Raw genomic sequence first — 144,179 nt, 5'->3', positions numbered from 1 at the left:
AAAATGCCAACGAACTTTATTCAGGAAAATCTGGCTTTTGAAATTTTTGAGAGTGGTGCCTCTTCAATCTCTGAACAAGTGGCTATGTTGCCTTTTCTTTTATAGAGACATCAATTGTGTTCAAGAGTACGCTAAAAAAGTTGCTGCCTGTAGAAATTTTCCCCTTCTTACACTTCTGATATTTTATTTGACCTCATTTTTTTTTCATCATTTCTGAAAATGGCTTGCCCATCTAACATTTTCTTAGATTTGAGTCTTATGAGTGATACAGATGAGCAGCGTCAGGATAACATATGGCGTCCGTCCTTCTTATCTTCTAATAGTCCTCTTATAGTTGGGAACTCTGTGATGAAGAATAACATAACCGCTACTGTGGTAGCTAGGAACCTTCTCACTACAAAGGATAACATAATCCTTTCAAAACGGTCTGATGAGTCGGCCGTTCAAGACTCCTTGGCTCTCAGTGTTCAATGTGTGGGCTCTGTATCCAATATGGGCCAATGCCTACTTACTCAAACTCGCCAAGTTGAATCATTGATGGCTGAGGTGGCAAGTCTTAAACAAGAGATCAGAAGGCCCAAGCACGAGAATAGAGTGTTACACGTGCTTGCAAATAATTACTCGACAAGTATGAAAAGAAAGCTCGACCAACTGCAAGAATCCGAAAGTCGGATTCAAAGTGATCACCGGAGGTTCGTTGCTAGATTCCGAAAGCAACTGATGCCTTCCCCTTCTGGTGTTTTGCCAAGTACTGGGGTGCCACATGATCAATCTCCAATGTCTTCCCCTCTGGGGTACTTCCGAGTACTGAGGCTTCACATGAGCAACCTTTGTGAAGGCTCCATCCTATTTGTTTGTTTTAACTCATGTGTATGTACATATCTGTAATTTCTCGAAGATATTAATAGATAAGCTTTATTTCATTCAGTGTATTGTGCTAAATACAATAAAGCATATACTTCACTAAGATGTGGTACTTCTGGAACAAATATCAATTTATCTTTACCCTCACAAAGATAAATGATCATTCTTAGTGTCGACATTATTTGAGTATTTAACTCATAATCTTCAATCCATATGATTCTTTAATATCATAAACATCATGGATAAGATTCGTGTTAGTAGATTGTTCGATCTGCAGTTCGAGACAATATTTCTTTCAACACTTTATAATTTTTCTAGACTCATCAGGAGTCCTAATTTAATATCATCAACTCTTCAAGAGTTCTAATTTAATATCATCAACCTTTTGCAAGAGATTTTAGTATGTTGCAACAATATCATAATGATAGTACTCACTAAGGCAATTTATACCATTCATTGGTATTCAGAACATATTTTATGCTTTACCTTTCGGGGGCTTACTTCAAGTAATTTGAATCCTTCAGGGATTTTCTATCCTTTGGAATTTATACAGAGCAATTTGCTCCAATGTATACTTAAGGGATTTACTTATAGATATATGATGTGGGCCACTCACAACCCTTCGTATATAATTCTCCATTCATATGAACTCGTTTACAAGAGTATAATTTCAGGTTTCAATTAGTAACCTTGTGTCATATCATGTGAGTGTATTACACTGTATTACAAATGCCTATATGTAACCTCCTTGGTTCAACATCTTTTGGCTATTTGTATTGTACTCAAGTATATAGGTTCATTTTTCCATGTTCTTACAAAATTGTAATGGAATTGTCTTTCTCCATTTTTGGCCAATAATTTTGTTGATGGAAAAAGAATGGGACTCAATATCAACACAACTCATTGATGATTTTGTAGCTACTTATAAAAATCAAAATTACCATTGGTTATCATCAATCCGTGATCCCATATTCTCATGTGCATGCACATGCATAAAAACTTTTCATTTCTTTTGGATATCCATTGCCTCTTTAAGGGCATTACACTATCTCTTCCAGGATAGTCATAATATAGAGAATGCAGATCATAACCTCCTCTTGAGCGTTATAGAGCTTCCATTTTCAGGGGAGTTGAGTTATTGGAACCTATGCGTCTATCATGCTACATGCATGAGACATCAATATTCTCATGTCCGTGGATTGTCCTTTTTGAGACGTGTATCCATACGGCGACTGTCATGCTTCTGGCATGCAACAGTTATGCTTCGGGAATGCAATAGTTCAGTAGTGCCATATGCTTCTTCTTTCAAATGACTAAACCTTTTGAGTCTAAAAGTTTGCCACGCTTCAGGCATGCAACAGAGAAATCATTTACTGCCTCATTATATTGTCCAACAAGGACATCAATTCTTGTAGGCACATTTGCAGCAAATGTATGTGATTTCATCACTTTCGTTGCATCATTAAATGCATCTAACATTTGATTGATATATCATTGCATCATTCAATTATTCTTACTTCATTTTCATGTTGATTTTTTCGTGAATCAAAATAAGACAAATTCTCTTCTTTCTTCTGGAACGGTCTTTTCTTATCATTCTTCTGGAACAGTATTTTCTTATCATTCTTTTGGAATGATATTTTCTCATCATTCTTCTGGAACGATGTTATTTTCTCCCCCTAATAGCGGGAAAATTGTCTTATCAAAATGACAGTCCGCAAACCACGCGGTAAACATATCCCTAGTCAAGGGTTCCAAATATTGAATGATAGATGGTGAATCAAATCCAACATAAATTCTAAGTTTGTATCGATGTCTTATTTTAGTACGTTATGACAGTGCAATAGGCCATAGATAATATAACCAAAAACTCATAAATGTGTAATGTTTGGCTGGTGCCTAAACACGAGTTGTACTGAGAAATATCGATGGTTGGTAACCGGTCTCAACCAAACTTAATAGTGAATTATGTAAAATGGCATGTCCCCATGTAGAAAACTTGCAATTTCATTTTCATGAGTAGAGCGCGGGTAATCAATTTCATCAGCTTAATAAATGCTTCTGCTAAACCATTTTGAATATGGACATAAGGAACTTCTGGTCCTTATTAAATAGTTTGTGGACTGAGACTCTTATGACTTTTATTACAATTAAGTTGACGCATTGTGGCACTTCAAACTTACAGTACTCATCAAGGAACTTCATGTCCTGATCTTGAGGATCAAGGGACTTCATGCCCGATCTTTTTGCATGATGGAACTTCAGGTCCAATCATTTTTATATGATGAGGATTAAGAAACTGCAGGTTCTAATCTGATCAAGGAACTTTGGGCCCTATATATACTTATCGTAACAAAAGGTAAGTACAATAAATAAATTAAAACAATAGGTGGTAATTCCAGCCATAATGAATAAATTGCATTTAAGTAAATAAAGCTTATGACAAGGGCTTTAATTCAGCACTATTCACATAAATCAAAACTTAAAGCAGTAGGCGGTAAAACCGTCCATGATAAATAAATTGCTTTAAAGTAAATAGAACTTGTGACATGGGCTCTAAACCAACAACATGCACATAAATATGCCGAAACAGAAAATGCAATGATTAAGTCCTCATCTTTTGCTTTTTCTTTTTCTTGGTCTGCCACTTCTTTTGTTTGATTCCTTTTATTTTTATTTTTATTTCACAGTTCTGAAATCATTTTGGTTACTCAGTAAATAATAGTAATAATAAGTTCCAATTGGTGTTCCTCCTCCGGTGAGTTTCGAAAAAGTCGAAATGATTCCCATAAGTTTTGGAGTCAAGAGTATCTGCAACTTATGAGAAGATCAAACCGTTAGATTTAGTTCAAATTTTAGTATGATATGGATAAGAGGATACCAAACAACTTTTGTGAAGAAACGATTTTCATTTGAGCTACAGAAATGGAGTTGTGGTACTTACAAGGTGGCTGTCCAGTTTTCTGCAGAAAGTGGAAATTGGTTTGGTATTTCAGACATCTGCGACGATCACACCGTTAAAGTATTCTGAAATTTTGTTATGTTGTAGATACTGAGCGGATGAACAACTTTCAAGAAGAAAGTATTTCAATCTGAGGTCCAGAAGTTGGAGTTTTGAGGCTGTTTACATGGCTGTCAGATTCTCTATGAATTTTGAGTCTGTACTCTTTTGCTTCTGCAAAAGATGATATACAGTCATACAACAACATATATATATTTGCTTTATGAAAATCAGTAGTACAAAGATTTTAAGATGAAATGAAAAGATTTTCTTATCTATGAGATTCTAGCTGAATGAGGTGAACAAGATTTGTGGTGTTGTGCTTTCCACTGGCACTTGAGCTTCTTGTGCTGATAACGTGTTGTAAAATCGAGGGTGGGTGCAGTGGAATAAATGAAACAAAACACAAAATTTACGAGGTTCCTCTACAGTCAATGTGACTGGAGTACGTCCTCGGGGCAGCAGTGATGCTTTCATTATAATTTGGAATAATAGGAGTACAAAGATAACTCTCTATATTATCTCCTCTCCTCTTCCTCTCTTTTCTCTCTTCCTCTCTTTTTCTCTCGTCCTTTATTCCTTCCTATCTCTCCCGTGAGTCTCCTAACCTTTTTCACCTCTCATTCATTTTATAAACAAAAGAGAACACTATTCACTTTACAAATTTTCCACAAATGAATAGTGAAAATACTGTGCATAAATAGTAACAAACTATTCATGTGGGCTATCCACATATTATTCACAACAAATAAAACTTTCCTAACCTTTATTGGATTACCCACTGTCTCACTGTCGGTTTGGGAAAACCCACTAAGGGGATAATCCATGGCAGCCGCGCCACATGCATTCTATGTTACATTGTTATATTTCATTGAATTATATTGTCATATAACATTTCACTAGGCATGCTATATTATTATATGTTTATATGATCTATGTATGAGAGTGTCCGCAATATGCACACTTTGATGATTGATTGCTTGTATACGATGCTCATACATATTATTGATTAACTAGGGACCAAAATTATGGCAGTCGACACTATTGATCAGCCTATGGATCACTGAGCCACATGCTTATGGTGACAAAGATTTAGTCTGAATGGTAATCTCTTGTCTAACCGGACACCCACTTGCTCGGACACTCGCTCATTTGGACACATATGTGCTTGGACACCCGCGAGCTTCGACACCCATACGTTCGGGCACTTACGAGATTGAACACCCTTGAGCTTGAACCCCGACTCACAGACCCAATTTGTGGACCCAACTCACGGACCCTACGGATGGCCCCGACTCAAAGACTCGACTTGTGACCCAACTCATGGACCTTACGTATGGCCCCAACTCAAAGACTCAACTTGTGGACCCAATCCGCGGACCTGCCACATAGATCCAATATGCGAACCCGACAAGCAGACTCGAGTCAAGTCGAGAGTTAACTCATACTGAGTGCACACTGACGTTGAGTGCATACTCGCAACGAGGGACACCACGAGCCGAGCCGCCTTGCAACGAGCACCGCTTCCAGCCGAGCAACTACCTCGCCGCGAGCACTGCCTCCAACCAAGCAGCCTCGCAACGTGTGATACCTCTAGCTGAGTATTACTTTACGTTGAGCATTGCCTCATGTTGAGTACTAGTTCAGGACAACATCTAGTCACTTTGGCCCGCACATGGATTGGGTTTGAAGTCTCCAGCCAAAAGATTCACCCAACACATAGACCCATATACAAACCCAACAAGCAGATCCGAGTCATGTCGAGAATTAACTCATAATGAGCTCACGCTGGCGTCGAGTGCATACTCGCAATGAAGAATGTCACAAGCCGAGCCGCCTCTCAACTAGCACCGCCTTCAGCTGATCAACTGCCTCGTCGCGAACATTGCCTCTAGCCGAGCAGCCTCGCAACATGTGCTACCTTTAGCTGAGTATTGCTTCACGTTAAGCACCGTCTCATGTCGAGTACTAGTTCTGGACGACATCTAGTCACTTCGGCCCGCACATGGATTGGATTTGAAGTCTCCAGCCAAAAGACTCTCTTGACTGAAGACTTGGGGGACTCCTGTTATACCATATATTGGGCCTCAGTATTTGGGCTTCATTACTTAGCCCATGATTCATGTAAGAAGGGAGGAAACCCTTATTATATAAAAGGGCTCCCTCACACTCACTAAAGGGGGCATGAGACTCCATGAGACTCTGAGAGAAAAAGGGAAACAGACAGAGGGGAAACGGGATAGCAAACATAATAGCAAAGAGAGCAAACACTGCCTCTATAGCCTCCATGTATATTCAACATTCATTTACATAGTGAAACATAATCAACACCAGTGCGGACATAGCCTCAACTCGAGGTGAACCATGATATATCTTTGTGTTTTTGTGCGTTTGTGTGATTCACGGTCAGATTTACGTTGGTCCAAGTTTGACCCGATTTTGTGCATCAACACTACGTATACCTACCTCAACAAGATTGTCTTGTTCCCGATCTCCTTCATAAGCTTGCTCTAAAAATCCCTTAAATATGACAAAAGGATCAGACATGTAAGGAATGTCAAAAGAGTTTGTTGAAGCTTGAATTTCAATGTTTGGGGCAGACATGTGAGGAATGTCAAAAGAGTTTGTTGAAGCTTGAATTTCATTGTTTGGGGCTGAATTGATCAGTTGGTCATCATTAACAATGTACACAAGTACCACTCTATTTAGGGGTAATATAGTAGCTAGAATCCAAAAATCACTATCAGCAACCATAGGCTTGTAAGTTCTGTCATTTGGCAATGTGTAATAGTACATAGCAGTCTTAGTATACCCTAACTTCTTGGCACAATCCTTAATATCCCACCTGGACATTAGATCATAGTTCATATTGTCAAACCAAGCAACATGACCACCAACATAAGTCCTTGTCCCATTACAGGCTTCCATTAAGTGACCTCCATGGTGCAATTGTAAATAACTCATATATCTGTACAAAATAAGTGATCAAAGTTTAAGCAATCGGTAAAATGACAAATCAAATAAACATTCCCTACTTAGATACAAAGTAACCATCAACATAAAAGTGCATGGACATGAAAATAGGTTTCAGTACTTTAAATTTTGAGATTTAGAGTGCTCAAGTCACACTTAAAGTCTGACTTGCCCTTCAATCACCAACTTTCAATGGACGCTATTTATATGTCTGGAAAAAAAAAAAAAAAAAGATAAAAACTCTCCAATTCTTGACTCGATACATAAAATGTTAAACAAGAGACCTTGTCCCAATCCAATCCGCCCTCTGTAAACAAACCAAATCATGTTGATTTGTTAGCTTTTATTTGAGATATAGATGGGAATATTTTGTATCCCAATAGGACTCTTTGTAATCCAATATATTTATACGCTATCAATGAATGAATATGAGCTACGGCTTTTATAATTCAATTTCCCTGTTACAGGTTTTCTACATAAAAGCATTAAACAAAACACATGAAGACATTAATATAAAACAAGTAATCGACATTCTACACATAGACATTGTCACGCGCCGATCCCAACATACGTCCAGAATCGATACGTGACAAGGAAAATAACGTTCGTTGAATACGGTATAAGTTACATAATGAAATACTTTAACTGATAAACCAAAATAATATGAAGGTGGCTAAGTTCTCCACAAAATATTTACAAATATGTACAACCCAAAAAGAAACATAATCTTTGCTTTACTAAGAACAAGTTTGAGGTGCTCAAAAGAAAGTCCCAAAGATAAAGTACAAGATAGGATATAGGGGTAACCTAGCACTCCAAATCTTTGATAACTGTATCGCTACCCCACCTACGAACATCTTGAAGCTACTTAGACTTGTTACTTGTAAGATCAGTGCCTACACCATCGAAATGGTGCACTGGGCAAACAACAACCCGGATAAGCTACGAAGCTTTTGTGAGTGACAAATAATACAAAGTATACGATGTTAATAATAAAACCAGTCATCCTTCACAATTTATAAACCTTGAATATAAATCATTCATAAGAAATCGCAACCAAACCTTGCAAACTCCGAAGGAGTCACGCATACATCCAACGAGTTTTCTAAATCAAAACTCAGAGTTCTCCAAGCCACATTCACAGATACATTCATAACTAGAGTTAGAGAGACATCATTCAGCCGAAGCCTACGCAAGTAACCAAATAGGAAGTGGCCCCCCAAAGCAAATCAACCAAGCAGAGCCACCCCTGAGAAAGTAACCAAGTAGGTAGTGACCCCCTAATGCAGATTAACCAAGCAGAGTCACCCCTGAGAAAATAACCAAATAGGTAGTGACCCCCCAATGCGGATTAACCAAGCAGAGTCACTCCTACAACTATTGGAAAGTGATCACCCAATGCGGATTAACCAAGCATGATCACCTTTAAATGTGTATGGCCATACCTATGATATAAGGATCACCTAACGCGGATTAACCAAGCGCGGTCCACAAATAGTATGGTCCCCTGATTAACCAAGCAGGACCATCCAGTACCATTGCTATGTGGTGCAGACTTAGTGTCACCTAACCCCATGACACTAGGGTAATGGTCCTTTACAATCCATCATTTTTATCAAACCATCAAATATATATTCCAAAACACAATCCATCATTTTTATCATTCATCAAATATATATTCCAAAACACAAACCATCATTTTTATCAAACCATCAAATATATATTCCAAAACACAATCCATGAACCGTTCAATTATCCAAGTCACCTAACGTTTCATGAGTAGATCGACGACAACTTAATAGCAACAATTATTTAGCATCAGAACTATTTTAAGAATCCATGGTGTAACCACAAAGTTTATTAGCACAAAAGATTTCAAATTAATAACCATATCACATAAATTAGAATCACTCACCTGAGATCCACACTAACGCACTCAAACATCGAATTCAAGGCATCAAGCTCTATCACTACCTAAAACAAAGCAGAAATCCACATTTAGGTTTCTCTCGATAAATTCATATACCCAAAACTCTCATAAGTCTCCCACAATGACATTTAATGAGGAATCGAACCGTCGTTCTAAGGTAGGGTCCATGATCTTACGTCACTAGCTCCGTAAGATCCAATCACTAGATTTTCACTAGTAAATCCCTAAGGTCCTTAAACAATATCTACCATAGCATACTAAAATATTGTGTCAATTCAATGGTAAGATCGTCAATCGTTAGAATAATCAAGTGGCGGACCTTATCGATAAAATACTCAACGAACAACATTTTCATAAATTGAATGTCACACACCGGAAAATTTGACTTTCTCCAAAAATTCTCAAATTTTACAGGAATGAAGATTTCAACAAGTAGAGTAAACTTTATACCTGTGGCCGAGTCCAATTTGGCCGGGAAGGCCCTCAAATTAGCTCGCACCCAACGAACCCTAAGGTGGGTGTTCTTCAATTCGGCTTCCTTGGTATTCTAACGCCCCAACCACCAATTGGGTCTTGTCCCTAGGTCCAAGGGAAGTTGATTAAGGGTGATAGTTAATGGTGATACTCTCTGGAACGATAATTCATCGTCGAGAACCCCTCGGGTTCTGCTATGGAGTTCTACCTGAATTTGGCCTTAAAACCCTTGATTTTTGGTGGAGATGGAAGATGGAAGGTGGTGGAAGATGTGGTAGATGTGGGATGGTTGAAGATTACCTGAAAATATGGTGGAAGATGGCTGAGTTTAGACCGGCTGAAGATATGGTGTTGTGGTGCACAGTAGTTGAATGGAAGAAAAGAAAATCCCCCTTCTTCTTTTCTTTTTTCTTCTCTTCCTTTTCCTTTCTAATTTTTTTTGCTCAATTCCCTTATAATTGATGTGAATTATATAAGCATACAAATTAAACCCTCTTTTTATCAATTGTAGTAAAGAATGTAAGTAGGGATCGTTCTAGACCGGAGATTAGGAGGGATTGCTAAAACACTTAAAACTGACTCAAAAACGTAAAACAAAGTTTAAAACAGTAAACTAGACTCAAAGAATGCAAAACTAAACTATAAAACACCAAAAGACTCAAAACAACACAAAACAAGCTAAAAGACTCAAATCTACCACTTAGAGTGAATTTGGACGAATTTGGGTTTTGACTTGGTTCAAAACACCTAAAAACACAAACTAAACAAGTTTCTAACTAATATGACTCAACAAATTAAAGGGGAATTGGTTTTTGACGAATTTGAAAACAAAACAAACAAAATAAAGAACTAATGGAATCTGGACGAATTTAAGTAAAGTGAATGGATAAAAGGCTAGCTAGGAGGTTCTTCTCCACACATGTCACACTTGCATACAAAACGATTTCCAATTGCTTTTCAATAAACCATGAATTCCCAACACCCCAAGTTAATTAGGTACGCTTAAATTAACTTTCAAATTTCCCTTTAGTCATTGAATTGAATGGAAATAGCACATTGCAACCAAATTACTCCTTAAAGGTTACCTACATGAAAGCGCATAATAGATAAACAATCAAAGATCATTAAGTTCTATGGAAATCATAAGTGTTGACAAGGCATTCGTAACTATGAAAGCGCATGATACTTATGCCAGGAATTTACTTAACGTGATTGTGCTAACAACCTTTACTACTTATGAATATAAGTTCATAACGATTAGGTGAAACTCCCTTATATCCTAGCATCAAACTTATGCATGAAAATTAAGCGTGCACTCTCAACCAACACACACAAATCAGTTTTAATTCATATAGATAAGTAAATTGAATTCACAACTTATGAAACGCAATCAGAAGTAATCAAATCATATAGCAAGCATGAACATGGTTTCGAATTCCCCCTAGCCAAGGGGGGTTTAGTTCCTCATACTCACAAAGCACAGATAAATAAATTTAGACATTGAAAACAAAAGAAAGAAAACACCTAGACGCTCCACGATCTATTCTTGAACAGCAAGCACGTCTATGGAATTTCCTCCTCCCTCCTTGCTACGGCACAAAGCTTGGGGATAGGTTTTGGGGGTTATGTGTATGGAAAGATGGAAGGGAGATGGTGTGGTAGGGTTTAGGATGTATGGAAGGTGCGGCATTAGGTGAAAGATGGCAGGAATTATGGAAGAATAGGTGTGATGGCTACGGCAAAAGGTGAAGAATGTATTTCTAGCGTGTGTGATGGTTATGGAGGGTGGTGTGTGCGGTAAAGGCTTAACATGAGTATATATAGGCACCTAAATCGTAGGGCAATCAGATATGGACTTGTAGAATTCAAATCCACAAGGAAAATGGTCTAAACAATCAGAATTCAAAGGGGAGAGGTCCAATAGGTGCGGCATGAATGGATAGGGAAGATAAGGCTTCTAGAATGCCTTGCAAGGCAAGGAAAACAGGTCCCCTTGCTGAAATAGGTGCGGCATGAATGGGGGGAAAAAGATAGGACTTCTTGAAGCCCAAACCCAAGGGGAAATAGGACATAACCCACGGTAAGGATATGGAAGTGTTCTAGAACCTTTCTTTGTGTCCAAAAACACTTGGGAAACCACCAATGTTTCTGAAACTTAAGGCCATCTAGGTTTAGGAAAAATCAACCCAAAATAAGAAACTTTTAGGCTTAACTTTCCTACTTCAAGTAGGAAACCTTGTTTGAGTAGGAATCTTCATTCTTCTAGGAATCCATGTTCAACTAGGAATCCTTCGTTGATTAGGAATCCTTCTTCAATTAGGACTCCTTCTTGGACTAGGAATCCTTCTTCAACTAGGACTCCTCAAATCTTCAAATCTTCAATTTCGTCCAAACCTTTTGTTCCAAGCATGTGCTATTCAATCCAAGCTCACTTTTGCTCCAAAAAGCTCCAAATTGCATTTTTTGGTATAATATGCCCTTAAAACCTGAAAACACACAAAAATGGCTTAAAAGACTACTTTAACTAAGAAAACACCACGGAAATGCATAAGAACTAGCTAACTAAGATACATAAATATGCTCCTATCAAATTCTCCCACACTTAGCTTTTGCTAGTCCTCGAGCAAAACAAAACAATAAAAGAACACAAAGTAAACAAAACACACTCTAATGCTTCCAACAATTTCCTCAGGGATTTCCAATGCACATGACATGTTAAAAATCATCATTCCCACAGATTTTAGCCATCTTCACACTTGAGCACATACTTAATCATAGTCACCACTTACTAGTTCACATCTAATCAATTAAAACGATGTTTTAAATGTAGTAACATGCCTTAGAGAATTTCCTCAATTACTTACTAGATATGCACTCAATTTTCACACAGATTTTCTGACTACACACCCTAGACTAGTTATATGTGAGAGGATTGATGTAAACATGAAAACTAGTACTCACATATGTTATAACAAAGAAAGCAATTTCTGGAATAAGTAATGCATGTATATGATCTCATGAACGGAATGTCACTACTTAGACGCGAGAACCAGGGATACCATATGCTCATACCAATTCCAAACTCCACAAATTGAAACACACAACACTTAAGATTGAAGTCAAGGGTTGTAACGGGGCTAAAGGTAATGGCTAACAAAGAAAGGTTAAGGATAAACAAAGGTTCTTAAAGCAATAGCAAGCAAAGCAATGAAATCGAAACTTAGAATTCACTTTAGAGTGCAGAAATCAACTTTTAAACACAAAGGGAAGATTCATGCAACACTTAGGGTCAAATACAATGTTTTGGACCCATCCTTCAACAACCAACACTTTAGAGCTTTTTTCACATCTTTCTCAACTCTTTTTCATACTTTTCACAACTTTTTTTTTCTTCTTTTTTTGTACGAATTTTTTCTTTTTTTTTCTTTTCTTTTCTAACCCGTGCCTCATTAAAGACTTTGGCGCGCACACACACACAAGGGCCACTTCCCCCACACTTGTTTTCTGTAATACATTGATCACAAGGAATTCATTTTGAGTCATGCTTACTATGCTTCAGGAACAAGGGTATGGATGGTCCTAATCTAGGCTAGGTAAGGATGATGTGGGTTAACAAAGAATATAGGCTAAACAAGGCTCAACGGGGTTAAAACCTACACATAATGAAATAAGGTTCACGGCAATTTGGCTTTGGTGGTTACTACACAACTTCATCTTGAATATGTGTTCTGCAAATCAATGACATGTTTTGAATGAAATAAGCATGAGTTCTAGCATTTGGAACTAAATGATGAAACGCCTTCTAAGTAGCAACCAAGCAAGGAATAATGAGATCATGCAACGACTTTAGAAAACAACAATGCACAGATTATTAACTCTCCAAATAAACGTTTAGGCTCAAGTCTCACAAGGTTGTAGCGTTAATTCGAGTTCCTTCCTTCAAGCATGTTACAAAAACTGATTTTTTTTCTTTATGATTACATGTGAATTCATAAGTTATAACCACAACCAAGCATAAACCAAAAAGTAAATCAAACTTTCATCCATGTTTATAACTCTCTTTAACAGTCATGTAATTAAAAACCGAATCCTCATCATTGTGTTGGAAGGTACCCTAAGACACAAACAAATAACACAAAAACAACTTTAAAACGACTTTTTTTTTTTTTTGGGTTTTTCAAAACAATTTTCAAATTTTTATGGGATTTTCGGATTTTTATGTCAAAACACACTAAAACACTATAAAACAGCTTAAAACCACTTAAAAACAGCAAGGAACAACATTGGAAGTTATAGGTGATAAAACCCAACGAATTTGCATCAAAAGCACTTATTTACCCCCCACACTTAAATCAAACATTGTCCTCAATGTTTCAAGCATAAACTCACATAAAAACAAAGAAACAAACAACACAACTAACTAAGCAAGCAAACATGGAAGAATATAAGCAACAAAGAGAAGGGTTTAGGAACGCAAATCTGGAAGCGGAGTAATTCATAGGTCTTCCTCTGTTGAACGCATGGGTTGCCTCCCAAGAAGCGCTTGTTTTAACGTCTTCCAGCCAGACGAATGCGTCATGTTAAGTTTCACTAGTACCCACGAAATGGAGGGGTACATCATCCACAACATGCTCCTCGAAATTCTCATAGTAGGGCTTTAACCGATGTCCATTCACTTTGAATTCTTGTCCTGTTTTCAAGCTTTGAACTTGAACTACACTATAAGGAAAGACATCAGTAATAACAAACGGACCAACCCACTTAGAACGCAACTTACCAGGGAACAAGCGAATGCGGGAATTAAAGAGTAACACTTTCTGCCCAATGGAGAATGATTTGCCTCGAATCATCTTGTCATGGAAAGCCTTCTTCTTCTCCTTGTAAATTCTAGTGTTCTCATAAGCCTCATGCCTAATTTCGTCAAGTTCATTCAATTGGAGCTTCCTATGAACTCCAGCGGCATCAAGGTCCATGTTGAATGTTTTGACAGCCCAATGTGCCTTATGCTCTAATTCTATGGGAAGATGGCACGATTTGCCATATATGAGCCGAAATGGGGACATGCCAATGGGTGTTTTATATGCAGTACGATATGCCCATAATGCATCATCCAAACGCAAGCTCCAATCCTTCCTTGTTGGCCCAACGGTCTTCTCTAAAATCTGCTTGATCTCCCTATTAGACACCTCGGCTTGCCCATTTGTTTGAGGATGATAAGGTGTTGAAACCTTATGTGTGATATTATACTTCCTCAACAGCGCCTCAATGGTTCGATTGCAAAAGTGAGAACCGCCATCACTTATGATTACTCTTGGCATGCCAAACCTTGCAAATAGGTTAGTTCTAATGAAATCTGCAACCACTCGAGAATCATTAGTTCGGGTGGCTTTTGCTTCCACCCATTTCGACACATAATCCATAGCGAGTAAGATATAAAGGAAACCATGTGAGGAAGGAAAGGGACCCATAAAATAAATGCCCTAAACATAAAAAATTTCAACAGGAAGTATGACATTTTGCGGCATTTGATCATTTGCACTTATATTACCCATTTTTTGACAACAATCACAAGACATACAAAAGGTTCTAGCATCCTTAAATAGAGTTGGCCAATAAAATCCACATTCTAGAACCTTATGGGCTGTGCGTTGTGTCCCAAAGTGTCCCCCACATGCATAAGTATGACAGAATGTTAAAATAGAATTAAACTCCATATCATGCACACACTTACGTATAATCTGATCTGAGCAATATTTCCATAAATATGGGTCATCCCATACATAAAACCATGCATTATGTCTTAACCTATCACGTTGGTGCCTAGTGAAAGTGCTTGGAATTCGTTTTGAAACCAAAAAGTTTACCAAATCGGCATACCAAGGCTCACTTACCTTTATGGACAACAATTGTTCATCGGGGAATGTTTCAGCAATGGGTAGGGACTCCTCATTATGCACCATTTGGCTTAGGTGGTCAGCCACCATGTTTTCACTTCCCTTCTTGTCTCGAATCTCTATGTCGAACTCTTGAAGTAGCAACATCCAACGAATTAGCCGTGGCTTGGCTTTCTTTTTGGTGAGCAAGTACTTCAAAGCTGCATGATCAGTGAAAACAATTACTTTAGTACCAATAAGATATGATCTAAATTTATCTAAAGCAAAAACAACAGCAAGAAGTTCTTTTTCCGTAGTGGAATAGTTCAATTGAGCATCATTCAACGTCCGTGAGGCATAGTAGATGACATGCGGCCTCTTCTCTTTCCTTTGTCCTAAAATAGCCCCTAAAGCATAATCGGACGCATCACACATAAGCTCGAAAGGTAGGCTCCAATTAGGTGGGACAATGATTGGTGCCGTGGTCAACAACTCCTTGAGCTGGTTAAATGATGTCGTGCATTCCTCATTGAACTCAAACGTCACATCTTTTTGTAGTAGGCGGCAAAGAGGTTGGGCAACCTTTGAGAAGTCCTTGATGAACCTACGATAGAAACCTGCATAGCCAAGAAAAGAACGAACCTCTCTAATCGAAGTAGGAGAGGGTAAGTGACGTACAAGATCTATCTTTGACTTATCAACATCAATACCGTTTTCAGAGATGATATGACCTAAAACTATGCCTTGTTTAACCATGAAATGACATTTTTCCCAATTAAGAACAAGGTTAGTTTCAACGCATCTTTTTAAGATCAAACTGAGATTATGCAAGCAACCATCAAAAGAATCACCAAAAACGCTGAAATCATCCATAAAAACTTAAATTATTTTCTCAACATAATCAGAAAATATGCTGATCATGCATCTTTGAAATGTGGTAGGTGTATTACATAAACCAAAAGGCATGCGACGATAAGCAAGTGTACCAAAGGGGCATGTGAAAGTGTTTTTTTCTTGGTCCTCAGGTGCTATGACAATTTGATTATAACCAGAATAACCATCAAGAAAAAAATAGAAAGCATAACCCGCTAACCTCTCAAGCATTTGATCAATGAATGGCAAAGGGAAATGATCCTTCCTTGTGGTGGCGTTGAGCTTTCTATAGTCGATACACACCCTCCAACCAGTTTGAATGCGAGTAGGCACAAGCTCATTTTCGGCATTTGCTACCACTGTCACTCCAGATTTCTTTGGAACGCATTGAACAGGTGAAACCCATCTACTATCCGAGATTGGATAGATTACTCCACAATCTAAAAGCTTGATGATTTCCTTCTTCACAACTTCCATCATAGGAGGGTTGAGTCGGCGTTGAGCCTCTCTAGATGTTTTAGACCCCTCCTCCAAAAGTATGCGATGCATGCATGTGGTAGGGCTAATTCATTTGATGTCGGCCAACGTCCACTCAATTGCTATTTTGTACTCCTTTAACACCCTCACTAACTTACTTTCTTCTTGTGCCGTGAGTGAGGTTGAGATGATGACGGGCAACGTCTCATCATCTCCCAAGAAAACGTACTTCAAATGACAAGGGCTTAAGTTCAAGTGTAGGTGGCTGCACAACTGAGGGAAGCATCTTATTAGCCGAAACTGAACTTAAAATTGGGTCTAACAACTTACCAATTTGTGGTGGCAATGATTCAAGGGCAGCCACCATCTCAACGACATCATCACTAGTGGGTACGGCAATGGGAAATTCATGCATGCCGTGGGTGTGCATGGTTGCTGCTTCAATGTTTTGCTTGTCCATTCCTCGTGTAATGACTAATTCAAGTGCATCATCATTCAATTTGTCAAAATGGTCATGCGCCAAAGAGTCAATTACATCAATAGCAAAACATGAATGATTCTCACTAGGATACTTTATAGAATCAGAAAGATTGAAATTAATAACTTCCCCATCAAATTCCATCGTCAAAGTTCCATTAAACACATCAATCTTTGTCTGGGCCGTTTTCATGAATGGCCTTCCAAGGAGGATGGGCAATGAAGGGGCATGATCCGACTCGTCCATCTCAAGCACGTAGAAATCCGCCGAAAAGATCAAGTGATTAACCTGCACTAAAACATCTTCCAAAACTCCCTTTGGATAGGCATTAGATCTATCAGCCAATTGTATAATCACACCATCAACTCTCCTAAGTTCATAGATGCATAAATTGAATATGGCATGACATTTATAGATGCACCTAAATCTAACATGGCAGATTCAAAGCGAGTATTACCAATGACACAAGGAATTGTAAAACTACCCAGATATTTGCATTTAGGGAGCAGTTTGCGTTGCAAGATGGCTGAGACATTTTCATCTACTTTTACAACCTCCTTGGTCGAAATCCTCTTCTTAGTGGTGCAAAGTTCTTTAAAAAATTTGGCATACCTTGGAACTTGCTTAATTGCATCCAAAAGGGGGATATTGAGTTGAACTTTTCTAAATGTTTCCAAAATGTCCTATTCAGCCTCCTCCTTCTTTGATTGCATAAACCTACGAGGAAAAGGTATATTTGGAGGAACAACGTTAGAATTAATCACAATTGGAACTTCCTTACCTTTGTTGGCCGAATTGGATGGCTTAGGAGCACTTGGGGCTTGCGGCATTGGTGGTTCCACCCTTGCCGTAGGGGTGTTTTCCTCCTCCTCTTCAATTATCAACTTTTCCACCTCGTTTGGGGCTGATTTAGATGGTTGGGGGGCTGCTCCCACTTGTTTTCCACTTCGCAACATGATTGCCTTGGCAGATTCGAATCCTCCTTTCGGGTTGACAACGGTTGAACTAGGCAACTTGGCTTGATATCGGAATTGGCCCATGAACTCCGCAATCTGCCCTACTTGCTTCTCCAACTCGTCCACCTTTTTGTCCCTAGTTTGCATACCCTGCGCCATAGAAGTTAGTAATTGAAAAATCTGATCATTATCAATGGACGAACCTGATTTGTTTTGGGCAGGTTGTGCTTGAGGTTGTGTGGGTGCCAACGGTTTTTGATAGAAACCTGGGGCTTGTTGCCTAAATGCACTTTGTTGTTGGCCTTGTTGGGGTTCTCTCCATTTGAAATTTGGATGATCTCTCCATCCCGGATTGTATGTATTAGAAAATGGATCACTTCTTTGTTGGTATGGCTGCCCAAAACCCACGGCATTAAGGGTCTCCCACCCTCCGTTCGCAATCAATTGTGGGCACTTATCCGTAGGGTGTCCTTGCATGGAGCATACGCCACAAGCAGCCACATTTTGTACTTTTGGTCCTTCCACAACCTGAGAAAGAAGAGTAGTAAGATTAGCCATTTGATTTTGAAGTTCGGAAATGGCATTTACCTCATTCACTTGGTGTTGTCGTGGGTTGCTCATTTGTCCAACACCTTCGTATTGTTGAGCATTCAACGCTCGATTAGCAATCAAAGTCTTTGCAGCCGTGGGGGCCTTGTCCACCAAGGCTCCTCCCGCTGAGGCATCTAGCATTTGACGTTCAATTGGTAGAAGTCCCTCGTAGAAGTATTGTAGAAGAAGCTCATCCTTCATTTGATGCTGTGGACATGAAGCAACAAGAGATTTAAAACGTTCATAATAAGTAGGAAAAAATTCACCTTCATCTTGCTGAATTCCACTTATCCTTTTTCGTAGAAGAATTACTCAAGAAGTTGGGAAAAACTTCTCCAAGAAAGCCCGTTTCATGCTCTCCCACGATGTGACAGTTCCGGGAGCTAATTCATACAACCAATCTTCCGCCTTTTCCAAGAGAGAAAGGGAAAGGCCTTCATCTTCAATATGCTCCCATTGACGTTGATTGGAGTCACGCTTGAACACACCACCTCGAACTCTTTCAAGTGCTTGTTGGGATCTTCCATGGACAATCCATGGTACTTTGGAATATGGTGCAGCAAGCTTGATTTTAACTCGAACTCCTCGGTCTTGCATTGAGCAGCCGCGGGTATTGGATGCATAGGGGTGCGGCATTGTCCAATCTCGAAGCCGAAAGCTCCTTGATTGTACGATTGTCTTGTGCCATAGCTTCCTTTTCTTCACCCACCCTTGTCGTGGGTTCCTCTTCTTCAAACTTAAATTCGGCTTTTGAATTTGAACTTGATTCACTAGGTTCTGGATTCTACCTCTTTCGTCTCAACTCTCGCTCGAAATCGTTGTCAAAGTCCAAGATATGTTCACGAATCGGATGAGAACTCCGAGTCATAAACTTGTACCTAAGAACAAGGAAATAAAACAAGGTCAGAATCTGAAATTAATTAAAACAAAATAAAAGATCCAAAATGTTGCTAATCCTCGGCAACGGCGCCAAAAATTTGATGTGAATTATATAAGCACACAAATTAAACCCTCTTTTTATTAATTATAGTAAACAATGTAAGTAGGGATTGTTCTAGGCCAGGGATTAGGAGGGATTGCTAAAACACTTAAAATTGACTCAAAAGCGTAAAACAAAGTTTAAAACAGTAAACTAGACTCAAAGAATGCAAAACTAAACTATAAAACACAAAAAGACTCAAAAGACTCAAAAACAGCACAAAACAAGCTAAAAGATTCAAATATGCCACTTAGAGTGAATTTGGACGAATTTGGGTTTTGACTTGGTTCAAAACACCTAAAAACACAAACTAAACAAGTTTCTAACTAATATGACTCAACAAAATAAAGGGGAATTGGTTTTTGACGAATTTCAAAACAAAACAAACAAAATAAAGAACTAATGGAATCTGGACGAATTTGAGTAAAGTGAATGGATAACTAGCTAGGAGGTTCTTCTCCACACATGTCACACTTGCATATAAAACGATTTCCAATTACTTTTCAATAAACCATGAATTCCCAACACCCCAAGTTAATTAGGTACGCTTAAATTAACTTTCAAATTTCCCTTTAGTCATTGAATTGAATGGAAATAGCGCACTGCAACCAAATTACTCCTTAAAGGTTACCTACATGAAAGCACATAATAGATAAACAATCAAAGATCATTAAGTTCTATGGAAATCATAAATGTTGACAAGACATTCGTAACTATGAAAGCGCATGATACTTATGCCAGGAATTTACTTAACATGATTGTGCTAACAACCTTTACTACTTATGAATATAAGTTCATAACGATTAGGTGAAACTCCCTTATATCCTAGCATCAAACTTATGCATGAAAATTAAGCGTGCACTCTCAACCAACACACACAAATCAGTTTTAATTCATATAGATAAGTAAATTGAATTCACAACTTATGAAACGCAATCAGAAGTAATCAAATCATATAGCTAGCATGAACATGGTTTCGAATTCCCCCTAGCCAAGGGGGGTTTAGTTCCTCATACTCACAAAGCAAAGATAAATAAATTTAGACATTGAAAACAAAAGAAAGAAAACACCTAGACGCTCCACGATCCAATCTTGAATAGCAAGCACGTCTACGAAATTTCCTCATCCCTCCTTGCTGCGGCACAAAGCTTGGGGACAGGTTTTGGGGGTTATGTGTATGGAAAGATGGAAGGGAGATGGTGTGGTAGGGTTTAGGATGTATGGAAGGTGCGGCAATGGGTGAAAGATGGCAGGAATTATGGAAGAATAGGTGTGATGGCTGCGGCAAAAGGTGAAGAATGTATTTCTGGCGTGTGTGACGGTTATGGAGGGTGGTGTGTGCGTCAAAGGCTTAACATGAGTATATATAGGCACCTAAACCCTAGGGCAATCAGATATGGACTTTTAGAATCCAAATCCACAAGGAAAATGGTCTAAACAATCAGAATTCAAAGGGGAGAGGTCCAATAGGTGCGGCATGAATGGATAGGGAAGATAAGGCTTCTAGAATGCCTTGCAAGGCAAGGAAAACAGGTCCCCTTGCTGAAATAGGTGTGGCATGAATGGGGGGAAAAAGATAGGACTTCTTGAAGCCCAAACCCAAGGGGAAATAGGACATAACCCACGACAAGGATAGGGAAGTGTTCTAGAACCTTTCTTTGTGTCCAAAAACACTTAGGAAACCACCAATGTTGCTGAAACTTAAGGCCATCTAGGTTTAGGAAAGATCAGCCCAAAATAGGAAACTTTTAGGCTTAACTTTCCTACTTCAAGTAGGAAACCTTGTTTGAGTAGGAATCTTCATTCTTCTAGGAATCCATGTTCAACTAGGAATCCTTCGTTGATTAGGAATCCTTCTTCAATTAGGACTCCTTCTTGGACTAGGAATCCTTCTTCAACTAGGACTCCTCAAATCTTCAAATCTTCAATTTCGTCCAAACCTTTTGTTCCAAGCATGTGCTATTCAATCCAAGCTCACTTTTGCTCCAAAAAGCTCCAAATTGCATCTTTTTGTATAATATGCCCTTAAAACCTAAAAACACACAAAAATGGCTTAAAAGACTACTTTAACAAAGAAAACACCACGGAAATGCATAAGAACTAGCTAACTAAGGCGCATAAATATGCTCCTATCAATAATAGCCGGCCCTTTAATCCCAAAAGTGTTTGGGCCTTTTACCCCCAAGTAGAATTTAAAATAATTCCCACAATCTATAGTTTCACAACTTCAAACGTCCGTAACTATACCGTTATAATTCGGACTCGCAAACGGCTTTCGCTTATGCGTTCGTGGGTTCAAGATCTATTTAAAAACACTAGTTGTAACTTCGAATTGTCAACGAAAGATAAAGATTGCTTATGAAACTTCCAACTCGATAACTAATCAATTACTAACTTAAAATTAACGGAATTAAAATTAACTAATAAAGATAACGTAAATGCGAAATACGAATTTAAAATACGAGATACATAATAAATGGTGAAATTCCGGGGATGGGATTTCACAGACATTATCTATTCTAAAATTGAGAAGTGAACTGACTATAGCTTAGCTACAGTCAATTATTTGCCACTTGATTTTACTTTATTTACACCATTGCCATCAAATTGGGCCTGGGTGGGTTAGTGTGTGGATGCAAATTTCCGCCTTCTTCTTCTTGGACAAAATTGCACCTACAAATCAATTAACACCTTAGGTCAAGGCCAAGAGCCTCACACGCCCACGATGAATGGGGGGGGCTTTGGCCGAAGAACCTCCGATGCCAAAGTTAGAATTTAGAGAGAAAAGTATTTGGAGAGTTTTTTGGGATTTTTGCCAAAGTGTTGGAATGAATCTTTGGTGAAAATAGGAGCCTATTTATAGTGCTAGGAGTGGCCGGTTTTTCAAGGGATTTTGTGGTTATGGTTTTGGCTTAATTAGCCAATTTATTGGCTAATTAAGTATGAAAGAAGTAAATGGGAGGTTACAAAATTATTTATTTGTATAAATGGGGTAATAAAATGGAGAAAAGTGAGAAAGGTGAGGATGAAAAGGAAGTGGCCGGCCCTTTAACAATTTTTAGGTTAAATTGTATAATTTAATAGGTAATTAATGGATTAATTGGGTAATTAATCTATTAATTTACCAATTAATATTATTTTGGAGGTTACTTTGCAAAAAAGGGAATTTGATGAGATGAATATTAAATTGTTACCTCTTTGGAGCATTTTTGAGCTGCTCGCGTGTAAGAATCCCGGTGTGCCTCAAGGGTAGTTTGGTCCTCTTTTACTAAAAAATCCACGTGTCACCTTGTGATTATTTTTGGCTCTACAAGTGTGTTTTGGGGGTTGGGTTACTTTGTTTTGGGTTGCCCATCATGTGTTTGATGGGCTTTCCTAGATTCTTCCTAAGACCGGCCCTTAGGTTGCTAAAATTAAGGAAATATCTATCTAGGGTTAGGATCACGCGGCTGAGATTGAAGGGATGCAGGGCACTTTTGTCATCTTAATTTCGGGACGGATTTGGATTGATGGGTAGGGGATTCTGGAGCAGACAGAGGGGGACAACCATGTCGCTTGCAGAGAGAGACATTGAGAGTGAGAGAGAGATTTGGTACGGATCTTCAATTCTTGAGTCGGAGTGGGAGTGGGGTAATGAAATTTCCTTTTTCCCCGCTTGATTCCACATCCAACGGCCACAAGTTGTGGGCATTTCTGTAATTCGAGCTTAGGAGGGTTGTTCTGTCGGTCTCAATCAGAGTAGGTTGAGGGTAGTTGGCAAAGTAACAGAGGGTAAGGGAGAGGATTTTTGGCGATTTCTTTCCGGTATGGGTTTAAGGAGAAAGATTAAGGGAGAAGTACCGCTAAACCGCTATGGATGCTTGACTGACAGAGTTGGAAGCATCTATGGCTGCCATTCCTTCTTTGATTAACGATTCAGTTTCTGACATCCTGGATATCAAACTCCAGGTGTACTTTGAGCAATTCCGTCGCGAACTCCAGTATCGCGGTCCTGACGTTGGCCATTCCCACACAGTGGTCCTTACTTCCCCAGATCCACCCGTGTTTGGTCCAATTCCACGCCCGCCAAGTCTGATTCACGACGGCGTTGATCCTCCTCCCCGTCATCCGTGGCCTCATTGAATTGATTTTCCCCGATTCAATGAGGGAGATGATCTTTTTACTTGGATTTTCAAAGCTGAAAAATATTTCTCCTTCTATAACACTTCGTCCGATCATTGTGTTTTCACTGCTTCTTTTCATTTGGAGGGCGAGGTTTTACAGTGGTTTCGTTGGCTGGATTGTGTTCAGACTACTCCGAGTTGGGAGGAATTCACTCGCTCATTTTGTCAAGAGTTTGGGCCTTCCAAATTCGAGGATAGTGCTGAGTCCTTATTCAAACTCTGCCAAACAGGTACTCTCCGTGAATACATTATGAATTTCATCGTTTGGCTACTAGAACGACTGCTATTGGTCTGATTCTGCTTAGGAGTTGTTTTTTGGTGGCCTTAAACGTGAACTCATATTTGATGTCATTGTTGAAACCTACAAATGTTCATGAAGCAATTGCTCTTGCAATCCAATTAGATACCAAACACTTTGAGTTGAAAGTTTTCCCTCATAAATCCACACCACCAGTTAAGTCCCCAGCTGTCATTCCCACATATCCTACATACCAAGTGCCTAGAGTTGGAAATTTAGCCATTATAAAACTCATCCCTGTTGAGATTCACAAGAAGAGAGAAAATGGGGAGTGTTGGTTTTGTACTGATAAGTGGACTCCGGGACATAAATGTGGTCTAAAACAATTGTTGATGCTTGATGTGGTCAATGATGAATTATCTGGTGATGAATCTGTGGGGATACAACCTGAGCTTCTTCATGTGGAGCTTAGTGAATGTGCATTTTATGGGACTAAGGCTAGGCAAACTATTTAAACAATGAAAGTGGATGGTGTTATTAATGGTCAACCTGTGAAAATCCTTTTGGATTCCGGTAGCACGCATAATTTTATTGATGCTCGACTATTGAAGCAGTGGGGGCAGCAAGTTCATCCCACCAAGCAATTTGGGTGATGATAGCTGATGGAGGGAAGGTGAGGAGTTCAGGGTGTTGTAAGTCAACCTCTCTCACTATAGGAGGGTATAAATGTGCAGTGGAACTCTACTACCTTTAGGGGGTTATGACATTGTGCTTGGGGTTCAATGGCTTTCTTCCATTAGTCCTATGCTCTGGGATTTCCAGTTGCTGACTATAGAGTTTGTTAAAAATAATCAGCAATACAAGTTGCATCATAGCCCTATGACATTGCCAGTTATTCAGGAAGTCTTTTTGCAGCACCTTGACAAGGACATTTATAATTCCAACTTGGGGTTGTTCTTATACTCTATGGAAGGGGAAAAACTTGAAGCTAGTGATCTCACTCAGTCACAACTACAGGAATTACAGACTCTGTTGGGACAGTTTGAGTCTATTTTTGTTCTACCATCTAAACCCCCACCCTCCATAGTCCATGATCATCATATACCATTGGTTCTAAGGGCAAAACCATAAAATATCAGACCCTATCACTATGGTCCCTTGTAGAAAACAGAAATTGAGAAAGCAGTTCAAGAACTTTTGGAAGCTGGGTTTATAAGACCAAGTCATAGTCCTTTCTCATTTCCAGTGTTACTAGTGAAGAAGAAAGAGGGTACATGGAAGATGTGTGTCGATTATAAGGAGCTTAATGCTTTGACCATCAAGGATAAGTATCCAACCCCTCTAATTGATGACTTGCTGGATGAACTACATGGTGTTGTTTTCTTCTCAAAATTTGACTTAAGGTCAGGTTATCACCAGATATTGATGCACAAAGAAGACATTGCTAAGACTGCATTTAGGACCCATAGAGGACATTATGAGTTTTTAGTGATGCCCTTTGGGCTTATTAATGCACCTGCAACTTTTCAGAACTTGATGAATGATTTTTTCAAACCACTTCTCAGGAAGTTTGTACTGGTATTCTTTGATGACATTTTAATATATAGCAAGTCTTGGGAAGATCATTTGACACATCTACAACAGGTTTTTCAGATATTGCAAGACAATCGGTTGTTTTTTAAGAAATCTAAATGTTCCTTTCGTCAAAGTAAAGTAGAGTACCTTGGCCATATTGTGTCAAAGGATGGTGTTATGGCAGATCCTAGCAAACTCCAAGCAATCACTGACTGGCTTGTACCAAGGAATGTGAAGGAATTGAGAGGATTTCTAAGCCTCACTGGGTACTACAGAAAATTTGTGCCTGGATATGGGAAAATATGCCAACCTTTGTATAATCTCACTAAGAAGGATGGATTCTATTGAGGAGTGGAAGCTTTGGAAGCATTTGAAAAACTCAAAAAGATTATGTCCTCACCACAAGTATTGGCATTGCCAAATTTCAATCAACCCTTTGTCTTGGAATGTGATGCTTCAGACAATGGAATTGGAGCAGTTCTGCAGCAAAACCTTAGACTAATTGCATTCACCAGTCAGGCATTAGGACCTAAGAATCAAGCTCTTTCTACTTATGAAAGAGAACTGATTGCAATAGTTCATGCTGTAAAAAAATGGCAGAACTATTTGCAAGGTAAACACTTCATAATTAAGACTGATCACAATAGTCTCAAGTACTTCCTAAGTCAGAGAGCTAATACTCATTTTCAACAGAAATGGGTTTCAAAACTCTTGGGTTTTGATTATGAGATCCAGTATAGGAGTGGAGTTGAAAACACAGTGGCTGATGCACTCTCTAAGGTACCAAGTGTCAATTCTGAGTTGGTAGAGAAACCTGTTCACCTTGACATGGAACTCACTGCCATCCCCTACCCTTATTTTGGCTGGATGGATGATTTAAGGAGGAGTTCTGAAAGTGATGAGTGGGTTTTGGAAAGGGTTAAATCTGTGCTTGATAGTTATAAGACAGTTAATGATAAAGCTGCAGTTTCCAAGTATACTGTTGATAATGGGTTTTTATGCTATAAAAAGAGGGTAGTTTTGAGTCCCACATCACCTTGGAGACACAAAATCATTGAAGAGTATCACTATACTCCTGGAGGAGGTCACCAAGGGGTGGTTAAAACATATCACAGGATCAAAAAAAGGTTATATTGGCAGGGAATGAAGAAGGATATTCGAAATTTTGTGGTTGAATGTAGCATTTGTCAACAAAACAAAATGGAAACAATAGCTCCACCTGGATTGTTACAAGCACTACCAATTCCACAGAAGAATTGGTCGGACATTAGCATGGATTTCATAGTTGGTTTGCCAAATTGTAGGGGCAAAATTGTGATCATGGTGATGGTGGACAGACTTTCTAAGTATGCACATTTCATTGCTCTTTCCCATCCATATATTGCAGTGAGTGTGGCTCAAATATTCATTGAGTTTGTCTTCAAATTGCATGGTATGCCAAGTTCCATTGTGAGTGATAGAGATCCTATGTTTATCAGTGCATTTTGGAGGGAGTTTTTTAAGTTGCAAGGCTCAAAACTGTGCATGAGTTCAGGTTATCACCCCTAGAGTGATGGACAAACTGAGGTTACGAATAGGTGTTTGGAGACCTACTTAAGATGTTTTATTGGAGGGCAGCCTAAAAAATGGGTGAATTGGTTGCCATGGGTTAAGTGGTGCTTCAATATATCACATCACACCTCTGCAGGTTTTACACCTTTTGAATTGGTGTATGATCATGCTCCACCTCATATAGCTTCATATGAAGTGGGAACTGCAAAAATGGACTATGTGGCACAAAGTCTTCTCGAAAGGGATAGCATGCTTACTGTTCTCAAACACAATTTGGAATTAGCACAAAACAAGATGAAAGTTCAAGTTGATAAAAGAAGAACTGAAAGGCATTTCAATGTGGGGGATAAGGTATACTTGAAGCTAGTTCCTTATCAGTTGCAAGCATTGGCAGCACACAGTTACCATAAACTGCATCCTAGGTTCTATGGTCCTTATGAAGTGTTGGAAAATATTGGTATGGTGGCTTATAAACTAAAATTACCTGAAGGATCAAAGATACATCCTGTGTTCCATGTAAGCTGCCTAAAAAAGCAATTGGGGGAAAGAGTAGTTTCACATGTGAATCTGCCCATTGCTGCAGATGATGGGTTGATGCAGAACTTACCACAGGCAATCTTGGCTAGGAGGATGTATAAGAAGGGAAATGCAACTGGGGTGCAGCTATTAGTGCAATGGAATAGACAGGAAGCAGCTAAAGCTTCATGGGAAGATTTCGATGCATTTAAGACCCGACACCCCGATTTTCCAGTGTAAACCTTGTGGACAAGGTTATTTTTCAAGGAGGAAGCATTGTTATGTACTGTGATTGCCTTGATCACAAGCAACAAAGTTTTGGGTCGAAATGTAATGTTTTAGGGTCGTTGTGTAATTTGCCTTTCTTTTGTGTTGTTGTTTAAGAGTTTAGGCTATGTATGCCATGTCACAGTCTTTCATTGGGGAGGTTGCTAGTGCTATTAAAGCTCTCCCTTTCTTGTTGAACGGGGATAGATGAAATCAAATATAAAAAATCATTTTACAAAAAATACTCCATCTTTTCCCTCTCGCCATTTCCTACAATTCTTGCTTCTAGTTAAGGATGAACTAGTGGCTGGAATTGGTATCTAACACGGACCTGCCAAACCCTCCATCAAAGCCCTGGCCGTTCGATTCAGCGTAGATCGACGGAGGAGAGAAGGCCTCCGACGCCGGCTGAGTGGCGAAAGCGTCATCTACGACGGAGCCGTGGAAGATTGGGGAATCCATGGCGAGGTCCTTGAGGGACTCGGAGTCAAATCGCTGGGAGGAAAGCCAGGGGTCGTAGCCTAGGTAACCGTCGTGCAGGTGTGTTGAGGGTTCTTGAGTTAATTGAAACATTAAACGTGCAACTGCTTTACAAACCTGTACAATTTGGGAAATACAAAAGATCAAAAATTTAAAATAACAGTAATAAGTGGCTTTAGTCTATCAAACAAATCCATGTAATTCGCTCAATTCAAAAAAGATGCTCAAATCTCCAATGAACATTTTACAAAGTGATACAGAGATAGACTGAGAGACTACCAATTAAAAAACAAAGCATATATTAGAATTATGGGAATTTTAACGAAAAGTCTGCGGTACTATTCATTTTAATGAAAAACCACATTTTTATACTAAAAAGTCAAACTTGGTACTATTTACTTTACCCTTTATTTTGTCTTTATTGTTAAAACTCAAAGTTTTCAAACCCTTTTCATTAGTTTTCCTTAGAATTATCCCGTCATGAGTTCAGGATTAACCTGCATAGTTGAGCACTGGATTAACCTACATAGTTGAGCACTGCCACTTCCTTCCAAGGGCATCCTCAATCTTAGGATCAATTTTTGGACCATAAAAGGCACCATCGCCTTCATCAATTTGATAGCTCCAGCCTTTATCATCCAAAGCATCTTTAAGGGCATATGTTGCTTTCACCCATATATCATCTCCAACAGCTTTCTCTAGCCTTGTAGAGAGATTGACCTCATATTTGCTGAAGCCGAATTGCAACAAAAGTTCTTCGGTAAGATCTAGGACACCCTTAATTTCATCTTTGATTTGACTTGACCAAGGCGCCTGTGATCTCTACGTTTAGCTTCCTCTTTCAATTGAAGTTATGCCTTCAATTGATCTTCACTCTCTCATGCAGTGTCATAGATCCACTGCAGCATTGGTTTCATTTCATGTCCTCTCCAGTAGGCACCAACATAGACTCAAGTTCGACAACTTTTCTATTAATATTTCCAATTTTTTCAACATAGGGCCCCGCACATAGGTTCCACCATTCATCACCTATGAAGAATTCGGCATACTATGAGGAATTACGACATCAAGACAGTCTAATATGACAGGATGCTACTTCAAAACACAATCAAATCCTAGTACAAGCATGCATATGTATAAACATAAGTATAATTTGGTTAGGTTGACCAAAAGGTTCCTCCCACCTCTAAATTAGTCTTTTTTTCAATCTGCATATCAATAACTCATTTTTAAAGAGCACCAACAACATTGTTTTCCCTGAGCACATCCTCGCCCTCTCTTTTTTATTCCTTTAAATTTCCATCTTAAGACTCAACACAAACATTGTACATTTCACTTGTGTAGCTAATAAAAATATCATTTACGCACAGTTCCTACACATTAAATCATCACCTTCCATACACTATATTGAGCTTGAAAATAGTGAAACCCTTACCAATATGATATATGGTAATGGGATCTTCTTTAATACTATACAAAATTTCCAATTTGTATGGTTCACTGAGAGCGGTTATTCTTTTGGGAGCTTCATCTCTTGACGACTGAGCTAAAGCGGTGAAACTAGGCCCGAGGAGCCTGCTTAAGACCATAAAGTGCCTTGGTGAGACAACAAACATGATTGGGATGTTGGGGATCAACAAAACCAGGGGGTTGTGACATGTAGACCTCCTCCTTCAAATGACCATGTAGAAAAGCATTTTTCACGTCGAGCTGACGAACAGACCAATGATTTGAAATAGCAAGGCTGAGAACTATACGTATAGTTGCAGGTTTGACCACAGGGCTGAAAGTTTCATCGTAGTCAATTCCTGGTTGTTGGTGAAAGCTCTTTGCCACCAGACGTGCTTTGTATCTATCGATGCTTCCATCAGTTTTCCGTTTTATGCAATAAACCCACTTGCAGCCGACTTTGTTTTGGGTGGGTGATGGCGGAACAAGAACCCAAGTATTATTTTTAAGAAGGGCATTAATTTCCTCGGTCATGGCAGCCCACCATTCGGGTTTGCGAGTAGCCTGTGTAAAGCATGTGGGTTCGTCAGTGGTAAGCAAAATTGAAAGAGCATGAGGGAGAGGATACCGGATAGAGCCATCAGTCCAGGACTTGGGTTTACGTGTGCCGTCTTTAGTTCGGGTGACCATGGGATGGGATGGAAGCATAAGTGGTGGTGACTGTGACTGGGTAGCGGCAGGCTGTGGTGGAGAAGCAGCAGAAGTAGGTAGGTCATTGTCATGTGGCATTGACTGGCCATCATTAGAGGAGGAGCCCACGGGACCAAGAGAGGTAGGGATGGGCAATGAGCAAGCAGATTGTGGGATGGCAGTAAGATGAATTTCCAGCTCCACATATGTGGTTGGTGGTTGGCCGAGAGAGGTTGCAAAAGGAAAAGTAGCCTCATTGAACACCACATGGCGAGAGATATAAATACGTCCAGTGGTCTGATCAACGCACCTGTAACCTTTATGAGAGGCACTGTAACCCAAAAAAACACACTCAATAGAACGTGGCATTAGTTTATCGTGAACATAATCCCAAAGGTATGGAAAGCACATACATCCAAAGGTATGTAGGTGAGAGTAAGTGGGTGTCTGACCAAATAGAAGTGTATAGGGAGTGGACCAATTGAGGGTAGAGGTGGGGAGAAGATTGATGAGGTGGACAGAAGTGAGCGCTGATAGGAGCATATTTATGCGACTTAGTTAGCTTGTTCTTGTGCATTTGTGTTGTTATTTCTTAGTTAATTATGAATTTTAAGCTATTTTCATGTGTTTGTAGGTCATAATAACAAAGTTGGCAAGAAAGTGCATTTTGGAGCATTTTAGAGCATTTTTGAGCCAAGATTGGATAGTGCAAGCATGAGGACATGAGGATTGACGTTTTTGAAGTTTTGAAGGCTAGAAATCAGCATGTGTGTGTGCAAGTGTGTTGACCTACAACTCCAAACATCCATCCACTACACCCATTACATCCACTCATTACCAAACACTCATCCACTACACCCATTACATCCACTCATTACCAAACATCCACCCACTACACTCATTACATCCACTCATTACCAAACACTCATCCACTACACCCATTACATCCACTCATTACCAAACATCTACCCACTACACCCATTACATCCATTCATTACCACAACACTCACCCACTACACCCATTACATCCACTCATTACCAAACACTCATCCACTACACCCATTACATTCACTCATTACCAAACACTACTCATTACTAAAAACTCATCCACTACACCCATTACATCTACTCATTACCAAACATCCACCCACTACACCCATTACATCGACTCATTACCACAACACTCACCCACTACACCCATTACATCCACTCATTACAACTCCATACACTCCTCTCCCTAGCCTATAAATACATCCACCCTTCACCATAATTTGGGGGCCATCATCCAAAGACACTACATTTCACATTTCACAACTTCATTCACAAACACAATTTCCTTGCCGTGACCTCCATCCATTCATCTAGCCATACTACATCTCACCAATCCATACACTTTCATCTCTCAGCCGTGCATATCCATCCACTACCATAATTTACCACTCATCCATCAAACCACACCTTGTGCTGCAACAAAGAGAAGAAGGAGGACCCTTCGACGTGCTTGCCATTCAAGTTGGATTGTTGGAGCATTTTTAGGTGTTTTCTTTCTTTTGTTCTCAATGTCTAAATTTGTTTATCTTTGCTTTGTAAGTATGAGAAACTAAACCTCCTTAGCTAGGGGGGAATTCGAAACCATGTTCATGCTTGCAATATGATTTGATTACTTTAAGTTGTGATTCATAAGTTGTGAATTCAATTTACTTATCCATTTGAATTAAAACTGATTTGTGTATGTTGGTTGAGAGTGCACGCTTAATTTCCATGCATAAATATGATGCTAGGATATAAGGGAGTTTCACCTAATCGTTATGAACTTATATTCACAAGTACTAAAGGTTGTTCGTCACAACCGTGTTAAGTAAATTCTTGGCATAAGTTTCATGCAATTCATAGTTACAAGTGTTTCGTCAATGCTTATGATTTTCCTAGAACTTAATGATTCTTGCTTGTATCTCTATTATGCAATTCATGTAGGGAACTTGTGGGGAATGCTTTGGGTTGTTGTATGCAATCATCCAATTCAATGAAATTAGGAAAATCTGAGGATTAATTTAAGCGTACCTAATTAATCTGGGGTGTTGAGGTTCATGGTTTATTGAAAAGCAACTGGAAATCGTTTTATATGCACGTGTGTCATATGTGGAGAAAGACCTTCTAGCTAGCCCATCATCCATTCAAATCACCAAATTCGTCCAAAATCTGTTTTAAGTCTTTAATTACTTGTTTTTACTTAAATTCATCCAAAACCAAATCCCCCTTTACTTTTAGAGTGTCTATTACTCAGTACTTGTTTTAGATTGTGTTTTTAAGTGTTTTAAGTCAAAATAAAATCAATTTTCGTCCAAACTTTGTGTTAGTGGCAGAAACTGCCTTAGAGTTGTTTTTAGGCAGTTTTGAGTCTCTATAATCTGTTTTGAGTCTTGTGGCTTTGTTTTGAGTTTTGTAAGTTTAATTTCATGCTTTTAAGTTTGTTTTCACATATTTAAGTCAGTTTCAAGTGTTTTAGCAATCCCTCATAATCCCCGGCCTAGAACGATCCCTACTTACATTCTTTACTACAATTGACAACAAGAGGGTTTAATTTGTGTGTTAAGTTAATTTTCGCATCAAGTGTAGCTTCCACCCACAAGGTGAGTGGGGTATGAGCTGTAGTAAGCAATGTGCGAGTCATATCAGCAATATGACGGTGCTTACGCTCAGCAAGTCCATTTTGTTGGGGTGTGTGTGGATACGAAAGACGGTGTTGGATACCTAATTGACGACAAAATGCAGAAAATGAGTGATTGACATATTCGGTGCCGCCATCACTTTGAAAATATTAAATAGATGCGTTAAATAGGTCATGAGTCATTGCAACAAAGGTTTGAAAATGTGTAAAGGCCTCAGACTTCTTTTTCATGGGGTAAATCCAAGAATAACGAGAATAATCGTCAGTGAATAATACGTAATAACGAAAGCCAGAAACAGAGGTAGAAGTGGACATCCAAACATCAGAATGTATAATATAAAATGGAGTAGTAGCCCTTGCATTATTTAATTGAAAAAGGAAGTTGTGTGGACTTGCCTAAAGCACAACTTTTACAAAAATGCTTTGAAGAAAATGACTTAGAACCGAAACTAGAGCTAAGATGGGACAAAACCGAAGATGAAGGGTGACCGAGACGTTGATGCCAAAGGGTAGAGGATGAAGCGGCAAAGGCCTGTGGTGAGGAGAAGGATAATGGATAAAGGCCATCTCTACATGGGACCTGAAACAATAAAACACCAAAGTGTAAATCATAGATACGATAAAAGGATGGAAAGAAACAAATAACGACATTGTTATCATGTGTAAAGTATGTAACAGACAAGAGGTTTTTACGTAAGGCCAGAACAAGAAAGACATTACAAAGACTAAACGAAATAGAGTTAAGAGAGATAGGAATTGTACCAGTGGATGTAATGTTTAGAGAATCACCATTACCCAATTGAACGGAATTAAGACCACGATAAGGTTGTGGGTGAGGGAGGGCATTGGGATCGCCCGTCATGTGGTAGGTAGCGCCAGTATCGGGAAACCAAATGTTGGGATCCTAATAAGAAATCACCTGAGAGCCCGCAAAGGGGGGGAAAAGGTTCGGGGCAGTCATAGCGGTGTGGACAGTGTGCAGCACTATGTTGCGAGGTGGAACAAGTGGGCCTGGCCCAGAAAAACCACGTGGGCCTGGCCAATAAGGGGGAGCAGAGGGTCCATGCCAAGGTTGCTGATAATTGAATGGAGGAGGCCCATTCCATTGTTGTTGTTGGTTGCGAGAATTGGTATTCTTGCTAGGATGCCAGCCGGAGGTATTACGCTGCGGACCATTGTTCCGTTGGAAACGACCGTTCTAATTTCCATCGTGACTGCCTAAGGACTGAGAAGAAGCACGGGGTTGGTGGGTAGTGATGAGGGCAGTTTACAAAGCGGCAGAAGTGGTGGAGGTGCGAAGGTTCTGGAGATCAAAAGCTTCAATCTTGGAGGTCAACTCTTCAAAGGTTAGAAGAATGGTGACGTTGATGATAGCAGTGGTAAGGGTAAGGTAGTCAGATCCAAGACCACGGAGAACAACGGTGATGAAGTCTTCAAGATCAACGGGGACGGCCGATAGCAGCGAGTTTATCAGCAAGAGATTTAACATGCTGAAGATAGTCAGCAATAGAGCAATATCCGTTGGAAAGATCAAGCAGTTGGTAACGCAAGGCGACGGAGTTGAGGACAGGGTCGTAGGCGAAGCGCCGTTGAAGACATGCCCAGACGGCTTGGGCGGAGTCATGGCCCACAGTGAGAGCAAGGACAGGTTCTGTTAAGGTGGCGGCTATGTAGCTTACGACCAACTGATCGTGTTGGTACAAATGAGCGAAAGCGGGGTTGGGAAGAGTAGAGGTAGTAGTCACGAAAGAACTGTCGGAGTTAGTAGAGGCAGAGGAAGGGGTGGCAGTGACGGTGAAGGTGGCCGGAGGGGATGGGTAGAAGCCATTAACGACCTTCCACAGATCATGACCAACAAGAAAGGGCTTGATCTGACGAAGCCATGTGAGGTAATTGGAGGCATTGAGTTTGAGAAACTGGGCAATAGCAAGGCCAGGAAGTGGGGAGGTAGAGGACATGATGGGAAGCGGATCGAGAAGGGTGGTTAAGCCGGAGAAAGGGATGATACCATGTAGAAATATATATATTCAGAGAAAGAGCACAGTAAACACGAAACAGTAATATTGGTGGAAGACTTAACTTTCCATTGCTCATAATCAGGTATAAATATACCAGTTTACAAAGAGTCCTAAAGGGATTGTGCAGCTCCCAATACAAATCCTAACGGGATTACAAATCTCTAAGATAATGTGATAATATACAGAAGATAATTATGGAGATTATGACAAGGGTATAGACGTGGAGGACTCTTTACTAATAGTAAGTTTCTACCAATGATGCTATCCCACAAATCACAAAAGAAATGTTCATGAATAGTTTTCAATAGTTTCATGGTTCCAAAACTTTGATACAAACATGATAACTTATACAGAAATTCCACTTACCATCTCCTTCTTGATTCTCTTCAACTCTTTGTCCGTCAAAGGCTCCATATCAAAATCATAATAGAACCCATTTTCTATCCATGGACCAATTGTCACTTTTGCATCCGGGAAGAGCTTTTGAACAGCCATGGCCATCACGTGTGCACACAGCAGTCAAACACATATAAATGGTTCATCACCATAACAGCGGAAAAGGCGCCATTAATACCAAACTACAAGAAAATTCTGAAAAAAATGAACATAGCTCGACCTCAACACTTTATCAAAATACAGAAACCCATGTATCTTCTCACATTCCCAAAAACAGGATGAAATTTTTCCCAACTTATCTACCGCTGTACACCCATTTTTCCATGTCCTATTCGATCAAATTTCAAATTACCGAAAAGTTAGGTTCTTATTTTCTTCATCCTCACTTCCTCATTCTTCACAATAGAATCAGGTGACAATTAGTAACGCAGAATTGAAAATAGTTAATTAAAAGCATCAAACTTTCAAAAAGGGGAAGCTCCTAAGAATCTAAAAATTCAAAAAATTCAACAGGAAAGCACCCTACTTCAATTTAACATAAAACAATCATAAATCCAATCCAAAGCAATGAAATTTCAATAAATACCGTGTGTCGAATTATGATGAGGCTTTCGGAGGACTCGTTGGTTGGAAGCACGACTGTCTCAGGCTTATCAGCTACCTCCATCTGGGCATCCTTCAATTTGTCGTCTTGGGTCGAGACCTGAGCCTCCGTGGCCATCGCCGAGGAGGTGGAGACTCCAGTTCTACCGCCGTAGAAGGACAGAGACCTGAACTCGGAGCTTGGTGTTTAACTGGGGAAAGCAAAGAAGAGTATTGAGGAGAGGGATTAAGAGGAAGGAAGAAGAAGTGGCCATTGCCATTCTCTGAAGGATTAACATCTGGGTTGTGTTTGGATTTCAGAATTATGATTGGGTTCGTGTGTAACGGTGGAGGGTGAGTGAGAGTGGCGTTCGTGACTAGGGATGGCCCGCGGTTACACGCTCATTTGGGTAACCGTTTAAATAAATAAATGGTTATAGGTATAATCGTTCATCTATAAAATTTAAATAGTTGGTTATGGATATTAATCACGATTATAAACGAATAACCGTTTACCTATTTATTTTATATATGTAAAATTAATACAAATCATGTTCTCTATGAGACAAAACTTAGATCAATACTATTGACTATAATGTGGTTTATATAGCAGTGTTTTAATTAATTAAAAAGTAATAAACAATGATCCATGGAGTATTTCTATTCTTAAATTGAATAAATCAAAAGAAATTTAAGTGAGAAAAATAAACGGGAGCGCACTGAAATCATTTCCCTTGCAGTATGCATGCATTAGATTTAGTTAAGATGTTAGTCAAATTTCCAGTGGAATTACAGGGTAGAGCCTCTGTGTCTCAGTCAAAGCTACTAAGACATACTGCATTTTATTAAGGGCATCTTCATTAAGATTGTCTGCAAGTTCAACAATGCTTGAGTCATCTTTCAGATTTGCTGCTTCTCAAACTTCCGTTACAACCTTTTCTTGCATATAAGGGTGCTTGCTGAGCATATAAATAACCCACGTACGAGTGCATGCCGTTGTGTCTTTGCCGGAAATTATTTCAATTATTGGAATGAGATAAGGATTTAAAAAATTAAAATACGGAAATGTATGGTGAATGTGCTTATAACGGTGTTTAATTGCCAAAAAAAATTATGACATTTTTTTTTAATTTTCAAGTTGTTAAAAAACATGTAGAAGGGTGAAAAAAGAGGTAATGGTAAAAAATAAACGGGTTAAAAAGAGTAAATGAGTAAACTGGTATTAAACGGTTATGGTTAAATGGGTATGCTGTTATGGGTATGGTTAATCGTTTATAAATGGTTATGAGTATGAGTATAACTGTTTGGGCAATTACCCAACGGGTAAACAATTATGCGGGTATAAGTATAAATGGTTATGGGTAAATAACCGCGGTTTCCCGTCCGCCATAACCGTTGCCCATCCCTATTTGTGACTTCGTTTGTGGTGGAGGTTTGGCTTTCAGTTTTTGTCCCTCGAACGCCTTAGAAAAGGCGAAGATCAAGAGCGACTGAAGCAGAGGCTTCTGAGAGAGAAGTTGAAATGGAACGAAAAGTCGAGAGGTTGCAGTCGAAGCAAACCTTTCGACAATGATGGACACGTAACCCATCCCCTCACCAAATCCCACACAGTCGGCGATCCAGCGATGATCAACGCGTGGATCGAATAATCGAAAATTCCAATCTGAACAGAAATTCCAGCCCAAAGACCCAAAACCCTTTCTGAAGCCCAATGGCAATTTTGCAAATAACGTTAAATGAGGGAACAGAGAGACTCAATGGCAATTTCGTAAGTAAACTGAAATGTACCCCAAAATTGCACAATGCCACCTCCCCCTAGTTTTGACTAAAGTAATAGGTAACTCTTAAAAATCAAAGGGGATTGGAATGAAACAAACTTATCCCTCACGATCCTATCATTTGGAGAAGGACTAGAATGGATAATCCCTCATTGTAGCTTTCATTGTTTTAACATCCATTTTAGGATTGATTTTCATATATAGAATGGATAATCCCTCATTGTAGCTTTCATTGTCTTACATCTTTCTTGTTGATACAATCAATGTTAAAATTGCATACGGGCATATGAAGCTCAACCAGATTTTCCAGAGTAAAATTTGACGGTAAAGATTCCAGTGGATATCATGCCAGTAAAGATAACGAAGAGAATCAGAAAGGTCTAAAGAACTGGTGAATTTGCAGTCAAATATTTCAGATTCAACCACAATTACCATTATTATTAGGTTAGACATCCTTTTGAAGTCTACACGTTTCAACGGTCACTCCTCAATCATAGACCAATTAAAGAATATGGCTTCAACATTTGGAGTTTCCTCACAATAAGAACAAAGTTTATATGTGAATATATATGTTTCAGGATAATGGTAGGAATACCAAATTTTTTATATCAAATGTAATGCACATTTGGAAAATGAGTACTTGCGATGCTAATGATGTACAAGTGTCGTAGTCTAGAAAGATAATTGTATCCTCCTCCTAACACTTCCTAACACAATAAAAATTCAATCAAATTCATCTATTAACAACCTGACTTCTTTATTATAAATTAGTATTACTTTGTTCTATTATCATTTAAAGTTTGTAATTTTTTTTTTTGGCTAAATAGCCAAAATGGTCCTTAAGAATTGCATAACTCATCACTTTGGTCCCTAACATTTCAAATCGATAAAAGTAGTCCCTGAGATTGTCCACCATCCATCATTTTGGTCCTTTAGTTAAAAACTCCGTTAAGTGTCCCGGAGTTCTTGGCTGGAAGTTTGGACAATGTTTAAAGCTTCATAACTCAAACGTTTCTTAACCAAATTCGACCCATAATATATCAAAATGAAGATAGGAAAGTATAGAATAAGATTATACCTATTTGGAAGCCCAATGGCTGCCGGAGATAGCCGGAAAATAGGCTCAAAGTTGACTGGTCCGAAGGAAAACTGGAAAACTCGCCAGAAACTGAGTAAACTTTAAATGTTCATAACTTCTTCAATACTCAACGAAATCAAGTTATTCAAAACTAAAATCATACTTCTCGACGATAATAAGAGAATGGTACCTATTTTGACGGCTAAATCACCGTGGTTTGGCCGGAAAATGGTTCCAAAGTGGCTGTCTTGGTCTCGAGTTAGACACTTATGAGCCTTTTTATGGCCAAACCACCACAATTTAACTGTCTAAAAAGGTACCATTCTCTTCGTCTCATCGAGAAGTATGATTTTTGTTTTTGAATCACTTGATTTAGTTGAGTATTGAAGAAGTTATAAACGTTTAAAGTTTACCCAGTTTCCGACGAGTTTTCCAATTTTCCCTCAGACCAGTCAACTTTGAGGCTATTTTACGGCTATCTCCGGCAGCCATTGGGCTTCCAAATAGGTATAATCTTATTCTACACTCTTCTATCTTCATTAAAAAAAATTATTTTCGTTTAGGAAAAAAAAAGGCTAAATAGTCAAAATAGTCCCTGAGATTTGCATAACTCATCACTTTGGTCCCTAACATTTCAAATCGATAAAAGTGGTCCTTGAGATTGTCCACCATCCATCATTTTGGTCATTCCGTTAAAAACTCCGTTAAGTGTCCCGGAGTTCTTGGGCAATTTTCAAAGCTTTGTAACTCAATCGTTTCTTAACCAAATTTGACCCATAAAATATCAAAATGAAGATAGGAAAGTTATAATAAGATTAGACCTATTTGGAAGCCCAATGGTTGCTGGAGATGGCTGGAAAATAGCCTCAAAGTTGACTGGTACAAGGGAAAACTTGAAAACTCGCCAGAAACTGGGTAAACTTTAAACGTTCATAACTTCTTGAATACTCAACAAAATCAAGTGATTCAAAAACGAAAATCATACTTCTAGATGAGACGAAGAGAATGGTACCTTTTTTTATGGCTAAATCGCCTTGGTTTGGCCGGAAAACGGAGGCAGCGACATGGCGCCATGAAGGGAGTTTGGTTTGTATTGCAGATTTGTTCGATTTTTGTGTTGTGGGTTTGTTTGTTACTTGTGGGTTTGTATTGCAGATTTAGGGTTTTCAAGTCTTGGTTCTTAAAGGATTCAGCATTAAGGACTTTATGATTTACAAAGGTTTATGTTCATATTGTAGATATGGATGATTTGTTTGATGCAGCCATCATTGCGAGCTGCCCTAGTTTTAATTCAAGTTCCTTCTTTAATTTCTTAGTTCATCGGAAAAAAAAAAGTAAAATTACTCTTCTTTATATTTTTGACAAAAAAAAAAAGATTAAAAAAAAATCACGGAAAAAACCAAACCGGAACCAAAAAAAACCAAAACCGAAAAAAAAAAATTGAACCGATTTGAACCGAACCTAGCCCTAATTCGAGCCTTTTATTTTTAGACTATTTAATTTGTCATAAATTTATTGATCAAGTAAGGTCTTCATTTTAAAGATTTGTGAGGACCAAATGTATATTAGCCACAAGATTATATTAGTTTGTATTCAAAAGCTTAAATATTTGACAACTTAATAAAACCAAAAAAGAAAATGAGTTTTCTAATGGTTCATGGATTTTAAGTTGGTTTTTCTTTATTAAGTTATCAAATATTTCAAGTGATCTAAACAAACATAATTTTGTAACTAACATGCATTTAGTCTCACATATCCTCAAAATTCTAACCTTAGGCCATCTTCAACCGAAATAACTGAACAATATCGCATCATACTTATATACCGTCACTGTAGTGGCTAAACATAACCCTCTCAATAATTACTTAGTTTTAAGTTTATATATTAAATTTATTGATTAATTTAATTAAACTTCCATTAAATGTTTTCAAACATAGTTGTTGAATTTGACTCAAATAGTGCACTAGAGGAGCTGGGCTCCAAAAAGGGCTAAGAAGGGGGGCTACATTTGGCCAGCCCAATGCCCCTTTAGCCAAATGATGGCTTGATGAGCTCCATAGAATTTTAGTCTAGCTATCCATCGGAAATTGATAAGGCTATGTTTAGCTCATTTGGTTAGAGATAGTATATGAATATGATATGACACTATTAATTTAAAATTAATTTTTTTACAAAATTATAATTCTATATGGGATTATGTTTTAACCCTTGTGGTTGGAGGTGGCCTTAAGGACCTAAATAATATATTTTTATAACCATGGCCTAATAATGCAGGATGAAAAAGCAAAATCGAAATGAACGTGCGTAGACGTCCTTTTTCATGGGGAAAACTGGTGAACTTTCAACCCACGCAAACGTAATTACAGACCTCATAAAACTGGTGAATTTTCAACCCACGTAAACGTAATTACAGACCTCATCAAACCTTCCTACCTCTCTTCACCTAATAGGTTTAATTAATGCTTTGGAGAGATCCATCATCCACCCACCGACGTCCGCCGCCGCCACCACGACACAAGGGAGGGGAGATGTGGGACCCGGCCTTCTCTGACTTTTGTGGAGGAAAGCTGCAGGGCGGACTTTTAAGCTCCTACCGAACGTATAAAGACCCAATTGGGTCCTGTTTTCATTCATTCCTTCCTTCCTTCCTTCATCCCAGAATCCAGTATAAAAGGCCAAGTGCAAGATCAGGTGGTAGACGACCGACTCGAATTCTGAGATGTCTGCTGCTGCTCAACCTCCCACAATTCCTCTCCTCACTCCCTACAAATTGGGAAACTTCAATCTTTCTCATAGGTACTTAAAACTTTCATACATTGTTCCTATTTGTTTACTTCTTAAATTTCTCTGTCGTGTAATTGTTTAATTTATTTTATTCGGGCGTTATTTTAATATAATGTTGTAAAAACTATGAGAGGAGATCCGAACTTGGATTCAGAGAGTAGCTAGGTCTGCAGATGGCTATTGGCTAACAAGAAAAATAGAAGATGAAATTACTGCTTGTCTATATTCAAGTTTAGCGTACTGTGTAGTTTATTATGTGTGTGTGTCAAATATAGCTATACAAAAACGAAGAATGATTTGGGGAAGGAGACAAGGAGTGTTTGTAACTGTATCTTTGTCTATAAAATAGAATCCGGATACTCATCGAATTCTCTTTGTGAGAATCCTGGAAATCCGTTATCCTGTCCGTTCATCGTACATCGTGCGGTCAAAAATTATTTTAAATATTTTTATTTAAAATTAAACACGAACAGTAGTTGACAAAAACTGATCGCACGATGTATGATGAACAGACAAGATTCTCACCAAAAGAATCTGGAGAGAATCATGTTGGTATAAAATAGTACAGATGTTGGGAAGGAGACAAGAAGTTGAACAAGGATGGTCTACCTTGCCCACACTAAGTTGAGTCTATGTTGGAATGACTAAGGGTGACATAATGTCGGAACTAGTGTTGGTCCTTGGCCCTGGATCATTCTGTTGTTTGTCGTCTCAATGGTTTTAGCTATGTTAGTCCTCTGTGTGGGCTTTCCTGTTGTACTCTGGCTTTGCCCTGGTGTAATTCCAGTTTACCTAAAAAACAAAAAAAGAGTAACTGTATCTTTGTCTATAAAATAGTACAGATGTTACAAATTAAATCAAAACAACAGTACACTTGAGTTATTTCATTGATTAATTGTTGAAAATAGATGCAACAGATTGTTAAAAGTATGTGTCCTTTCGGCCATGGTCACTTCGTAAGACATTGCTTTGTTTAGGTTGTGTTTGGTAACGATTTCGTATTTGATTTTTAGTTTTTAATTTTAAGTGAAAGATAGAGAAAATGCATGATAGAAGAGGAGGAGGAGGAGGAGGAAGAAGAAGGGGAAGGGATGGATGAGGGACCAAATGTGCATGGAATGATACCGAAAATGAAGAACATAAAGCAAATTCAGATAGTCTACAATTAGAGTTTTTATTTCACACATTTTCGTCCCAAATTCCTTATTCCTCCCTCGTTTCTCCTTTTTAAGTAAAACAAGAAAACTAAAAGCGAATTTGTTATGAAGGAGCCTTAGCAAATTCAGATAATCTACAATTCGACTTTTTATTTCATACATTTTCGTCCCAAATTCCTTCTTCCTCCCTCGTTTCTCCTTTTTAACTAAAACAAGAAAAACTAAAAACGAATATGTTATGAAGGAGCCTTAGCAAACTAATGCTTCCTACAAAGTCTGAAAGTTGTATTTATGGTTTATTATATGTTTTTCCTCTTTAGAATTGTATTTTCACCGTTGATGACTAGATACAGATCATTCGATAATGTTCCTCAGCCACATTCCATCTTGATCACTCTGTATTTATAATTTACAATTGCTTTTTCCTTTCCAGAATTGTTTTAGCACCATTGACCAGACAGAGATCATACAACAATGTTCCTCAACCACATGCTATCTTATATTACTCTCAGAGAACTTCGAACGGGGGTCTTCTCATAGCTGAAGCCACTGGAGTTTCCAACACAGCTCAAGGGTAATTTCAACAACAGTAGATTCATTGACTAACAAGCATTTGAGGGTGCTTCTTTCGTTTCAAAGTTTGATGAAATTTTTGGTTCTTTAATATACGAAGGTACCCGAACACACCTGGTATATGGACAAAGGAGCAAGTTGAAGCCTGGAAACCCATTGTTGATGCTGTTCATGCTAAAGGTGGCCTCTTCTTCTGTCAGATTTGGCATGTTGGAAGGGTTTCTAATAGCGGTGCGTTTCTGACTTACACCTTTATGACCTCACTTTTACCATAGAATGCTTTGTTAACATGAGTGAATAATTAGACCGATTAAGAAGTTTGATGTATAACATAATGGTATATGCATCAGAACGAGCGAGTGATTATAAATGACAACATTGTTGCTCAAAATGACGATAAAACTTGGACTTGTTATGTTCCGAGTTGGACTTGTTATGACTTTGCTGTTTCGGAAGCATTGTTATTATTATTATTGGATGGGAAGAAGTTTGATGTTAACATAACTCAGAATTCAGAACTAGTATATAGCACGTGTGGTTATAGTAATTTGTAACAAAGGATTCCCACTTAAAAGAGTGCTGCTGTGGATGTTAGTTACTGTCGTTAGACTTCAGGTTGTAATTCTTTCTCTCCTTGCTTACAGGTTATCAACCAAATGGGCAAGCTCCAATATCTTCTACTGACAAGCCGATACGATTAAATGGCATCGATGCTTCTGAATTCACGCCTCCAAGACGATTAAGGACAGATGAAATTCCACAAATTGTCAATGATTTTAGACTTGCTGCAAGGAATTCTATTGAAGCTGGTAATTTGTCTTTACGTTAAAATGAAAGAAAATTTACAACAACTCAATTTGCTTCAAAGCTTATGCAAGGAATTCTATTGAAGCCGGTAGTTTGTCTTTATATTATTTGTTTGGTAATTCAGCTACAATGCTTAAGGTTCTAATACCGTCAGTATGTTGAAATTGTTAATCTGCTATATAGGCTTCGATGGAGTTGAAATTCATGGGGCGCATGGCTACCTTCTTGATCAGTTTCTGAAAGATCATGTGAATGATCGAACAGACCAATATGGTGGATCTCTAGAGAATCGTTGCCGCCTTCCTCTGGAAGTTGTTGAAGCTGTCGCTAACGAAATAGGAGCAGATAAAGTTGGAATTAGATTATCTCCATTTGCTGACTATATGGACTCAGGGGATTCAAATCCAAAAGAATTAGGCCTCTATATGGCCAATGCCTTGAACAAATATGGAATCGTGTACTGCCACATGGTTGAGCCGAGGATGAAGACAATGGGGGAAAAAGATGAAACCCACCAGAGTCTTCTTCCCATGAGAAAGTCTTTCCATGGTACCTTCATTGCTGCTGGTGGTTATGATAGGGAAGATGGAAACAGTGCTGTGGCCGAGGGCCGTGCAGATCTTATTGCTTATGGCCGTATTTTCTTGGCAAATCCAGATTTGCCAAAGAGATTTGAACATAATGCTCCTCTAAACAAGTACAACAGAGAGACATTCTACATACCTGATCCCGTCATTGGTTACACTGATTATCCATTTCTTGAAGCCACCAGTTAAGTTTACCGCAAAGATGGAAGCTTGAACACTAGGGCTCCTGATTCATCCGATTGAGTCTGTACTATCTTAGATGGATTGTTTTCAACTATATTGTATTGTACTGTTGTATCTTATTGCATTATCTAGTATTGTAGTGTCCAATGTTTGGGAGGGTTCCAAACTTAGAAGCCGGAAAAGTTATACTGACAGTATAATGGCCGTAATGAATAAGTAACATTTGTGAAAGAGGAAACTCAATTCTTATCCCTATATAAAGTACAACCAATTGATCCTAGTTGTGCCTTTTATTCTCAAGATGTTGAAGCCATTAACCACATTTTGTCAGCTGACAGTTTGCCTGAGATATTTGGAGCAGATGCGGCTCAAATCAGTCTCTTTGGCAACTCCCACCTTCCTAAACTTGGAAAGATCCTTCTTTTATGTTTGCAAACATGGGATGCTTGATCATCAGCTTCTATCATGTTTTAGATTAAGCTAATTTTGTGGCAGATGCTTTAACAAAGATACGTCATTCTATTGAGGCGTTTATTGAGGATCAACTCGTTTCCCTTAGATGTTCTCACTGCATGGCTTTTTTTTCTTCTCTGAGCCAAGGCCGTTTTAGAATCTTTGTCTTTGTAATATATGGCCGCGTTTCGTCTCTAGGTTTAGATTGGAATAGGTAACTCTTAAAATTCAAAGGGGATTGGAATGAAATAAACTTATCCCTCACAATCCTATCATTTGGAGAGGGATTAGAATGGATAATCCCTCATTGTAGCTTTCATTGTCTTAACATCCATTTTAGGATTGATCTTCATATCATCAGCATATCTCTCAGCCAACCAAGTACTGGTCACACTTGTATTGTTTTCATCTTTTCCACAAGTGTGATTTGGAACAAATGTTTTACATATAAAGGAGAATGTCTATCAGATTGGTCATTAGAAGCATCACTTGCCAAGGGCATGAATTTGAGCCTTAACCTTGTACCAACCATTTGTGGTTAACTTGTAAGACCTGCATATTATAAAAGTGTCTATTCACAGCTTCTTTGAATTCCTTGGAACTTGGGAATGTAAGAATATGAGCATCAGTCTAGAGAATTGGTGATTCGTCTCAAGTTTGATAGAAAGTCTTAATGAGTATGGATTATTAATCCATGTTGTTCTAGGATTCAAATAGAACGGGGAACTGATTCACCTATTGTAAACAATTTCAGTTTTCTGTATGGATTTTAATAGGAAAATCCTTATTGGTTTTGGCTAGGATTATGTTCCATATATATAGTGAACTATACTCTCACAGATATTACGCTGTGTCTCAGACTAAAACCTATTATTAGTTTGAGCATTTTGAATCTGGAAAGAGGAGAAGGTTTACTAGTTTTGCTGTCGAGATTGACTATGGCTTCTTCTTCTGGTGCATCTGCAGGTAGGATTTCTACTCTATACAATAGTTATGAACTACAGTTCGTGTTTGGATGGCTGTGATTCATGTTACATGATCTTGGTTTATATCTTTAGTCTAACAAGAAAAGACATCCCCAAATCAAACTCTATGGTACTGACATCAGTTTCTTTTCTATGATGTTTAAACTTGGGTCGTTTCTTCATCCTCCTATTCCTTCTCATTGAATCCGGTTCTTCATCACTAGATGAGTTCCCATATAGGCTTCTAAGTTCTTCCAAGTTCTACCCATCCGGCTCTCTGGTTCTTCTACTCCAATTTCATTCTGTACATCTTTCTTGTTGACAACTTCTACATTCTGCGCGTAATCTACGTACATCATCAGCTTCGCCAGGCTTTTCTATGCTTCATGTTCTGGCATATCCACATCCACCAAATTACTTTGTAAGATATTTGGTTGAGCTTTGTCTGTTACAAGTCTCTCTACTCCAATATTAGTATGATGCTAACTGCTCCTCTATTACAATCAATGTTGAAATTGCATTAATCTCTTTTTGGTTATTTAAGGCATGCTTTCACTTTAACCTCCCAGAGTGGAGAGATTTTTCAGTGTGACTAGTATAGGGGATGGGACACTACGTGTCATTATACAAATGGTAGGATATGTGTGCTGATCGGATCATATTTATATATATTTTTACTTTGAATTCACTCGTCTTTTCTTAGTTAGTTCCTTATATTTTTGAGCTATTTACGTTATTTTTGTGTTTATAGGATCTGTTATGCAAATTTACCTTTTATTGTCACATGATAATACTAATTTACATTTTATAAACAATGTTTGTCCCTCTCATTATTATGATGTTTGCAAAGCATGAAACCAGCAAGGAAAAGAAAATATAAAATAAGAAGAAAGGCAGGAGGACAGCAGAAAAGAAAGAATAAAAGAATAGAAAAGGCGGAAAGGAAATTGAAGGCAGGTGGGGACTAGCGTGGAAAGCAGAAGGGGTGAGACGGGAGCAGCGTGAAGCTGCGGGAAAGAAGAAGTCAGGCCAGCGCAGCAGCTAGTGGAGGAAAAGCAGCATTTGGCTGCCTGGCGTAGAAAAAAGAATAAAAGCAGAAGGAAAGACAGGCAGCTTAGGGGGGGGAGCTGCCCTTTGGGCAGCTCGCAGAGACGCAGGTCTTGGAGCGGAAACAAGGCAGCGCAAATAGAGCAGGAGGCAGAGAGCTGCCTTTGGGCAGCGTGAAGGAAGGACGGTCAGAAGAGTGAAGCGGGGAGAGTCCAAAGGAGAGCACGGCATGGTGAGTATGGAGAGAGGTGAGCACGGGGGAAGCTGCCCTTGCAGCTGAGACTGACGCAAGGAAGTCTGACGCGAGCAGGGGGAGAGAGAAGTGGGCACGAACGCAGCAGATCCTCTTTCGGTTTAATCTTTCCGAACTCATATTTTATTTGTGTTTTAATAATGTGTAATTAATTTTATTTTGGCTAGAGGTTAATTCGAAACCATGAATATATTTGTAATATGAATTGATTACCTTCAGTTGTGATTTAATAAGTTGTGAATGCAATTCAATTAACTACTTTCTTCAAAACTAATTCTTGTATGTTGATTAAGGATGCATACTTAATTTTCATGCATGAATTTGATGCTAGGATATAAATGAGTTTCACCTAATCGTTACAAGTTTATATTCATTGGTAGTGAAGGTTGCTAGTCACAATCGCGTTAATTGAATTCTTGGCAAACGTATCATGCATTCATAGTTACGAATGCCTCGTTAACACTTATGATTTTCATAGAACGTAATGATCTTTGATTGTATCTCTATTATGCATTCATGTAGAGGACTTTTGGAGAATAATTTGAATTGTCGTATGCATTCATCCAATTCAATAAATCAAGGAAAATCTGAGGATTAATTAGTGCATCACGGTTAATCTGGGGTGTTGAGTTTCATAATCTATTGAAAAGCAATTGGAAATCAATTCATGTACAAGTGTGTCATGTGTGGAGAAGAACCCCCTAGCTAGTCCGTCATTTATCATTTTACCTTAATTTTATGTTTTTATCAATTCTGTACTTTTCATCAAAACCAAACACCCATCTATTATTAAATTATATTATTTAGTTAGTTTTCTTTATTGTTAGTCTTTTAATTTAATTTCCGTCCATTTCAGTTCCTAGTGTTTAATTTGATTGTTTTCATTATTTTGAGTCATTCTAAGTGTGTTTCGAGTTATTAGAGTTTTTAGCCTAGTTTTGTGTCCTTGAGTCTTGTTTAATATTTTTAAATTAATTTAGAATAGATTAGCAATCCCTCCTAATCCCCGGCCTAGAACGATACCCTACTTACATCTATACTACAATTGTCAAAAAGAGGGTTTAATTTGTGTGTTAACTTATTTTTCACATCATGTGCTAAAAAGTTAATAACTTAAAAAATAAAATTTCCTACCACTTCTATTAAAACACGTGGTGTACCACTTGTGTTCTCGTCACAATGAAAAATTTCTTTCCAAAGTGAAGCTACGATACTAAAAAATGGGGGTCATGAAATTTTTTGCACAAGGTTCTAAAAGATGTTAGGCACTAGTCGGATGACGGGTTGGGGTTTAGCGCTAGTCAGGCAGCAGTTGTGGTCTAACGCCTAGGTGAATATGACTAAAATTTATTATACATCGTATAAATAGGTGTCTATTTATACTTAAAAAATAGATAATTTCACTAATATACATAAATTGTAAAATAGAATGACATAGATTATAAAGTATTAGAATATAATGAAAACATGAGGAACACGCATATAATGTATATCCATCTAATTATCTAACAAGTCTCTTATAATATATTGAAACAAATAAAATGCAAAATGAATTCTATCCATTTTTGTCTAAATGAGAGTTGCGACCTAGGTAGGTGCCTAGATGGGTCTGGGCGGGCGCCTAAGCAGGTGTAGGAGCCATATTTTAATTAATCGGGATAGTGGTCAGTTGCCTAGCGTCTAGACTGCGCTATGCTAGACGTGAATTTTTAGAACAGTGTCTATGCATAAGGACCTAATAGACTAAGATTTGTCTTTAGTAATTGTCATATACAGTCATCACAACAAACTCGACACAAAACACATACTACGATGTTAAACAATAAATAATTTGAATTTTTAGTAAGTCTATGTAATAAAGAACCAAAAACCCAAAAAAAACATGCAGCCACCATCCACCAAACTACAAATGTAGATGCCAGCAATCATTTTTTACTTCAATTCTTCAACAACCCTTGTCAAAATCAAACTCGTCTCTTCATGACTTGACTCCAACACTGCTGAAAAATGCAAATTGACTTTGTGCAAATTAATTGCAGTGAGCTCTAGGAAGTGGATTGACGAAAAATATCCCTCCACGTGAGTGGCAACATGTTTGTACGGCAAAAAGATGGAAGGTAACATATGTAGTAGATTCCAAAAGTTAAGAAAGTCTAAGTGGTTTTGGGTTTAGGAGGAAGCGAATCTGCAGGGATCGAAACTGAACAAAGGTACATAAGCATAATTGTTTTCCGTCACTGCAATAAAGCATCATATATCTCACTTCACTATGCCACACGTAAGACATGGTTAGGAGTTGTTGTTGAGCATATTCAAAGTACTTGCTGTTATCATCCATCGTTTAGTCTCGATGATGATCTATGAAGACTATGCCGCATGTATCAACCCGACCAAGACATGATACATCAACAAAGTCAACGCCAAGACATATTGCATATACATCTACATCAGCAAAGCATCAGGTGATTGAAGTCATGCAAGCCAATCCTAGATAACCTTGCCGACCTCTACATGACATCACTACCAAAGTCAACCTTCCATAAGCTTGTCTGAGGAATTAGTCTGCCTAACTATTCATATTCAATGCTTGTAGTTCTCATTTGGAAGTTATGTTAAACTCTGGGGGAGTATCCAGAAGTATACTCACTTGATCTTAATGTTGTCATGCCCCGATCCCGAAATACATCCAGGATCGACACGTGACGTTACCAAATACTTGTATCACTCACATACCCCGCCTCTGGGATATGGACAATGCACAAGTCAAGATTCGAATTTCAAGATAATTTTTCCTTATACTTTATGGCTGCATCTAACCTTCTCGTTAGACTGCCTACATACCCTCAAAATGGATCAAGCCATTCGTAGTTCACTTTCGCTATAACTCGACATATAACACAATTTGTTCAAGCCAAAATGCATAACAGTCCTCAATCAAACATTTGGACTTGAAGAGCATGAATTATTCGATTCAAACTACATAACAACCCGCATGACAATCAAGGTTTCTATTTCATCCATCATATAAATCATTATGTTTCACATAATACCGTAATTCATAGTATTTAACATATCAAAGAACCAATGAAGCACAATATTATTCTCAATTCACAATGATCACTAATCTAATCGTATTAATAACAATCATATTCAACATCTTTCCACAATCATCTCAAGTAACCCATTCCATGATATCAAGGAGGCACGATATTAACATTTAATTATGTTAATATCAATCAGATCGCACCTCAATGCACAAAATTAATAAAGGACTTCTATATAATTCCCCGCCTGGATTTCAAGTAATAACTTGATAATTCTAATTTATATTCACAAGATCTATTGTGGTTAATTCCCATTCATTCGAATCCAGGGTACAAGTCTAACTTATGGAAATGAGCAAGAGTAGGAAGTTCGGACCACTCAACGGAATCCAAATCACATCGGGTTTCAGATCACTTAACGGAACCAAAATTATCAATCAGTTTCTCGCATGTAAAATTAGTGTCATTGATCACAATCCATAAACATCAAGTATAGAATCATGCTTTATGAAATTATAATCAAGTCATTGACAACTTTGAAGGAGTCACCCAGACATCCAACTACTTTTCTAATTCAAAGCACAAGATTCTCAAAATCTATCGTTCACATGTACATTAAAAACTAGAGCTAGAAGGACGCAGTTCAGCCGAAGCCTACATCTTTGAAGCTATCTCAATCCAACTCAATGAAACCCGAGGTGGATACGATCCCAGACCATCACTCAACTGAATCGCGAAGTAAGAAGGAATCCGGACCATCTCTCAACGGAATCCGAGTGGATACGATTCCGGACCATCACTCAACGGAATCGCGAAGTAGGAAGGATTCCGGACCATCTCTCAACGGAATCCGAGTGGATATGATTCCAGACCATCACTCAATGAAATCGTGGAAGGCCAACAACCATATATACAACGGCTCAAAAAAATGAGACAAGCACAAGTTAATTTACAAAAGCTCAACCAAGGGAAATAAGGCACAAATACTAAATTTAGAACGAATCAATGAAGCGGGAGATGAAACCATATCAAAGCAACAAATCTCCATCACCACGGGTTAACGGTCTACCACTAGTCCTCACATTTCATCACAACATGTCAATCAAACCATATTTCAATTTATACATGTCAAATCTCATTTCATAAACTTAAATCAATGGCTAAACATTAAAAATAACAATTCAATAGAAAACATATTTATAAAACCAAGTCATATCCACATAGGATAACAATTACGAAAACAGGGTAATCACCAATATCACATATATTAAAGTCACTCACCTGAGGTCCACACTAACGCACTCTAGCATGGAATTCAAGGCATCAAGCTCTATCACCACCAAAAACAAAGCACAAGTCCACATTTACATTTCTCTCAATAAATTCACATACCCAAAACTCTCATAAGTCTCCCACAACAACATTTAATGAGAATCAAACCGTTGATCAAATGTATGGTCCACGATCTTACATCACTTGCTCCGTAAGATCCAACCACTAGATTTTCACTAGTAAGTTCCTAAGGTCCAACAACTGATAAGTAGGGTGCTCACAAAATTGTACGACGATTCAACGATTGGATTGTCATCAATCATGTAAACAAATGGTGGTCCAATTTGATCACCACACCAAACAATTGAATTTCGGGAAACTGAGCTAGAAATAGGTTCATAGGGTCACTAGAAGGTATTTGGTACTTAGACAACACTCATAGATGATCCCACGCACTGCCACACACGATGCTAGCCATGGTGAAGGGTTTGAAAACCCAAATTTTCAACATTAACTAGATGAGCTCATATTTACGTGGTAGCTAGAGCTCAACAAGGAAAACACTTTTCACAAATAAGCCGACGACCAATTATAACCGGAAGCCGTCCAAATTCACCGGAGAAAACCGGGTTTTTAGGGTTCTAAACACCCAACTCTAAAACGAATACGAAAGTACAAACCAAGCATACCAACTTGAAGATTATGCAGAGTAGATGAAGTTTCATACCTCACTCGAAGGAAATGATTGCCGGATTCACCGGAAAAAACGATAAAACCGCCGGAAACCCACAGAACTTTGCTACCTCGAACTGGAAAAATGGATAAGAAAATGGGAAATCTAAAAATACAGAGATGTAGGGCTCACCAAGAGCTTTCCATGAACACCAAGATCATCCAAAATGAAGCTCGGATGAAGGAGATATGAGTGGGTCAAGATGGCAGGTTAATGGGTCGAAATCGCCCAAAAAGGGGCTGAAATCAATCATTCCGTTTTTTTATTTTTTTTATTTTTTTTATTTTAAGAAACCTCCCCCCTCTCTAATTGGTATCTCCCTCTTTTATTGAACTCACTTAACATTTAACCCACATGTGGGAATTAAATAATTCCCACAATCTATTGCTCACAACTTCAAACGTCTGTAACTATACTGTTGTAACTCGGACTCGCAAACGGCCTATGCGCTCGTGGCTTCGAGACCTATTCGAAAACGTTACTTGTGACCTCAAAAGGTCAACGAATTTTAAATAATTATTTTCCAAACTTCACTCTTCGTAACTAGTTTAATTAAAATTTAAATCTAAACAATTTAAAATAAATTCTCGAGAAATAATATAAAATCTCAATAGTACAAATACGTAGATTATGACAGTGAAATTCGAGAACGGGATTTCACAAATGTACCTTTTTCCCCTACAATTAGGAGCATTTTTCCTATTGGGTTTTTGCTACCGAACTAGGTTTTGACGAGGCACCCATCTTGGGTTGATCATACCCTTGTGAGCTCTTCTACTTGCGTCCAGAAGACGTATAGTTTTGACTTAATGCAACTTTTCACTTTTCTCCTTAGTCTATGGGTTTTTCTCCCACCTTAGGTTTTACCATAGCGAGGTTTTGTGAGTTTTACTTTTTATGCATTCTTTCATTGATATGAGATTCGCATTCGCTTATTGTGCTGACGACTTCATCAACTGTACTTACTTCATCGTTGAAGACCTGATGCGCTATTTAGTTGAATATTTACACACTCAAGAGGGAGTGTTGCAGTCCTATTAGATTAGGAATGTAATTGTATAAATCATAGTGTATCTAGGGATGTCTTTGAATATTCCCTTTTGTAATTAATATCCTATTAGAGTTGTAATCCTAAAATGGTAAGGAATTAACCTTCCCTATTACTATAAATAAATGCACAATGGGGTGGAATAGAACATTCTCTCCATCTCACAATTACACATCTCTCTCTTCTCTCTCTATGCCTCACATTCTCTCTCTTTCTAGCCTCCATAATTGTTCAGTAAATTATGCCTACAACAAAACAATAAATAATTTGAATTTTTAGTAAGTCTAAGTAATAAAGAACCAAAAACCCAGAAAAAACACATGCAGCCACCATCTACCAAACAATAAATGTAGATGCCAGCAATCATTTTTCATCTCAATTCTTCAACAACCCTTGTCAAAATCAAACCCGTCTCTTCATGACCTAATTCCAACGCTGCTAAAAAAAATGCATTTTGAATTTGTGCAAATTGATTGCAGTGAGCTTTAGGAAGTGGATTGACGAAAAATATCCCTCCACGTGAGTGGCAACATGTTTTTATGGCAAAAAAATGAAAGGTAACATATGTAGTAGATTCCAAAAGTTAAGAAAGTCTAAGTGGTTTTGGGTTTAGGAGGAAGCGAATCTGTGAGGATCGAAACTGCACAAAAGTACATAAGCATAATTATTTTCCGTCACTGCAATAAAGTATCATCTACCTCGTTAATTGGAATAATTGATAAAGAGTAACAAGGTGAAGCGAGTTACAAATGAAAATCCTACCAAAAGTGATGCTGGCCCTTGGTAATAAACGACGATCCCGTTGAGCATGATGAATCAAATGAAAGGAAGAAACGGAAAAAGAATGTAATTGAACCAAAAAGCATGGATGCAATTATTTGGATAAAAGTAATGCATCCAAATTATTGTCAAATGGTCGTTCGTCGTTGGTGCCGACCACATTGGCAGCCATCTATTCTCTACTAGCGCACTGTATGATGATTTGATAACAGCATCTTCAATGAACGTGTAATATAATTATTGTCAAAATTAAATTTACTGGTTGACGTGGCTAACAAATAGAGATGTTAAATTTTTTTTCTTTACAATGAATATGTTAAATATTTACTTTATTAATATAGAGTGTTGCGAGACCCACCCTAAGTCTTATTTTTCTACCCACATTATAATTTCATCCACTAATATTCTTAAAATAACCTCTAGTGTATATATCTTAATTATTTTTTATTTTTTCAGAAAAATAAATATTAGAGTGTTGATAAGTCCAGGCGAGACTCCACCCACCGTGAATTTCAAAGCCTCCCCTTCCAGATTTTAATTCTGGTAAAAATTTTATTTTTCAAAATTTTAAATAATTATTATATTATTAAAGTGTTTTGAACAACTATTATACATAATTAAGCTAGGGGAACAAAAAAAGATTTTTTTTTTTTTGTGGAACACAAAAAAATAATTTATTTGAAGGGATTTAGGTAGTTGCAGAAAGATGGTGAACAAAGAAGAGAGTCCTATTTTCTTTTTTTAATTTTTGCTTGGTCCTTAGATGTATTTACAAGAGATTAGATTATTAAAAAATGATTAAGAGATAAGACAATGAAGTAAGTTTATCAGCACTCTTAATACACTGGACTGGTTGTGTTTTTCTTTTTTTTTTTAATAAACGATATTATCTACACTACGGAGGTGGGGAAGTGGGCTTAAGCCTTATAATGGGCTAGCAATAATATGGTTCAACTTCGCCTTTGGTAAGAATCAAACTTAAGACTTCTCACTTACAAATGAAGAGAAATACCACTAGATCCTTGTATTAAGTGGCACTGCATTAACTATTAAAAATGATTTTTTTTTCTTTTCCATCTTATTGGTTGGCAATGGTATTCATGCATTAAAAAAAATAAAATTAAAAGCGACACTTAGTACTACGGTCTAGTAGTATTCTTCTTTACTTGTAAGTGAGAGATCTTAGGTTCGATTCTTGCTAAAGACGAATTTGAACCATATTAATGCTACCCCATTATAAGGATAAGCTTACCATCTCCCCTTTAGTGTAGATAATATCGTTTGTTAAAAAAAAATAAAAATAAAAGCATTTGACACTCAAGCCTTATGCTACCAAAAAAGACAGTCAAAGGCAATGCAGTCAATCCATGTCAACTAATAACATTTCGGTTGGAAGAAATTGTGTTGTTTTTCTATCCCACATGGCATTCCACATCACATTTGACATCTCCTTTCAGTTGGAAGAAATTTTCTATTTTGGGATTTGTCAAGTGCAAAGTGAGCACAAATTTTAACCCTCTTAATTTGAGGATATATTTTTGGGCCATCGGCTCTGCTTTGATAGATTATTTGATCAGAATGCTAAAAATGTGCTACCCTTTCATGTGATATCAGAGATATGAAAATGTCCATATTAGCAATAACAGTCAATTCCTATATGACATGATATGGATTGACAACAAAGGTGGTAGCTATCAAATCTAACAACAACTTCAAATCTATTTTAAATGATTACTAAATTCTTTTTCTCATTTTTATTATTATTTTCTGTTTTAAAAAACTTACTACAATTATTAGAAGTAAATTAATGTGATAAATAATAGTTTAAATTTGACACATCGGTGAATAACAAAATTTCAAAAAAGATTAAAGTGCCACATAAACTTTTAAATTGAAATTTTATGCCTAAAATTTAATATTTTCTTTGGAGATAGTCCAATCAGATACCAATACCATACTTCCTATGCTAGAAAAGAAAAAGAAAAAAAACACGATTACGTAATTACAAACGTCATCAAACATTTCAAAAGGAGCCGCCGGGCCTACCACTGCCTCTGCCTCCCCAGCTAGTGCTAGTGTTGTTTTATAGTCCTCTTCCTCCTCTCCCCGAACGGTATAAATACCCCAATATGAGAGCATATCAAACCAAATCAAGTGAAAAATAAGGATCGAGCTCTGAAACCAGTTGAATTGAAATGGCTACCACTAATCAAGCTCAAGTAGATGGTCCCACAAGCCCTCTCCTTGCTCCTTACAAACTTGGAAACTTCAATCTTTCTCATAGGTAACTTAACTCACGGGCTCAACCTTTTCTACAGTTTATATTCTTCTACATTCTGCATTGATTTTGTTGACTTATTCTGCTGGAGTAGTTGAGATTTGGGCTGTTGGGTTTTGTTCATTTGGAAACAGGGTTGCAGAAAATCCCGGTTTTCTTACAAGAAAAATGAAATTACTGCTTATTTTTTGGGCAACTTGCAGGTTACTGGGCAGTTTTTGTGATTGACAAATGTTTTTTTGCCTATGCAAGAATCCTGAATTTTCAGAAATAAAAGCAGCAACTTTCATTGGATGGTTTATTATGTAACATTTGCTTGTTCACGTTACTTGTAAAGCAAGGAATTGGTTTAGTTGATTGGTTGGATAACCAGGGTTTCGTTTGCGAGTTTCTGCTGCAACTTTTGTGTTGGTTTGTATTGATGTCGACCGCTATGAATTACTTGCTTTGTGTTCAAGATTGTTTGAATGTCGAATTCCTAGGAGCTCGTGCAGAATACGCTCATTGTATATTTACGTTGTAACTAGGACAGGTGTTACTGAAATCCGCTGTAAGCCCGAGATGTTGAAACCAAATAAACTAGGAAAAGTATGTCTCCTTTCTGGATATTTCGTCGTATTACTTAAATCTTGTTGTTTAGCAAGATCTGATAATACAGTTGAATATCAGAGTGCGCAATGAACAAGACTAACAAAATAATAGAAATATTATTAAACAACCGAGAATGCCTAAACGGCTACAAAACCCTAAGAGACTACATTATGAATAATTTTAATTTTCAAACTAAATTACAAGCTCTATTTATAGAGCAATAAACCTAAGAAACCCTAATGCGTTAATGCCAAAAATACCCTACTACAAAATCAAACCAAATCTCTAATTAACATCCTAAATAAACTTAATAAATTCCAACACCACCCGTCAAACTCATGGCGGTACACGTCATGAGGTTGCCAACAAGCAGATGTGGATAGGCTCCGTTAGGCGGATAGACAAACAGACAGGCTCCGCAACGCGGACAGACAGACAGACAGGCAGGTATGCAAACTTGACTTGACTTGATTCTTGATTCTTGATGGCAAACTGACAAACTGGTTCTTGATTCTTGACTATCTAGTGTTGAGAGTATGGAAAGAACCCATCACTAAACGGACGAGATTTCCATATCTCAATTGTAGTAACGAACGAACAAACACAACTATCACTCGAGTGGTCACAATTCCAAGTACTCGAATGACGGTCACAAAACAATCCCGTATAGGCCAACAACTCGTGTGAACCTAAAAACAAACTTAACCATTTTTTTCTTGTTGCCCGTGTGGACCTTAAACTAACAGCAAACAATTGTTTTTCTTTTTCCTTCTCTATTTGCTTTTTTTTTTCTACCTTCCTTCCCATTATTCTTTCCTTCTTCTTTCATGCAAACAAACAGAATCTTTCTGTTTTCTTTTTTTTTTCTTCTGTGCAAACAATCAATACCAAATAACAAATCTAAAACGAAAACACAAACAGCGGAAGATGACGGAAACAAAACTGATACAAACAAATTGATACCAACGAGAACGGATTGAACCCTAAGGATCGAACTCGTTCTGATACCAAGTTGAATATCAGAGTGCGCAATGAACGAGACTAACAAAATAATAGAAATATTATTAAACAACCGAGAATGCCTAAACGGCTACAAAACCCTAAGAGACTACATTGTGAATAATTTTAATTTTCAAACTAAATTACAAGCTCTATTTATAGAGCAATAAACCTAAGAAACCCTAATGCGTAAATGCCAAAAATACCCTACTACAAAATCAAACCAAATCTCTAATTAACATCCTAAATAAACTTAATAAATTCCAACAAATACTTCCTGTCAAACTTGTCATAGGCTATGCAGTATAGGTGCATTCTGATAATATACTTCTTCCTTGCCTTCTGCAGAGTTGTCTTAGCACCATTGACTAGACAAAGATCCTACAGAAATGTTCCTCAGCCGCATGCCATCTTATATTACTCTCAGAGAACATCTAACGGGGGTCTTCTCATATCTGAAGCCACTGGAATTTCTGACACCGCTCAAGGGTAACTTCACAAACATTAGCATTTTTCAAGTTTCTTTTATGTTAAATTTTAAATGGAAAACATACATTTAATTGTATACTTCCTTCATTTCAAAGTTTGATAACATTTTGTTTCTTTAATACAAGAAGGTACCCAGACACTCCCGGTATATGGACAAAGGAGCAAGTTGAAGCATGGAAACTCATTGTTGATGCTGTTCATGCTAAAGGAGGCATCTTCTTCTGTCAGATTTGGCATGTTGGAAGGGTTTCAAATACCAGTGCGTTTCTAACATACACTTATATGACTTCACTTTGTCGTTGAAAGCGTTCAGATCATAAGTGAAAAGTTAACCCATTGAAGCATTAGAACGCTGCCTTAATATTCCTGTAATAGAAATCTTTCACATTGTGATTCTATCTATATTTTCTTACATGATCTCAGCCGAATGGGCAAGCTCCAATCTCTTCTACTGACAAGCCACTAAGCCCCCAACTACCATCTAGTGGCATTGATATTATTGAATATACTCCTCCAAGGCGATTAAGGACAGATGAAATCCCACAAATAGTCAATGATTTCAGACTTGCATCAAGAAATGCTATGGAAGCGGGTAATTTGTCTTTGCTTAAGTGCGAAATAAAATTTGCGAGAACTCAAAATTGCTTTCAACATATGCAAACGAACCATCTCTTCCAGAATCCGAATGTAATTAAAGGCATAATTTAATTTCCAGTTTGACTAGATCTAGATGTGTGACAATAGTTCATGCTAGATTTCAAATAATATTTGGTGCACTGAAATTGTTTGTCTGATATACAGGCTTTGATGGAGTGGAAATTCATGGGGCCCATGGATACCTTATTGATCAGTTTCTGAAAGATGAAGTGAATGACCGAACAGACCAATATGGCGGATCTATGGAGAATCGTTGTCGATTTGCTCTGGAAGTCGTTGAAGCTGTTGTTAACGAGATAGGAGGGGATAAAGTTGGAATTAGATTATCTCCATTTGCCAACTATTCGGAATCAGGGGATTCAGGTCCGGAAGCATTGGGCCTTTATCTGGCCAATTCATTGAACAAATATGGGATCCTGTATTGCCATATGGTTGAGCCGAGGATGCAGACAGCTGCAGAAAAGAGTGACTTCCCCCAGAGTCTTGTACCCATGAGAAAGGCTTTTAATGGTACCTTCATTGCTGCTGGTGGTTATGAGAAGGAAGATGGGAACGATGCTGTGGCTGAGGGCCGTGCAGATCTTATTGCGTATGGCCGTATTTTCTTGGCGAATCCGGATTTGCCAAAGAGATTTGAGCTTAATGCTCCTCTAAATAAGTACAACAGAGAGACATTCTACATATCTGATCCCGTCGTTGGTTACATTGATTATCCATTTCTTGAAGCCACTACTTTAGTTTACCGCAACACATGGAAGCTTGAACACGGGCTCCTCTGATTCATCCGATTGAGTCTACTATTTTAGATAGATTGTTTTTCAACTATATTGTATTGCACGGCGTTGTATTTTATTGCATTATATAGTATTATAGCGATGTAGAACAGATGATCGAGTGGATTGAAGATGAAATGGACTGAAGGATAAAAAAGTATGCAGCAGGAATTTATAAATTTGGCGTCCGAGCTCCATTTTGGGCTCATGATATTTTTCAGAAAGAGCGTGATATCCCGGTTGAAACACGCTATTTTGCCGTGACGTATGATTTATTTTTGCCATTTCGAGGTCGTTTAGACTTCCAAAACCGCATTTTAAAGTTTGTAATAAAAAATCGAACCTTTCGTTTATCGCCCGATCTTCTTTTACTTTCCCTAAGAAACCCTTGAGCTTCCCAAGGGTCGAGTTATGTCTATTTAAGCCTTACGGACTTACAATTGCTATGTAATCATCATTCAATTATTATAAAATAAACCTTTCGGTTTTCTCAGAACTCCAGTAGATTCCGGAAAATTTTGTCCTTTGAGGGTTTACGTTTGTATTCCTTGGTAGCTCGTGCTGCATCATGTAGTGTCCAATGTTTGGGAGGGTTCCGGACTAGGAGGCCGGAAAAGTTGTACTCTCGGTTCAGTGTTGTACCGTATAACAGCGGGAATGAACTGTTGTCAAAAGGTAAATAAGTAACATTTGCGAAAGAAGAAACTCAATTCTTATCCCTATCTAAAGTACAACCAATTGATCCTATTTGTGCCTTTTAATCTCAAGTTGTTGCAGCTATTGATCCAAGCTTGCCCGTCTTAGAGGTCAATGATTTTTCATCTTCAAAGGATTAGAATGGGTGATGCACTTTTTCAGACATAAAACATCTATTAGACCAGTGATGACACTAGGACTATGTCTTTGTTGTGAGAGAGAATGCCTTGATTAGAAGGGCATTGGAACGAAACGAACTTATCCCTCACAATCCTCTCATTTGGAAAGGGATTATAACGGATTATCCCTCACTGTAACTTTCATTGTCTTAACATCCATTTTAGGATTAATCTCCAATCATAAGCTCATCTCTCAGCCAACTAACTACTGGTCACACTACTTGTATTGTTTTCATCTTTTCTACTAGTATGATTTGGAACAAATGTTTTAACATATAAAGAAGATTCCCTATCAGATCGGTCATTAGAAGTGTTTGTCATTAGAAGCATACACTTGCCAAGGGCATGAATATGAGCCTTAACCTTGTACCAATCATTTGTGGTTAACTTGTAAGACCTGCAATTGTTATAAAAGTGTCATTTCATAACTTCCTTGAATTCCTTGGAACTTGGAAAAATAAGAATATGAGCATGAGTATGAGTCTGGAGAATCGATTATTCGTCTCAAGTTTGATAGAAAGTCTTAATGAGTACGGATTATCAATCCATGTTGTTCTAGGATTCAAATAGAATGAGGAGCTGATTCCCTATTATATGAGGAAACTGTTTGCACCTAAAATGTACCCATTTTTACTCATTTGGGCCATTTGGTCTAAATATGGTATTTGGAGGATTGTTGTGCAAGAAGACTAACTTGGAAGGATATTTGGTTGCAAGTGAGGTAGTTTGACATTATAATATTGTTTTTCCCTTTTGTTTGAGTGGTGGAGGTTTGCCAAGAGCTTTGTTTAATCAAAACAAATGCTTGCTTTTGGATTGGAAGATAATATGCATACATGAAAGTGGACATATGGAGGAAACAAGCCACCTTGCTTCTTTTAATTATTAGTTTATTGCAAGTGGTGGAGACATGTGCTAGAAACATGTGTTGGGAATAGGCCTGCGCACAGGCCGGGCCGAGCCCATTTTTGAAGGGACCAGACCGGACCCTAAATTAAAGGAGACGGGCCGGGCCGGGCCGGGCATTACAATTCTGAAAATAGGAACCGGACCTTACCCGGCCCGCTTGAAACGGGCCGGTTCGGTCCGGGTACACGAGTCCTTTTTTTTTTTTTTGCTGTTTAAAAATGTTTGCTGCACAGAATCTGTGCAAAAAAAAAAAAAAACTGCAGTAGCACATATTGCAGTTTGAAAAGCACAATGAAGATGAAAAAACTGCATATGGTCAAACAAGCAATGGGAAAACGTACACTATGAATGGTATAACAGAGTTTACAGTAGCAGAAATATTTGATTATGTACATGCTGTAAGAATGATTACTAATAAGTTTGATGCTTTGCTTCTTTTCAATTTTATTACTTGACTACTATTATTTTCTTGAGATAGTTATTTTCATGTTTGCTGCACATAATCTGTGCAAAAAAAAAACTGCAGTAGCACAGATTGCAGTTTGAAAAGCGGAATGAAGATGAAAAACTGCACATTCCAGTTTATAGACTTTACACAGATTCCAGTATGGAAAAAATCACAGATATGATATCTTTATGACGAATCACCAGCGGATATGTGACGAATCACCAGCGGATATGTGTCCAGCACTTGAGATATGATATCTTTGTACCGAGCTGTTAAGGAGCACTCGTGCCTTGAAAAAAAAAAGTGATACAATTGAGGCAAGCTTAAATACAGTTAAGGAGCAAGTATACAACAGACTGCAACCTCTTAAACACATGTACATAAAATATCAAAAAAGCCCTAACGTAAAAACAAACCAACTTCCTAACTTAGGGAAAAAAAACAGTGTCCTAATTTAATTATTTTCCAACACTCTCTTCAAAAACTTATTTTCCAACAATCGTACCCAAAATTCAATGAAACAAATAAAAAATAAACTCATAAACATCTGGAATTATTCGATAATGGTATTGAAGTAGGCAGGTAATCGTGAGCTACTTGTTTGCAGACAAGGAAAGCAACTTGCTTTCTATTTCCACAAAACAAAAAAGGAAATGGAGCAAGTTGAAAAGTTACTGCATGATTAAGTAATACACCTGTTCAATTCCAACCACATCAGGACCTCTATATAAACCGACCATGGCATACCAAACCCACAACTTATCCTTCCTTTTCCCTCTGCAATATTCATATACAAATTAAGCTTACCCTATTGAGGTTCTAAAATCTGGTCCAACCTACTTATTATATTTATAACAGAATGGCCGACACTACTGAAACTTCCTCATTGACTGAAAAGTGAAAAGCACAACCTCATTTAAGGACCACAAAACAGAATTTGCATATGTAATACACAAAAGCGATCCTGATATAAGTGTTGTGCACAGGAAAACAGCAAGCGTCATACACACGCATAGTCAAATCTGAAAACTAGAATAAGCATAATTTACATATATACAACCATCACAAAGAAGCCTTCTCTTGCGAAGAGTGATCAGAGCGCAGGGAGGGACAATCTATTACGTTTTCAAATATCATATTACTGACATTGAAGATAATCTAATGACCTCCAGTCTTACGAAACACAGAAATGGTACTCAGCGCTAAAACACATTGATTATTTGAAGCTTCTCAAGTCTTTCACCTAAATGTTCTAAGGACGACAAATAAAACCGAAAACAGAGAGAACGAGAAACAACAAGAGTTTCATCGGACTTGAGAAATCATCATAGATCTTGCCTTAATTCCAGGGAAAAGCCATACATAAAAATTATCCAAACAGATCCATAACTCCTTCACTCAAATGTTCATGCATTCATCAAATTACTCCCACGTAAAGATTTAGGCTCTAATCAAATCCCATTATTCATGCATTCATCAAATCCTCCACATCAACAAAAATAAAAATCGGAGAAGTAGACTTACGGTAGCCGGCGAAGTAACGGATGTCGTCGAGGTCGGAGGATGGCTGGATGGGTGGTGGTGGTGCCGTTGTGTTGGTCGCGGCGGCGGTGATGGGAGTTCTCTGGAATGTCGTCAGAGTAGGGGTTCGAGGGATGGTAGAGAGGTGGGATTTTGAGACTGTGAGAAATGGACTGAAAATCTGAAACTGATTCTGGAGCCCCAGTTAGAAATTATCGGTTCAGATTGCATGATAGGTTATCATTCAATCTCGACCGTTGATTATAATTAGAAACGGGTCGGTCCGGGGCCCCATTTTTCTAAGGTTTAAGAACCGGCCCGCCCCGTAAAAAACAAAGGCCCGACCTGGCCCGCCCCGTTTGTTCCTAAAAAAAATAGGACCCGGCCCGTACCCGCCCCGACCTGCAGTTCCTCTACCCGTTTGCCCACCCCTAGTTGGGAATGCAAGTTGGCCTTTATAATATTATTCCACATGCAAGCTGGCAAACTGAATGCATTTGGGCAAGTTCAAGGTTCTTAGCAAAAGGGTTCTTTCAGATTGCTATATAAAGGAGTAGAGGCACCAGAATTGTGGACACTCAAACAACCAATCAATCAATTCTACTCAAATCAGCTCATCAGCTTCCTTTTAGACATTTAGCTTAAGCCAAGCATCCATTGTTTTCCTTGTTTATTAGCTCTGCTGCTCACTAGTAGTATCGATCTCATTTGTAGTTTATGTACAACTCCTTTTTAGTCATTTAAATTACAAGCAATCTACAATACTAGTCATTTATTTTCCTTTGTCATTCACACTTTTACCAATCTTGTGATTTAATTGTTGTTACATTTCTCCATATAAGTAAAGTCCTTATCTTTAAGGCAAAGAAAGAACCTTGATTTGAGCCACTCCCACTTAATGGCACGATCTCTTAGTTTGAAGTCGAATTCAGACGCAACCTCAATCATTCAGATCCCGTCTACTAGCGGCATCTAGTAGTGGCACGCTCACACCCACCAATTTCATGTTTGAGTAAATTCTCGACATGCCCGAAAGGCCCATGGCGAATTTAGGGAGCAGACATTTTGGCATGCCCAGTGAGACCCTTATATGGAGTTAGATCATGAACAATCCATATGTTCATGATTTTTCTCAACATGTTTTCGACCACTACTCTCCGGAGTAGGAAACGATGTCGGTGTTGTGGTCAACAATGATCTTGATGTCAATAGTTAATCGAAGGTTGTGTTTGTTCCAAATAACAATGTATCTATGGCCGAGATACTTGTCCCAAAAAGAGAGCTGTCACAACATATCAACTCATCCAAGCACTTGGTAGCGAGGTTACAAAATCAAAAGATACAGAAAACGACCTGGGAGGCATTGAGGAGGTGGTGGGCACGTCGATAATGGTAGCCGTGAAAGAGAGCTTAAGCTTGCACGTAGATATCGGCAAGGTCATTGGTAAAGACAGCGACTTTGTCAGCGATGAAAATGACTGAGGAGTTGAGGTGCTTCGTCCCACAGCCCCGAACCACCCCACGATCTCCACTGCGTTCTGCCTCTGTTATCCCATTAGCTCCATTGGCTATAACTTGTAGCATTCAACCAACAACATAGCAGATGCCCGTCGTTACCTCTCAACAGACAGCCAACATAGCAGCTGCAGATTCGGAGCCAGCCGTTTCCCTTTAACCATCATCCTCAACCACTTTGAGCATTCGCCACTGGCTAAAGAAAGTGTGCAGTTCGCTCGAATGGCCAACGGGGCTTTGTTTGCATTTGCTTAGTGGAAGCCAAAATTACAACCACAAAGGAATGGACGAAAACATCTAAGAGAGTGACTGAAAAAGATACTGAGAAGGGCATGATACATCCAGAATAATTTCTGACACGTCCCAACCCTAGTATTCCCTGAATACCAGGATAGACATGTGCTGGCTGACACCCGAGGGTGACGAAAGCCATTAATTGATATAAAAGCTAAGAATACGAAGTAAATAAGAGTTATGAATTTAAAAATACAATGAATTAATAATTTTAGGAACGTGCTCAGAGTATAAACTAAACCTAATCACTAAAAAGAATTAAAATTAAATTAAATGAATAAGGAAGTGGGTCATACATCGAGAGGATCCGAAAATGCTGTTGCGGAAGTGCCTTGACGCCGGGATTAAGTGCCTTGATTCTAAGTCCTGAATGGGGGCGCAAAACAAGGGTGAGTGGACCAAATTCATATATATAATAATAATAAAACAGTTATCTACATACTAACCCCCACAGTTTATATATATAAAGAAACTACTAACATAATAAGTGATGGATTTAATAAAAATCCTAGCATGCCAAAAATATCTCAAAAGTCATATCGTGGAAAAACATCATATAATTCATCGCGTGCATCGTCTCGTAAGCGCGGTGTGCTGCTAGAAAGATCACCGAATAAATATAACTTCCGGCCCAATGCCTACACCTAAGTCTCTGTACCCGTAGCCAGAGATAACTCCCTTCCGGCCCAATGCTTGTCACCGTGTCCCTCAGCCTTTCGCTAGGGATTATTTCTCCCGGCCTAAATGCCAACACTAGATCCTCGCCCCAGGCGGCATGGTGTCCACTAGGTACACACAAATAGTTACACCTCTCATAAATAACCACTTCATAGTATAAATACTGATAATCGTTTATACTATAAAGAGGGGTTTCAAAAACATGTTCTAGCATCCTATCGTCATCCATCAGATAGTCTACTAGTTCATGATTTTTATAGAAAATACCATATATCAAAATATAGCTCAAAATAGGCTAACAATTAATTCCTCACCAAAACACGAGACGATAATCAACATATTAAATCAACAGGCTTCACATAACTCAAATCATAAACTCGTAGGCATGCTAATCATTTATGCAATTAAAGTATAAAATCATGTAATTTTAGAAGGGGTCCACTCACAGTACTTAGTTGCCAAAAGCTGCGCCACTAGCGAAAACGAAAACGTCACGATAATTGCCCCTAAGCACATAAATAGCACATTTAGTCAAACTCTACTTAAACGATTGAATTTGGGAAAACGGACACGGATTCAAAACGTCGAATTACCCTAAGAAGGGTCTTGGACGAAAACCCGTAAAGTCAACCTTAAAGTCAACGTCGACCGGGGGTCAACGGTCAAATTAGGTCTAATGGGTTTAAGGCTTGAAATCCAGATTAAAGTTTAGGTTTAGGTTAAATAGGATTAGGATCTATTGGTTTTTTGGAATTCTAAAGTTTTTAGGTTAAAAGGGTTTAGGGTGAAGAAATGGGGTTTGGGCCTAAGTCTAAACACACACACGCACCACAACTACACACACACACACACGGCATGCATATGCATGCATATACACACACATGCACACACACACACACGGGCTGCACGCCCACATACCCCCACAACACACACTCACACACTAATGGCCCGAAGGCCTTAAGGCCAAAAAGGGCTAGGCTTCAATCCTCAAATAAATAATAAAGGCCCAAGACTATAAAGCCTTTAAAACAATTAAAAGAATGGACTGGGTTTTGATTACGGGCCCAAAGCCCTTCAGTATAAGACCCGTGTTCTTTTGGGTTTTTAAAACCTAAACTAAAAATAAAAATCATGCAGCTAGGGTACTGGGCTGGCCCAAAACGGCTAAGGCCCGAGGCGGTTCTAATGACCTGAAAGGCCTGGTTTTGCCGAAGAAGAAGGCCGAAAATTTGGTTGGAAAATGCACAACCTTTAAACGGCCATAACTTTATCACGACTCAACGAAATCAAATGATTCAAAAATGAAAGTTCTAGCCCTCGAAGAGACGAAGAGAATGGTACCTTGTACAATGTCTAACTCGCCTTGGTTTGGCCGGAAAATGCCTCGAAAGCCTCGGAGGTCGCCGGAAATTGGGTAAGATTCAAATGAGTATAACTTCTTCAATACTCAACGCAATTGAGTGAAACAAAAAGGAAAGTTGTAGTACTCAAAGAGACGAAGAGATTGATACCTTGCACGCCTGCCAATTCGCCGTGGTTTGGTCGGAAATGGCCTCGAAATCCAGGAAGTCTCCCCGACGTGTTTCTTCATGGTTTGACGTCCAAAAACATAACCACGGGGGTCAAAAAAGAACTATAAGGATGAAAAGAGAAGTATTTGGAGTGTTTTTTCAAGACCTACCCCTGTCGAGTGTGACGGAGACTCGCTGGAGCTCTTCCTTAGGTTTATGTCGTGACTTGCAGCAGCGGGAGAGAAAGAGAGGGAAAGCTGGTGGTGTTGATGATGAGGGAGATGAGGGTGTGCAAGGAAGGAGAACACAGGTGAAAGGGAGAGAGTTGCAGAGAAAATGGAGAGAGATACGGGAAAAGAGAGAAGAGAGAGATGGGATGCAGGGGACAGAAATCAGGGTGGGTCCCTGGCTCACCATTTAAGACCCAAAAAAAAATTTTAAGAGGAAAATAAATTCCCAAACTTGGTGAAAATACGAAAATATCTTTTCCGTACAGTAAATCCCGGGACGGGTTGTTACAATTTCACACATCTAGTGCCATCTGCTCTGAGGCTATCGTTTGTTTTTTAGTTTCGTTTGCTACCGGGATTTCCTTTGGCGTTGCTATGCTTGAGAAGGTGCATCTTAATGTAATGGCACGTCCATGATCTAACAGCCATCCTACCTCGTTGTATGTATCACCATCTTTAATTTCCTTCACTGAACACCACAATTGCTTGGGAAACAATACGATACCACTTTCATTTTTTACGGAGCTCTACTCGCTGTTGTCTAAAAAGTTCTTAAAGAACATTAATTTGAGTACCACAGAAACTGGCAACTGCACTGGGACCTCGCCAAGTTCTGAGGACTTCTGAAGCTTCCAATACAGCCGTAGAAGCAAAAGGCAGAATCACGAATAGCACATTCACTTAACTGATCCCCATCTCTGAATGGCCCATACCAATTCTCACAGTAAACTCCCTGAACCTTCTCCAGCCTCCAAGGATACATAAAGGCAGCTTTCTAAAAAGGGGCTTGAAGAACTTGAAGCAGTTCTTGCTGAGCTGGGATACCCTACCAAAACCAAGACTAGTGGCCAAGATGATTCCAGTGGTGTTGCCCAAGAGAAGAAAGTAGATAATCAAAATGGCGATGTAGACAAGAAGAAGGATGCCACTGGAGAGAGTAAAAATTCAAAAAGGAAGAAAAAGAAAGAAAAATCATCGAATGAGCCAACAGAATCCTAAGACTAGCTTGATGGCATAAATGGTGGAAGTATAGCAACAGATGAAAACATTGGGACATATAAGGGAGAAGATGTATCTACTGGTGATGTTAAAGGGCGGCTAAAGGAAGTGGCATCAATAAAAAAGCACAGATGACTAAAGGGTCTCTTCTGTTCCCCTTTTTGCTCGAAAGATGATCTCTCTTTCTTTCTTTTTCTTATTTCTTTCTCTTTCTCTTTGTCTTGTCCTTTTCCCTTTTCTTTTTTTCTTATCCCTTCTGTCCCTTTTTTGGCTGAAAGGTACTTCTCTTTCTTTCTTGTTTTTAGTTTATTATTTCTCTCTGTCTCTCTCTTTTCTTTTTCTCATCTCTTCTGTTTTCTTTTGCCCGAAGGTGGGTCTCTCCCTCCTTCCTTTATTTTTTATTTTTTATTTCTTTTCCTTCCTTTCTCTTTCTCCCTGTCTTGTCTTTCACTTTACCCGAAAAGGGCTATATATATTATTATATTATATTATATGAAAAAAGGCAACAAGAAAAAGACAAAAAAAAAAAAAAAGAATAGTTGTCCAAGTTTGTTTATCTTTTATCCTTCTTTTCCAGTTTGCCCGACTTCGGGTATTTTGCCAGTTTATCATCTCTGCAACTAGCAAGGATGTTTCCATGTTTATCAACAAAAAGGAATACAAGCCAAACAACAACATTCTTTCCAATGCTGGTTGCACTACCAATTGCCTTGCTCCATTTGCCAAGTTTATCAACGACAAAATGACCGAAGAGGTAGACGTGTCTTTTCCTTCAACATCATTCCTAGCAGCACTGGAGCCACCAAGGTTGTTGGAAAGTTATAGCAAACAAAGTTGCCCTTTATGATAGGGCCTTCATTCCTTACTTCTTTGCTCCATGGATTTCTTGGAGGAGGATGGTGAAATGGATTCTACACACCAAGGAAAGCAGTGATGAGGAGATGAGTGACCTAGGAAGATTTAGATGCTAGTAAAACCTTCCTAGGGTGGCCGGGTTCTTAGAGAGAAAAGGGAGCTTGTGTTCTCATCTTTTCTTCAAAAGAAAACCCTAAGGATGAAATGGCTATAAGGTTACCTTTATACCACCTCACAATGGAGTGGCAAACTTGCAATTAAGCCAAGTTCACTACCCCTCTCTATATAGCCGGCCATTAAGGGTTCATTGGGCTTTCAAGCCCTTTGTATTTTCAATTTGTCATACAACTTGAGTTAATGGGCTTGATATTCAAATCCCATTGGGCATTGCGGCCCAAAACTAACCCAAGGTCTATAACGAACATATTCGTTTGATTAATTAACATATTAATTAATCTTAGCCATAAATAATTAAACCATTTAATTATCCTTAATCATCTCCGTTGTTTCTTCAATCTCTACCTTACTCGGTGTACGATCTATTAGGTTCCTTTTAGCGAGGCAGTAGGCGATTAGAACTCTTCAAATTGATTGTGAATTGAAACTTACTTTCAATTCACCCTTTAGTGATACACGTTCAGGGCTTCCACAAATCATGAGTGACACCTAGCAGTATGTCAAGGTTACCCAAGCTAATCAGAAGAGGTGAAGAACCTATTTAGTTTATGATTACAATGCAATATGGTATTTCTCTAATACAATACTCTTAACCACATTGTTTGGTTTGATAGTTTATTCATGTCTACTATCCAATATGATTCTCTTACTTATATGATTACCTTGAATGTGATTTGGAACGACTTCCTAAATCTCATTCATACTCTGGCTAGAGATTCTTAATCATATCATAGAGTATTTTCCCTTAAACGGTTTGAAGGTTAGAGATCCCTTGTTGCGCATTCACTTGCCTCCATGGCTAAATGGCTTAACCCCAACTATGTTGTGGACACCCTCTAATGGAGTGACTTTGACATAGTCAAAGATCAAAGACCTAACCACAAGACAACTATGATGTCTCAGGTGAAATGACTACTTTGCATTGTCCCAACCATGAGTTCTCATGTGACATGAGTATGAGAACTCATTGTTAATCGTGTTCAGTGGACTCATTCTCTATTGAGCACCTACATGCTTGTCTTAGTGTCAGTCACACCAATGACTCAAGACCAGTCACTCTCCCTAAGAGAAGACATAACATGTACTGATCTTAACGGACTGTCAATGCCCAATTGGCAATCCTATGATCAGGAACGTTTAGGATATGTATACGAAAGAGAATGGTCGTATGAATCTAACTTCTTTAAATCACATTCTCCCAATTGCATATTCCTTGGACTTATCGTTTAAGCATATAACATTTATATGAGACGGCTTAAAACAATAATCTTTGCCCTTTATATTAAACTAGATTAGTTTAACATGTTAAATGTCCATAAAGTATCATTATATGATTGGTTTTAGGGCACATTTCTAACAATATATACTACTCCTGCCCCCGCTCCGTCTGCTCGTGTGGATCTGTTGAAGAACATTGTCTATGTCAGGAAGATGTCGATGTAAAACACCTCCTCGCTAGGCAAGTCGTCTGAGATTTTCGAATGATTGGCAAGGAAGTCTACTAGCGCTTGTCCCTTGATGACTTTAGCTGGAACGTAGATGATCTCGTATTGATTGAGAAGCAATGCCCATTTGGATAGTCGCCATGTCAAAATTGGCTTGGACATGATGTATTTGACCAGGTTAGCTTTGGCAACCAAGTGGATGGTGTAAGTATGCATGTAGTGTCTAAGCTTTTGGATGGCAAAGACTAAGGCAATGCATATTTTCTTGATTGGTGTGTAGTTGAGCTTGACATCAGTGATGGTTCTAATTAGGTAGTAGAGTGCTTTTTCCTTTTGGTCATCATTTTCTTGTGCTAAAAATGCTCCAATGGATCCTTATTGTGCAACAATGTATAGGATAAGCGGCTTTCCAAGCATGGGAACTCTTAAGACAAGTGGGCTTGGCATGTACCTTTTTATGCTTTTGAAGGCATTGTAGAAAGCGTCAGCCCATATGAATGGAACATCCTTCTTCAAGAGTCGACTAAAGGGTTGACAGCGTCCAGCGAGGTTGAAGATGAAGCATTTGATGAAGGCAAGCCGTCTTTGTAGAGTTTTCAGCTCATATAGATTCCTTGGCTCGGGCATGCTTTTAATGGCCTTAATCTTTGATTGGTTTACTTCAATGCCATAGTGCTTGACAATGAAGCTGAGGAACTTCCCAGAGGTGACGCTAAATGCACATTTCAATGGGTTCATTTTGAGGTTGTAGTGTCATAGTTTGTCGAACACCATTCGTAAATCCTTCAAGTGATCGGATATTTTCTTAGTCTTGATAACTACGTCATGTACGTAACACTCTACATTTTTATGTAGCATGTCATTGAAGATCTTCTTCATGGCGCGTTGATATGTGGCTTCAGCGTTCTTTAAGCCAAAGGGCATTACCTTGTAGTAGTAAATACCTTTTAGAGTGCGAAAGGCTGTTAGTTCCTCATCTTCAAGAGCCATGTGGATTTTATTGTACCCAAATGAGCCATCCATGAATGATAATGCCTCGTGGCCAATGGTCGCATCCACCATTATTTCGATGATTGGCAAGGGAAAGTCATCATTTGGACAAACATCATTGAAATCTTGGAAGTCTACGCAAACACATATTTGTCTAGATTTCTTAAGGACAATGACGATGTTGGAGATCCACTTAGGGTATTGTACATCTCGAATGAAGCCTGCTTCGATTAGCCTGTCAATCTTGACCTCAATTCGTGGGATGAGTTCAGATTGATATTGTCTTTGAGTTCGCTTTACTGGTCGTGTTCCAGCCTTGACTGGAAGACGATGCACAATGATGGTAGGGTCAAGTTCATGCATTTCTTTGTAGGTCCAAGCAAATACGTCTTTGTACTCCAAGAACAGTTGGTAATACTCATCAATCTCGTCCGTACTTAGTAATGCACTTACAAAGATAGGCTTTGGTTCCTCGCTTATGCCTAAGTTGAGATCCTTGAGATGATCAACCATGGCTTGCCCCTCATCCTCAAGCTCTGGTGGTGCAGCAGTGACGTTTTCCTCGGGGACTTCTTTTTCTTTATCTTCTTGGATTGTGATGTGGAAGACGTCTTGGACTTCCTCTTCGGTGTTGTCCTGTTGGGCTTGTTGGTGTGAAGATTGGCCATTATGGATGATGGTGCGCCTCTTTACCTTCAGTGGTCATTTTGTGTTAACTTCCAAGGTTTCTTGGCATTTCATCCTTGCTAGATTGATGAGTTTTTCCTTCTTTGGCGTTGTCTTCCTCTTTCTAGAAGGCTTCTTGGTTTCTTCAAATCTTTCCAAAACCGATCGTTGCGGAGGAGAGCTAGTTGCATTACTTTGTTTCTTGGGTTTTGACAACCTTTCGAAAACAAAGCTTTGGGGTGTTGGCGTGTTAAGCCTTTTGAAGATGGAGGTTCAGTTATGACCATCAATGCGATCGAGTGCCGAAATTCTGGGTTTTGAACAGTTCAGCCTATCGAAGACTGATGTTCAAGGGGCGGGTTTAGGCTCATCTTGACTTTGTTCAATGCTCACGCTCACGCGTATTTGGTGTGAAGCCAAGTTCGCTCTTTCACTGTTGATGAACAGTGCTCTATCTGACAATATGAACAGTGATAATCTACAGGCTTTTAGTATATATAAATTTCTCCCCATAACCCACCCACACCTAGGGGTGGGTTCAAAAAACCGAAAACCAAACTGAACTGAGGCAGAAAAAAACCAAACCAAAACTGCCATACCGAATAAAACTGAATCTGGTTGGTTCGGTTTCGGTTTTTGAGGTCTAGAAACCAAACCGGATAGAAAAAAAATCATATATAAATACTAAAAAAAAACATGTTGGCGTCGGGGTTTGAACCCTTTCCTTGCATGTTGGGGTTAGTTGCTACAAACCAACTTGACTGTACGCTTTGTGTTCTTATAATTGTACCAGTAATTTATTTATAGGTTTCTTATGCTTAATGCTTTATAAAATTTCTTAACTTTACAAACCCTAGCCGTCTCACTCCCATTTCATTTCAGATCTCAAACACTTCTCTCTATTCCGTCGGCTGCTCTCTGCCTTTGTTTCCTCAGTCTATCTCTCTCTCTCTCTCATTCCTCTCTTCCTCCAAATCACTCTCTCTCCAGTCTTCTCCTGTCCTCCTCGTGGGTTCCTTCTTCCAAACCATGATTTTCCCTCACCCCTTTCGAGACCTGACAAGACCCGACGAAAATAGGAATTGTAAGAGCTTGCGACGATCATGGCAATATCACTGCATCAAAGGTTGTGGGTTTTATTTATTTGTCAGTTCATGGGTTTTTAATTTATGGTTACCCATTTGAAATTTATGTAATTTTAAGTGAAAAAGTTTGTATTTTTCTCTGAATATGTTTTGGAATTTTCTAAATCTATTGTGGACTTGACTATGAATTTGAATGTGGGCACTGGGCATGCAATATTGGAGTCCGACTATGGCATTTAGACGAACCCATTTGCATTTTTTTGTTTTGATCTGCATCGATCAACTAATTTGTTGAATTATTTCATGATTTTGTAAATTTTAAATTTTTAGAATTTTGAATCTTGGCGATGTACATTTCCTTGAAGAATATATGTTTCTGTATTTGCTTAAGTTTTGAAAATTTGAAATCGATTTGCTTGATCATAAGTAGTTGAATTACTTGAATATATTCCAGATTTTAAGGCTCTCAATTCTCTGATATATGAGAACATATGAGAACTGGGAGGTTGATAGGTAGGTTTCTTCCATTTACATCATTAAAAAAAAAAAATAAACCGAACCAAAATTTTGGTTCAATTTCGATTTTGACAAAAAACCGAACCGTTTTGAATCGAAGCCAACCCTACCCACACCCCACTTTCTCTCTCTTTCTCCCCTTAACCGGTTAACCCTCACCGCCTCTCTCTCTCCTCCCCTTAGTCGACCCACACCGCACATTACTCTCTTTCGCACGGAAGCATCGCCTCCTCCAGCTCTCTCTCTTACCGACCCGTATAAATACAAAGTCTACCCCAACCCTAATTGTCAACCAGCCGTTCTCTCTTCTCTCTGTTTCTCTCTGTTTCTCTTTCTCCTCCCCGTGCTCAAATCCTTGCCTCCTTCCTAAATACAGGTAAATTTTTCTACTGAGATGCTTGACATGGTTGTTTTATTTCACTTACATGGGTATCTGCAATTTGGGTACTGGTAGAGTTTTTGGAATTTTGTGATTTGAATTACTTGAGTTTTTGGGTTATATCTTCAAACAGTTTCTTCTATAACTTCAGTTTTAGGGGTGTATTCAATTGAGCATGTGAGAGATTTTAATGGATTTATAAATCCATGAATTTTTATGGAGTTTAATTGATTTGTAGAGATTCCGTATAAAATTTTGATTCAATTCTCTCGAAATTTCATGGGAAGAAGTGAGATTTGTGGATACTTAAAATACACTTATGAAATCTCTCCAATTCCCTCTAATTCCTCAACTTTCTCAAATTCTTTAAAATCAATTTCTAATTGAATACACCTGGAATGTTATAAACTTCTTTAAAATCTTAATTAAATACACCTGGATTTCTAAGGATTTTAATAAACTATTTTAAAATTCTAATTGAATACACCTAGAATTTCAGAGAATCCTTAAAATCCTGATTGAATACCCCTAAATTCATTAAAAGAATTAAAATCCCAACTGAATACACCCCCCCTTAAACCAAATATTATACAACTCTTCACTCAAATATAAATTGATAATTTGGTAGGAACCCAGATCCAAACCCGGACTCCGTTTAAGGGTGGTACTTGGCTTTGAAAATTCGGGATACAAGCGAAGTAGGATTATGTATTAACCTCCATCCTTGCTTTGCTTGTAAAGCAAGATTAAACGCATAAAGGTTCTTGAATCCCAAACCCCCTTCACCTTTCGGCTTCCATCTCCCTTTCCTTATGCAACTGGAATACTTTGATTACTCGGTGCATGTACCTGTCAGTCTAATCAAACTGTCAGTGTCTGATTGATGCCGGTTTTTGTTCAAACAGGCTAAATTATTGAATATGACAATGCCCGAGGATGGGAAGAGTTGGATATTGCATATGCAAATGGGCAGGCAACTATTGGCTTTGGATATTGTCAAATTGATGGAGTGGTCTAAACTGCACAAGTCTCGCAGGCCACCAAAGCCCGAGTTCAAACTGTTGCACAACGGATTTTATCCCGACCATGACAACGACAACGAGGGCAGCCGCACAAGCACAACCCACCCACGCTCTCTTCCATGGGGCATGAGATATGTCATGGTCGACTCCAAGCCTTATATTGTTGGAGGACAATTTAGTCTTCAACCCCCTTCCTTTCCTAAACCCCTGTGGGAATCTCCACATATCTACAATCATCCGGCTTTGGATGATATCCGCCCTCATTTCGAAGCGTCGAAGAAGGCTTATAAAGCTCCACCCGATTGGGCCAACCTCGATGTTGTATCCTATGGTTCTGGAGACTCCATCTGCAAGTCTAACCTTCCCCGCATGTGTGGTCCGAAACTCCAACCCTTCGTGGCCACCATTGACGACAAGATTTATGTCTTGTCTACAGAGTACAGAGGAAAGGACGTCCAAGAAACCTCACCCGCCCTGTTTGAGGTCTTCCATCCTTCCCTTCTTCTTTGGAAAGTTCTACCGAATCCTCCATTCATCGTTGATGTTAAGATTGAGGGTGTATTCATGGATTGCTGCTACACATGGGATAAGAATCTCATTGTTCGAGACCGGATGACTGGCCAAACGCTATCAGTTTGACACTAGTTCAGAAAAATGGCACGAAGATTGTGGCATCATGGGCGGAATGTATGCCCGGGGAGGTTTAGCACAGTATAAGGATTTTCTCCTTTTTCCCCAACTAGGGTGTGTCTGTAGTTATCGATCGGGTTGCGGTGGCCTTTCCTTCGACTCTCAGGAGGTGGATGGGCTCCGGAAGATATTCCGTCCCCATATAAACAACTGCACTTCTTTCATCACCCAGTTTGGCGAGGAAGACCTTATGTGCATCATGTGCTCTGGCTTTGACAAGCTGGGTTTCTGCTGTTGCCGTGTCGCAGTCTTCAAGGTGTCGATCGAGGGCTTTCCTGAGAATCCATCCATTCGTGCTGATGTTGTAGCCGAAGCAACATACTATTTCAGTGATGAAGTCATTCCCGACGAGAAAATCTTCCAAGTGTTTGCCATGTAAGGAATCTTGCAATTATTTATCACGTAGACGTTGTGACACGTAGAGTAATATGGGATGCATTTTGCTGTAGTTTTATGCGAAGGTGAATTTATGGTCGTCTTGTTATTTTGCAGGCGTGATTATGCAAAAAAGCTTGATGACTTGGTCGATGCAAGTTGTTTGAAGGAGGATCTTCCTGGGTTGGATAGGTTTGTTGTCTATTTTTGCAGTTACTATATATGTACTTGTAGACTTGGAAGTCATTATCTAATTGTTCCCATGTTTTTTCTTTTCAAAAAAGGGCGTTGGCTGCTGTGAAGGGGCGGGGAAGAAAGCGCGAGGAGGAGGCGGTGCTGGTGAGTGGAATGAAAGAAATTATTTGGTTTGTTTTTGTTTGCTTTAGGTTTTGTTTGTATGATAACAATGTTTCTTATGATATATAATGATGCAGGAAACTAGGAGCCAAAGGAGGAGAGAGAACTGATCCTGAATGCATGCATGCATATTTGTTTCTAACTTTCTACCGCTTAACATGAAAATAAAGTCTCTTTTACATTAGATAAGTAGACAATGGGAAAACCTATAATTAGAAAAGATGGCATATACTCAGAACTCAATCAAGACGATGCAAATATGATCGAAACAATCCACAAACAGGACTTTCGATTCCATGGGAGGACCAAGATCGACATAAACCACCACTTACAGCTTGGTCGGAAGCACCAATGTATTTATTCACCAAGTCCTTTGATGGATATGGTCTTGATCGTACAGGAACTGACAACTACCATGCAAAGCCTGTAATGGATCTTTATGCTGTATTCAAGTCAAGAACAAAATCATTGGACTGTTGTTATTCTAACAAATTAAAAATTGTCCCAATAAAATTTTATTGGAAACCTGTTCTCACCCACCCTTTACCGCCAATTCTACCCTGGTTGTAAATCGCTACTATATGCATGTTCTCTGGTGTGTGTCGCAAACAAACACCACTTTAGTAAAGGTTATCCGAAGCATCAGTATGGCAAAAACCAATAAACTACGTGAATAAATGCGGCATAGAGGTTACGAGAAATCAACTCAAAGGGGATTTTACTAATGCAAAGGAACAAACCACGGCTTACAGCTCGCTCAGAAGCGCCAATGTATTTATTCAACGGTTCACGTCCTTTGATGCATATAAATCTTAGTTGACTGGCTGCAGCAGCCGAACCAACTATGTGCGTCTTTCCACAACCAGGAGGTCCATACAACAGAATATTCATCAAAAGGTAGATTGTTAAGCTAATCAATATCAAAATTATATCTCTACAATAATTCTAAATGATCAGAATACTGACAAAAACATTTTAAATATGGAAGTCATAAAATAGGCAGAAAATGTCATGCATGAAGCAGTGAAAGGGATTCTAAACCAAGGAATTTACTTCCCTCCTGCATTGGAAGCCATAGCATCCATTTGTGCAAGGATCCATGCTTTAATAAGATTTTCAACTCCCTTAAACTCGTCAGACTGCTAAGCCGCCTCTTCATCCTCTTGTCGAGAATATTTATATGGAAAAGCAGCAACAACTTTCTCATGGGGGTCAATCTGCAACAACTACATAGGTGCTTGCCCCAGTCGTCAGAAATATGTTTTTCTTATCACAAAGTTTGTACCTATTGAAAACATCTAGACCATTTCTTTCAGCAGCTTTGTCTTTCAATATTTTAAAGCAGCAGGGAGAAACTGAAAGCAATGGAATGTCATTCTTCAAAACACCATTGCATCCATTTAAATATACCCCAGCAGGTATGAGAGCAGGCTCATTAAAACAACCAGTTTTGTCAACGAAAGGTTATAAATGATTTTGCTTAACATTTTCTTGTTAAGTGGCAAGCTTAGCATACCCCATTAGCCACTTAATACAGGAAGGGATGGAAAATCCACAGGAAGACACCAACTTTTTTGATTAATTGTGAAAGAAACAGTGTGATAAAAGGCATCATGAATGTATAATTAGAAGATTAAATCCAAATATAGGAACAAGAACCAAAAGCATTTGTCAGTTTATAACATCCAAATGTAAATTCCAACGAATAGCGTTCGAGACTGTAATCCTATATGAATTATAGCTAAACAGTAATCCATTCACATTGGGTAGAATCTACGCATATGAATGCAGACGAGTTCTCAAATAAAGACGAAGTGAATAGCTAGCAACTGAATCAGAAAGATCTTGCCTCCTTGAAATATGATTCCATCCATTTGGAGAGAGAATGGAACGATCTCCATGTGGGCTGACTGTCTTGCCTCTCTATGAAACAACTGCAACTTCAGTCCCTGGCACCAGTTGCACTGGTCATATCCACAAGTAGACCAAGATATCATTATAAAGTACAAGCATACATCATCTTACCCACCGCTTTTTTCGGGAAGGTTGAAGCTGCATGAAATGTAATGGTAGTGCGGCCGTTCAACCACAAGGGAAACTTCATTTCTTCATGAAGAATCCTCACCTGCATTCATCAACCGAACAACACGGTAATACTAATATACAAATGTACAGATTACAAACAACCAAAAAGATCACGAATTGACAACACTCGGAGCACCTGATTCAAAATTGCAGCCCTTGCAAGCTCAGAATTAGCTTCACAACCTCCCAATCATCCTCAGTAGAACGCTCAATTGTGACCAGAGTAGCCTTCGGCACATTCGAAAGAGCACGAACTTGAACCTTAGTGCGATCCAACAACGAAATGCAATCCCCAAATTGGTGAGCAACCTGCACTGCAATGCAATCGAGTAGAGCTCCGTTGCGGGAAGAAGATAAAGAGGACTAGTGCCCCAAAACATCGTCTCCCGCGAGGTCTTCTAGAAACTTTGAAAAAATAATCAAATTTGTACTCTATTATAGCCACCGTTTTAATTTTATAATAATTATTATCAAAATTTGATGTAAAAGTACTAATATATTATTCATGTCATGTTATGTATATATTCAAGACTTCATACCATGTTTGTATTGGCAATAACAATCGGTATTTATCAAATATAGCCAAGTATTAGCTCATAATTTAAAAAATGTTAGTTTTTATAAAAAATTTCAAATAAGTCCAAAATATCACTCAAATAGACACAAGTACTCTTAAACTTTAAACATAATAAATTAAAATACTAAAACCCTATTAGATGAAGAGTTCTCACGATTAAACCTAAAAAATGGTGGATACCTAACAAAAGCATCCACGGTTGGTGGAGACCTAGTAGATGGTTAGTTTTTTCTACATTTTTCCTCCTCTACGTTTTCTTTTTGTTTTTGTAGTTTCATCCTTCAATTGAATATTTATGGAATAATGAAGTGTCAATTTTTTGTAACGTTTTTCCTTTGGAATATACGTGCTTCGTATTTAATTTTCACACCTTTGCATTATTAAGTGTAATACCCTGGGAAAATTTTAAAATATAGTAATTATGTGGAAATTTTTATCGATAAGTGGAAATGATGAAAAATTGCCCTACGTGGCAAAACGTAATTTTATGAGGACGTATTTTATCCTCGTATATTTTATCATGTGTCTTGACATATTTGGACAAAGCTCGATCTCACGAGCGTGTAGGCGAAAATCGTTCATGAAACGGAGTTATAACGAATGAGTCCAATTCCCGACCTTGCTGGATAACGGAGTTATAACGAAAATCATTCATGATGCCTCGATATTCGTGCTAGGGATAGTGTGGACTCTAGGTGAGTGGGTCTTTTGCTTTTTATAGTATATATGAATGAATGACAATTCCCACAAATGCTTTTGAATTGGTTCATGCACTTTATGCCATGTCTAAAATGTGTGAAACTTTAAATGTTGCATTAGTATGAATTATATTTATATTGAATCCTGCACACCGGTGTTAGAGCTCCCGCTCGAGGCCAGGGCACAGCCTTCACATGATCGTTCACCTCCCGCACCGCACACTCATCTTGGATCCAAGTTTGGTGCCAGCCTGTCATACAGGCCACAATAGGTGGTTCCGACTCATAGGTGACCCGCGATTCATCGCACAGCCTTTATGTGATTGTAGCACTTGAGCGTACTTATTTACACCTAGCCTGTCGTACAGACCACAATAGGTGGTTCCGACTCGTGTGCAAGAATTGGTTTATGAGCTATAGGTTCAGTCATACAGGTCACGTTAGGTGACTCCGGTTGACATACTATTTTATATTAATTCACAGCACCTGGCTTACATATTTGTTACTAAGATACTTGACATGGCACATACTTTGGTTTTCATTGCTCTCAAGCCTGATTTCTATATACGTATGTATTTTTATTTTCTGGGAAATTATACAGATTTTACAGTGAGGGGTTATAACATTTTCAAAAGGTTTTTATTAAAACTTTATTTTCAGGCCCATTCACCCTTGTTTTTCACCCCTCAAGGTTTTAGCTGCTGAAAGTTCGTATTGACGAGGATTCTTGACGAATCTTAGTATAGGTGGCTACCTTTGAGGGTATGATCTTTACCCACCCTACTATACTTTACTTATGCTCTGACGTCGCGTGTGAAATGGGTTCATTCTCACTCACAGCGCACTCTTATCTTTAGGCACTTTTAGGTTTAAATTTATTCACATTTTCCACATCACTACACTTTATGACTTTGTCACCTTCCAGATGTCGGCCAGCACAGCTCGGTTCGGAGTCCTAATGGACATTCCGGGTAGGGGCGTGTCACCAAGCCTTGGTTGGGGCGGCAGAACACTGGAAGTGGCGGATCGAGGCCACCCAAATTCTAGGGTTCCGACAGTTCGTGGCCAAATTCAGGTATTTACAGGACAAATTGGACTTCGGCCCAAGTATGAAAAATGTTCCTCTCCTTGAGTTGTACATTCCTAAAAAATTTGGTAATGTTTGGAAATAGTTAAATTTTCCAGCGAGTCGGGGCGGCCGACCGCCACCCACAGCGGCGTGTGGCCAGAGGGTTGTCAATGCTATTTTTAGGCTAAATTAGATGTCCTGAATTCAATTTTGATATTTGTATGATGTAGGTTGATCGTTTGAACCTAAATTCACTACAATATGTGGCTTGGTCCATATACAAATCGATGATCCGGCAGTTGGATCATCACTAAAATTTGATACATTATAATTCGTAAAATAAAACGTCGACCGCCACTTGATTCGTGATTGGCGCAGATCCGACCATTGGATCATAATGAAATTTTAGTATGTTGTTTTAGAAGTGTAATGTGAACTACAAATGGCTTGATCCCTTCGTTTAAGGTACGTAGGCAGTCTAACCGGGATGTTAGATGCAGCCATAAACTAAACAAAATGATTTTTTTTTTTTTGTGGTTAGTTAGAATTATAATTAACCATTATTTTTATTGTGGCCTACCTGTGTGTTTGGCTTCCGAATTAGAAATTTCAGGATGTTACATTAAGGGTGCTGTTCTTGTCCAGATTCTGTTTTGAAAGTTATCATGGACTGTGGTAGTGAATCGAGAGATCTATTGTGTTCTTAGAAAGTGCAAAAACATATTTTTAAGGTTTACATAATAGAAATTCTTTTGGTGCATATTACAAAAATTTTGTTTCTTTTGTCAAGGGAAGATTGACAAACCTAATACCATTTGCCGATCTATTAGAGGAAAGCTATATGAAATTCATTTAGTGCATATTAGAAAAATTAGGGTTTGCGATATAGAAAATTTTCTTTCTTTGTGTTTTTATTCTTCTTATTTTGGTCTACAAATTGTCAATTAATTGTACTAATAAGAAAATGAGAAAAATATTAGGGAAAGCTCAACTTGATTATTGCACAAGAATCTTTTATTCAACAACTAGTTATTTGTATGAATTAAGGGTATTTGTGTCTATTTAAGGGAGATTTTGAATATATTTGAAAGTTTTTATAGAAAACTGACATTTTGAAATTAGGGGCTAATATTAGGCTATATTTGATATAGGGGCTAATATTAGGCTATAATTGATAAACACTCTTGACCATGAATGCTGCATATTTCAATGAAGAATATTAGGTGTTCATTAGGAGGCATCCACCATGATTGTTTAGTTTTACTAACTCCGCTAGTTCTTCATTGGCCTCCCTGGAAACCATACATCCAACTGAAAGTGTTGTGAATTAAAGCAATAGGATATGCACTAGGGGTGGGTTAAAAAAACCGAAAACCGAAAAAAACCGAGCCGAACATCGAACCGAAACCGAAAAAAACCGAACCGAAAAAAAAACCAAACCGAACTAAGTGAACCGAACCGAACCGAAATAGGTTGGTTCGGTTTCGGTTTTGATGGTCCAGAAACTGGACCGGACCGAACCGAACCAATTTATATAATTATTTAATATATATTAATTATATAAATCATATATAAATACTCAAAACCTAGAGCCAAGGTGTTTCGAACTCCTTACCTCTTAGTTAAGAGTGTTTGTTTCAGCCAACTTGACAACAGGCTTTCTGTTGCTACAATCGTACTAGTATAATATTTATACTGATTTTGGATCTTTAATTCATTATAAGATTTCCAAATACAAAACCCTAGCCGCCCCATTTACTCTCCCATTTCATCTACTCCTAGTTCTGTCTTCTCAGTCTCTCTCTCTCTCCCATCGGCGAATTCTCAGCCTTTCTCTCTCCCATCGTCAAATTCTCAACCTTTCTCTCTCCCACAGTGGAGCCATTAACCTTCTCGTGGGTGATTCACTCGATGTGGATGACCCATTTGCGGCAGTGAACCTAGACGACCTTGCCCTCACAGCTCTTGAAGGGCCCGCAAACCACCTGGACCTCGTCTTCCTTATGCACCAGGAACGGATGTCGGAGGAGAGAGGCGTGCTCATCAGCACGCGGCGCACGCTGGATGACACGATGAAGTGAGTCTTGCAGGCAGTGCAGGTTTGGTTCTGTTTTTGCTTTGTTTTTTCTGAAATTTGCTTATGCATTCACTTTTACTTTGCTTGTTCTTATGGAAGATTAGTATTAGTTCATTTCATACTTTTGTATCCGAATAAACCAACGAGTCCCAATTGTTTATTTTCGAGGTTAATTGATGAATTTTTGAACGAAAATTGGCTGATGTTGTTATTGGATTTGTCTATGTGGTAAAGATCTTTGGTTTTTGGGTCTTTACTCTTTATTAAAACCTTTGGTTCTCGTTTGTTTGGCTGTGTTCGAACAGGTGCTCATGGCTGGATGTTGCAATCGACGAGGCGTCGGTTGGTTGGTGGCGAGGGTTTGTGCTAGTAGGGATGCTCGGCGGCGGGTGCTTCAGTGGAAGCCCAGTTTTATTTTTTATTTTCTTATTTGTATTTTATGGCCTGGGCCTTTACTGTTTGTTGGGTCTTTTGGGCTAATTTGGCAGTCCCCTTTTGGGCTAATTTACCAATATCCAGATTTAAAAAAAAATGGAAAAAACCAAACCGAACTGGAAAAAACCGAAACCAAAAAAAACCGAACCGAAAAAAACCGAAGAAAAACCGAACCGAACCGAACCGAACAGTAACTTCGGTTTGGTTTTCGGTTTCGGCCAAAAACCGAACCAAAATGAACCGAACCCACCCCTAATATGCACTAAAACCTTCCCATACCAAGCTATCTCTTGCTTTCCAAATAAGGGCATTTAAGCCTTTGGTTGTTTGAATAGCAAGGGAGGGTATTTAAGTCTATTTAAGTGGGGTTTCTGTTATTTTTTAAAGAAGTTATAAAATGTGATATTTATGAAATTAGGTGTTAAATTTTGGATATTATTGATAAAAACTCAATAACAAGTATGATTGGCCAATGTAGCCATGGAAACCGGAGTGGGTGCCCTACAGTCTTAAGTTCAAGATGCCTGGAAATTCATCTAAACTGACTGGAACAAGTGCCCCAGTTACACAAAATCTTTACCGTCCGTTTGACGTTGAGGCGATAAATGTTGTGTACATTCCAACGGAAGCCAATTTTGTTGAATGAAGCAAGCAATTGGAATTAATAAAGTGGGATTTGGAGGCGGTGGATAGGAGGAAGACGCCATTTGTGGTCGTGCAAAGACATAGGCCGATGTACACAAGAAGAAACAAGAGAGGTGATGCTCCAACGAAGGCGAAAATGCTGGAGCGTTTGGACATTTAGAGCCTCTGTTTGTGAAGAACAATGTAGCCTCTGCTTGTGAAGAACAATGTAACGTACACAAATATGAAAGGTTTTTATAGTTGGAAAACTATACTTGTGGGAGCATGGGACCTATTCATGTTGTGATTGGGATGGCAGGGCAAGACTGGCAATCGATATGGGAGCCTAGACCAGATCATCCTATCAATCAAGTGTGTCATGTGTGTTTTGGTTGTTGTGAAAACCTAATAAAATAAGAGTATATTAATACTTTTACATCAAGTTTTAGTTATAGTTATCATAAAATTAAAATGATGGCTATAATTCTATATGGGGTCTAAAATTCGGTTATTTTTCCAAATTTCCTAGGTCTTCTCAGGTTGAGTAAAATTGCGCCATCCTCCCTCCAAATTATCCCAATTTTCTTTTTGTGCAAATCTTGTCGGAATTTTGTGATTCTTTTTAGGAATAAGCGATATTGGTGAACTTGGAGTGATTTCTTAATGTATTTTTTTAAGGATTGAGAAATTTTGCAATTTGTCTAATAAATTGAAAAAGATTTGGGTGAATTTGAATTGGTTTCATTGGGGATCTTTTGATCGAGTTGGATTTTGCGCCTCAATGAAACTCTTGCTTCTTCTAGTTTGTTCGAACACCATGTCCTAGGATACCTTGAAACAATTAACGTATCTTAGTAAATATCTCAATTAGATCGGTGGCTCAAGGATGCCGTGATTAAGGCAAATTATGGCTTGCTTAAGTAAGGCATGCTGTGAAAGTTAAAAGCTTATCAATTTAGCATGAAAGAGAACTTGTGCATAATTGGATGATTTTGGGGAATCACAAATCTAATAAAACAAAATAAATAAAAAATTACGAAATATAAACTCTACTTTAATTTAGTACAACTAACCACCCCTCTCTTAACATCCATGGAAAAGCTCAAGAATTCCAGAAATAAGAACCACAAAAAAGCTTAAGGAAGAAGAAAACTATTCTCAATTGTATTTCTCTCTCTTGGAAAACAGATATTACAATACCGACTTAGTTTAGAAATAGAGGGAAAATGTTATTTATACAAATGACAGGTCGGGTTTATCGAGTTTGAGTCGGGTTCAATCCGACCCATTAAGCTAACGGGTCATCCGAACCCGAACCTGTTAATCTAATGGGTCACCCGTTAACACTTGTTAACAATGGTGTTTTTTTTTTTGGCATTCCAATACAATTACACATATTAACTGAAAGGATGTATAAAAGGGTGCTGATAGTGAAAAAGGTACTGACTTGGATATATAGTAAACAGACAAAGAGCTGCGACTTAGATTTCTCCTCCGTCTGGTTCTGGAACTCTTCCTGCAGACAAGGAGCTGCAGATGATGCCTTCGAAAAGGATGGAGATAAAGATTAACCTACAGATCACGGAGCGGGAGGTGCGGCGTATGAGGAATTGGAGCGGCTCGAGGGAGGACAATTCTTGGGGAAATGGTGGAGGGAACGGAGGAGGGTCTGGTCGGAGAGCTTAGGCGATATGAAGGCCCCCGTTAAGGGCTGGCGTTTTGGCGGCGGAAATGCTTGCGGTGATATTTTCATGAACTAATCAAATGAATGAATCTATGAAGTAGTAGATTATTTATCGATGAGAAAAAAAAAGATAGGAAAATAGGAAAAAGATAAGGTGTGGTTATAATTTATAATGGGTGCTAACAGGTTGACCCAAAGTGACCTGTTATTTAACGGGTTGTTAATGGGTTCACTCGTTAGCGATCCGACCCATTAAGCATCCACCCAAATACTAATATTAACGGGCCGAATTAGGTCGGGTCCAAAATGTCAGGTCTACTGGACACAACACATTTAGCAATGCTGAAATGGCAATTAATCTACCAATATTACATGCTTATCTAATACCCTCCCCCTTTTAATCTTAGTTAGGGTAACCGAGTCTAAGATTGAAACAATGTTTAAGAAAGTAAGGACCACAAAGTCCTTTGGTAAGAACATCAACCACTTGATTTTAAGTTGGAATGTATTGTACAACCAAATCACCCTTCCGAACTCATTCTCGAATAAAGTGAACATCTGTTTCCAAGTGCTTAATCTGAGAACGTTGAACAGGATTTAAACTCAAGGAAATTGCAAATTGATTATCACAATAGATGGCAGGAGGTATAGATAAGAACTCATGAAGATCTTTAAGTATGAGGCGAATCCATGCAACATCAGCAATTGTATTTGCCAAAGCTCGATATTCAATCTCAGTAGAGCTCCTAGACACCGATGCTTGCTTTCTGGATTGCCAAGAAATAGGATTATCCCCAAAGTACACTACATAGCCAGTGATAGATCGTCGAGTGTTCAAATCTACTGCCCAGTCAGAGTCACTATATGCAGTTAAAGACAAAGGAAAAGCTGTAGTAAAATTCAATCTACACTTGAATTTTCCCTGTAAATATCGCCAGATTCGTTTAACCATTCCAAAATGTATATCTGTTGCACCACTCAACCATTCCAAAATGTATATTTGTTGGACCACTCATATATTGACAAACTGTATTGGTATGTCCCCATGCAGAAACTGGCAACTTTGTTTTCATGAGCAGAATGCGAGCTATTAATTGAAGCCGCTTGATCAATGCTTTTGCTAAACCATTTTGAGCATGGACATGAGGAACAAGGTGTTCAACATCAATGCCCAATGTCATGCAGTAATCATCAAAGGTTTGGGATGTAAATTCACCAATGTTGTCAAGTTGAATTGACTTAATGGGGTAATCTGGGAACTGTGCTCGCAACTTAATTATCTAAGCAAGAACTCTCGCAAAAGCTACATTTTGAGTAGACAAGAGACAAACATGTGACCATCAAGTAGATGCATAAACCAAAACCATAAAATATCAAAATGGTCCACGAGATGGTTGAATAGGCCCACAAATATCCCCTTGAATTCTTTGCAAAAATGATGGGGATTCAACATCAACCTTTAGTTGTGATGGTCTAATTACCAACTTCCCTTGAGAACAAGCTTTGCAAGGGTTATCATTTGAGATAGCAATGTGTCTTCTCAATAATGGATGTCCATTAGAGTTGGTAATGATCCTACACATATAGTGGATTCTGGATGGCCTAAACGGTCTTGCTAAAGCATGTAAACTTTTGAATCAATTAACTTATGGTTCATGACAGTATGTGATTCAATTGTCCTTATGTATGTATAATATAATCTACTCAACAAACCACGCAACTTCTCCAATATACATTTCTGGGTATCATTAAAGGTAATGCATAGATACTCCACATTTTCTGCACTTTTCTTTTCAATGTGGTATCCATTTAATCGTATGCCTTTGAAACTCAACAAATTTCGAGTAGATCGAGTAGCATACAACGCATTTTGTATGGACAATATTGTTCCATTTTGTAACATAATCTGGGCTTTCCCTGAGCCTTCAATTACATCTGATTGGTCTGATATTGTTGTTACCCTTACTTTTGTAAGCATTAAGCTTGAGAAATATTTTCAATCACAAAGTATTGTATGCGTGGTTGCGCTGTCTGCAAGACAAATATCTCCACCATTTCTCATGTTTTGAGAATAACCATAGTTTTTATCCATACTTTCTGAGTAAATGGGATCACAGTAAAACACAATTTATTCATAATAAAAGGAAATTGAAATGCCACTTTTATTGAATTGAAATGCGAGTTTTAAACTACAAGTTCAGAATAAAAATACATTAAACATAAATGATTCAATCGGACCGGTACACTTCATTCCCTCTTTCCACAATGAAGTATAAAGCATCTAGGTGGGTTGTGTTCAACTGCCCTAATAAGTTGAGCACTGGATCAGGTAAATCCATTGGTCTAGCCTGGTCGAGGAAATTGGTCTCGACACCCTTTTCCTTAAATGAGGCTTGATATAGATCCACCAGATATTTTGGGGTACGACATGTACGGGCCCAATGTCCATTGCCACCACACCTATGGCAAGCTCATTCAGAGTTTCTAGAAGCATTGTTCACATGAGCTTTGCCTTAGTGACGATTTACATTTTTAAAGCTTGAGCCTAAATTTTGCCTTTGAATCTGGTTGTGAAACTGGATACCATGATTCTTGCCTTCCCCATTCCACCGGCCTCGCTTGTGGCCATGTCCTCGTTTATGATTATTGCCACTATAAGATGTGGCATTCATTTCGAGGGAAACATCATTCACTTCTAGGAATGGTGCAGATCCAGTAGATCGGGACTGATAATTTTTCATCAGGAGCTCATTATTTTGTTTGACTACCAGGTGCACAGATATCAGCTGGTTGTATTCAGTGAAGCCTCGTTCTCTATACTGCTACTACAGGAGCATGTTGGAGGCATGAAAGGTGTTGAACGTGTTTTCCAGTATATCCTCCTCAGTGATGGTTTCCCCACAGAGCTTCATCTGGGAGCTAATTCTAAACATTGCAGAATTGTACGTAGCCACTGACTTGAAATCCTAGATCCTTAGGTGAGTCCACTCAGAACAAGCTCTTGGAAGAATCACCGTTTTCTAGTGATTGTATCTGTTTCTCAATGCCTTCCATAGAGCTAATGGATATTCAACTGGTAGGTACTCGCTCTTTAGTCCTTCATCAAGGTGGCGACGGATAAAGATCATGGCTTTCACCCGATCTTGAGAGGATGCACTATTTTCCTCTTTTTTTGTTTCTTTTAGATTCTCTGCCTCCAAATGGATCTTGGTATCCACTACCTAGGTAAGGTGGTTCTTCCCAGTAATGTTTAGGGCAAAAAATCAAGTTTTGCCAAGTTCGTCATTTTCTTTTCTGAAAGAAAGATGAGATGTGTAAGAACTTGCAATAATATGTATTCCTGGAGGAATATAGTGTTAGAACTTTTGGTTCTTACAGATTTTTCATTTTTGATCTTCAGGCTAAAATGATAAGCACTCAAAACTTCAGGCTAAAGATTTACATGATTAATGAGAAGGGCAATTGTACCTCGCCATTCTCATTGAAGTAAGCATAAGATGTGCGATTATACCACACCACTTCAACATAAGGAAAATTTTAATATGCAGAGTAGTTTAAATATGCAAGGTAGGGTAGGCGATTATACTACACCACCTAAAATTACGATAAAATTTAAATCTGCAGTTCAAGATGGGCGATTGTATCGCACCATCTTTGATTGCAGTGAAATTGAATTTGCAGTTCAAGATGGGTGATTATACTGCACCATCTTTGATTACAATAAAATTAACATAAATAAATACTGGGTTAGTAATCAGGAACTACACCAAACAAGAAATCAAAGATATAAGTTATTGTTAAATTGAGAACGAGAAGCAGGCATGGTGGTAGCAGTTCTTCGTGAGGGTATATCATGCAGATGAGGTAGAGGAGGAAGAAGAACATGAAAACCCTTGGAGGAAGCTTTCTTTTTTTTTTCGATGAAGGGAGATGGGAACTAGTTAAGATTAGAGAGTCGTGCTGATAATGTGTTATAAATAGGCAAAAGTTAGATAACCTTTGCTAAGGGCAAAAGCAAAGAGGTGCAAAACATCACGCTATAACTATAACACAAAAGTATTCCAGAGGAGGTGGGAGATACTGATATTATTTCTTTTGCTTACTTTCGCAGTGTACATTTAGATAACACACAGAATGCTCTATTTATAGAGCAACTCCCGTAACTACAACCATCCAAATACAATGATGATACTTTTGAAAGTATCAAACACTATTCCTAAGTCTTTATTCTTTTGAGTGGGCATTCACCCACTAATTATACAACACCTTCTGATTTTTCTATGTTTTTTTTTAGAAAACTTCATTTTAATCCTTAAAAAAGATGAGTTTTAGAATATAACCTTGTGTAAGATTAAAATCCAATTTTAATCCCTAGTACATTTAATCATCTCATTTATTAGTTATATTTTGATGTTTTATTTATCTTTTTATTCCTATTTTAATGTATTAATTACATTTAAATTTAATTTTCATTTCATTTATTATAATATATTTTAATGTCTACATTTAGACAACTATTTTTTTTTTAATATATAATCCGATAACAATTTTGTATGTTCTTCATTTAGGTACATTAATACATTTGAATATTTCGGTATATCCATCGATACAAACATATAGGTACATTCACTCATAGATAGAAACATATACATGCATTTTGGTACATACATTTTGGTACACACATATGAGTTTTTTTTTTTTTTTTTTAGTACAACAATATATTTTACACCAAGGCGAGAGGGGTTCGGTTAAGCCACACAATGGACAACTTAATTTGATATCAAATTCGCCATCCACAAGATTCGAACCTAATACCTCTAATTTGAGTATTGACTTTAAGGTACATTAATTCAATATACTATATTTAGGCATATACATTTCGGTACGAACATTTTGGTACATACATTTCGGTATTGACATTTATGTACATTAATTCAATATAATACATTTTAGTACATACATTTAAGTTCATTATAATATATTTCGGTACAATCATGTAGATACAATTATTTCAGTACAAAAAAGTCAATTTTATATATTTCGACACAATCATTTTTGTACACTTATGTATTTATATATTTTTGTATCACAAATTTCCTTTAATATTTTCTCATATATGTTCATTTATAATTAAAGAACTAAATATGTGCATATTAATATAATTAAAATTTAATGTGGAGAGATTAAATAAAAATACACATTAAATAACAAAAATTGAATATAAATTTTAATAAAAGTACACTTCGAAGGATTAAATTGAATATGTAATCTAACACTAGATTTTTTAAAATTTTTTTTAATCTTTTACAAGGATTAATGTTTAAAAACCCTTTTTTTCGAATCTAATTTTTCTATGTCTACTCAGCCCTATTTGCGTCTCACCCCCTCTCACACAACACCCGAACCTACCACCAACAGTGGCCACACTCGAGTCCTTCTCGTGACGGTGAGGGTCGGAGGAAAGGAAACACTACATCTAAGCTAAGCAGTCAATTACGTGCACTGGGCTATCGTATAATTGGATACAGATGTCCGGTTAGGGTGGGGTGGGGGGAAGAAAACAAAACAAATAGCAGGTAGTTTTTGACGCCCACCAGCTAGGACTTTTGGAATTAATTAGTTCATAGTTGAATTTGCCAACGAATAAATATATTTTATACAGTAGGTTGTAAATTTGCTCGAATAAGGGATTAGGTTCCCACTATTTAGTCGCCGATTCAACATGAGTTATTGGCGGCTCATGACCTCAATAGCTTTATAGTCTTAATCTGTATTTGTATATGACTCATACATACATAAACTAAAAGAATGAGTAAAAACACTAAATTACAATGTGCTATTTCTTTCATGCAACTTTATGTGTAGTTATTTGTAAATTTACTTCTTTCTTTCTTTTGTCTTTCATCCCCTATTTCTTGTGTGCGACCCTACGGTTCGCATGTTACGTTTGATAAAATGTCTTACTCGACAAGGCCTTAACAAAAATCGACAGAACGCACCATAATCTGGTAGGTACCAATTAAGAACTCAACAAAATAATCCAATAAAAAAATTTGGCCAAAATTATGATCCCCTCATTATAAAATTCTAGACTCTCTTCTCCCTTTGAAAACACGTGAGCCACAAAATGATAAGGCCTAATCACTTATCATTTAAGATATAATTAGATAACTAAGTGAGGGATAAAGATGAAAATCCACAAGGACATTATCACCATATTGAATTTGTAGAAAACAAAAGCTAGGTAGGTTATGCGGCACCACGAATACGATGCTAGCTAAAATATAAAAGAAAACTAATGAAAATGGCTTGAAAACTTTAAGTTTTAATCAAATGACAAAAATGTGTTGTAAGTAAATAGTACAATGAGTGACTTTTTAGAGTAAAAATATCATTTTCGTTAAAAGTGAATAGTACCGAGAGTGTTTCGTTAAAACTCCCAAAATATAAAGGGTAATGCTAGGGAAACAAATTTTTAAATTAAATTTTGTAAACCAAATGGTGTGGTTGTTGATGATTGAATTATTAATTAAGTGTTGATTAACATACTTTTTTTTATTGATAACACATCATTTGGTTTGCAAATTTTGTTTAAAAATTTAGTATTCCTAACATTAATTATACAAATAAACCCAATAATCTTCTTTTAATGAACAATACAACTCAAAATTTAAGTCAAAATTAAATAGCCCACTGAACACAAACCTAGACTATATGAATTCATATGCATGTGGATGTTCCTGAAATGCTTATTATTTTTGTGATTTAGAGCATAATAAACGAACTTAAACAAAAATAATTACAATTAAAAATGCACTAGTTTAAAATATTACAAACTTAAGTATTTTATTAAAGAACTGCCAATTTTACTTTAGTACTTCTTCCTGGTCAAATGGTCGTTGGTGGTGGAATTGGATCCTCGCCGGATCTAATTCATGGGGATCCTAAGGATCAACTCATATGGGCCGTTGATAAAAAATCATGCGGTCATAATTTTTTTCTTTTTTATATTTTTCAGGTAAAACGAGACTATTTTACTTTTAAAACATTTAATTGTGACCGTAAGATTTTTTATCAACGCCCCACGTGGGTTGATCCCTAAGATCCCCAACAATTAGATCCGGCGAGGATCCAATTCCGTTGGTGGTGTCCAAATTGGCAGACATTATTGGTGGTGTCCCTTGAAAAAGGAGCCCCCGGCCCACCACTGCCTCTGCCTCCCAGGAGGAAGGAGGAGGAGAAGGGGACTGTGCTGGTGCTAGTGTTGCTTTTGAGTTTCTCTTCCTCCTCTCCCCGAACGTATAAATGAATGAGGCTCCGGATACTATTTATGAGGAACCGGATATCTTTTAATCACGTTAGTTCATTGTATATCGTACGATCAGTTTTCTTTCGCTACTATCTATATTTAATTTTAAATAATAAAATTTACAATAATTTCTGACTGCACAATATACGATAAACAGACGTGATTGGAGGATCTCTGAAATCCCATAAAAATAATCCAAAGAGGATCCTCATTCCGTATAAATATCCATGCAGATTAAATCAAATCAAATAAAAAACCAAACACAAAAGTAGCATCTAGCTCTGAACCCAGTTGAATTGAAATGGCTAATCAAACTCAAGTAGGGCGTCCCATAAGCCCTCTCCTTACCCCATACAACCTTGGAAACTTCAATCTTTCTCATAGGTACCTTAAACTCAGTCGCTCAACCATTTCTACAACATATTCTTCAACATTCTGCATTGATTTTTATGTTTTTTTTTTCGTTTTTTAATTTGTATTCTGCTGGAGAAGCTGAGATTTGGGCAGTTGGGTTTTGTTCATTTGGAAACATATTTAGCAACTAAATTAGTCAATTCTTAAAGAAAATAAACTTGGACAGGTGTTACTGAAATTCGTTGTAATCCCCAGATCTTGAAAGCAAATATATGCATAGATGATGCCTAGAACTCTGAAGCACTCATCACACCTGAGTTAGTACTTGATCTTGACCTGAAATTACCTAATTCATCATTAGAGGCACTTGGCTAGGAAAAGTACATCTCCTTTCTGGCGTTTTCGTCGTATTACTTAAATTTTGTTCTGTTCAAGATCTGATAATACTTCAAGGGGCTAGTTATATTAACACCTATCAAACTTGTCATAATACTTCCTTGCCTTCTGCAGAGTTGTCTTAGCACCAATGGGTAGACAAAGATCATACGGACATGTTCCTCGGCCGCATGCGATCTTATATTACTCCCAGAGAACATCTAACGGGGGTCTTCTCATAACTGAAGCCACTGGAGTTTCTGACACAGCTCAAGGGTAACTTCACCAAGATTAGCTTCTTTCAAGTTTCTTTTATGTCAAATTTTAAATGGAAAACATACATTTAAATGTGTACTTTCTTCATTTCAAAGTTTGACAACATTTTTGTTTCTTTAATATGCGAAGGTACACAGATACTCCCGGTATATGGACAATGGAGCAAGTTGAAGCATGGAAACCCATTGTTGATGCTGTTCATGCTAAAGGCGGCATCTTCTTCTGTCAGATTTTGCATGTAGGGAGGGTTTCAAATACCGGTGCGTTTCTAACACACTTTTATGACTTCAGTTTGTGTCATTGAAAGCGTCCGGATCATAAGCGAAAAGTTAGCCCATTGAAGCATCAGAGAGCTGCCTTGATATTCCTGTAATAGAAATCTTTCAGATTGTGATTCTATCTACATTTTCTTATCTTACAGGATTTCAGCCAAATGGGCAAGCTCCAATCTCTTCTACTGAGAAGCAGGTACCATTAAATGGCATTGATGTTTCTGAATACACGCCTCCAAAACGATTAAGGACAGATGAAATTCCACAAATTGTCAATGATTTTAGACTTGCTGCAAGGAATGCTATGGAAGCTGGTAATTTGTCTTTACTTAAGTATGAAATAAAATTTGCGAGAACTCAAAATTGTTTTCAACGGCAAGTGGCCCTCTACCACAATGGTAGAGAAAAGTGTTGCCCTTGCACCACGGCGTGGGTTCGAACCCCATCGTCTCTTTAATCTAACAAATCTATCCATTGACAAAAAAAATTGCTTTCAACATAAGCACCATCTGTAATCTTTCAAATGTAGTTAAAGGCATGAATATAATTTGCAGTTTGATTAAGTGTGTGACAATAGTTCACGTTAGATTACATGTTAACTAACCTTACGTTATAACGGCATGCCTCATTTAAAATGCTAGATTACAAACAATATTTGGTGCACTAAAATTGTTTGTCTGATATACAGGCTTTGATGGAGTGGAAATTCATGGGGCCCATGGATACCTTATTGATCAGTTTACGAAAGATCAAGTGAACGATCGAACAGACCAATATGGCGGATCTATGGAGAATCGTTGTCGATTTGCTCTGGAAGTTGTTGAAGCTGTTGCTAACGAGATAGGAGCGGATAAAGTTGGAATTAGATTATCTCCATTTGCCAACTATATGGGATCAGGGGATTCAGATCCTGAAGCGTTGGGCCTTTATCTGGTCAATTCATTGAACAAGTATGGGATCGTGTACTGCCATATGGTTGAGCCGAGGATGAAGACAATTGGAGAAAAGAGTGATTGCCCCCAGAGTCTTGTACCCATGAGAAAGGCTTTTAATGGTACCTTCATTGCTGCTGGTGGTTATGACAAGGAAGAAGGGAACAATGGTGTGGCCGAGGGCCGTGCAGATCTTATTGCTTATGGCCGTATTTTCTTGGCGAATCCAGATTTGCCAAAGAGATTTGAGCTTAATGCTCGTCTAAACAAGTACAACAGAGAGACATTCTACGCGTCTCAACCGCTTATTGGCTACACTGATTATCCGTTCCTTGAAACCACTCCTTAGGTTATGGAAGCTTGTACGCTTTTATATTTCTGAAATTCCTGCATTAATCTGCGTACATGTTTTCGTGTGGCTTTTCTTACACGGTTTGCGTACATGATTCTGCATTGTTTGATCTGTATCAAGTGTAGTATTGTAGCTTGTGTGGTTATTACCTGAACATGCTAACTGATTGCTTGCCAAGCCAATGAGTTTAATAAAATAAAAGATAGTCTGTGATGATCTTATTATGATTAGTGGAATTTAATGAATTAATCCTTTAGCGTTTTCCTGAAGTACTCGAGAAGTATTTTTGGGTCGCTATTTATATATTTTCATAATGTTTGTAATTATTTTTTTATATTTAGTTATTTGAAAAGAGGAAAAAGAGGGGAAGAAGTGTGGGGAACGGGGGAAGGAAGAAAAGAAAAGGCTACTGCCCAATCAGAAAATGGAGAGAGAGAGGGTAGACGAATGGGGAGAGGAGAGAGGAGGAAGTGACCAACTAGAGAAGGGAGAAAGGAGGGAAAGGAGGAAGAAGAAAATGAAAGGAGAAACCGGGTTCCCCCTTGACTCGCTCGACCCGACAAGCACCCGGCCAAATTTGGCCATTTTTTCGGCGATTCAAACCTTCCCACTGCCTGCAACCTACTCCAAAACCTTCCCTCTTCCATTTCCACCCAAAATTAGAAGGAAATTGGTTGAAGTTTGGTGGAAAAAACCACCATAGGTGCCGCGGGAAAGGTTACTCGAAATCCACCCATTTGTGAAACGTTTTCCTTCAATTACCACTACCAAAACACTCCCCTAGATCCCAAGAGTAAAGCCCAAGCAATGATAAAAGCGTCGAAGCAAGTTTGGAGGTCGAATCGAATCACACCCAATTCTAGGGTTTCGTACGGTTTTAGCAAAATTGGAGCCTTTCTAGGCCAAATGGGACTTGGCCACAGGTATAAAGTTTACTCTACTCTTTGAGATATTCAATTCTGTAATTTTTGAGAATTTAAAAAAATAGTTGAATTTTCCGGCGAGTCAGGTCGGCCGACCACCACCCGCAGTGGCGCATGCGGCAGCACGTGGCCTATGGGCCAATGATGTTTTAATTAAGTGCTATTAGATTCCCTAGGTTCATAATTGATATCCGTATGACGTAATTTCATTATTTGGGCTTAGTTTCATTTCGACACGTGAATAGGTCAAAATATGAATCGACGATCCGACCGTTAGATCGTTACCAAAATTTAATACATTATAGTGCATAATATTTGAAGATCATAGGAACTTACGGATCTGGAATCCGACTTACGGATCTTCCCGAATTGGATTGTAAGTTTATAAAATAAATGTTAACCGTCACTTAGTTTTGGACAATTGACTGAAATCCGACCGTTGGATCGTAATGAAATTTTAGTATGTTATTCTAGAAGCATAATGTGGATCTTTGGAAGCAACAGATCGGAAATCCGTGATGTTGATCTTCCGAATTGAATTGCGTAGGGATGCGTTTTATGTAAATTATGTATTTTATCGATCAGAACTCTGAGATGTGAGTTAATAATTGGTCACAGTCAACGATGGTTCGTGATATCTCGATATGCGTGCTAGGGAGTCGTAGCGCGGACCTCAGGTGAGTGGGTCTTTTCCTTTCTATCGTATATTTTATATATATATATATATGATGGACAATTCCATAAATGTTTATAAATTGATTATTGCTTATGATTATTGTGAATGCTTTGAAACACTGTCGTGAACTACGAATGGATTGATCCCTGTTTAGGGTACGTAGGCAGTCTAACGAGACGTTAGATGCAGCCATATAGGAAATGAGATTAAATAATCGAGACAATAGCCTTGTTTAAGGAATTAAGCAATGTGAGGGATATTGGTGAAAAATGTGTGTTTTAACTTTATGTTTTGGTGATTAATAGTTAGTACTCCGTATTTTATAATTGGAAATATTATGAAATGTTTTAAGTTTAGATTTCATCATGGCATATCCATACGTATATTCTTTGCACATAATTATTGTGAACGCTCTGAAGTGCAAAGGTGAACGCATAACACACATGTAAGTTCAGGTAAGTTTAGGTAAGTCAAGTAAGTATACGGTACTAGTTGAACTGATGGGATTATGGTATGACTACATTTATGTTTTAAGTAACTCCAACACGGTCGTACAGGTTGTAATAGTAGGCAACTTCGTCATTGTCGTACAGGTTGCTTATGAGTCGTACATATGGTATTAAATGCATTTAAAGCTCATAAACCTGCACCCCGATGTTAGTGCTTCCGTTCGTGGCTAGGGCACAGTCCTTCACGTAATGTTCACTTCCCGCACCATACGCTCACCTTGAATTCAAGGTAGGTGCACAGACCTGTTGTACAGACCACTATAGGTGGTTCCGACTAGTAGGTGACTCTTCACGTGATCGTAGCACTTGAGCGTATTCATTTACACACAGTCATGTCGTACAGACCACTACAGTGGTTCCGACTCGTGTGCAGGCGTAGTGCCATATAGGTCACTAGAGGTGACTCCGGCTAGAATGAGCTATGAGCTATAGACTTAGCCGTACAGGCCACAAGAGGTGGATCTGACTGACATATCATTTGCATATGCGATGAGATACGAATATGTCATACAGGTCACTATAGGTGACTCCGACTTATATGCTAACAATGATTAATGAGATATGTGAGGAGATATGGATAAGTCGTATAGGTCACTAAAGGTGATTCCGACTTGTAAGCTAGCATATGTGATGAATATGTGATGAGCTAGCATATGTAATGAATATGTGATGAATATGTGATGAGGTAGCATATGTAATGAATATGTGATGAGCTAGCATACGTGATGAATATGTGATGAATATGTGATGAGCTAGCATATGTGATGAATATGTGATGAGCTAGCATACGTGATGAATATGTGATGAATATGTGATGAGCTAGCATACGTGATGAATATGTGATGAGCTAGCATACGAGCTAGCATACGTGATGAATATGTGATGAACTAGCATACGTGATGAATATGTGATGAGTTAGCATACGTGATGAATATGTGATAGCTAGCATATGTAATGAATATGTGATGAGTTAGCATACGTGATGAATATGTGATGAATATGTGATGAGCTAGCATATGTGATGAATATGAGATTAGCTAGCATATGTGATGAAATATGTGATGAACTAGTATATGTGATAAGATATGGGTAAGTCATACAGGTCAGCATAGGTGACTCCGACTTGCATACTAGTATGAGTTATTAATCACATAATTATTTGATGTTGTTGACGAGATGCTGTGTTGTGATATATTAATGATTTTTCTGGAAATTATACAAGTGTCGTGGCGAGAAGTTAGGATGTTTTATATGGTTTCTATTAAAATTTTATTACAGAGCCACTCACCCTTATATTGTCTTCACCCTCCAGGTTTTATTAGCTGAGCTTTCTTATCGTCGAAGATTCGTGGCAATTCTGAGTATTGGAGATTATTTCGAGGGTACGATTCTTAATTCACTCTTATGTACTTGCTTATGCTCTAACGTCACGTGTGAAGTGGGTTCATACCCGCTCACCAGTGCACTATGGTATTTAGGCACTCTTAGGTTTAAATTTATTCACAATTTTTCCACATAATCACACTTTATGGCTTCGTCACCTTCCAGATGTCGGCCAACACAGCTCAATTCGGAGTCCTAATGGACATTCCGGGTCGGGATGTGTCATTTTGGATGCGATCCCTAACTACCAATATTCCAATATTCTTTGAAATTTTTGTAGTTTTTAGTTTTTAATAGAAGTCATGACATTAATATAATAATGTATTTATATGTAAGTTATTATATTTTTAAATTAAAAATGAAATTTGTAGTTATTTATTTTAATGAGATTTTAAATAAAACCCATAATTTATAGGATTAAAAATATTAAAGATGAATTATACTCTACAATGTAGTGTGGCACGTTCATCAAAACTAACCAAAAAATTATTGTACCAAAACATGAGTACATTTTTCAAAAACACAAAAAATAAAAATTATTAAGCTTAATAACATTATTAAATTTTTTTATTAAACTTGACATGAATAAATTCTCAAATCAACTAAATAGAACGTATCCATATAAGTTTAAAAACTAGATTAGAGAAAAGATTGAATGAATTGTATATAAAACATGGGTGCATTTTATATTAAAAAAAAGTACACTTTTCATATAACAAATTTGTATATTTAAGAATGGGTACATATAAGATAAAAAAATTGAAAAAAAAAATTAATGTGTACAAACTTATTCTAATTTTATTTTTAACATTTTGGAAATGTTTGAATTGAAAATTAATTAGGAGTTTAATAAGGGTGTCAGTATTAAAACTATAAATCAATTACTAATTTTTAGGGTAAATTACACTTTACCACATTAGGTTTGAGATCTATTGCAACCTCATACAACATCTTCAAAAAAGTCTCACTTTCATATCTAACGTACTATTTTATTTCAATATAATACATCTGTTACATTTTCCATCAATTGGTTCGTTAAGAGTTGACGTGACTGATACAATTGTGCCACGTGGCTAAACGCTTAATAAAAATTTAAAATTATTAAAATAATTAATTAAGAAAAGTAAAAAACAAAAAACAAAAATCCCCTTCTTTCCCACCCGAGCCTAACCCCATCCCCCATCACCCACCGGTGACGTGACTGATACATTTATGGCATGTGGCTAAACACTTAATAAAAATTTAAAAATATTAAAATAATTAATTAAAAAAAAAGTAAAAAACAAAAAACAAAAATCCCTTTCTTTCCCACCCGAGCCCACCCCATCACCCATCACCCACCGGTGCCTCTGTTGCCGTAACCGAAGGCATAGCCGCCACCGAAGCCGCATCCCCAACTTCGAGACCCCTACGACGGTATCCTCCCTGCCATCGTCTTTTGGGCGATGGTTCTGCTTCACTGGTCTCCATTCTTGATGGTGTTGTGGTTTGCGTTTTCTGGGCAGCCTTTGCGTCATGGAAGAACCTCCCACTTCCTGCAAATTGGATTCCCACTAGCACCAAACCCTAAGACCATCTCCAACCCTTGGGCTAAAAGTCAAAATTTTTAGCCCGGAAAATTTGGCTTTTAGCCTAGAAACATATTTTCTACTCCAACCCTTCTAGCCTAAAATTTCAGCCCAGAATTATTAAATAATGAACTTAGGCTAATTTTTTTCTTAAATCAATTTTTTTTTTTTTAAATATGTAGATTATTGTAAATTAATTTTATGAACATTTTAATCTAAAAAAAATTAAATTCCGATAAACATTTGGCATTTAGCCCGGGGGGAAAGCTGGGGGGTATTTGGCCCAGAAATAACATTTGGCATTTAGCCTAAAATTTTAACATGGGTTGAAGAGTGTTTGGGGGGGTAATTTGGGGGGTAATTTGGCTTTTAGCCCAGGTTTGGAGATGGTCTAAGTCCCTATAATCCCCAAATTATAATTTTATTTGATTCCACTTCCTAAAATTAGGGTTTTGTTCTTTAGTTTGGTATCAAATTATAATTTTTATCAGACAAAGACCCTTTTTTGGGTTGTTCATAGTTTGAATGGGTGGTAGCGATGGAGATAGAGTTGGTTACTCGAGTGGGAAGGAAAGAAGAAGATGATGAACAGTGTCTGCACCGATGGGTTTCTGGGTTGGTTGGGTTGGTTTTTTTTTTTTTTTTAGTAGAGTAAATTAATATAATATTTTAAGGTTTATTATATTAGCACCCCATATATTGTTCAATACACCCCACAAACTTAATACACCCTATATTTGCTTTTTTAATTAACAATTATCTTAATGCACCCCACATCATTTCCCATAACACCCTCATACCCCACATTCTCAACATACGCCTTATATTTTCTACAGACACCCCACATCCTTCACATCTTATAATACTCATTTTTAATTATTGTAAACTAAATTGACTTGGGAGTAAATTAAGGAGCAAACTGGTGTCTGCATCTCAAAGTGTTCTACTGTCAAGAGTTTTGACTACAAAATACTCACTGCATATAAAGACTCACTACAGAAGACTTCCCTGTTCATATATTCAGATAACTCGGACTTCTACAATTTCGTTTCCAATACCCCATTAAAAAGGGAAATGAAGGAGAAAAATAATCACAAATGTCTTATGCTGATTATTTTCTCTTGAAATTGTTGGGAAGGTTCTGCATGACCATGGTGCAGATACAACCCATGACTGCAGGCACTTGGAATGATATGACATAAAACCTTAAATTCCTTCTAAGAGCTTGAACACACAACAAAATATTATGGTTTCCTGGGAATTGCATGCAAGTATTTGCAGTATTTGTAATTCACAAATTCGGACTACTTAAAGTTTCATCGTTCATCAAACGAATTTGATCCTACCCTAAATTCTCTCTGTGGAAAGACTAATCTCTCACTTTATATAGGGAGATGTCATTGAAATCACTAAAAATATGAAAAATATGGAGTCTTAGCTCGTGAGAAGTTTTTAAAATATCGATTTCGTGTTTCATTCGTAAAAAAAAAAAAAAAAAAAAAAAAATCTCAATCAACGTATTAGTTTCATTGGTTAGAATTTTATTTTACAATGGAGGGTGAAAGGGGTTTTGAGAATTGAAGATAAATATACTTTAAAAGTGATTTGGAGTGTATTTAGAAATTTCTTATTTTTTTTAAAATCTTATAAGGTCGAAATTGTCATTGCATAATAGGTATATAAGTCATTTAATATTAGATTTCAATGTGGGGTGTATTCAACTTTATGTGGGGTGTTAATAAAAAAAAAGCCAATTTTAAATGCATAAAATAAAAAAAATTTGCCACGTGACATAAATTTGACAGCGTCAGCCATGTCAGCACAAATGTGGATTCTATATTTGCCACATCATCACTTAACAGTTTACTTAACATATTTTCTAACGGATATATGAAATTGAAATAAAATGATAAATAAATGTATGAAATTGAAATGTTTTAAAGATGTTGTAAGAAATTGAAATCGATCCCAAACTTGAGGGGGTAAAATGTAATTAAAACTGATTCATTAATATATTAATGCTAATGACTTTGATCAAAATCTAAAACTAATAAGGTCTTAATCAATAAACATTAGAAACTAGGGACCAGATACTAATTTTTCCCTAAAAAAATAACAGTGTAATTCACCTCTAAACTTTTGACTCTACCTTTGTTCAACTGCCTTTTGGATAGTCTTTGATTCACCTTCATTTTAGAATCAGGGATCTAATCGTAAAAATTTGAAGTAATATAATAAAGATAATACATAACTATTCAATTTCTTAATGATAATGTGAAGATTAATCTTGCGAAAAATCATTCAAATCGAAAATTATTTAATCCTCTAAACGTATCAAATAAATGAACGGTTCATCATGAATATGGTACTTGGTATTACACTTTTAATTTGTTCTATACATTTGAAATTCAAATAAATTTTTGTACAGATGAAATTGTATAAATACTAAGCCGAGTCCCTGCACATACCACTAAAACACAACTCAAAAGAATTCCCCATAGGTTGGAGTTATATAGTGGTAAGTGTGCATAAGACCTTGCTTGAGTGCTTGTTGGTGTCGTGTGCCTTCTGTCGAGTTTTCGGTTGTTGTGCTAAGAAGAATGGCATCACAAGGTTAGTTTCTTTGGTGCTTTGATTCACATGAACTTGTTAGGTTTAACATCTACTTGACATGCACAACAAGGGTTTTTTGTTTGTTGAATACAAGCGTTATTCCTATTTTAAGCTACAATAAGGAAAGGGAAATGGTTTGAACCACAGGGCCAATTCACTACTTGCAAATGTGAATTTTTTTTTTTTTTTTTTGAATATTCTATACAACCTATTTTGGCCAAAAAAAAGATCTTGGTGCAAGTGCTTTTGGAATCTAAAAACATTTTAGTAAGTGCTTTTAAATACAGTCCTAAAGAGTAGAAGGTTTACTACTTGTTTGCTGGCGAGATCGATTATGGCTTCTTCTTCTGGTCCATCTGCAGGTAGGAGTTCTACTTTGTACAATAGTTATGAACTATGGTTTATGTTTTGATGGCTGTAAAGCCTGTGATTCAGTTTGTTTTCTAATGTTAAACTGGGGCCGTTTCTTCTTCCTCCTATTCCTTCTCATTGATTCTGGTTCGTCACCACCAGATGAGTTCCCATAACACCTTACTTGAGTTCCCATTTAAGGCATGCCTTCACTTTAACCTTCCAGAAGGAAGCTACGAAACCAAATATTGGGGGTCATGAAATTCTGTGCATAAGGACCTAATAGACTAGGACTACTGTCGTCTTTAGCAATTATCCTATACAGTTATCACAACAAACCCGACACAAAACGCATACTACAATGTTAAACAATAAAAATAATTTAAATTTCTAGTAAATTTAAGTAATAGAGAACCAAAAATCCAGAAAAAGCACATGCACCCACAATCCATAAAACTACAAATGTGGTATGTGCTCTCTTTTATTATGGGTTTTGGAGTGAAGGCATCATGGAGAGAGACTTGGCTGCTGCATATATAAATGGATTTATTGATGGCAATGAAAAAGTTATTGAAACAAAGGGGAAGCAGCAGCAAGGAGATCAAAGGCACGAGCTTAATGTCAACAGATGCATAATTCATTTGGGTGCTTTAATGTACCAAAGAGTGGCCAGCACATAATTGAAGACTTCTACCGTTTCCTCTCTTTTACTGTCAGCAATCAATTGGGGTTAAGGTCGGTTACAGAAACGTAAAAGGGGAAAAGAAGGAAATGAATGACAGAGCAAGGAAGCAGAGACATACGGAAGAAGGGTGCAGCAAAGCAAAGGAGTTTTGCACGGTAAGTGACAATTTTATCTATGTTTGGAAACTAATTTTCCTTAGCTAGGGCTACAATGTAGTCATGACTATGAATGCTTAAATTCTGAAGTAAATTATTTTCAAGTTTTCAATTATCATTGAGTATCGTTTGCTATGCTTATATGCTTGGTTTTGGGCCATCTCCAACCGACCCGGCCAAATGGTTTTAGGGCTAAAAATAGCTCGGAATGACACGAAAATTGTCCCAACCAAGGGATATGCCAAAGGGTTTGTGGGCCCCACTGGGGCAAATCCCCCAAATTAGGCCAGCGGGCTGGCCATTTCTAGCCAGCCTTCTAGCCCAGCCCACTTGCACTCCAACGGTAACCTGACGTCAGCTAGCCGTTTGAAAGAAAAAAAATTTTGACGAATTTAAAAAAAAAATCTATTTTTTTTATTTATAAATATCTAAATCATTCATACACCATTTCTCACATACTTTTCACCATTCCATACTATCTTACCTAATTTTATTTTAATTCTTCACATTCTATTCTCTTACCTCTTCCAATAATCTTTCCTTTAATTTTTTCAATAATTTTCAAATGGCCACATCTGCAATGAAAGGAAGGGCTTGGACCTAAAAAGAAGATGAAGCTCTTTGCAGGGCTTATAGATGGGTCTCGTAAGATAGCGTCAAGGGTAGTTCTCAAACAAGTGAAGGTGTTTGGACTCGTACGTGCAACAAGTACTATGAATTCTACGAAGGCACCACTCCACTGAATCCCCGAAACCACGAGAGTTGTTCATCAGAGTCTCGTGCGCAATCTCTCTATTTCGTGGTTTGTAAGAACGACCAACAACAAAGCCACCCCATTGAGGTTGTTCTTCAATTTTCTCACACGCCATGACCCCAGCCATTGCTGCCATATATGTTGTGTTACTGATACGCCCCGACCCTGATATTCCCTGAATACCAGGATAGACATGTGCTGGCTAACACCCAAGGGTGACGAAAGCCATTAATTGATACAAAAACTAAGAATAAGAAATAAATAAGGGTTAGAAATTTGAAATACAATGAACTAACAATTTAGGAACGTGTTCAGAGCATACAACTAAACCTAATCACTAAAAAGATTTAGATAAAATTTAATGAATAAAGAAGTGGGTCCTACATCGAGAGGATCTGAAGATGCTGCTGCGGAAGTGCCTTCACGCCAGGATTAGGTGCCTTGATTCTAAGTCCTGAATGGGGGCGCAAAACAAAGGTGAGTGGACTAAGTTCGTATATACAATAATAATAAAACAGTTATCAATATACTAACCCCCAAAGTTTATATAAATGAAAACTACTAGCATAATGAGTGATGGATTTAATAAAAATCCTAGCATGCCACAATATCTCAAAAGTCACATCGCGGAAACGCATCGCGGAAGTCAAAACAGTAAACGCATCATAAATCGTCTCGTAAACGCGGTGTTCTGCTAGAAAGATCACTGAATAAATAATAACTCCCGGCCCAATGCCTGCACCTCAGTCTCTATGCCCGTAGCCAGAGATAACTCCATCCCGGCCCAATGCATGTCTCTGTGTCCCTCAGCCTTTCGCTAGGGATTATTTCTCCCGGCCTAATTGCCAACACCAGATCCTCGCCCCAGGCGGCATAGTGTCTACTAGGTACGCACAAATAGTTACGTCTCTCATAAATAACCACTTCATAGTATAAAGTAATCCATCGTCTATACTATAAAGAGGGGTTTCTAAAACATGTTCTAGCATCCTATCGTCATCCATCGGATAGTCTACCAGTTCATGATTTTTATAGAAAATACGATATATTAAAATATAACTCAATATAGGCCAACAATTAATTCATCACCAAAAACACGAGACGATAATCAATATATTAAATCAACAGGCTTCACATAAATCACTTCATAAATTCGTAGGCATGCTAATTATTTATGCAATTACTATAAAATCATGTAATTTTAGAAAAGGTCCACTCACAGTACTTAGTTGCCAAAAGCTGCGCCACTAGCGAAGATGGAAACGTCACAATAATTGTCCCTAAGGACATTAAATGGTCCAATAAATAAAACTATATAATAGCAATTGAATTTGGGAAAACAGACATTGGAAACGGATTCAGAATGTTGAATTACCCTAAGAAAGGTCCCGAACGAAAACCCGAAAAATCAACCCTAAAATCAACGTTGACCGGGGGTCAATGGTCAAATTAGGTCTATCGGGTTTTAGGCTTGAAATCCGGATTAGGGTTTAGGTTAAATAGGATTAGGATATATTGGGTTTTGGGTTTTCTAAGGTTTTTTAAAAGGGTTTAGGGTGAAGAAATGGGGTTTGGGCCTAAGCCCAAACACACATATACACCACAAACACACACACACACACGGCATGCATGTGCATGCATAAACACATACACACACACACCTAACACACACACCCACGGCACCAAGGCCCTAAGGCCTCACAAAAACTAACAGGGCTTTAAGCCCTTTGAATTAAACCGGCCCAAGGCCATTTTAAAAACTATAACTAAAAATAAAAATTAAATGGGTTAGGGTACTGGGCTAAGGAAAAACGGGCTTAAGGCCCGAGGGAAAGGGGAAAGGCCAAATGGCCTGGTGCGGAGGAAGAAAAAGGCCAGAGCTGCTACAGCTCCGGTCACCTGAAAATATGAGCTTTAAGCTCCGATCTAAGTACGAAAATGAAGAACGAGGAGAGAGGAAGAGATTGCTACCTTCCAGAAACCGTAACTCGGTCGAAGGTGACCGGAAGAAGCTCCCAAAGTCCACGGTTCGCCGGAAAATAGGTGTGCTCACCCACAACGATTCCAAAGCAAAACCTACGTAAAAAGGGAAGGTTCAAGCTTCTAAATCACAACCAAGCATCGAGGTAACAATGAGAAGGAAATATTCAAAACTTACTCCAATGAAAAAAGGAAGGAAAGTTCGCCGGAGCTTTGCTCCGTGTCGTCGAACTCGCGGGCAGAGGGGTCTTTGGCTTGCTACGAGCCTCTCCTGAAGGTGCTAAGGTCCAAGTGATTCCAGGGGGAGAGAGAGAGATGCGAGAGGTTGAGATACGGGAGAGTTGAGAGAGCTACGGGAGGGAGAGACGAAGAAGAAGAAGAGAGAGATCAGAAAACATAAAAATAAACAAGGTGGGCCCCACGGGCTCACCAATTAAGGCTTTAAAACAATTTTTAAATAAAATGGGGTTGGGGTGTTTCAGTTACACCATGCTTCATCTTCTTCATCGGATTCCTCATCTTCTCACCTCATTTGTGCCCATTTATCTTCCAATTCGGAATTGGATAAGGACCCCCAATTGGAATGCGAAGAGGATCCAAAGTTGGAATTCATTGCAAACTTGAATTGAAAGAGATATTGGAGAGGGCAAAGATGAAGGTGTGTGAATTCTACCCCAATATCCAACCAATTTATAAACATTGGAAGTTGAAGATAAGAAGTGTCACATAGATAAGAATCCTATCTAAAATTTGGACAACCAATTACATCTCAACACGTGGCACTCGAAATCCTATCCGAAAAATTATTAAGATTACATAAAGATAAGAAATCTGGAAAGTTACTCACTTTAGCGACATGTGTCACATCACGGCCCGGGCCCCCACCACATCCCGGGCTCGACTCTGCCGTAGCACGATATTGTCCACTTTGGGCCCCGACCACGCCCTCACGGTTTTGTTTCTGGGAACTCACGCGAGACTTCCCAGTGGGTCACCCATCATGGGATTGCTCTCACGCGAACTCGCTTAACTTCGAAGTTCTGATGGAATCCGAAGCCAGTGAGTTCCCAAAAAGCCTCCTGCTAGGTAGAGATGAGAATATACATATAAGGCATAGAGGATCCACTCCCCTGAGCGATGTGGGATGTTACAACACGTGTCACTCGAAAATATTATTGAGATTACATGAAGATAAGAAATCTAGAGAGTTACTCAAGTTAGCGACACATGTCACTCGAAATCCTATCAGAAAAATTATTGAGATTATATAAAGATAAGAAATCCGAAGGGTTATTCATTTAGGACAAGCGGCACTCATAATATGTCCGAAAATCTTATTTTAATATGGTAGTTTAATTTAATTAACCATATTAATTCAATTAAAATAATAAATATATATTAATTATGTTTGGCCTATGACCCTTTGGCCCCCTCGGTTGGAAATGATATAAAATATAGCCTAACAATGTTCATTAAAATATAATTTCTTGCAGGGCTATAAGGGCTAAACATGGCTCTTTGGCGCTCCTTTGGTTGGAGATGGTCTTAGTCTTGGTGATTAGCTACCATCTTGACTCTTACTTAGTAAATTTGATGCAAGTTGTGCAGATGACATGTTTTCAACTTGAATGATAGCTTCTTGCAAATAGATACCATAAATTACCTAGTAGTAGATGTCATACTCTAGGATATGTGTAGCCTTTATATAAAATTCCACTGATCGTAATGAGTTTCATTATGTTAAACTATTCCAGATGCCATGGATGGTTGCATAGGGGAATATACGTAATAGTCTAGATGCCATAGATATTACATGTGTTAGGGAAATTTGACTATCAATGAGGTTGAGTACTTGTTAATAATTCACTGCAGAAAATAAGTTGGATTGGTTATGGTGAGTCGGACACTCTAATGTTTCACTCGACTGAATTATAATTTGTTTTCTTGGCTACCAATTTTTGCGTTATATTCAAACTTTCTTACTTTTGATATTTGTTTACACTATTAGTATCAACTCTCAAAACCATCATTATTCGTCAATCTTTGTTAAATTTTACTACGTTGCAATTGGATTTAAGTTAGTTGTTTAGAATTAGATTAATTTCTGTGGGATGATATTAAGTGCTTGCTTTCTATACTATCGAACGATTCGTACACTTACGAGCATAAAATTTGGAACTAAATTGGACTAATTTCGGTTAGTTTAAATTTTGCAACAGATGCCAACAATCATTTTTCACTGTAATTCTTCAACAACCCTTGCCAAAATCAAACCCGAAATCAATTTCTCTCTTTCTCTTCATAACATGACTCCCACACTGCTAAAAAATGCATCTTACCTTCGTGCAAATTGATTGCAGTGAGCTCTAGGAAGTGAATTGATGAAAATATCCCTCCACGTGAGTGGCAACATGTTTTTTTCGACAACAATGATAGAAGGTAATGTAGATGGTAGATTCAAACTATTAAGAGAGTCCAAGTTGTTTTGGGTTTAGGAAGGAGGGGAAATAGTAGAGATTGAAATTGTACCAAGATACATAGGCATAACTACAATAAAGCATTATATGCCTCGTTAATTGAAGTAATTGGAATAGAGGAACAAGGTGAAGCGAGTTTCAAATGAAAATCCTACACAAAAAGTGAACGTACAAAAGCTGCATTAAAATCCATTAGACTCCATTAAAATCCATTAAATTCTGTAATAAAAGTCATGTAAAATTCCTTTACAATTCACATGAGTCTATGTCAATCAATTAAAATTCATAAACTCCATGAAATTTATAATTCCGTTAAAATTCATCATAATCCAAATTGAATACACCTTCTTTTGTAGATGAAATGAATAAGAAAGGTCTGGTCTCTTGGTAGAGAAACACTTGCCAATTCATGGTCAAAGACCATGTCTTTATTTAATGGTAAGTCTGAGCTTGAAAGTGATTTATTAGAGCGCGCGTGGTGTCTCATGATTGACTTGTTTGAGACTCGTTATCCCGCTCATTAAGTCATTTGCCGTTTGACTTTGAGAGATGTAACAAAGAGTGTCAATTAAATGTCCCGTTTAGGAATACCCTTAACCACGTGAGATATTGTGGCTTATGACTAGGCCACGATTGTAGGGATTGTGATCCCATTTGCTAATCTTGCAGGATCATTCCTTATCCAGCCCCATTAGGCTAATTCTTGTATCAGGCCTTACTACGTTTTATGAGGGATTTGAGCTTCGCTAAGCCGCCTTGGTCTGATAGCTCTACTAAGCTAAATGACCCAAGACGCGAGCCCGACAAAGGTGTTAATTTCGTTACGAGGCCGCACCTCTAGGTTTTAATGCGGCAAGTGCTCGAAGGGCATTTTCGTTCGTTTGGTTTCTTGTGTCAGCATTTTCAATCCTCAATATGTAGTAGTAATTTTCCATCTCAAAATTTTTGGCACACTCTTCATAATTGATTTTATGAAGACTTTTTACATGAAAATGCTCTAAAAAAAGAAAATCATCTATGCCAACATCATTGCCGTCAACACTATCATTAACACCACCATCGCACCACAGCACCACCATTGTTGCACCATTTACTTCACCGTCCACCCCCGCTAAATCATGTACACTACCAAAAGTGATGTTGGCCCTTGGTAATAAACGACGATCCCATTGCGCATGATGAGACACACAAAAAAAAAATAATTGAACTAAAGCATGGATGCAATTATTTGGATTAAAGTAAAAGATTAATAAAAGAATGTCCAAATTAGAGTCAAACGGTGGTTGTGGTGTCCACATTGGCAGCCATCACTTATACTAGACGCTTAAAATATGTTATCGTCTCATGTAAAATAAGATACGGTATCTTCTAATATAGAAAAAGAAAGAAAACAAGAAACACAATTGCAAACCGTATCAATAAAAAGAAAAGAAAAGTGACTTGAAAAAGGAGCCGACAGTTGGTGCCGTTGGTGTCGTCCACATCGGCAGCCATCTAATAGACATGTTATTATATAATTATTGACAAATTTTTATGAGTAAGTTACATTTTGTTCATTAAATGTGAGTGCAATTACAAATTTCATACAACATCTTTAAAATATTACAATATTATATATTTATTGTCATTTATTTTAGTTGCGTATGACTCTTAATAAATTCGTTAAATTAAGCTTTAAATGATGATTTGGTTAGCGTGAAACCCATATTATGCTGATTTAGAATTCAAAATTGTGACACGTGCTTAAAAAAAACAAAAACAAAAAAACAAAAAAAAAATTGAAACGAAGAGGAAAGAGAAAGAGAGAGACAAAGAAGATCGGCCGCGACAATTGGAAATTTGAAAAAATAACTAAAATTTGGACCCGTTATAAAATTGTAATAATTTTTTAAATTTGTGATAATTATAATAAAAAATTGATATAAAAATACTAAAATACCTTTAATAACTAAAAACTCCTCTGATAGCCCCCGCTTCTAATTTATAAACAGGTGCAACTTTGTCTTCGTAAAAGTCGCCCCATCGATCAGACCTCTAGTTCAATTCAACTCCATAGATCTTCGACAGGAATCCATAATATCGGGGCAATAGTCCAAATTTGCTCACATAAGATTTTTCGTATCCCACAATCCAAACCCAATAAATAATCACAAAGCTTGAATTAAAGTAAATGGTTAAATTAGATTAATGATTTCCGTGGTAATACGGTCATGGAATGATAGCCTCTGTGATAAAAAAATTTAGATTTATACACTCATAGTGAAATCCGTTAAGATTTAAGCCCAACATTTGCGTTACCGTTAACTCGCCGTTAACATTGCCCACCCCATCCCAACCCAGTCTTTTTTTTTTTCAAATAGCTTATCGCCCACTTGGGTTTTGCCTCTGCCTACTTGCTAATGCATGGTGGATATGACTTTCTCTTTAACCCACTGCGTTCCAGGTTCAAAACCTCTTTGTTCGAATTAAAATAGTAATTTCGCTGGTAATCAAATGAATGTTTAGTGTAAAAATGATCAGGTTACAAATGGTTACGGTATCGAAGCTTCAAGCAGGGGTAAAAGACAGGATCAGTAAATTACCAGAGGCCCTTCTTTGTCTTTGTCACATAGTTTCCTTCCTTCCAACAATATGTACTGCCAAAAAAACAAAAGAAAAAAAAAGATCCACACACCCCTTTTTACTTCTCCCACACATTTTTGGTTTTCAGTCATCGGATCGGATAAATCGAAGAAAATCAATGGACATAAATAAATAAAGAGTATGAGAAGTAAAAATGGGTGTGTGGATAGCACACTCCAAAAAAAAACACGATTACGTAATAACAAACGTCATCAAATATTTCAATTCGTAATAAAAAAAACCTACAACAGGATTAGCAAAAGGAGCCGCCCGGCCCACCACTGCCTCTCCCTCCCCAGCTAGTGCTAGTGTTGCATTATAGTTCACTGTTCATCTTCCTCCTCTCCCCGACGGTATAAATCCCGCAATGTGAGAGCAGATCAGATCAGATCAAATCAAATAAAAAATCAGGATCGAGCTCTGAAAATGGCTACCACTAATCAAACTCAAGTAGGTGGTCCCACAAGCCCTCTCCTTGCTCCGTACAAACTTGGAAACTTCAATCTTTCTCATAGGTTAACTGAACTAACTCACTCACTCAACCTTTTCTACAATTGTATTCTTCTACATTCTGCATTGGTTTTGTTGACTTATTCTGTTTGAGTAGTTGAGATTTGGGCTGTTGGGTTTTGTTCATTTGGAAACAGGGTTGCAGAAAATCCCAGTTTTCTATCAAGAAAAATGAAATTACTGCTTATTTTTTGGGTTAAATTGCAGGTTACTGGGCAGTTTTTGTGCTTGTCAAATGTTTATTTGCCTATGCAAGAATCCTGAATTTTCAGAAATAAAAGCAGCAACCTTCATTGGATTGGATAGGTTGTTATGTAAGATTTGCATGTTCACCTTACTTGCAAAGCAAGGAATTGGTTAAGTTTGATTGGTTGGATAACCTGGGTTTTGTTTGCAAGTTTGAGTTACAATAGAAAGGGTGCTGCAACTTTTGGGTCAGTTTGTAAACTTTGTATTGATGTCTACCGCTATGAATTACTTGTAAGAATAACTTTACAAGGATAAAGATTCAATCAATTGAATCACAATTCTCAAAACCATAATAAGAAAACTGTAAATCAATAAACATGAAACTAACCTGCAGAGTTTGCTCCAGACGATGATGCCATTGCAGCAATATGAACTCGAAACCTTCTACCCTTTAACAAGACTCGATAGCTCTCTCAATCAATAGGACTTGAGATCTCAATGAACCGTATCCTTGTAAGGGCAGTGGCTCAAGTCTTATATATTACTCCTTTAACCATTCCCTATCAGAATAGGTTTAGGATTCAGACTTATTCACTAACACCGAAACACCAGTCCCAAATCAATTCTGGTACGGAGTTCCAATCACACAAGGTTTATGCAGAATCTCAATGTACAGAATCTCAATGTACTTTTCCTGCATAAATACCAATAGATAATAGCTTGCAGATTTGGACTTTTCTATATCAATCTTAAACACCATAATTAGTTCCATATTCATACTCATAATCTTACATTACTTGCTTTGTGTTCAAGATTGTTTGAATTTCCTAGACGCTCTCGTGCAGAATACACCCATTGTATCTTAAAGTTGTAACTATATCTCAGCAACTAAAGTCAACTGTTAAAGAAAATAAACTAGGACAGGTGTTACTGAAATTCGCTGTAAGCCCCAGATCTTGAAACCAAATATATCCGTAGATGATGCCTAGAACCGACTGACATTCGGTTTGATAGTGTTTCCCAAAACATAAATGGTACATCATGAGGTGTGAACTCCGATCGCACTCGTCACAATTGAGACCTGAAATTACTTAATTCATCTTTGATATTAGATGCACTTGGCTAGGAAAAGTATATCTCCTTTCTGGCTTTTTTGTCGTAATACTTAAATCTTGTTCTGTTTAGCAAGATCTGATAATACTTCCTATCAAACTTGTCATAGACTATGTAGTAGGTGCATTCTGATAATATACTTCTGCAGAGTTGTCTTAGCACCATTGACTAGACAAAGATCATACGGAAATGTTCCTCAGCCACATGCCGTCTTATATTACTCTCAGAGAACATCTAACGGGGGTCTTCTCATATCTGAAGCTACTGGAGTTTCTGACACAGCTCAAGGGTAACTTAACTTCACAAAGATTTGCTTTTCTCAAGTTTCTTTTATGTTAAATTTTAAATGGAAAACATACTTTAAATGTGCACTTTCTTCATTTCTAAGTTTGATAACATTTTTGTTTCTTTAATATGCAAAGGTACCCAGATACTCCCGGTATATGGACAAAGGAGCAAGTTGAAGCATGGAAACCCATTGTTGACGCTGTTCATGCTAAAGGAGGCATCTTCTTCTGTCAGATTTGGCATATTGGGAGAGTTTCAAATACCGGTGCGTTTCTAACACTACACTTTTAAGACTTCACATTGGGTCGTTGAAAGCGTTCAGATCATAAGTGAAAAGTTAGCCCATTGAAGTATCAGAATGTTGCCTTGATATTCGTGTAATAGTAAATCTTTCAGATTGTGATTCTATCTATATTTTCTTACAGGATCTCAGCCAAATGGGCAAGCTCCAATCTCTTCTACTGACAAGTCACTAACCTCTGAAACTCCATCTACTGGCGTTTATGTTATTGAATTTTCTCCTCCAAGGCGGTTAAGGACAGATGAAGTCCCACAAATAGTCAATGATTTCAGACTTGCTGCAAGGAATGCTATGGAAGCCGGTAAATTGTTTTTACTTTAGTACAAAAAAAAAATTAGCAAGAACTCAGAAATGCTTTCAACATGAGCAAACGAACCATCTCCTAATCTTCCAAATGTAATTAAGGGCATAATTTAATTTGCAGTTTGACTAGATGTGTGACAATAGTTCATGCTAGATTACAAATAATATTTGGTAAACTGTAATTGTTTGTCTGACATACAGGCTTTGATGGAGTGGAAATTCATGGGGCCCATGGCTACCTTATTGATCAGTTTCTGAAAGATCAAGTGAATGACCGAACAGACCAATATGGCGGATCTGTGGAGAATCGTTGTCGATTTGCTCTGGAAATTGTTGAAGCTGTCGCTAACGAAATAGGAGCAGATAAAGTTGGAATTAGATTATCTCCATTTGCCGACTTTATGGACTCGGGATTCAAATCCAAAACAATTGGGCCTCTGTATGGCCAATTCATTGAACAAATATGGGATCCTGTACTGCCACATGGTTGAGCCGAGGATGAAGATAGGTGCAGAAAAGAGTGACTATCCCCAGGGTCTTGCACCAATGAGAAAGGCTTTTAATGGTACCTTCATTGCTGCTGGTGGTTACGACAAGGAAGATGGGAACAATGCTCTGGCTGAGGGCCGTGCAGATCTTATTGCTTATGGCCGTATTTTCCTGGCGAATCCGGATTTGCCAAAGAGATTTGAGCTTACTGCTCCTCTGAACAAGTACAACAGAGAGACATTCTACACATCTGATCCCGTCGTTGGTTACACTGATTATCCATTTCTTGAGGCCGCTACTTAAGTTCACCACAACATATGGAAGCTTGAACACTAGGGCTCCTTTGATTCATCCGATTATGTAATATCTGATGGTACTGTGTTGTATTTTATTGCATTATCTATTGTTGTAGTGTCCAATGTTTGGGAGGGTTCCAGATAGGGATGGGCAATGGTTATGCGGGCGGGTAACCGCGGTTATTTTACCCATAACCGTTTATGTTCATACCCGCATAACCGTTTACCCGTTGGATAATTACATAAATGGTTATACCCATAACCATAACCGTTTATAAACGGTTATCCATACCCATAACTGTGTACCCATTTACCCATAACCATTTACCCATTTAACCATAATCATAACCATTTACCCGTTTACCCATTTTTTCGCCCGTTTATCCTTTTTTTACCCATTTGCCTTTTTTTTTCTCCCGTCTACATTATTTTTTTAACGATAGTTAATCAAAAAATGAAAAGCACTTCCAACTGCTTTTCCAAGAAGCATTTTCAATAAAAATTTCGACTTTTGTTCTTTATTTTTTGAGTTTCTGATCAAACCTGAACTTGATATCACTAACACGTCAATTTTAAAATATTAGGCATTCTTAAGCACTTTTGAGCAGAAGCACTTACATGTCCAGCAATAGCCAACTCCCCCATAGCTCGAGCATCAGCCCAATCAGTAGCCACCATAAGCGTCCTCAGCTCAACAAAACACAATTGCTTGCTACCCAATTCAGTAACCAATCTACTCAATCAATTAATGTTGTGAACAGTCAATAATACCCTTCAAACAACTAGTGTTATCAGTTATACATCAGAACTACATGGGCATGTCTGTCTTTCCACAATTTAAAGTGGATTGTCCTCAAACAAAAGTATGGGGTCTTCATGTCAGTTGCGCAAGCGAAACAGAAGCAGATTGAAAAAAGCAGCTTTGGGTGAAGAAGTCAGTGAAACCTGCTTTTGATGCATGCAACTTCGGTGCTCTCTGCTCGACAGTTTTCTAAAGTCACCTCAATCACTTCTTCTCTCCTATTAAATTAAAATGTCACGGTAATAACATGAATGAGTAAATGGATACCCGTTATAACCATGGATATTAACCATAACTGATGAATACCCGTTATAACCACGGATAATACCCATAACCGCCCATTTAAATTTCATGGATAAACGGTTATACCCATAACCGTTTATTTGTTTAAACGGTTACCCATAACCATAACCATCAACTTTAAATGAGCGGGTAACCGCGGTTACCCATACCCATGGGTATTTTGCCCATCCCTAATTCCAGACTACGAGGCTGGAAAAGTTGTACTCTCTGTTCAGTGTTGTACCGTATAATGGCCGGAATGAATAAGTAACATTTGTCAAAGAGGAAACTTATTTCTTATCCCTATATAAAGTACAACCAATTGATCCTAGTTGTGCCTTGATCTGGCTGCCGAGTCAGCCAAGTTGGGCTTATTGGCCCTGATCTCCCTTTCACATATAACTATGGTGTTTGGGAGGATGAGTTTAAGGGTATTAACTCTACTATTGTGTCTTTGTTAACTGTATGGTTTGTGAACTACCCAATTCACAAACTCTGCTCACATCTGATATTCACTTTGATTTTTACATTTCCAGATCTTGGACTTGAAGGGTATATGGAACGTGTTTGGCAGAACACCATTGTGTACCTCGACAATTATACTAAACATCGAAGGCTCAAAGAGAAAACTGGGTGCAGAAAGAAGGTCAACAAGTAAAGGAGGATGCTTTATGGCGTAAACGAAATGATAGAAATGAAGGTAATGTGAAAAATCTCCTCCATGAGAGGGCTTTTTAAAGACGAGATATCCAGGGACCTCATCATTGAATATTAAGCGTTGTTGCCTTCAGATTGGTGCATACGAAGATCGAAGTCACTCGAAGATACAAATGGACGCTTCTTGCAAAATGTACCTATGCGATACTTTTCAGCATTACGACCCTTATGGCACGACACTCAAGAATGCACATCTAAATCTGAAACGTCTCACTACTTTATGAGGAACCAGATCACCATACTGAGGTAGAAAACCAAATGGTACGTATTCCAACTTACTATGAAAGGCATGGGAATTGGGTAACTATACATCCTTAAAGGAAACAAGTGCTTTTCAGATACATAGTTAGGGGCAATTGTGAGACCATGATTTTTTAAGGTCGAAGTAAGGCCAATCGAAATACAGTTACCTTAAAATTTCAGTCATGGAGTCAATAGCTCCGAGCGGAGCTAAATCAGACCGAGCAGCGGTGCCACCATCACCCTGTTCCGAGGCAATGGGCAAAGTCTGAGAGACTTCGCTAGAATGACCATGCTTGTTCCGCAAGTGACGGGATATGATTCGGCTATAGAATTTGCCAGAACTTTATGTCTTGGAGTTCTTACAATCTACTTCTATATATCCTCAAAGATTCTCCCAGCTTAGAATAAGGATTTTATCCTAAAAATGTTTCTCTCGACTGGTATAATGCACCCATTTAGGGTTCGTCTCTGGTAACACATCTCTGCCTTTAATTCTCTTGCCTACTGCTTGAATCTTATACTTGCTTTCTAACTTGACTGTCAGATTTGTCTATCTCCACCATAAGTGGTGGTGGTGCTTGAATTTGGTTCCAACAATCAGAATAGATTTTGATAAGGTTCAAATTATTCTAAGAATCAAAACTCGTTGATAAGATAAGCAATACATTTAAAGCATAAAATGACTAGGTTCAAAGTCCTAGTTCTAGTAGAAGTGGATTAAACACACCGCGAATTAGTTTTGGCTAGTGATAAGATAATGTCAAGAATATCCAAAGAGACGCTGAGAAAGTGTAGGTATAGTGGATCTCTACTTTGGCATACTTAATCATCACGAAACTCAGCTTTATAATTAAAATTGAGTTTGCAATGTGAAAATATCTTCAACTCAACACAGAAATGCTTTGCGCAAATCTCGCTCTACTTAAACCTCTCTAATACTTTGAGAAACCATTAACTCTCGTAACACATGTTGAACAGTGTTAATCTGCTGAGCTTTAGTAGATATAAATTACAAAGCCCATACCGTGAGTAACACGGTCGTAAAAAAAAAAAAAAATCTAATAATTATCTCCATCGCATACTTATCTTCCAAATTGCCCAAAACCTCTTATTGGAAAATGCAGATTTTTTTTGGTCTAAAATGAAAATTCATTAAAAAGAGGAACCAGTACAATTATAAAAGGCCAAAGCAAATGGTAAAAAACAACCTAACACAGGCCCAAACAAGCTTAAGCTCAACAAAAGAAACAGAGTAACTAAAGAAAACCTTAATCTCCAGCACCAAAGAGCAACCTGCCACGCCCGCTCCGCGCGCTATGCTTGCACCAAATCCAAAACCACACATGAGCCATAAGCTTAAGCCCAGCAGGGAAAATCCTTACTCACTGCAAGGATTAAGAGTAGGGATGGGTTGGAAAAACCAAAAACCAAAAAAAAGGGGACCGAAAACCGAACTAAGGTCGAAAAAAATCCAATTGAATCTGGTTGGTTCGGTTTTGATTTTTGGGGTTTGAAAACCGAACCGAACCGAAGTTAATTATTTTATTAATTAATAATCCTATTCTAGAAACAGTGTCGTTTTACCCCAAGTGTAACCCTAACCTAGTAGCCCTAAGGCCTTCGCACAGCGCCTCCTCTTTTTCTCTCTCTCATTCTTCAATTTCAATCACTCTCAGTCTCTCTCAAACTCTCTGTCGCTCTCAGTCTTGAATCTCAGGCAACCCGCGACGGCACGACCCTTCTCACTCTCAATCTCTCACACCTCATCGTCAGTCTCTCATCTCGCCGTCAGCTTCTTCTTGCCGTTTTGAGTCTTGACAGCAACAAGTTAGTCTCACACTCTCACTTCTCTCGCATTTTCTCACCACCCACACATAACGTAACATGCATGAGATGTGTTTTTAGAATTCTTTTTAGGCTGAATCATTCATTGATTTGCTTGTATTTGGATATTTGGTTTATGATTCATGGATGGGTTTAAGGTGTAATACCTAGAAAATTTAAATATATTAATATGCAGAGAAAAATCGAAAATAAATCGATTTATGGGTATGAAAAATTGAACTGAAAACTTTTCAAGTTTTGTTTCTGGAAATTATTGTAAATTATGTTGTGAAATTTATCGTTAATTGGAAAAAACGGAAATGCCCCTAGCTGACTTAACGTAATTATATGAGGACATATTTATCCTCATATATTTTAAACTATTTCTTACCATATTTGGATAGAGCTCAGTTCCACGAGCGTGTAGGCGAAAACCGTTCGCCAAACGGAGTTATAACGAGTGAAATAGAAACAAAGGAAGATAGGGGCAAAATGGTCCTTTTGCCGTGAATCTGGAATGCTCCAGATTTGCTGGAGCTTTGCCTTGGTGTAGAAAAGTCACATGGTGGCTATGGTAGAAAGGAAGAGAGGGGAAAACCAATTGGAGAAGGGAGGAAACATAAAAGAAAAAAAAAGGAAAGGAGGAAGAAACATAATGGGATGCCCAATCGGGGAGAAGGAAAAAGTGAGAGGGACCAATCAAAAAGAGGGAAAGGAGGGGAAATGAGAGAAGAAAAAATATTAATAAGAGGGGAAAAACCGGGTCTCCTTTGACCGGTGCGGCCCGATCGGCGAAAACCATGGAAACCGGTGGTTTTCCAGCCTAATTCCAGCGAATTACACTGAGACAACACCAGAGAAATACCCCACGGCCCTCCCTCTACCAATTCCACCGAAAAATTTAGGAAAATTGGCCTTGAATTTGGGGGAAAATTGCACCGGTGGGTGCGAGGGTTATTTGCGGAATTCCACCATTTCTGAAACGTTATCTTCCAATTACCACTACCATTAGACTTCTCTTGAGCCTTGGAACAAAGCCCAACCAGTTGTAGGGGTGGTGAAGCACCAAAGAAGTCGAATTGAAGCCACCCAAATTCTAGGGTTCCGGTGGGTTCGTCGGAAACCGCCACCCGCGACAACCCGTGGCCAGTGGGCCGACATTGCCCTTTTCATGCAAATTTGGATATTTTAAATCCTTATTTGGCAACCATTTGATGTGATTCGATTGTGAAAGCTAATGTTGAATATTTCCATTACTAGAATATTTTTGAAATGGATAAAAGAATGAAAGGTGAACTACGAAAGGTTTGATCCCGCTCAAGGGTACGTAAGCAGTCTAACAGGAGTTAGATGCAGCCTTAAATCATTGAGATTAATCTTTTGTTGGGAATTTGATTGAAGAAAAGAAATGAATGGTGAATTATTTAAAAATTAAATCTTACATTTTTGGTATGTAAATTTTGGTTATAGATTTTGTGAATGATTAATAAATTTAGATAAAGAATTGTGATTAATGGTAGTATTTAAACAAGAGTTTAATTTGGCCTACGGAAATTATATCATGAAATAAATGTTTCGGGACGGGGCGTTACATAAAGATTGGAGTTTTATTCAATTTTGCTGCATTTTGAGCTTATTTTTCTGCTCTGATGATGAAATTTTGTGTAGATTCTATCCCGAAAAGGCCATGTCATTCGCCTTTGTTATTCTCAATGAGCTTGTTGAGGTCAGCTTGCTTCCCAGTTTGCCAATTTCTTATTCATTGCTTCTTTAGATTTTGATGAATATATTTAATATGGAGCTATGATCCGATTCCCGGGCCAATGACTGGACGGTTAGTTGTGTGTGTATGTGTATTACTCGCCTAATGGCAAGAAAGAACCAAAGTCTTATATGGTGTAAAATCCCATCCCATCCCATTCGAATTTCGAAGTGTTTTTAATGCTGGATGAATTTTGGCATACATAGCTTTTAATTTTGCTCAAGTTTACTCTATGGAGTGTCCTGTTATTTATTCATATATTTTGGGTATGCAGGAGCTAAGGGTTAAGCCATGTCCTGTAGTCTTTGTGGCTCTTTCTGCTGGTACAAAAGCTTTGTATGTACAAGGTTTTTCGGGTAAGTTTTGTGAGTTGTGGATACCCGACTTTGTATTTGGCACTGATAAGTCGATTTCTGGAATTGCTGAAGTCTTAGCTGGTCTTTTCTGATTTTATTTCAATGTTTGTACTCTGTAATAACTTTAAATGCAACTGCAGATTCTTGATCGATTGGTTAGAAAGTGTATTACTGGACACATCTATGATTCTGGTTCTGTTGATTTTACAAGTGATCTGGGCACTCAATATGCTCTATACCCAACCATTCTAAAGATGCCTGGATATTCAAAACTGGTTTCTTGGGCACTCAATATACTCCTCTGGATTCTGAAAGATGTATTACAAAATGGCTGCAAATTTTGTTTTCCAAGGAATTTTTTTGGCTATTGGAGAAGAAGGAAAAAAAAAAAAGAAAAAAAAAACCGATTCGGGCCGAAATCGAACCAGAAAAAAACAGAACTGAAATTTCTGTTCGGTTTTGGTTTTGGTAAAAAACCGAATCGTTTTGAATCGAACCTAGCCCTAATTAAGAATGTTTTCAATGGAGACCCTACAATCGTATAGTCCCTAAATATAGGGACACAAGGCTTCCAATGGCTGGAATTGAAATCCTCAAAGTATCTCGATATATAGGGACTCGTTGGTTACCCTAAAGAAATTCTCAAATATAAGGACTACATATAGAGACTCAAAAGCTGACCTCATATTAATTTTGAGTGAGAATGGTGCTGCTGTTATGTTTTTTGGAACCCACCTACATGGGGCAGCTTTTCATTTAATTTTCTCATGTAGCTTTTTTTTTTTTTTTTTTCTAATTCTTGAATAACGTCACAATACTCCAACAAAATGAACAATAATATTTAATATTAATCCCTACATTTAGGGATCATACTATAATAACTTTTTATTACAAACAATATTCTATTAGGGACTCGAATATTCCTTTACGAATGGAAACATGTTGTTGATGCTGTTCACGCTAAGGGCGGTGTTTCTTCTGTTAGATTTTGGCATGCCGGGAGTGTTTCAAATAGCGGTGCGTTTCTCCTTGCCATTCACCTTCAATGATCTCACGTAATGTATTGTGTTCAGGTTGTGATTCTTTCCCACCTCTCTGCTTACAGGTTTCTAGCCAAATGGGCAAGCTCCGATCTCTTGCACTGACAAGTCACTGACCCCCAGCTACTGTCTAATGGCGGTGACGTTGCTGATTTCACACCTCCAAGACGATTAGAGACGAATGAAATTCCACAAATTGTGAATGATTTTAGGCAAAGGCTGCGAGTCTTTGTGGATACCCTATGGCAATGAATTTTTAACTTTAGGCAACAACCTGCAGTGAGGTAACGGCCTACCACAAATTTTCTTGTGGTGAAATGTATGACGGAAATGCTGATGACCTTGGAGCCGTCGCTTGCGTTTCTGTTTTCTTGTGTTGTAGTCGACGAGGCAAGGAGGAAATATAGGAGGGAAGTAAATCGTGGTGCCATGGATCTGTCCTATATATATATAAATCCGAAGCCCACCAAATTGTGTCCTCAAATGTATCAATGGCATTTAGTATATGTACATGGCATTTGCATATGTATATATGCAGACATTTTGAACTCTATTTACATTAATAACTAGAGGGTTGCTTATTTCAACGAAACAGAAACGAAAAAGAAAAAGAACCGTGATCATAAGGGGAGATTTCAATAAGAGCTATAACCACCACCAACACCTTCAGGAACTAGTACATCAAAATCACTTACAGTCCATTCCGCAGTCTCTCCCGAGTTACTGACGTATATTTCTGTACCAACATTAATCGAAGACCATACCCTCTCTGCTGGTTTTGTTCCTGGGTCCTGTACAACAAGTTCATGAGCAACTTAGACTAATGAAAATAGTTTCTGCATCAACCTAGGAGAACATAGGCGTCTACTTAAGGCAAGAAAATTACGTTTACTAAGAAAAACCCGAACCAACATACAAAATTTGAAATGATACCATTATGTTTCGGACAGAGTTGTACTCGTAAATTTTTTTTTGTAAAATTTCAATTTATGTCAATATGTGTAGAGGGGCCAAAAGTTTAAGGGCCTAGCCTAAGGTACTGCAATTCTGAGGGCCGGCCCTGCTAATGGCAACCTTGCCAGTTGCCATCCCATTTGAAAGATTTATGATCCTGGAAGATCTTAAACCCGCTCTGGTGTGGATCATCCTATTTATATAGAGGGACTGGATTCATGACGAGTTAAGTAGCAGACACAACTTTGTATGTAGGAAAAAGTTAAAATGCAACACAAGGTAACAAGCTTCAAAAGGTAAGATGCCAACCAAAATATTTATGGCTCATTTACTAATCCATAATCAAAACGGGTGGAATTGAACTGAGGAGGAATTGGATTGATGTGGAATCAGAAACAGATTCCTATGAAAGGTGTTTATTAAACTATCGGGAAACGGAGTAGGAATGATGTCAGTTCCATATAAATTGTTTACCAATTCACTTCTGAATCGGAATCGAAACCATTTGATTACTAAACTGCCCTTGGTCTAAATGAGTGATTTTATGTGAGAATTAATCAAATTTAATTTTCATAACAACATTAACCCATAAATAATTGAATTTCCCCTCTGATCTTTATAAACTAAATTGTTAACCCTTTTTAAACCTAATTTTTATACCCACCCCCCATAACTTCCCAAGCAGCCCAATTTTTCGACCTTTTCAAACCTTCACGTCTTTTACTCTTCTCCCAGTATCATTCGTCAGTCCTCCCCAGCCGGCACCGCCATCACCACCACCCTCTCCCTCCATCCCCTACATTTTATTTTTTGTGCATCCTTCATTATCATTTCCTGCGGCTCCGTCTGTCTCCCGCTCCTCCATCCCCACACGACCACAACGCCACAACTATAGAAGAACCAGCTTTACGATATCTGAAGACGGTTTGGATTGGTTGATTGGGGTGTAAATGCAGAGGGAGGTGAAAGGGAGGCAGGCGGAGAGGTCTGGGCTTGTTGGTTTCACTGGCAGATTGGAGTTTTAGGAATTAGTTGGGGTTATAATAGGTAGAAAAGTTGTATTCCGGATTCCTCGTCTCCCGGAATTCAAATGACACCTCCCACCTCCGGAATACAATTATTCCAAAAACAGGAATCCAATTCCATTTTTCGTGTGGGCCCCACTCATTTTGATTCCTCCAAATTTTAGTAAACACAAGAATAACCCGTAATCGGAATCACACTCCGACTTTTGATTCCGATTACGGACACGTAAACACGCCATTAGATGATTAAAGAAATGAACTCTCAAGGAACGTTTTTGAGCAAATACAAAATTATACCTGGTAGAAGTACAACCGGCTAGAGAGGGCACCCACATCAAGCTCCCACGTCCTGGGGTCGCCAACCCATCCATTTCCTTTCTTTCCAGGATAGCCATGTACAGCCCATTCCGGATGCGGAAGAATTTGCACCAATTCCTGTGCTTGTGGATTGCTATATGGGTCACATATATCATATGGTTTCTCCAGATATTCAGCATTCCCAGGAGTGCAGTAGAGATGGTAAGCAGAATATGGAAACCGAGATGTTTCATTTCTGTATATAATGTCACCGCTAACAGTAACATGGTAAGGCGGGCAGGAGACAAGGTTATCTGGCCGACACCAGCTTGTAGTTTCTGGATTTATTATCATTTCACTATATCTAGTTACATCTGTCAGAACATTACCATCACATGGTTTTCCATTATTCTTCCAACAGCTTCCTATATCAAGCATATAAAACTGACTGTTTGGCCCTCCTCCACGTTTAACATCAAGTGTTAATCGTACTTTAAAATGTGGAGACACTGGCAGCTGCAAAAACAAAGAAAATCATGATGAAGTGCTTCCGTGGAGTTACTTCAAACTTTGAAATGTTGATGCATGAGAAATAGAAATACAAAGAGTTGGTATCATAAATATCCAAATGCATACACCATATTGGACCTGAAGTGTTCAACTAAACTCATCCTTCGTTCAGTGAAGGCGTGCGTTCTTAGCATGAATGGGAATGTCAAACTTTAATGCCAGTAAGAAAGAACTAAAGCTGAGTAATCAAACCTTTCTCATGATGCCACGACCATCGTAGTGGTAACCACCATTATATCCTTTTGTTGCATCTGCACGCAGATACAACATAAGCCAGGGATACTTTGAAGATGTTGTTAACCTCTGCGAGAAAATCCAACTTCCTGTGCTCAAGTTTTTCTGCCAGGAGACCGAAAAGTAGGAGTTCTTTCCTATACCTTTGGTCAAATCAGCATCAAGATCATAAGTTCCATAAAATCCTCCAGTCACAGACAATTTTTGGTAACCGTCAGAAACCAATCTTGAGTAGTTATGGTACACGAGTGGCTGGTTCATGCAACCTTCACCGAAACATGGAAAGTTCCTATCTGTTACAATTTTGCTTAAGTGCTTGCCATTTTCAGGACAAAGAGTAGTGTTCTTGTCAAAATTTCCATTCTTAAGCATGACCATCCAAAACTGCCATGGATCCGATGAATTATGAACCTCGCATAAAGAAGCAAGATACAGTTCCTTTTCCGTTGCATACAAGTCAGGGTCTGTGTATGACTTAAAATCCCTTAAGGGAAACATATCGCCAGCCCTTAAGTTGTTGTCTGATTCATTAACTCTGTGATGAAGTACACACTTACTCTCCACGTCAAGAGGGGTCCGATCCATAGGTTCTGATAATGGAAAATATATATAAAACCAAAAAGGATCAATTAGAAAGCAAATTCTATGTGGAAGACAAATCCCAAACAGTGTACTGCCAATCTAAATTACCGTTATTCCTAAACACGGTGGTACATAGATAGCGACACGAAACTATGGAAAGAGCAACAATGTATTGCGCTATCGTTCTACATCTAAGTTCAGGTAGCTGAGTGAGTGAAGTTGATGCTCAAACAAGCAAGCCAAATTCCCAAATAAGGAACCAAGTTATGATTAGCATCAAAACATTTCCAAATGCAAGAAAAACGAGCAGGAGCATAAACATATATAGTTGAAATATAAAGCCCTAATATTTGCATCATCAAGAACCAAAACAATACAGAAAAAAAATTGAACTATAAAACGGACATTTGAATTCCCATTCTTTTTCACCGGAGCCAAAGTCTACACTAAATTAATCCAAACTACAACAATAACAACAACAACCAAGCCCTGTTCCACTAAGTGGGGTCGGCTGTATGAATCCTAGAACGGGACTGCCCTCAGTTTTGCACCAAGTCTTCCGTTAGCTTCAGGTACTCAATATCTTTTCTTAAAGTCTCTCACTAAATTAATCTAAACCACGGATATTAAATGCCGAAACAGAACAGTGTTTCAAAAGCAAAGACAATTATTAAACTCTAATCAACTAGCTAAAGAAGATAATTCATGTACCAGTAGTAGTAACAGTGGGACAATGGACATCAGCACAATCAGCGAGCCTGGGGCTGCCCATGCCGGGCGCTTCACTTCCAACTTCATTGCAGAAGTTCCAAGCTTCCAACGCAACTCTCACATTTGGGTTCCTCATTCCCGGGTCTCCTATTGCCGACGCGTACTCGCCCGACTCCGAGCCCGACACATAGTCACCCAAATTCGACACGAACAGTTGACAAACAAGAACATAAAGAACAACATAAGCTGACCCGACACGGCGACCCATCGTCTCTAACCGTGTAGGACTGCGAGGAAGAAATGGAGCATCTGGTCGCGGGAAGCGAGCTTCCCTCGGTTCTTGTGGCTTTTGGTTGGTGAAGAAAACAGAGTTAGTCTTGCTTTGAAGCGAAGTTGCTCCGGACGCGTTGCATATGTTTTTCAGGGACATGTGGAAGGAAATGGGAAGCCCAGTACGAAATTAGGCCCACTAAACCTAACGAATAAGATAAATTATGGGGCATATTTTAACTTGGGTGTCCAAGGACAAGCACATTGTTTACGGTCAATCGGCAAAACTCACATTTACAATTTATTATTAATTTTGTTTGGTTTTGCTTAAGGTGTATGGGTTGATTTTTTTAACAAAATAAGTTACAAGTCCTTGCAGTTTATGAGTCTTTTTAAGAAAAACTCAACGTCCAGGGAGATCAAGTTCTCTAGATGTGACGTTCTTCACGATTTTTGCCAATTTTCTTTTTCAAACATGACGGAACTTGTCCTCAACTCAAATGAGAAGTTTAATCCTCTCCTCATGGGCTTCCTTTCCATGTAAGTGCTTCCTCAAAATTGATCTTTCATATTTGGTTTAAGAAATAGGGTAATGTTTAGTTTTTGAAATAGTAGCAGTGCCAGTGTTTAGTTCTAGAAATTGTTGCAGCGTTCAATTCTAGAAATTGTTGCAATGTTCAGTTCTAAAAATAGTGGCAATGTTCAGTTCTAGAAATAATTGCAATAGTAATGTTTAATTCTAAAAATAGTGGCAATGTGCAGTTCTAGAAATAGTGGCAATATTCATTTCTATAAATAGTCATGGTAGTTTGATGGATTTGGGATAACGCTCATTAAGGGCAAGGGCTGAAAGAAAAAATAGAAGGGTTGCGCTTCCAAACCATGGGTTTTAATATCTAGGGTTTGATGTACATAATTTGTGTTATGCAATTAAATAAAATTATTAGGGTGCTTTTGGTTAAGAAAAAATTTGGAGAAACCATTTTTGTCACAGCCCGTCCCGGAGATGTGTGTTATTTATTTATCGACGGCGTGAAATTACCTAAATACCCTTGGACGTTGAGAATTATTATGGGATGTTGTGGTTTAGACTTAAAATTGTGGACCAATTAGCTATATTCCTCTATTATTGGACCCAATTAGAACTAAGTGTTCTCTTAGTTGTGATTGGTGGCTTTTGGACCACACATACCCACCTACCTTCTCTCTCCCGTACTCTCTCTATCTCTCAGACTCTCTCTCTCTCTCTCCCTCTCGGCATTTTCGTACGGACAACCCAGAAACCACCTCAAATCTTGCAGATCGAAACCAAGGTAAGTATTTTCGTGTCCCTTGTGACCTCAGGAATCCATTGGTACAAGTTTTAGAACCTGAAACCTTCGAAAACCCCGTGAAACTTAACCTTCGATTTGTGCATTGTTCATGCACACGTAAAACCTTATGTTTCAGGGAATTTTAAGATCATAGAGAGCTTTTGGAGGTCCCAAAGAGGCTCGGGGTAGTTCATTTGAAGAATTTGGACGTTCGGAAGCCTAGATACGAAGAGTTGCAAAGGTCATCAGATTTTCTAGCTTGCTCCGACGTGATTTCGTGAGATTTGAAGCTTCAAATAGGTATAACGCCACTCTTCTCACTCTAAGCTTTCATTTGGTTCAAATTTCGAAAAAAATTGTTGAAAAATGAGTGAGAATATACGGTTAGAAGTTTTTCCCAATTTCCGGCGACGGCAACAGTCGCCAGAGTTCTGAGGTAGGAGACGACGGAAAATATTCCGTCAAGTCCGACGGAATATTTCGACGCCGTCAGTTAGTTTGGACGGTTACCGTTGGGTTTTAACAGAATATTCCTAACGACAATTAGGGAATCCGTCAGGATTCCCTGCGCGTGGCGGCGCGTCTTGCCGTGCACTCGCCGGCGCATGGCGGGGCGTGAAGGGTCCAAAAATTAATCTGAAAATTTGGGGATGATCCTGAGGTTGTGTAGGTCACTGTGGTATATTCATATACCCATTTTGAACATTGTATGAGAAGTTATTAGCTAGTTTTGTCTATGTGCTTTAAAATAACGTTTTTATAGTTAATTCGCATATAGGTGAAACTTATCCCTAGGATGAGTGTATCCAAGGGCAACTCGAGGCTACGACCCTTCAACTTACCAGTGAGTGGACTTTTGGTTTTTAGTATATATTATATACTTTATATTTTCCCAGAAATATGTGTTTAAATGATAGTATGCCATAAATGCCATGCATATAAGTTTATAATTCAAGTATGAATTGGTATGTGATGTTTTATATATGTAAATGTGGTGCTGTGGACGCTCAGGTAAGCTCAGGTAAGTTGTGTTTGGTTATTTAAATCATCGATGATGCGATATGTGATTGAATAATGTTGAGCCAAAAAACTGCACTTAGGGTGATTGTGATTTAGCCATAGATATGGCACAAGCCTGTTTATTATGTCACCTCCCGTACCATATGCTCATATTGAATCCAATTTAGGTGCATAGTCTTGTCGTACAGACCTTATTTATGGTTCCGACTCGTAGGTGACTAGCGATTTATCGCCCAGCTATTATGTGAGAATATTATTAAGCATGATTGTATTACACCCATTATTGTCGTATAGACCTTTTCATTTGGTTCTGACTCTTGTGCAGTATGTTGCTGTATAGGTCATTGTAGTGACTCCGGCTAGAGTGACTTTTAAGCTATGATTTTAGCCGTACAAACTACCACAGGGGTTCTAGCTAACATGTTATATTTCTATGAAATTATTCTTACCTGAATTACTTACTCTGTTATATCTTGGCATGGCATACATATAAATATGATTATGTGAAGTATGAATTGAGTTGATATATTTTCATATGTGATTATATTATACTTATATCTTGATTCTAGGAAAAATTATACATGTTTTACAGCAAGGGGTTAGTTATGTTGATAAATGAAATGGTTTTGTAAAACATTTGTTTTTACCCACTCACATTTTCTGTTTTGCGCCTCTCCAGATTTTAAGTAAGCTTGTTGTTGGTGGCTTGAGGACGTCGCCAATTCTGACCTATCTAAATAATAGTAGGACATTTTTGGTACTGTATAACTAGTACTTGTCCTATTGAACTGCACCTAGACTTATTATGCTCTGATTAGGAGTGTTTACTTTTGTAACTAACTCTTATCACTTCCTGTTTAGTAGTGCACTCTACTGATTCGGTTTTTAATTATTCGTATATTTCCTATCATTATTGCTTCTGCACTGTGCACTTGGCTACGTCACTCTCACGTGACGACCAGCATGCCTTGATCTCGGTCGGGGTGTGTCAATTTTTCATTAAACTTTGTGTCATTTTTATTAAATAAAATTATTAGGTTGGTTTTGTTTAAAAAAAAAAGTTTGGAGAAGCCATTTTCTTTAAAGCTTTTTTTTTAGGGAACTTTAACGAAAAGCTCCCGGTACTGTTCACTTTAACGAAAAACCACATTTTTACACTAAAAAGTCAATCCTGGTACTATTCACTTTACCCTTTATTTTGTCCTTATCATTAAAACTCAAAGTTTTCAAACCCTTTTCATTAGTTTTCCTTTTTTTTTTATTGATCAGTTTATGAGTTAATTACAAATACACATTTCCAACAAATGAGACAAACCTTACACATACACAGTTAAGCTACCTAAGGCCATCCAACCGAAGGGGCTATGTTTAGCCCTCGTCAAGATTATAGCCTTGTAAGAAATTATTTTTTAATGAACAATGTCATGCCATATTTATATACCATATCCAACCTAAGGGGGCTAATTTTTTAGCCCCCTCAACAATTTATTATTTTAAGTTTGTTCTTTAATTTTATTGGTTAATTGAATTAAACTATCATATTAAAATAAGGTTTGAACATATTTTGAGTGTCACTTGTCGCTAAATAAATAAGCCTCCGGATTTCTTATCCTTTGGTTAAATATGTGACCATTTGAAAAAAATATTGAAAAGATTAAATTTAGATTGGAAGAGGTAAAAGGAGGGGTGTTTATGAACATGATATGAGAAATAGTGTAGAAATGACTTAGTATTAATTTGGGAAAAAATAAGATTTTTTTTTTTTAAATTTTGGCTTAAAAAAAAAAGAAAAAAAAAAGGGCCCCTCAAACAGGCTACCCGACTGGCTAAGAATGCCCAGCCCGATGGCCAAAAGGCTAAAGCTTGGCATGGTGGGTCCCCTTTTTCTTTGGCCCAGCTCTCCATTGGAGTTGGGTTTTGGAGCATTTCAAGCTGGATTTGGCATGTAGCCTTATAGCCATTTCCAATCGACCCAGCCAAATGCCCATAGGCCAAAATATAGCCTGTTTTGACACGAAAATTGTCTCCAACAGAGAGCTAAGCCAAAGGGTTTGTGGGCCCCACCCAGCTAAAAATTAGACAACATGATGGCTAAAATGAGTCAGCCAGCCCGATGCAGCAGCCCAGCGTACTTGCAACTGCTACCTGGTGTCAACATGACGCCAGCTAGCAACGATTAGTTGACATCATGCTAACGTCAAGTTGCCGTTGGAATTTGATTTTTTTTTTTTAGATGAAATTTTTTTTCCTATAAATACCTAAGTCATTCCTACACCATTTTCCAAATCCTTTTCACCATTCCATACCATCTTACCTCATTTTATTTCAATTCTTCACATTTTATTCTCTTACCTTTTCCAATAATCTTTCCTTTAATTTTTTCAACAATTTTCAAATGGCCACATCTTCAATCAAAGGAAGGGCTTGGACTTGAAAAGAAGATGAAGCTCTTTGCAGGGCTTATAGATGGGTCTCGAAAGATAGTGTCAATGGTAGTTCTCAAACAAGTGAAGGTATTTGAACTTGTACGTCCAAAAAGTACTATGAGTTCTACGAAAGCACCACTCCACCGAATCCCCAAAACCACGAGAGTTGTTCTTCAAGATGGAAAAAAACATTTTCAACCAAGTTTGAATAAATGGCATCAAGCCATGATAAGGCCCGAAAGGAGACATGAAAGCGGAGCCAATCTTTAAGACAAAGTAAGTGTTTTCATAAGTTCTTTTAAATATTTAATTATATTACATTTAATTTTATAAAGATAAGAAATCTGAAGAATTACTCACTTCAGCGACACGTGTCACTTGAAATCCTATCCAAAAAATTATTAGATTATATAAAGATAAGATATCCGGAGATTTATTCATTTATTGACAAGTGACACTCAAAATATGTTCGAAAATCTTATTTTAATATGGTAGTTTAAATCAATTAACCATATTAATTCAATTAAAATAATAAATTATTGAGGGGGCCTAAAAAATAGCCTCTTTTGGTTGGAGATGAGTTTTTTTGTCAAGGGGCTATGTGTTGGCCTATGACCCTTTGGCCTCCTCGGTTGGAGATGGTATAAAATATGGCCAGCACTGTTCATTCAAAAAAAATTCTTGCAAGACTATAGGGCGGAACATGGCCTTTTAGCCCCCTTTCGGTTAGAGATGGCCTAACGGATGTTTGATAGGGCCCGGTGAGTCATTTACTAAGTTTTTTTCTTTTCAATCTTGTACCATAATATATGTTCAAATATAAAAGAAAAATAAAAATCACATTACAAATGTCACGACTCATGAGATCAACTTGACCTGGTCAATTGACTTCAGTTATGCTAACTATTAAAGGAAGCAAAATAGTTAATGATCTGATTATTATATGATTTGGGGTAATTGTAGGATCAAATAGTGAATGATCCGTTTTGGAGTGATTGCATAATTGAATCTGTACAACTAGGAATTTATACAAGAATTTTGAATTTATTCAAGGTAAATTGAAGCTAATGCTATGCTCGTTACAATTCAATTCTAAAAACACTCTAAGACGGATTATTGACTATTTGATCCTACAAATTACTCCAAATCATGTCATCATCAAATGGTTGACTATTTTGCTTCCTTTAACACTTCTCTTCAAGTTGGAATTGGATGTCAATGACACCCAACTTGCTAAGATGCGAGTGAAAGGCATGTGCTCGTAGCAGCTTCCTAAATATATCAACTATTTCATTCCCAGTTTTCACATGAGTAGTCTTGACTTCTCCCCTTTGCATCCTTTCATGAACTATTCGCAACCAATAACTATTAATGTGTTTGGTCCGCTCATGATGCACAGGGCACTGCTAGAAAATGAAAGTAACCAATAACCATTATTGTTATAAATTTAGTTTCAAAACTGTTGTGGTTAGCAATGTTGTCTAATTGACGTACATGCATGCGCAACAGTTATTAAATGTTGTAATTATTTGACACAGAAAAGAAAGAATATTTAATAGGGAACTTTAACGAAAAGCACCTGGTACTGTTCATTTTAACGAAAAACCATATTTTTACACTAAAAAGTCAATCTTAGTACTATTCACTTTACCCTTTATTTTGTCCTTATCATTAAAACTCAAAGTTTTCAAGCTCTTTTCATTAGTTTTCCTTATTTAATATATATATTCAATTGACAACGTCAGTAGTCAAATAAAATTTTTAACATATTACATTTTGACAATATTTTTTTTCGAAGCTCTAAAGACCCTACAGTTTTTTTTTTCTTTTTTTTTTTTCTCTACAAAACCATTGTAGTTTTTGGTTACACACAGTTGCTTTGTAGTGAAAACTTATGCTTTTATCAATTCTTGGATATTTACAACGGTTTTCTTGAACCATTGTCTAATTTAGCATGAACAGTTGTTCTTGCATATTTTATAGCAATTAGACCACTGTTTAAATATTATCATTCTAATATTATGGTTTAATACCGGGTTAATAAAACGCTTAAACAATAACTTCAAGGAATATATAATTGAGAGAATGTAATATAAAGAAGTTAGATTCGTGAGACATTTTTCTCTCAAACACATCATAAATGTTTCAGATCATAGGATTGCTAACTTAGTATTAACAATCCAGTAAGATTAGTACATTCTATGTCTTCTCTCTTTAGAGCTCTCTTCAGAGAGTGATTAGTCTCAAGTTATTAGTGTGAAGACATTAAGACAAGTATGTAGGTGCACAATAGAGAATGAGTTCACTAAGCACAATCAAACATAAGTCTTATAGTCATGTCATATGATAACGCACTGGTTGGAGTTGGATAATGCAAAGTAGTCCTATGACCTAAGACACCATAGTTGTCTTGTGAATACGTCTTTGATCATTTGACGATGTGTGATAGCCTCAGGGTTTGTTCCATGAGTTACCGAGGTACTTATTCTTAGAGGCATGTGAGTGTACAATAAGGAATCTCTAACCTTGAACCGTTGAAGGACAATACTCTATGATATGATTCAAGAGTCTATGGCTAGAGTACGTTAATGTGATTTAGGATGTATGTTCCAAATCATGTTCACGAGAATCATATAGACAATCACATTGGATGAGAGACATGAATAAACTATTAACCAAACAATGTGATCAAGAGTATTGATTTAGAGAACATATTGAATTATAATTCCAACTGAATAGGTTCTCTACCTCTTCTAGTTAGCATAAGTAGCTACACACTGCTAGGTGTCAATTATATCTTGTGGAACCCCTGAGGATTAACAATTACTAATCTTCAGTAAAGGAGAACTGAAAGGTAGTTTCAATTCATAATCCCCTGCTACCTCACTAATTAAAACTAATGAATCATACACTATGTAAAGTATAATTAAATAGTCTAATTATTTCTAATTAAGATGATTAAATGTTAGTTAACCAAACGAATAAGTTCGAATTAGGCCTTAAGTTAATTTCAAACTTCATAACTTAATATGCATTGAACCACCAAGCCCAACTAGTTAAAAGGTTTATCAACTTACAATTAAAAAGCCCAAAAGGCTCTCATAAAGGCTTGTGAGGCCGCCCATATATAGAGTGAGCTTAAGCCGACCAAGTCAGAAAACTATATTAAGTAGGAAGTTAGAACTTGTACACATTAAGGAGCAAAGGTTCAACCCGTGGGCTCATATATATAAAATGTAGACAATGAACTAAACCGTTGATGATATTACGACTATGATTTTAACAACAAATATAAAAAAAATTTAAGTTTATCTAATGTTCTGATATAATTAATGTTGATGATGAATTTTATATTGATGAGAGAAGGGAATTTGCATGAGTTCATAAGTAGTTGAGTTATTCCTCACATAGGCAATTGATTTTATGGTGGAACCTCAGCTTTCTTCATGGTATTAGAGTTAGGCTACCTCATGTGAGATGCCCAACGGCTACATGAACTACAAGGCACTCCATTTTTATTATTCACGTGCTAGGCTTAAAATTTGTCAGACGTGAGGAGCCATATTGAAAATTAATCATATCTTGTTAGACGAAGGGACCATTCGTGTACTTACAAATAATGAAACCTCAACTTCCTTCGTTTACAAATCAAGATTTTATTCATTGATCAACTAGTGAGTTGTTAAATAACTGAGTTCTTAATTTTAATTTTTGTATAATTAATAAGATTCTTTAGAAATTGACCCTTAAATCTTCTATTTTCCAAATAAAAACTCATATAATATTAAACATTCAAATAAAATTTAAATTTCAAATAGTATACCATGGAGCGTCTAATTATACTTCAGCTTTTGAGAAACTGTTTCTGCATAGTGGCATTATTTATATAGAGTCTAATTATACTTCAGCTTTTGAACTTTTGAGACAAAAGGTTTTTGGAATCAAAGCTTTACACTGCAAAAGAACTATATGCATCCACGCGGCGGCTTTCTAAGCCACTTCATGCAGCCTATCCGATCCAAGATGTCGGAAGACAGATCTCTGCACTGAATTGTATTGATCGTGTGAGATTTGACAAAGATTCTTGGCTTCTCAGCAAAGATGAAGAAAAATAATAATAACTAAATTCTTCGAAATTAAAATATAAGTTGTAGGGAGACAGTGGAGAAAGCTGACCTGACATTTGTGAGTTTTTTTTTTCAGAAAAAAGTTAATGGAGAAAGCAAAATGTTTAAGGGATTTTCAACAATATCTCGGAGCATGGAATATTTCAAATGTTTTAATCGTTAAATATTTGTTATAACAAAAATATGTAAGGAAATTTTTACAATATCTTGGAGCATGAAATATTTCAAATGTTTTAATCGTTAAACGTTATAACGGTTAAAACACTTGGATATAAGATACTATGAGGCACTTGAAATATTTTAACTGGTATGATAAGCTTGGAAGGCTTAAACCAGGCAAGGGTTTTGTCACAGGTACAAAGGGCGCAAGCGTGAAGGCAAGGCCAAAGGGATGTGGAAAAAGTAGAGGCAAAAGCTAACAGCCAAACATGGGCAGCTCATTGGTTCATTAGAGAGGTTGATGTGCGTCACATGAAAAAAGCTTTCAAAGTGCATGCTGACTAGACTTCAACTGCCCGCACAAATACACTTTTCCTTCACCTGAGAGTGTTGAATGGTCACTGAGGATACCAAATCTGGTTCTGCAAGGGCCATACAAATGTGTTGACCTACGCATGGGATGAGAGGATGACATACTATATATCACCTTTTCAACAGAGAGTGATTCTAGAATTCAGAGAATTAGATGATTTAGTAATTGGCATGTTTATACAAGTCAATGATTTAGAGTGCAAAGAAATTACTTGATTTACAAAAATTAAAAAAAAAATAACGAGATTAAGTAATTCTAACCTAACCCTAGGAGGTAACGGAAAGCTTAATGGATTCACCTAGCTAGTGAGCACAGTAATTAATGTAGGAATAATCAGTCTTACTTTTGTTATTAAAGTTGCAGCTGTCAATTAATGTGATCCAATAAATGTTAACAACAAGAGACTTAATGAGTTTGCGCTTCACATATAAGTTGTAGAGATACTGAAAGATGCTTAGTTTACGCATGATTCACGTACTATATATTATAATGTAATGACTAACTTAACCATTGATACATAACGTGGGGTAATGTGATTAACTTCGTGAAATGGTGGGGCTGAAATTCTGTTGGAGATAGAGAGCATGATAGAATAAAGGGAGCTAATTATGTGAGAGGTTAAATCAATTAATGTTAAACAAAGCTCAGTGATTAGTAAAAGTAGGTGCGCATTATTCTTAATCATGGGTTGAAGAGATAGATTGGAATCGACGTAAGGGTATATAAGGCACTAAGCTCTCGATATTTAGAGGCAAACCGTGCGTCGGTAAATTCAGAAAGAGGAGGATTATTGCAACAACCTCGAAGCTAGTCCAAACTAGTGGGAGGTTGTCTGCAAAGGAAATTAAACAGCCACCAAATTTCTGAATCAACCATACATACTCGTATATAAATACAGTCAAACCCTATATATATATCGATCGATCGATTGGTCGATATGGCTCGTGGAAAGGTTCAGATGAAGAGGATCGAGAACCCGGTGCACAGGCAGGTTACTTTCTGCAAGCGCCGGGTGGGACTCCTAAAGAAGGCTAAAGAGCTGTCTGTGCTGTGTGATGCTGAGATTGGAGTTTTCATTTTCTCCTCCCATGGAAAGCTCTTTGAACTAGCCACCAAAGGGTCGCTAGCTCTCTCTATCTATTTCTGTATAATAATAATGTATCTGTATATTTTTTAGTAGATAGTTTCAAATACCATATAGTTAAGTATTGCATGTACTCTTAGTAGAAAGAAAATTTACAATCGGCAGAGACCTAAGTGTTAATTAACTATTTGAGATTAATTCTAATTGAACTTGCTTTGTTATTTATTATGGTAGAAGCATGCAAGGGCTTATTGAGAGGTACATGAAGATGAAGCCCACCCGAGTGTCTCAGGTTGAACAAACCGTGGAAACACAGACTTTGGTACGGTATATCTTGTTGTTTAATTTGTCACTTCTTTTTTCTGATTTATGTCATTTATTTGTTTCATCGCACTAAATAATTTCTCGTATTTATTTTTATTAAAAAGTAAATTTTCAATTTATGCGATTTATTGTTTCATCACACTGAATAACTTCTCATGTTATACACAGTTTAAAGGAAAACACACACACATATTTTACAGATGTTGAATACTGTACCACGTATAAAACGAATATTATTGGCATTCCTATTTGTAAAGCTAGTGCAGCATCAGATGCTGGTTATGAATGATTCTTACAAGATTACAAAAATTAATTAAATACACAAACATACACGCTTAGCTAGAATAATAAAAGAAAAAAAAAATAAACAAAATATATAGAACATAGATACATGATATTGTTTGGGTTTCAAAAGAGTTTACTCAAGTGTTAACCAGTATTTTAAGAAAAATTCAGTAAACTCAATTGTTAACCAGTAATTAATAAATAGCTAACCACTGATGTTCATATGGTTTGACATCATACTTTTCATGATTTGGACCGATCATTTTTAGGTCATCAATTTATAGTTATCCTTACAAAGCAATTCACTCCGATTGGAGAGTGTTTAGTGATATGCATGTATGTATGACATTACGTACACATACTTGTATTTAATTGACTCTATATCTTACCTTATGTTATATTTTTTTTATTTAATACATTAGGGAAAGAGAGGTGAAACCATATATACGTCGTGCATCTACGATAATTACAATCCTTTTTTGTTGACTGCCAACTGCGACTCTAAACCTAAGTTGAATTCCCTTATGCTTTGTATTGATATATAGGATGCGAAAAAGGAGATTAACTTGCTGAAACAGGAGATTGAAATACTGCAGAAAGGCCTCAGGTATTACAAATTAGTAACATTATAATTAATACCTTATTTATTCTCATGACATCAATATATATATATATAACTTATATTTGCATGTGATTGTATCTACATATTTCTAACAATTATATATGACAAAAATATATATGGAGCTAAATCCGTGGAGTTTACTAATTACCTTAATACAAAGATAATGCAAATATCTGGTATATCTAATAGTTTTTCTGGTGAGGTTAATTCTAGCAACGTCAAATTTCTGTAGTTAGTTTAAATTCATTTACCTCAAAGTTTATGAATTGGAGAAGTACCCATTTGGGAGTGTTTTTAAAATGAATGAAAGTATTTTAAGTGAAAGCGTTTTTGCCCAAAAGCACTTGAAGTGCTTCCTCTTGAAGTGCTTCCTTCAAGATGCACCAGTTATGTGCTTCTTGTAGGAAGCATTTTAAGTGATTTTCCAAAGTTCACTTGCATTTTTACTAATGATTGGTTTCAGAAGCACTCTCATAAAAAACGTTTTCAGTCATTTAAAAACACTTCAAAACAAAATCATAAACTTTCAAACATATATCATTAGTTTGGTAATGTTTGTAATTTTGGTTTAAAGGAATTGTATTACATATAAAAACATTACAGGTATATGTTTGATGGAGGTGCTGGGACAATGACTTTGGATGAACTACAAGTGCTTGAAAAAAATCTTGAAATATGGATTTATCACGTCCGCTCGGCAAAGGTAACGTTTTTATTTTTAAGCAACAGTCCGTAAATTATATTTAAGCAACAGTTAATTCATATTATAAAAATTAATTCGAAGACTGAGTCGTCAAAATTTACAGATGGACATTTTGTTCCAAGAGATCCAGCTGTTGAGGAACTCGGTAAGTTTGCTATCCAAAGTCCCTACTTACTTTTTGATGAGATCATACATTGGATCGACAATATATGATACTGTATTATACGATTAGAGCTCTCAATTTAAATAAGAAAAATATAATTACACACTCTTGTTTAATCTTATTCTTTAATTTCATTCGATTATTTAATTCGATGAGATATGATAACACATGTAGGCAGGAGAAGAAAAATGGTGTGTAATTATCATTTCTTTTTAAGTAAGCATAAGACGTTAGTGACAAGGAATCATTTTCAATATGATTTTTTCACTATAAATGCTCACTAAATTTGATGTATCACATCATTTGGGTCTCTAAAAGTTAAAAAGATTGATCAATGTCGTCCAAAATGCACGTCAATGCCGTCCTCTTTTCAGATTTCGTTTAAAAATTCGTCTTTGAAATGCATTAAAACTCTTTGACCAAAAAAATGTCCAAATTCTAACAATTATAGCCAACTAACCAAGAATAGAAGCAAACTACTAAAAAATAAAAAATAACACCTAACCCAGCCACGTCCCATAATCTCCCGCAACCAGTCTCCACACCACCATCAGCCTCATCTGCCACCTTCGGATCTCTTCCACCCTGATCCCACCCGCACATCATATGTTAAAAAAATAAGATCTGATTGCTATATTTAATCACATAGAAAGCCAAAAATAATACATGCAATCAAATATCAATTTTAATACATACACACAAGCAAAAAACAATGTCAAATGCCCATGAATATGTGTTAGATAAACCTACTTAAAGACAAATATTCAACATTCATCCCTTGAGATAAATTTATGCTCTATTATGGTGCTTATGGTTTATCGACTTTTGTTTCCCAAAAAATAACAACCACGTCCTTCTGCTAGTAATACTTTAAATCGTAAGGCTCCACCAAACTACAATGGTGTTAAACTCCTAAATCCCTATATCTAGAGTTTTAAGTGCATTGTTTCTTTTTACTAATGTTGCCTAACTCCCTTTTGGTACTTGAACTTTTTGGAAGAGAGCACTTCATGGCCTCCAAAGCTTTTGGCAGTGGAGCTTGACTTCATTTTTTTGTTTTTTTGTTTTTGTTACTTGATGGAGAATAAAGCTAGGAATCATTATCTTATCCATCACATGCCACTTAAGTGGGCACATACATGACCTTATGAAAATTAAACTTTTAATTTTGGATTTTTTATTGAATTTTTTTGTTTATTGATACTATTAATGCTTTAATTTTTTTTTTTAAATCTTCTAAAATAATTAAATTGGTATTTTGAAGGAAGGAGTTCTGACAGCTGCAAATAAGTATCTTCAAGATAAGGTAATCAACATTCTTATTAAAGTTTATGAATAAATTGTAGCTGTAGTCAGCTAATTATCAGCCAATTTTCAATTTGGTCCTTCAAGACCAAATAATGAAAATATTCAGACCTTGACGTCCAGACCAAAGTAACAACTAAATGTGTGGGTACAAATTCAAAATACCAATTTAGGGGCCAAAGCTAGGTATAACTGAAGCACGATTGTTCCAATTATTTTTGTAAAAAAATACTAAATTTTACTTTTTAAGTCATTGATCTTAAATATATTTATTTATTTTATGCAGATTGAAGAGAACACTGGAGTTACTAACTTTATACCAATGGCGACTGACAACACATATCCGTTTACCATACCAGATGACATATTTGAGTGTTAGAGAAGCAACTATGCTTTGAGTAATGGTTTAGTATTCTTATTGCCAAGTGTGGTGTAGTTTAAACAATTTCATAAATAAATGTTATTAAGAATCATCTAGCTAGCTATGGCTTACAATGTACTGCATGTATATTGTTGTATTGTACAATATGGTATTGCAACTGAAGTACATTGTAAGGGAATTTAATGATATGCATAATATAATGGTGTGGTTTATTGTTGAATCATCACCATTTATTGAATTTTTTTTAATTTTTAGGTTAACTACATTTTTACCCTCAAGGTTTAGGGTAATTTTGATATTAAGGGCTGGTTTGGTATTGCTGTACTTTGAAAAAAAACTGTTATGAGAATAAGCGGCTGTGAAATAAATCAACAGAGTGTTTGATAAACTTTTTTGTAAAAGTGTTTTTGGAAAGAAAAAAAGCAGTCTGATAGTGGGTCTTTTCATTAAAGGAGCACTGTAACTCCGTGTGATTTGAAAAAAAAGCCAGTTTTCCAAAGCTGCAAATAGCAGCTTCAACTTTTTCTTTTGATTTCAGCTTATTCTCATAGCAGCTTCCAAAATAAGCCATTTTTTTCAGTTTACCAAACACCTAAAACCCTCACAGTTTTTTTTCATGGGTGCTTTTTTTTAAGCACCTCACTCCCAAACCACCACTAACTGTCACGAGGTTTCAGTATTAGCAGTTTAGACAATCAGGTTTTAAAACTGGATTATTTCAATGCTTCTATCTAATTGGCCGTTAGGCCTTCTGTTTCGTTTTGACACAGTTTACTATTATATTAATCATCTGCTGTGTGAATGTTTGTTGAAAGGACATAGATTCTTCACTGAGAACCAAAAACCTTATGTTCATTGCTGTGAGTCATTTGTCCCCTGAATTTAAAATTTAGGATCATATTGTCTGCATAGCTTGCAAGTAGGGCTGGAAGCCTTAATGCTGATAACCTTGTAGGTAGAGAACAAGCAACCTCACATTTCGCTTCCCTGAA

The 144,179-nt window shown here is 37.7% G+C and overlaps 5 protein-coding genes, 2 long non-coding RNA genes and 3 pseudogenes across 11 annotated transcripts; 6 read left to right on the top strand and 4 right to left on the bottom strand.

Moving 5' to 3' along the window:
• Positions 1-27,619: 27,619 nt before the first annotated feature.
• LOC126601970 (uncharacterized) lies at positions 27,620-35,641 on the bottom strand. Of its 3 annotated transcripts, XR_007615906.1 has the most exons (3): positions 29,695-29,853; positions 28,782-29,288; positions 27,620-28,376 (listed from the first exon to the last, which is right to left on the bottom strand). XR_007615906.1 is itself a non-coding variant. In XM_050268737.1 (2 exons), exons 1-2 carry the CDS (start codon positions 35,583-35,585, stop codon positions 28,080-28,082), a joined length of 432 nt encoding a protein of 143 aa, XP_050124694.1. In that variant the 5' UTR covers positions 35,586-35,641; the 3' UTR covers positions 27,663-28,079. The 3 variants fall into 3 exon arrangements, 1 of the variants encoding a protein (XP_050124694.1); XR_007615907.1 differs by lacking the exons at positions 28,782-29,288; positions 29,695-29,853 and adding an exon at positions 28,539-28,570; XM_050268737.1 differs by lacking the exons at positions 28,782-29,288; positions 29,695-29,853 and adding an exon at positions 35,451-35,641 and having other exon boundaries at positions 27,663-28,376.
• Positions 35,642-41,536: 5,895 nt separating this feature from the next.
• LOC126605255 (putative 12-oxophytodienoate reductase 11) lies at positions 41,537-45,289 on the top strand. The gene is made up of 5 exons (XM_050272626.1): positions 41,537-41,714; positions 43,293-43,433; positions 43,533-43,663; positions 44,077-44,241; positions 44,423-45,289. Exons 1-5 carry the CDS (start codon positions 41,638-41,640, stop codon positions 45,013-45,015), a joined length of 1,107 nt encoding a protein of 368 aa, XP_050128583.1. The 5' UTR covers positions 41,537-41,637; the 3' UTR covers positions 45,016-45,289.
• Positions 45,290-56,739: 11,450 nt separating this feature from the next.
• LOC126603196 (putative 12-oxophytodienoate reductase 11) lies at positions 56,740-117,599 on the top strand (annotated as a pseudogene).
• Positions 58,771-60,503, top strand: LOC126605627 (putative 12-oxophytodienoate reductase 11; annotated as a pseudogene).
• LOC126603200 (uncharacterized) lies at positions 62,489-64,430 on the bottom strand. Its single transcript, XR_007616193.1, has 2 exons — positions 64,148-64,430; positions 62,489-62,912 (listed from the first exon to the last, which is right to left on the bottom strand). It is a non-coding gene; the product is annotated as an uncharacterized LOC126603200 (long non-coding RNA).
• On the top strand, positions 75,108-78,455 carry LOC126603195 (uncharacterized; annotated as a pseudogene).
• On the bottom strand, positions 78,679-80,405 carry LOC126603199 (uncharacterized). The gene is made up of 3 exons (XR_007616192.1): positions 80,150-80,405; positions 79,944-80,053; positions 78,679-79,892 (listed from the first exon to the last, which is right to left on the bottom strand). It is a non-coding gene; the product is annotated as an uncharacterized LOC126603199 (long non-coding RNA).
• On the top strand, positions 94,739-97,274 carry LOC126603197 (12-oxophytodienoate reductase 2-like). 3 transcript variants are annotated; one of them, XM_050269961.1, is made up of 5 exons: positions 94,739-94,870; positions 95,351-95,491; positions 95,621-95,751; positions 95,913-96,077; positions 96,452-97,274. In XM_050269961.1, the coding sequence occupies exons 1-5, from the start codon at positions 94,788-94,790 to the stop codon at positions 97,042-97,044; spliced, it is 1,113 nt and encodes a 370-aa protein (XP_050125918.1). In that variant the 5' UTR covers positions 94,739-94,787; the 3' UTR covers positions 97,045-97,274. The 3 variants fall into 3 exon arrangements, with proteins under 3 accessions (XP_050125918.1, XP_050125919.1, XP_050125920.1); XM_050269962.1 differs by lacking the exon at positions 94,739-94,870 and adding an exon at positions 94,892-95,157; XM_050269963.1 differs by lacking the exon at positions 94,739-94,870 and adding an exon at positions 95,158-95,220.
• A 7,130-nt stretch (positions 117,600-124,729) lies between the features above and the next one.
• LOC126603194 (uncharacterized) lies at positions 124,730-129,024 on the bottom strand. Its single transcript, XM_050269959.1, has 4 exons — positions 128,632-129,024; positions 127,297-127,928; positions 126,535-127,050; positions 124,730-125,049 (listed from the first exon to the last, which is right to left on the bottom strand). Exons 1-4 carry the CDS (start codon positions 128,897-128,899, stop codon positions 124,894-124,896), a joined length of 1,572 nt encoding a protein of 523 aa, XP_050125916.1. The 5' UTR covers positions 128,900-129,024; the 3' UTR covers positions 124,730-124,893.
• A 10,041-nt stretch (positions 129,025-139,065) lies between these two features.
• LOC126603198 (agamous-like MADS-box protein AGL12) lies at positions 139,066-143,425 on the top strand. The gene is made up of 7 exons (XM_050269964.1): positions 139,066-139,438; positions 139,638-139,725; positions 140,558-140,619; positions 141,238-141,337; positions 141,441-141,482; positions 142,765-142,806; positions 143,092-143,425. The coding sequence occupies exons 1-7, from the start codon at positions 139,257-139,259 to the stop codon at positions 143,182-143,184; spliced, it is 609 nt and encodes a 202-aa protein (XP_050125921.1). The 5' UTR covers positions 139,066-139,256; the 3' UTR covers positions 143,185-143,425.
• The last annotated feature ends 754 nt before the right edge of the window (positions 143,426-144,179 follow it).

The sequence above is a fragment of the Malus sylvestris genome, chromosome 15 (genome assembly GCF_916048215.2).
Source record: "Malus sylvestris chromosome 15, drMalSylv7.2, whole genome shotgun sequence".
Lineage (NCBI taxonomy): Eukaryota > Viridiplantae > Streptophyta > Magnoliopsida > Rosales > Rosaceae > Malus > Malus sylvestris.
Note: the sequence above shows the minus strand (reverse complement) of the source record. Positions and strands in the feature narration are given on the sequence as shown.

Coding starts and splice junctions, on each gene's coding strand:
- LOC126601970 (XM_050268737.1), bottom strand. CDS start 35,585: ATGGCCATGGCTGTTCAAAAGCTCTTCCCGGATGCAAAAGTGACAATT. Junction 28,377..35,450: donor AGAGAATCAAGAAGGAGATG/GTAAGTGGAATT, acceptor CAAATTGTACAG/GTTTGTAAAGCAGTTGCACG.
- LOC126605255 (XM_050272626.1), top strand. CDS start 41,638: ATGTCTGCTGCTGCTCAACCTCCCACAATTCCTCTCCTCACTCCCTAC. Junction 41,715..43,292: donor AACTTCAATCTTTCTCATAG/GTACTTAAAACT, acceptor TTTCCTTTCCAG/AATTGTTTTAGCACCATTGA. Junction 44,242..44,422: donor AAGGAATTCTATTGAAGCTG/GTAATTTGTCTT, acceptor TCTGCTATATAG/GCTTCGATGGAGTTGAAATT.
- LOC126603197 (XM_050269961.1), top strand. CDS start 94,788: ATGGCTAATCAAACTCAAGTAGGGCGTCCCATAAGCCCTCTCCTTACC. Junction 95,752..95,912: donor AGGGAGGGTTTCAAATACCG/GTGCGTTTCTAA, acceptor CTTATCTTACAG/GATTTCAGCCAAATGGGCAA. Junction 96,078..96,451: donor AAGGAATGCTATGGAAGCTG/GTAATTTGTCTT, acceptor TCTGATATACAG/GCTTTGATGGAGTGGAAATT.
- LOC126603194 (XM_050269959.1), bottom strand. CDS start 128,899: ATGGGTCGCCGTGTCGGGTCAGCTTATGTTGTTCTTTATGTTCTTGTT. Junction 127,929..128,631: donor TCCCACTGTTACTACTACTG/GTACATGAATTA, acceptor TTCCATTATCAG/AACCTATGGATCGGACCCCT. Junction 127,051..127,296: donor GTCGTGGCATCATGAGAAAG/GTTTGATTACTC, acceptor TTGTTTTTGCAG/CTGCCAGTGTCTCCACATTT.
- LOC126603198 (XM_050269964.1), top strand. CDS start 139,257: ATGGCTCGTGGAAAGGTTCAGATGAAGAGGATCGAGAACCCGGTGCAC. Junction 139,726..140,557: donor CCGTGGAAACACAGACTTTG/GTACGGTATATC, acceptor ATTGATATATAG/GATGCGAAAAAGGAGATTAA. Junction 140,620..141,237: donor ATACTGCAGAAAGGCCTCAG/GTATTACAAATT, acceptor AAAACATTACAG/GTATATGTTTGATGGAGGTG.